The following is a 112811-nucleotide window of genomic DNA, read 5'->3' as shown; positions in this document are numbered from 1 at the left end:
ACCGCGCTGGAGAAGTGTTCTGGATTCTGGTCTCATTCTTCTCCAACGCGTTCATTACAACTTGTCGGATAGTCAGTGGCCCGACTCAGGTGCCGCGTGGTGCTGCATTTTCCGCCTCGTGAGCGCACAGCAGCAGCGCTAGCTGCACCGGACATCGACAGCCGTCAACTCATTGGTTTTATACAGGGCCTAATCTCCGCACGTGCGCGTAGTCGATTCGACGAGGAAATAGCGCGTCAACTGAAGTGACAATTATGCGAGGTGTTGTAATTAGTGAGCGTTTATCATGAACAACTTCCAACTGGCCCAACTTTACATTCTGCTGAAACAGTGAGCGCCATCATTCCCTGGGAATCATTCCCTTATCAGCGACGACACAGTGACAGTTCATAATCAAAGCTGGAACACGTCATCAGGATGGCAGACGTCATCAGGATCGACGCCTATAAAGACTGCAACGACAGCTAACATCGTCAGTGGGCGCGGAGAGGACGCACGGCGGCAGACGTTCACCATGCGTCTTTTCTTTGTGGCGCAGGCTTTGCTGCTTTCGGGCAATGCATCAGCGTGGCTTCACATCACACCTACCACACCCTGGTCAGGCTTCAGCGGGACGCAAGCTGGGAATCATTCCCTTATCAGCGACGACACAGTGACAGTTCATAATCAAAGCTGGAACACGTCATCAGGATGGCAGACGTCATCAGGATCGACGCCTATAAAGACTGCAACGACAGCTAACATCGTCAGTGGGCGCGGAGAGGACGCACGGCGGCGGACGTTCACCATGCGTCTTTTCTTTGTGGCACAGGTTAGTTATTGCTCTTCCTTTCGTAGCGACGATAGATTTCTTGTAGTCCTCCCGTGCCCACGCATGTGTTTGAATATTGCCTACAACTGTTTCTGCTCCTGTATGCTGGTGTTGTGCGGGGATATCGAGGTTAACCCTGGTCCCCCACTGGAGGAAACTTATCTCAGAATTATTGATGGACAACAGGCCATTAGGGCTGACATTGCAGACATCAAAGCATGCCTTAAACTCACTGAAGAAATCGTGTCTGGTTTTGGTAGGCGTCTGATTAACCTTGAAGTAAGCATCAATGAGTTGAAATCAAATGGGGCGGGGACGGAGCATATCGTGAGGAACCAGCATGAAATATTTCCCAAATTTGAAGACCGTGATCGGAAATCTAACCTTGTGGTTTTTGGGATTTCAGAGCTCGAAAATGAATCTGAACTTGAATTGCGTAATGCAATAGTCAACGATGTTATCAAGCATAGATTGGGAGTGACCTGTTCTTCTATTGCAAAAATTCAAAGACTAGGAAAGGGTTCGTTGGTAAGGCCGGTTATTTTAAGTTTTCACAACTATGCAGAGAAACAAGAAGTTTTGCGAAATGCCAGGAAGCTGAAAGGAACTGGAATAAGTTTGCAGAATGATTACACCGCTGACACGCAGCGCATACGCAAGCAGCTGTGGGAAAGTGCTAGAGCAGATAAGGCAGCCGGGAAAAAGGTGTCACTGAAACACGATAAGCTTCGAATTGATGGCAAAGTTTACACGTGGGATGAAAAGACAGGCTCTCGCCGTTTGGTTCCTGATTTGTGCAGTGCGCTTTCCCAAAGCTAGCAACGAAAGTCACACCAGCTCCGTATGATTTCTCTGAATGCTAGAAGCATAGTTAATAAGGTGAACGAACTTGAACACATGTTATTGCAGTATGATCCGCACATCTGCGTGCTAACTGAAACCTGGTTGCACGATATGATTAGAGATGATGAGATTATACCACCAGGATATAAAATGCAAAGAGATAGGGCTTCCCGTGGTGGGGGCGTAGCGATCATTCTCAAAAACAGTATCGATGTCTTTGAAATCGACCAGTTAGAAGACCATGAAAGTTTGTGTTTGAAGGTTTCTATTTGGGGGAACACGTTTGTTCTTTGTGCAGTTTATCGTGCGCCGGACTCGGATGATTTGTTTTTGAGCAGGCTATACGATTATTTGCTGAAATTTCGTGGTAAGAATATAATTATTACCGGTGACTTTAATTTGCCGTCTGTTAACTGGAATGACTTGAACTATGGCCTCTCTTCGTCTAATGATTTCATTTTAGATATGATGTTCTCGCTCAATCTTGAACAGATTGTGAATGACTGTACACGGGGATCAGCGATCTTGGACCTGTTGTTTGTGAGCGAGTCGTTCAGTAATGGCACTGTTCACGTAGAGCGTGGCATCTCCGACCACAAATTAATATGCTTTTGCGGGAAAATCACTGGTGATAAGACCGATAAAACCGTTAAAGTGATCAGCTTCAGAGATTTTAGCAGAGCTGATGATGTCGCGATTCTTGATTATTTGGAATGTCACCTTAGCTCTGTTACTAGTGATGTTGAGGGTTGTTAGACACAATTCTGCAATGCAGTTAAGTTTTGTATTGACAAATTTGTTCCGCTCAAGAAAGTCGTTAAACGCAGTGAAAATCCTTGGATTAATAGAGAGATAATTCATGTTAAACGGAAACTTAAAAGACTTAGGAAACAGCACAGGACAGGAACTCCACTGTTTGGGTCATTAAAAAGCAAGATGGCAGACAAAGTAAGAGAAGCCAGAAATAGCTTTTTCAAAAACAGGCTTGAAGAGTTCATGAGGTCGGACCCATCAAAGTTCTGGCGCCATTTGAATCCTTCCAGGAACGAAATTACGAAGATAAAAATTGACGAGGTGACTATAACAGACGCTAATGAGATTGCAACGCATTTTAACAATTACTTCCAGAGTGTTTTCACGAAGCTAGATGATTTTAAACCTCAGTATGTTTGTAGTAATGATTATTCTTCTGTTTGTAGTAACGAACTGATAATTAGTCGCGAAGGAGTTTTAGCAATGTTACTTAAACTTAACACAAAAAAATCTTCCGGACCCGATGGTGTTCCGAATTCATTTCTTAAACGCTACGCGGAACAAATATCTCAATACTTAACTGATATGTTTAACTTGTCTTTGACAACAGGTGTTATACCGTCTGATTGGCGTAAGGCTCGAGTTGTCCCTATTCTTAAGAAAGGTGACTGCCAACTAGTTACCAATTATCGCCCTGTTTCTTTGACGAATAATTGCTGTAAGTTGTTAGAGCATGCTATTTTTTGTTATATTGTAAAATTTTTAGAGGACCGTAATATTTTAACAGCTTACCAACATGGTTTTAGGAGAGGTATGTCTACTGTTACCCAACTTTTATCTGTAGTGCATGAATTTTCAAGAGTGCTGGATGCTTCCGGACAAACAGACGTCTTATTTTTTGACATTAGTAAAGCATTTGACAAGGTGCCTCACGGAAAATTATTGTTTAAACTTGAATCGATTGGACTTCCCTCTTTTATAATTCAGTGGGTGCATGCCTATCTCACAGATAGGCAGCAATTTGTAGCAATCCAGGACTCTTGTTCTAACATGCTGCATGTGACTTCAGGGGTTCCTCAAGGCAGTGTCTTGGGACCCCTGTTATTTTTAATCTATGTTAATGACCTAGTGGATATTGTTGAAAAGGATGTAGAGGTGAGGCTGTTTGCCGATGATTGTATAGTTTTTAAAGAGGTAGTAGGTGATTCTGACCACTTGTCACTTCAAAAAACTGTATTAGCAATTGCGGACTGGTGTGAGCGCTGGGGCATGGATATTAACCCAAACAAAACCGTACTATTAAGAATCACAAGGAAAAAAGTGCCCAGATTTCAGTTATATACTTCACAATCATCCCATTTTACAAGTTGAAAGCTATAAGTACCTCGGAGTAACCCTCACGAACAAACTTACTTGGTCCACTCATATCGCTGACATCTGCTCATCAGCAGTAAAGAAATTATGGTTTATTAAAAGAAAACTCAGAAACTCTCCCGTGAGCACCAGAATCACTGCATACAAGGCTTGTGTTAGGTCCCGACTTGGATATGCCGCAGCAGTGTGGGACCCGCATAACAAGAAAGACATTGCTCAACTGGAACGTGTTCAGCGAAAAGCAGTTCGTTTTATTTATGGGAAATATAGAAGGATAGACTCTCCAACTGCATTAATTCGAAAGAGTAATTTACAGTTCTTGGCAATAAGAAGAAAAGTTACCCGTCTAGTACTGCTTCATAATTACATGTCTGGAAATCTGAAGGCAGATCTTCCTGATTGTGTGAAGCTGGCGAGCACTAGGAGAACACGTCATGTACATGAGCAGTCATTAGCACCAATTTTCGCGCGAACTAGTGGGTTTAAGAACAGTTTTTTTTCCGAGCACTGTCGCGGAGTGGAATGGCCTTCCTTCGGGTCTATGTAAGTCTAGGAATTTTGAGGAGCTCAAGAACTTATTGTATGGCTCCCAGTATCTTGTTTGATGACTCTGGTTTTGTGTCCTGTTTACTGACTCGCGGTTTTGTAGCTGGTGCTCTTTTAGAAATTTTTTTAGTTGTAAAATATGCCCCTCCTGCTTGGGCCAACTCTGGCTTGCAGTATACTGAAATAAATAAATAAATTTGAAAACGCCGCGACGATTGGCCGATTGGCTTCAAGTTGAAATATAAACAGGAAATCTTGTAACCTGCGAATATTCAAATCAGATCGATTAAGTCGAATGATAGAAATACGGTACGAATTGAATCGAATAGCAAGCAAAATGCGCGAACTATTGAAAATGTCGAATATTCCGAAACCGGAAAGCCGCACCATACTGGTCAAAATGTATTGGCGTGCCTGGCCTTCGGCGCTGCTTCTCGCAATTTCGCCCAATATAACGCTTCTGGCGCTGCAAAGCACAGTAGATCGTGTTTGTATCAAAATGCACCAAATGGCGCAGCTGTCCAACCCCTGCAGGCCACCTAAATTTTTCTGCTATCCAAGAATTGAGCAAGCAACTAAGTGCAGAAGCCCCTGCATGGTGTGCGCCTTGAGCCAAACGTCTAATGCAAAAAGAGCATGAAGTTTCATGTTGCCACTTCGTACAGGCCTATTTTACGAACAATTCTCAGTGTGAACAGAATTATTTCGGACAAATAATACAACCCGCCCCTGCTTTGGCTTTTCCTTCACCCCAAAAGCCACCGGAAAGCCGTCTATCCCACAGCTCGAGATTGGAATCCGACATCGCGAGATTTAATTAAATGATCCATCCATGGCCTGACGCCATGCTCCACCTCAATAATACTACACAACACGATCCTTTTTCGACAAACATGCCCGCCCTCAAAGGTCCCATATCCGAGATATTTGAGAGAAAAAAAATAAACAATTTAGCCAACTCAGGGTAACTAGACTACGGAATACAAACGGCCGTCGGGTGACCATGAAATGTTCTTCCGCTTTCTACTTCCGCCCTATTAGATACTTCACATATCATTTCATGCAGGCGTTTGTACAGGACCATCAACAACGCTACAACAGCCAAAGAGCATATGTAAAGCAAGACACTGCAACGGTTCGGAAAGCGTGTCGGTATCGGGTTAGACTAAACATTAAAAATAAAGTTTACGGTGGGCACCGGTTTACCACAGTTTCTGGGTAAAGTAAGGAAAACATGCGTTCCCCTTAATGATCAATTAAGGATACTGCAAAAAATAGTGCAAGCTTTCCTTAGTGCAAGCTTTCCGCACTCCGATACTACGACTACTGCTGCTACCGCTGCTACTCTACCACTGTACCAACCCTTGCACTGCTACCATTGACGAAAAAAAGTTTTTTTCTTCCTCCATGACTGTTACTATTTCTAGGGGCCCTTCTGCTACTGCTTCTGCTACAATCACTGCTTGCTTAGTACCGCCATCTATAAAAATATTGCTTAAATAAAACTTCATTAGGTCGGCATACAACCTAATATTGGCACAAAAATAAATAAGCAAATCATTATTTATTTGTTATTAATGAATTTTGTTTGACATATTTTTTATGTTTTAAGGGCGCTGCAGCGGCTTTTTTATGAAAAGAATGGTCAGGGCTGGTCGTTATCTATGCCCATCCATACATGCAGTACTGTTTCGGTTCCCGTGTATTTCGATATTATGCGTCTTTCACGTTGTGATGTGAATCTTTTAAGGGTCCTCTATTTATTCCGTAGCTATGAAACCGTCTATTAGGATAGCAGACTACCGGCGAACATTTGTATCTTAGGCTAAGGTCACCGTATACATCGTTGATACACCCACCGTGGGATTGACCACTTCTCATTTTCAGTAGACATTTCGAACTAAGCTTCTTCTCTGGCTGTATGAATAATGTACTGAAGCTAGTCCTGTTATGCCTTAAAAATGGTAAGTACTCTTGCAGTATCTACTGATGACGAGCGCCGTACTTACGACCTAACGACTGTGAGCAGGCTAGAACCAACCGTTCGGGAGTTTCGTTTTCGTGGTAACCTTGTGCCAAGTAGGCACTATATGCAAAATCTGTCACTTCTGGTGTGCATTCTGTAATAAGAAGCTTCGAACCGTGTTTTGAGCTGCATGTTTTTCTGCTGATAGCGCCTAGCAACGGTAGTGGTGCTAGCGACATGCGAGTTGGTGTAGCGGCCTTTTCTCGTGTTCCTGAAAGAGCGCTTCGATTATAACGTATGCCGAAAGTTGCTTCGGCGCAAAGTGATTGCACGTGAGGTGCTGTCGCTTGCCCTGCAAGCTTGGGCACTCTGAACACTGCAGAAGTTCATCAGGATGTGACATGTGTTTTGTTTGCAACTGTGACCTTTGGAATGCATCATGCTAAGCTTAGCTTTGCCACCTTTCAAGCTTTAAATGTTGGTTGAGAAAAAAAAGGAAAGAAATGCTTGCTATGTTAGACTGGCAGCAGTCTTACTGCGTTTCGCAGTATTTTTTCTTTTCTTTTTTACCGTGCATTTCATCCGGTGCAGTGTTCACAGCCAGGGACAATGAAGGCAGCGATTGTTGAGTCAACGCACTGCAAGACGAGGGTTTAGGTTCCTAAAGTTCACGATTGTCGTATCACGTGTCTAGATCTGCGTGTGTTTCCTGTTGCGCTTTCGCAAACTTGGGTGGGTTGCCTGAGCTGCCTATTATGCTTCTGCAATTACACGTGCTTAACAACAAGGCTTGTTTTCTAGTCTGTTTATGAACATGAAGCGGCCGTTCAGTTTCAACTGGTCGCATGTAGCACGGGTGGCCTGAAGGTTTATAATGTTTACAAAAGGGCAGGCCTCAATGTTCTGAAAAAGATGCTAAAACTACTGTGTAAGCTTCCATGTCGTTTTATCCTAGGTGCTTACGTGTAGTTGTCAATTTATTATGAACTTAAATTATATTGCACTTGTTCAAATCAATGGTCCAGTTTTTTATGCTGAATATTTTTATCTCCAGAAAAATCGCATATATCTAATAAGTGAAGTGTGCCTTGTTAATGTGGTTGCCATGGGTTTGTACTGTCAGCTTCTTATAATTTGAACTCGAAGGGGATCAAAATTTGTTCATATATTTTGAGAGGAGCCTGTTTAATGTACTTGATGTTGATGACCAAAGTGCCAGATAGGAAGTACAAGCTAAGAGAGTCCACTGTATTTTGATGAACCAGAAAAAGTTTTTTTGAGCATAAAGTGCATGCTCACTTTACAGGTGCTTTTTGTTTGTTTGCTGCAGTGTAACTCTCCTATGCATGCAGCTTTCCGGATATAAGGAGACAGTATACTGAATGCAGCCTTTAATTGCCAACGTTCTTTTAATTTACCAATTGGATTGTGAGGAGTGTTTTTGCCAAGGTTTACTGGGGCTGCTTAGAAATATTTTAATTTCTTCATGAGATGTGACCAGCTCGTTATTTTGCTTAGTAATGATCTTGGAGCTGTTTATCCTTAAAGCAGTCATGTGAAATCTGATTTCTCGTGCTTGTGGAAAGAGGCACATGTCAAGTGCTTTCCACCAGTCACATATGTGCTTTGTGCCTTTCGATATTTTGCCCCTTTTTTTTCTTTACTTTTTGCTTGGCCTGGCCTTCCAGTGCAGTAGTGCTATAACAGGCTTTCAAACTGTAAGAAATGTTTTTTTGTGTGTGTACATAGTAGAAAGACATTATCCATAAGCCAATACCAGCATTTATTTGTTGACCAACCATGACACATTGCTTAGTTGCAGGCTTGTACACATCACATTTAATTTTCTCTGAAGGTATACTCCAGTTGTCAGGCCTGGGAGTAATTTGGTATTTTACATTTGCTTTCAGTGGCCAACTTTTTGTCCTTGAATTTTTTTTTTAGAGCTCTAATCACTATTTAAGGTGTAAGGAATGGTGGGTGGAGTTGAGGATGTTAAAGAAATGATTAAGCTATCTGTATAAACCAGCAGCTTTTTCTCAGAAGGGAGGGACTGATGTGCCGGGCTCTTCGGGTAGAGTGTAAAATGATGGAAAACTAGTTCATGTCAAGTTAGCCACATTTCACTGGAGGTTGCAGCCTAACCTAGCCTTTCTTCCTGTGCTTTGTATGAGATTTAGAGAAAAATTAATTGAAGTGACCATAGCCATCACTGTTAACATGACTTGTACGTATTAATTTGTTCAGCTAGCATTTAGCACCATGTCAACTCATTACTAATGCTAGGTGTACTTTGGATGTTAGTAGATCATGTTACCACTCTGTTCTCTCAAAGGTAAGGCTACTACGTGGCTTGCTTCTGTAATTGGTAATAATAAATGTGTGCTTTGTATTATGCTTGATGCTTTCTGGCTTCATTACAAGCACATTCAACTGCATTTTTGTGTGAACTTTTTGTTGAGAACAAAGATGTAAAGTCATGGCGATTTTGGTTTCTGGCACCTATTTGCATAAATAAATGATCATAACTCTTTTTGTGTAGGTTGTACTCTTTTTGTTATGCTTATTTTTCTGAGGTGCATCCCGATATTCTATTCACAGTCAATGAGGACTGTTAGGGAAATTACTCATGAACTAGGTGAACAATTCGTGAAGCGGTGTTGTTACTTAGAAAACTTTCAAAGTATTGTTTGTGTGCTGCATAGTGCTTGCATAAAAAATCCACATTGCTTGCTGGAAATTTGCTTATCACAGTATACTGAAATCAGGAGTAAGCTTTCAGGCGTTCTTAGCTTAATTTTAATGTTCACACACATGAACTAAATGTTTGACTATCTGCCTTGTATTTATATCACTCCTATACAGGGTGTTTCGTAGAAGACTAAGTGAATTTTAAAAATAGGCTCTTTTTGATAAAATGATCTTGCGCAGTCATAGCAAACGTATTGGCATACTTCATAAAACGTGAGGAAAATTGATTTAAATGGTAATTAACTAAAATGTGCTAAGTGCTCTAAAAATTTAGCATTTAGTCACTTGGTTGCCATTAGGGCAGCCAGTATCAGTTGTTAGATGCGGAGAAATGTAATTGCCTTTGACACTATGGGGCAAGAATTTTTAGCTGTTAAGGTGCATAGGAGAGGCATGCAGTGGCCACAAAAAGTGCGTAGGAACACCCCCCTCTTTCCCTTCAGCTCAAGTGGCACATCACATCCTGGCGTTTGAGGCAGGTGGATGAAGTAAAAGGAGTCTGATGCATCTCTGTTCCGAGCTACGTCAGCCTGTCTGTGTGCCTGTGCCCATTCTGCAGCCACCACACGTCTCTTTCATGCTTTACTTTGAAATCTTGCGACCATCTGGTATAGACGTTTGCTATAAGGGCTCCCTGGGCACTGCCATATTATTAATTGGATTGTCCTGAGCACCTCGCACTAGCACGATGGAAGTGGCAGTGGAATCTGTTTCAGACAGTCCAGAGAGGAGGCGTTTCGACAACTCCCTCGCCCGATGCAAAGGTCTATAATACTGAAAATAATCAGTCTTGAAAATAAACGCGATGTCACAATGAATCATACCAACTAGTACAAACGTCTGCTCTACTACAGTTGAAAATAAGAATTATTTTATAAAAATTATTTTTTCTAAGCATGAGACATGGGCAAAAACTGTGGTCCAACAGTACTATTGTGCGTATAAGCATATCCTGAAATATGCACTGTGTATGGCTTTGTTTCTTTTTTTCTCAAGGGAGACCCACAAATGGAAAGATTGCTATTTGGTTAATCATTCTGGTGCAAAAATGGTGCTAAGATTACAGTGCACAAAAATACATATGGAGGAAACCAACAGCCACTGAAACTGAGGAAAGCATAGGGGAATGTTTCAATGTTTTTGCTAGTTTGTGGTGTTCACTTTTAGCCCGGAAGATACCTAGTGAGAAAGTAAAAAAAAAAAAGCAAGTGTGAGAGGTTCTTGCACTGCTGCCTGCCTCGCCATTCTATCACACACTCTCTGTGGCACTTGAAGTATAACAGGACGTTCCTATGTCTGCTGTTATGGTCGAAGGGGGCGCTGGTGACCACTCAGAAGGTTAGGTTACATGCAACGTAAATACTCTGTAACAGCTGCTCTAGACAGCTGTCTTTGTAGCTTACCTGGTAAAGCACTGCATGTGGCATATGGAGGTCATGGGTTTGGATCCCACCAGTGGCATGTGGTTGTTTTTTCTTCTACATTCTAATCATCTTTCAGTTAAGATGTAGTTACAGTACTGATTTCCCATTCGTGAAGACTGCAAAAAAAAAAAAAATTGAAATCGAAACATTTCTATATGCTTGGTTTCAGTGGCTGTTGGCTTTCTTTATATGTGTGCCGTAACGAACCCCTCAATTCCTTGTCCTTGTCCACTGTACAAGAATGACAGAAGACTGACAAAGGCAACAAAATACTTTGTACTTGCTTGTTCCTCTTGCCTATATACACTGTCTTTTTCACACCAATGATATCAAACCTGAGCAGGCAAATTTTTTCCTATTAGGACAGTGTAAACCAATACATTATGGATAAGCACACATTCTACACAGTTTGCAGTCTCCACAGCTGTGATTCACAATGCAATCCTGGAGTTTTTTGCCACAAAAGTATCTGAAAATAATTACCCATAACATCAGCTTTGATATCTATGTAGTATTGCGAAATACATACTTTTGGCTCTCTTGTGGTAGCTAAGCGTGTGTTTTCTGTGTGCATATTATTTTTCATTTTTTCTGCATGCAATGATTGGGGGTTCTTGCGTTTCACGTTTGTCTCGCTGGCATGGTCCTTACCGCAGTTACCCACTCCCTTACACGAGAGGGTGTGCATTCATTGGATGGCCAGTATACTGACTAGCAAAAAAGAAAAATTGAAGGGACCTGTCTGGCTGCATTCCAAATGGACATAATGCAACATCTTTCTTGTTCATGACACTGTTGTCTCCTTCTTATGTGTTCGACGCCTGGTTACCTTTTGAGAGATTTACATTCGTATCATTGCTGCTGTACTTCTTCTTTTCTTTTTTTTTTCTTGTGGCATCCTGTTCCTAATGCCGTGCTTTTCTTAAGCCTCTCAGATGTACTATTTGTCTTCCATGCATGCGGTTTTTATGTCTCATAATCCACTGAGGTTAGCACTGCTGTCGTCGTAAAACATTTTGGCACTGTTGTCGTATGTACAAGTTCAGCCGTCTTGTTGCAAGTTTTACTATATATTTGCCAGCTGCTTTCCTTTCGCACTGCAAGTTGGTATACAGCTACAAAAACCTTTCTCTTTACCCCTCTGAGCACAACTGTGCCTTCACCACTTGATTTCTGGATTTATCCTGTACCTGCCATGGTGGCTCAGTGGTTAGGGTGCTCGGCTACTGATCCGGAGTACCCGGATTCGAACCCGATTGCGGCGCCCGCGTTTCGATGGAGATGAACCGCAAAGGTGCCCGTGTGCTGTGTGATGTCAGCGCACGTTAAAGATCCAATCCCCAGGTGGTCGAAATTATTCCGGAGCCGTCCACTACGGCACCTCTTTCTTCCTTTCTTCTCTCAGTCCCTCCTTTATCCCTTCCCTTACAGTGCGGTTCAGGCGTCCGCTGAGATGTGAGACAGATACTGCACCATTTCCTTTCTCCAAAAACCAATTTTAATTTCAATTTAATCCTGTAGCTGATTTACTGATGGGCTGTTATCTAACTTGCGGCTTGTTCTGGCGACCACCATTCATTAATGTTGGACACACAGGATCTAAAAATTTTATTGCACTTACTTACCTGGAAAGCACTTTATGTAGTCTGTTGTCCAAGTCAGTATGCAGGATTCATCAGGGCACAATTATTAATATATAACAGGATTTTTTACAGCAAGGTGTTGGTTCTTGAAACTGCTGTAGAGTACTGTTAAGAGTTACATGCCGTCACAAGACAGGTACAGAAACCTTACGAGATGCACGTGATCAATTACTGTGGAAAGCAGATGGTACGTGAATGCATTGAATGTGCAAACATGTGATAAAAAGGTGTCTCCATTATGTTAGCTTTTGTAATTAACACCAGACGTATGACCATTGAGTAGCGGCATCCAACTAGGCACCCTTATTTGTGTTTGCAGAACCAAATTTAAGGCCACTGAGTAGAAAAACATGAAAATAAATGTGTGCATATAGTGTTCAATTGCTCAACGTCATGTTCTGTTATGACCAATGCCATGCATATCATTTTTAGCAGAAAAGACTGATAGCTTCAGTTTTGGTGCCAGTAACACTTATTGTTATCATTGGAAGATAAAGCAGGCATTCTATGCCTGTGTTTGCCTAGATAATTTGTTTCCACGTGTGCTCCCAGTCATCTGAGTTGGACATTTGTATTTGTACTTCCGGGTAATTGGATCAAAGTTCCCAACTTTTGTTTACAGACTGTTTTGAATGGAGTTTGAATTGACCTGAGAATAGCACTTTTGTAAAATTCAAGCTCTTTTTTTTTTTTATGTCACCTGGTGTCTTGTTGAGAATGCTATTTCTGTGGCCTAAGCTTGTAGCTAAATGTAATGTTTTGCAGGTAGACTTCCTGAGCGCAAATGTTCAATAAGCACTGATTTGAATATAAGGTCATTTTGCACATGAAGGTGCAGACCTTAGGTTATTAAAGTACTTTTTAATCTTCCATGCACATCGCCAACCACAAAGATAGATGACTGAACAAGTTTCTGGCAAAAGATACCCAGTAAGCCTTGTATGTATATGTGGTTACAATCGCAGCTGCATTGAGGAAAGTTTCAAGACTATGCTTTGTACATGGAGCTGTTTGTTTAAATAAATACTCATGTTTTCTGGCATGCTGCACATTTTAAATTCTGACATTTTATGTGAGTCTCCCTAAACTACTATTATTCTTACACATTCTCAGCATCCCCATTTGAAACTAGGATGGCTGCTGGTTGTCTGAGGAATTGAAGGTTGGATAAGTGTGTTCATTGTGGCACACATGAAAGGTATTTACTTTGGCAAGACATGAAGGATGTTAAAAAATTGCTTTCTTTTATGACTGGTTACTGTGTCTGCAAACATGGTATTGTTACCTGTGTTGTTTTGCAGTCTTACTTATTGTGTTTTTGAAATCCTCTTGCATCGACCATTTCTACTGCAGATTTTGACTGTTTTTGAGGGGGCCCCTGGCACAGCCCCGGTGCAAAGCAAGAGCGCCCAATGGCCACTGGAACAGAGTTTGAGACTGCGGACCTAGACTCCGTCATCAATGTCATTGGACTCACACCAAGTGATCCCCTTGACACCTTTGTTGGTATGTGAGCCTTCCACGCCGCCCTACAGCTAGTTGTGTGTTATCATTTGCTCTTGGACCCCTGCTGTGGCTCAGTGGTTATGGTGCTCAGCTGCTGACCCAAAAGGTACAGGCTCGTTCTCGGCCACGGCGGTCGAATTTCGATGGAGGCAAAATGCTAGAGGCTGTGTACTATGCAATGTCAGTGCACATTAAAGAACCCCAGGTAGTCGAAATTATCCAGAACCTTCCATTATGGCGTCCCTCATAGCCTGAATCACTTTGGTACGGTAAACACCATAAAACCAATCATTTGCTCATGATGGGACATGGAAGTGAATTTCAGTTAAGGCTGCATTTTGTAGAATAAGCTGCATAAGACACTCTTGGTGCATTCTGCTGCACTTCAGAGCTTTAATTTATTTATTAAATGTAGACGCTCAAGAAAAATTCTTTTTGATGCTATTAACTGTCGCATAAGATAAAATTAGATGACGTGTCATTTTTGCCATGTTGGCTTTACCAAAGTCCCTGCCATTATCTCAACCCAGATGGCCAAGTTGGGTTGTACAGGTGGTTTCTGTCACATGTATGGCCCAAATCTTGACCATCATGGGCTTTACAGAGATGTGATTTAAAAGCTGAATAAATTCTTCTAATTAAAAAGTTCATCTAAATTTCTGCAAAGGCTGAACAGTGTATGGATTTTCCTTTTGTGTCCTTTTAAACACAATGGCTTTGAGCCTAAACTGTTTCTTTTTTAACGGTGTTGCTGTAAACCATGCACAGTGGTAGAATTTTGTTGCTGGTTGTAAAAATAGGAAAAAGTAACTCAATTATGCATTCTGTTTTAATTCTCACACTTATATCTTAGTAAGCATGCAGGCTCACTTGATGCTAAAGCATGAGAAGTGTATCATGCTTAAGATTTTAACCCACATGGTTAACTGAAGCAAACCTTGTGCAAAATTAGTCGTTCTTTTCAAAAATGCTCTGGCTGCTGGGTTACTTCTGGGGTGCAGTGCAGCTTGTATAGCATCCCCAGCATCAAATATCTGCAGCGGGTGAGGAGCAATTTCCTTCTCATACCTTCAGAGCTTAGAAGTGGAAGAGATACTACAAGATCCTTGCTACATGGCTCAGGAGCAAACCCCATGGCCCGGTCAAATTCATGGAATAAATGGCACATTCCTGCACAGCACAATCATGTTTTCTTGAGACATTTATGCTGCATGCACCATATCATAGATCTGAGAGTGTTGATGCTAATACTGGTACTCTGCATACTAGAGATTTTATTACACACAGCAATTTTCTTCAGGCTTTTTCTTTTCGTGCAGCTTGGCCCCATTGGCAATGTGTTGAAGACTGAGAGAGCAGCCTTGTCTGAACTCTCTGAACTGCCAATAGTTAGCCTTACTGTGGTTTCAGTGATCATGTTTTCAGTGAATGGGCACTGTTTTGAGGAATAGCTGTTGTTTGGTGTGCCTGTTAAGTTTTACTTGTTGTAGAAAAGAAACATGGAAGAAATGTGTGAGAGAGTCATGAATTGCCAGCTCAACCCTAACAAATGGTCTGGCTTTCGAGAATTGTGGAAAATGTGCCTGCTTCAACTCTTTATGGTGCATTCCATTTGGTGAACAGGAGCAGAGTTGTCAGGCAGGAAGGAGTAGAGCAGTAACATGCTGATGGAGGGAGTACTTGATCTGCCACTTGAACAGTGACTATGCCTCAAACTTATTACGCCTCATGACCACGCTTGTTTTCCCACCATTCTTCATGTGTGCTAGCTGCAACATGACTATCAGCCACGTTTTTCGGGCCCCCGACTGCTAGAAGTGGCAATCGCGCACATGTATTTTGACTTCTCGTCTATTTCTCCACCATTTTCCAGTAGATAGGCTAAACATGAGGCCGTTTACAAGATGCAGTTCAAACTGCCATGCTTAACTTCATATCTATCTGTAGGCCCACAACGCTTCACTGCTGTCATTGCTGGTATCACTGGCATTGGTCACCAGTGCATGAAGGAAGGAAACAACTTCCTTCTTTTATGCACCGGTAAAACAAAAGAAAAAAGCAGATAACTCAGATATGACAATATGACATGACTTCCTCCACACTCCATTTTTTACTAGGGAGCAGCCTGGACTGCTCTTGAGTTCTCTTGGTGCAGCAGAACTATACTTCTTCTGCCACTGGATGGGAGTGTTCCCTCTCCTGCTTGCCTACTGGAAAGCGCCTGCTCTCGTGAGAACATTTTTGGAAGTGCGGTTAAGTGCTCCTATTCGCCCACTGGAAGGAGCCATTAGTGGTGCATGTTGCTAGTTTATGTTTCAGGTGGACGCATTCTATTACCATTACATACCACCTGAGCAGAAAGACTGGGGGTTGTGTGCATGCCATGAATGGTGTTTTCCAGGAAATCTACCTCTTTCGGTCTTTAGAAGGCTGCAAGAAACTTGAGGAAATGACGTTCCTTATGTTTCTGTCTATTGTGTGAGAAGTCTGGACTAAGCTGTTGCTGCTTTTGTTGCAGTGTTTAGAAGAAGATTCCTTGCATCCTTTCAAGAGGATGCAAGGTATCATTTGTGCTGTATTGAGTGCCTGAAGAGGTGCCCGTAAGAAGCAATTACTAGTTTTTAATTTGGCAGTGATTTGTGATGTATGGCATTTCATTCACTTGCTAAACCCTGAAAGAGGTTTTATAACTCTCGAAAAAGCTTCTGTGTAAACGGTGTTTCACTTAAGGGGGGACGTAGGGATCAGATCGCGAAAATCGCGGAAAAAAATCGATTTTTGAAAAACGGCAGATTTGGATTCTGCATTACCTTTTCTATCACAGCTAAAAAAATTTCCGCCGAAAACAGTCTCTGAGCATACCTAAAAAATATTTTTCTGACTGCGGGTCGCAAAAAACTGGCCAAAATCAGCGCAAAAACGGCCGATTTCAGAGCGCGATACCGCCGCACCTTCACCGCCGCCTACGGCAAGTTTGGTGTCACTGGAAAGCTTGCTTCACCGCGGTTCTTCTCCCAGTGGAACCACGTGTCTACGATAAAAAATAAATGCACAGACGTGAAAAATACGAGGGCACCCGCGAAGTAGAAGCTAGGCGCCGATTGGCCGCGCCAGTCACGTGGTGCTCAGCACGCCCTGCGATTGGCTGCCGAAAGGCATGCCGCTTCTCCGGTTGTCTGCTGCGCTTCGCGAAAACGATAGTTTGCGATTCAACTCGTGCTGTCCGTTCTGCATTTTCGTCAACTCATCTGCTGCGTGTGGTTTCGTACGTGAGCCCGCGATGGAGCGTCGCACGGGCCAGAAGTACAGGACGAAGTATGCTTACGGGAAGCGTAAGCGCAAGCCTCCTATTCCAAAACAGAAGCGGCCAGCAGCAACTGAACCGCACGAACGGAGGTCCGCTCCGATATCCAGTCACGCCGATGTGTCGTCGGAAGCAAGCCTGCCCTTGGAATCAGCGACCAGCAGTGAATCTGGGGGCCTGGCGCCGTCCGCTAGCCATGACATCGCAGTGCAGTACCGACCCAGACACAGTTCCGTTTTTGCGGCGGCGAGTGGCGGTGCGGTGCCGGTTCAACGGGATGACGGCGAAGTTTTGCCTAAGCAGAAGCACGCCGTTCAGGTGCACCTGCCCTCGGAATCAATAACCGGCAGTGAATCTGTGGGCCCGGCGCCGTCCACAAGCCGTGACATCGCAGTGCAGTACCGACCCGGGCACAGTTCCGTTTTTGCGGCGGCGAGTGCCGGTGCGGTGCCGGTTCAACGGGATGACGGTGAAGTTTTCCCTAAGCAGAAGCGCACCGTTCAGGTGCACCTCCCCTCGGAATCAATGACCGGCAGTGAATCTGGGGACCCGGCGCCGTCCACAAGCCGTGACATCGCAGTGCAGCACCGGCCCGGGCAAAGTTCCGTTTTTGCGGCGGCGAGTGACGATGCGGTGCCAGCTCAACGGGATGACAGCGAGCTTTTTCCAAAACAGAAGCGCACCGTTCAGGTGCACCTGGAACCACGTTTTGTGACCTTGGAAGCAGCTGAGGAGCAAGCGTGCAGCGTCCGTGCTACACTTCGCGCGGTGTCGTCAACGGAGGGCAAGTTCGGGTTCGCGCGGCAGACAGAGGAAGAATCAGCCCCAGATGAAGATGAATTCACATTAATTCAAGCTAGTGTAATGAATTCGATAATAGGGTCTTTACTGTGCCCAAAGTGCTCAAAGAAGAGGTTGTCAGTGAAGCACGAGACTAAACTGGGCCTAGCAGCAAAATTGGTGCTTTCCTGTGGTGCTTGCGGCCCTATTGCTTCACATTGGTCATCAAAAAGGAAGTCTGAAGGAAGGACTTTTGAGGTCAATATAAGAGCTATGCAAGCCATCAAGACCATTGGAAAAGGGCCCACTGCCCTGAACGACTTCTGGGCCACAATGAACGTCTCACATCGTGGGCTGCATCAAAAAACCTATCAGGGCCACCTAAACAAATTGTTTAAACCTGGAGCAGAGGAAGCTGCACAAAACATTTTTGCAGATGCTGTACTTGCTGTAAAAGACGTCTACAGCAAGATGCAACCATCCAGCCCAAGTAACATAACAGTTGTGTATGACGGCACTTGGCTTACACGAGGCCACAGCTCTCACATTGGTGTAGGATGTATTATCGAATTTTATACCGGGCTTGTGCTGGATTGCACCGTACTGTCAAATTTCTGCCTAGGGTGCTGTCAGCAACCAGCGGAGAGTGACCCTAGCTATGGCACTTGGATTGAGCAGCATCAGTGCCAGAAAAACACAGATGTTGCCTCAGGTCAGATGGAGGTGGAAGCTGCACTAATACTTTTCAGGCGTTCTTTCAGCAGCTATGGCCTTCGCTACACGAATGTCATATGTGATGGTGACAGCCGAACATATCTTGCACTCTGCAGAGATGAGGTATACGGCTTCATACCCCTGACTAAGGAGGACTGCATAAACCATGTGCAGAAGAGGATGGGCACTGCACTCCGCACACTGGTTGCAAGAGCAAAGAAAGGGGAGCCATTGGGTGGGAAAGGTGGACTCACGCAGGACCTAATTAAAAAACTGACCAATTACTACGGTGTTTCTGCGCAACGCTAAACCAAAGTCAGTGACATGCAAAGGGCCGTGATGGCCACATTGTACCATGTGACATCTACAGATGACGAGCCTCATCATGAGCTGTGCCCACCTGGCCCTGACAGTTGGTGCAGACATAGGTCAGCACAGGCCAAAATGGAGCCACCACCGCCTCATAAGTACAAGCTACCAAGACGTGTAGCAGAGGCATTGCTACCTGTCTATCAATGCCTGTCTGACCCGCAACTGCTGGAGCGTTGCAAGGGCAACAAGACGCAGAATGCTGCAGAAAGCTTACATTCTGTCATCTGGTCAATGATTTCAAAAGATCAGCATGCTTCATTGTTTGCAGTGGAGACTGCAGTCCATGAAGCAGTTGCACGCTACAACTTTGGTAACTTGCGTGCCTACACTGAAGTATGCAAGTCTGTGGGCATCAAACCCGGTAGCCTTGCCCTTGAGAGAGCTCAGGAGAAGGACAAACAAAGAAAAAGAAAAGCATGCAGTGCAGAAAAAACGAAAGAGCAAAGGCATAAGAAGACCCCTGCAAGCAAAGACACCAAGTATTACAGCCCTGGGGCATTCTGAAGAACATGTGGCGGCTGTGCAACTTTAGAGCCAGTTTTCTCGGAAGTGAGTTTTGAGCCGACTGTCCTGCTTGCAGAAAGCATAGAACAACTATGCCTTGTCGGATTTGCATGAGGTTTATTGCGTTGTATTTCTTTGTAAATTCTCTGTGCAGTGACATTCCTATATTTTTTAATAACTATCTCATTTTTTTACTGCTTAGCTAAATTAACGACCTCATTTTTCAGACATGGATATGTTGTCCTATGTAAAAAAAATTACGAGTGATAAAATTATTTGGAGAATGTCACTGCATGAACTATTCATTTTGCTAAAATATAAAAGCAACTGTGGGCTTTTACCATGTTTTTTTGTCATGCCAGGCTTTCTGCAAGTTGAGTGCAAATAAAAATTTGTAATATCAAAACTACTCAAGATATAGCAATGAAACTTTGTATTTAGTCATTCTGCACACTTTCCAATAGCCATGCCAAATTTCATTGCTCTACTACAAAAAATAAGGAAATTGACTCCGATCCCCACCTACCCCCTTAAGACTTTACACAATTTTTAAAAATAGGCTTTCTGAGTTAGAAGAGCGTTTTTTTCGGCATAACATTGTCAGTGGTCCAAAACCAATTTTTACACCTTTGGTCCACCAGGTTTGTAAAATTTATTACTGATGAGAAATACAATGCAATGAGTGAAAATAATGGCAGAGACATTCTCATGGATATTGCTACTCATGTAGAAAAGAGTGCACCAGCATGAACAATCTGTTATTTGTGGTTCTTTGCAAACTATAGCGTCATTGCACATTGCAAGACTGTCCTTTTATCAAAGTATTTATGTTAACTTTTTCTTTCGCTACAGGGCTTATTTGGCATCTGAGATAGGCTATGTGTTTATCTTGTCGAAACTTCCACGTGATGAGAATGGGAAGGTCAAAACTTTTGTTAGCAACTTGTCTGAAAGTAGTGAGCAAAAACTTTATCTGTGTAGACTGAGTACACAGTGCACTGTTTGGCTGTCCAGCACATTTGAGGGATGTGTAAAACACAGGGTTGTAAAATTCGTGCGCTGTTCACTTGCTTCAAGTTAAACATGCACCCAATTTTAGTGAATGCGAGCCTTAAAGAATTGGAATGGTAAAAGTTGCCAGAAAATTGTGTCAAGTAAGAATAGCTGTTTTTAAATCCTTATTGGTTTTTGGGGTGCCATTAGCTTTTCGTAAATGTGGAGGCTGCAGACAAATCCATGCCATAGCAGGATTCATACCTATGGCATCCGAATGCAATTTGAAAATCCACAGAAAAATTGGATAGGACATTTAAGCTCTGCCTTAAGGGTATGATGCAATAGTGTGTTGGGTTAGGCTTTCCATTCTGAGCAGTTTGATACCTTTGAATGCATTTTAATTTTTTTGCAATTGATTCAGTTAATAAATCGATCAATTACACACTCTAAATTGTCTTAATTAGCATCATCAAGCATTGACTTTATATTCTGAGAATTTTGACACCTTTGAACCCCCCTTTTTCCAATTTTTTATTTCTCTAATTATTCAATTACAGTGATTTCATTAACTCGTCATCACCTATCACACCAATCTATCACCAATCACTAGAACCACCAATTACCATGATACGATTTTTTTTTACGCCGCCCCTGATTATTTCCGACACGGTGCTGACTACTACTACGCCGAGCATACATTTAAATGGTGGCTTCTTTTGGCTTTCGGCATATTTCTATCTGACTTGAAGGTTCATAATTCTGATTTGTAAAAATTGTAGGTGACAAATTTCATCAAATGATTGTTGTGTACATGTTTCCTGTTAATGCTATCATTATATCTTCATAACCGCATGGTTGCTGTGTAACTGCCACAGTGTTTAATGAAAACTTCATGCAAAAGATTCACTGGCACTTTTTTTCATGTTTTTCACCTGTAACTGCCTTCATTTAGTCTTTTAGTCATTTAAAACTCTACATTCAAGTGATAAATCTCTTTTATGAAGAAATTAGGTGGGCAACCGTTCTCTAACAGAAGCATCCTCCAGCCAATGCCTTGCTTTTGCAGAGGTGGAATGTTTGGAAAAGGGCAACCTGATCTCTGACTAAATTGTTCTCAGTCTCTGGCTGCCACCGTGGCAGTCATGTTTCAAAAAGGTTGCTATAGTTACTATGGGAGGTGAATTTATGTTGTTTGATCGAATCACAGACCCGTCAATGCAGCTGTGCAACCTTAGACTGGGCGACACTTTTTCCATGCATATAACCCCTGGGAAAGCTGATGGGCTGCTGGTGCTACCAAGGATTTGAAGTACCTTTCTCGTACAAGGCAAAAATCCTTCCACCAGAATATTGTTCCGTTTTTGCCATAGCTGCCATAGTTTTTGTTCGTGCTTTCACTACCAGGGGGACACCACATTGGCAGTGGGCAATTTTGTGTTTTTCTCATGCTGCAGAGATCTGGTACCAGGTGTTCCTGTGGGCACTGTTTTCGTCTGTCTTTGTTCACCTGGTGGCTGCAGTGGTGGCCTTCAGCATGCTGAGGAAGCAGCATATTGGCCGCTTCAGCCCGCTGGTCATCTTGCTCATGGGTCTAATAGCACCTATGACTGGAGGGGCCCTCACAAGTGAGCCTCTCTTCCATCTCTTTCCTCTGCAGAATTTGTGTCTTCACCTAGACCAGCCTGTTATGGAACTCAGTGCCGAGCTCTGAAAATTGCCTATTTCCTGGGCTCACTTCTCCAAATGGTACGGGCTCTTTCAAGAGGGACACTTGGATTATGCCTAAAGTCTCTGCTCAGTTAATTCAAATTGCACAGCACAGTCTTACTTCAGTGCCATAGATAGACTCAAAAGTTGTTGTATGTGAAGGACACTTTTGTGAGGTGTAGCTTGCAACAATTGTACATGCTTTTTTACCAAACATGAACCGTGGTTTAATGATAATCATTAATTTGGTGTGAGAATGAAACTCGAGTGACATTTCTGGTATTCACTCACAGCTTCCCTGTGTGTTGTTTATTTCTTAATTAACCAATGATTGAACCAGTAAAAATTAACATTTATTTAACATGGCTGCAGTGTAATGTTTCCAAATACCCGTGAGTACTGAATACAAAAAAAAGGTGATACCAATATATTAGGGTGGTGATTGTGACGACCCCGGTAGTTAGGGGCCAATGTCTGCTCTTAACATAATTAATAAAGTTTTTGAAAATGTTTTTGCTAGCAGATTTTATAAGTTTATTGATAAATGCATTTTCCTCAGTGCACAGCGATATGGATATAGGCCGTATCATTCAACTTCCATGGTAGTATTGTCACTTACTCAGGTAATTAATGCAGCTCTACACGACGGTGTGTTAGTAAGATTCATATTTCTAGATTTAAAAGAAGGCAGCCGGAACAGTTGGTCATTCTATATTCGTAACAAAATTAAACCACTACTGCTTTCACCATGACATTTCTGACCGCCTTGCTAGTTTATATTTGATGACGTGTAAAACGGGCACTGCGCTAAAAAACAAGGACAACAGAATAAGACAGACAAGACGTGCGCAGTCTTGTCTGTCTTATACAAGTTGTCCTTGTTTGTTGGCGCAGTATGTTTTACAAGATGAACATCCACCAACTAGCCCAACTTGCCACTTTACTATATTTAATGACTGTCAGCTAGTAGTGCTGATGAATAAGGTTTCATCATTTTCACACAATCTTTATACAGGAGTTCTGCAAGGATCCATATTTGGTCCATTACTGTCTTCATTACATGCTCATGACTTGTAGTTCAAATATTCTGATATATGCTGGTGACACGTGATTAGTAATTATGAGCTTACGACAGGGGCAACTAGAAGCAAAAATGAATCAAAAAGTTCATAAAATATTTAAGTGGTGTTTGGCGAATAAGCTAACAGCTGGCGCCAGAAAAAATTAAGTACATGACATTTCACTGCACAAGGAAAGCTGTTAGACAACCAATGTCCGAATCATTAAAACTATTAACACAGCCAGCCAGTGACTTGCTGATAGAATGCACGTTAACGTATAAATACCTTGGGTGTCACGTTAGACAGTCACTTGCATTGGTACGACCCGATTGATGCAGTCTGCTAGAAGCGGCAATTGGGTCTCATACCCGTCGACATTTTAGACAATATTTTGACATATCAACATTGCGTATCCTTGTTTTGCATGTATTGAAAGCCACTTATCATATTGCATCAATGTTTGGTGTGGAACCTACAAAACATATTTAGAACCCATTAAGTGATTACAAAAGCGTTCGCCAGGAATAATAAATAAGTCCAATTACAATGATTTCAGCATGCTGTTTGGCAAGTTTCAGAGTCTGCCCTTTGATCTATTACGCAGTTCAAAAGTACCTGTATGTGTTCACAGCATAGTAAGATACAACCCGCCCCTCCACGTATCATTTAAACCCCAGCTTCGGTCTGCTACTAACCTTTCCTTCAGAAATTTTTATCTCCCACCTACACATAATGTCTATGGTGATTCTTTATTGTGATTTGCTATAACTAATATGTGCGGAATGACACCCGTTATTCTGAAAGAGTCGCAGAGTTTCACCAGTGAATGTAAAGGAGTAGAGACACCAAATTTTTGCTTGCGTGTTTTTGCTTTGAAATGGTGCATGAAACATGGGTACAGTAGAACCTTGATTACATGACTTTCAGGGGATTGTGCAAAACCGTCGTGTAAACCAGGCATCATATAAACGGAAATCTTGCACAAAGGATACATTTGTGTAATAAACGCGTCCACTACTCTGGCTTTCAAAAATGAATCAATAATTTTGTCCCCACGCATCATAAAAGCGGTCAGTTTTGTTCTGCGAGAACTAAAGCTTAGACTTCACACAGCCTGGCCTTTCAGTGTCAAAGAGACAGCATTAGACGACATGAGGCACGTGTGCGCTCTCATCACTGCACACTAAGTAGGCATCACATGCGCCTCGAAAATGATCGTTTGGATGTCGCATCAGAAAGATGGCTGCTCCAACTCTTCAAAGATGTTTTGCGAAGCGTAGTATGACCATGCCAGCAACATGTCTTTCTATTCAGACTTTATTTGGAACCACCATCACTCCACGGCCAGTATATGTGCTAGGAATGCGCATCATAAAAGAAGAAAAAAAGTGGTAGGGGTTTAAGTTAAACCGAGTAGACTTGTGAAAGCATATATTCATTCTTCAATTGGAGGGGACGCTTAAGCTCTGCCTTAAGGGTATGATGCGATAGCATTAGTGATTTAATGCCCATATATGCAGATTTGGTCATTCTTTCTTAACATTCATAGATCGCGGCGAGTCCTCATACCACTACCAGCGCAGTGGGGCAGCTGTTAAGCGATGCGCCGCTGCACTGGCAGGGGGCTGTTGCCATCGGTAGGGATTGTGCGACCCACGTTGCTCTTTCTGAGCATCCTCTCACTGCCGATTATATTAACTGCCACCCTCCTCCATTGGTTACAGCTGGCGCGACGCTCCTCTGAACTAACCCGTGTTTACCCGAGTGACCCGTGTAACTCAGTAAGCTCGGGATAGTTCGGAGCACGGGACAAGACTACACAAGATTCTTGATTGGGGTTGGTACATTTGGACTAGTGCTGTCGCACTGAAAAACAAAATAACAATGTTTGCCTGATATGCGAATGCTGGACTAGAGCGCACCTACGCTAGTGGTGTCCTTTCTGCAGCGATATGCGGCCTGCCGGGTGACAGCACGCAGCTCTCTCTGTGTCGCTAGGCCTGACCTGCACCACACAGAAGCTACAGTGGAAAGCGCTTTCGAACCAACCACCAATGCTTGTAGAAATGTTTACTCATGTTACGGCATGTTACGGTTGATTTCCTTAATGGCTTCATCAAAAAATTGGCGGTGGTTTAGCTCTGGTTAAACCTGGAGTGACGCGACAGCTACAGCTGGCTGAGTGGAACTTGCTCAGTTGAATGGCAAAGTCAGTCTTTCTCTGCTCCGTTTCGCTGCTGGGCGTTCCTTCTTCATCTTCGTCCCACTTGACACGGCGCATGCACACAGCTGTGGCAGCTCGGTTTCGCCGGCACGCCGCGCCACCGGCAGCAGCAGCTGCTCCGCACCACATGGCTGGTCACGTGATCAGCTACGTAATCGGCTACGGTGCCGCGCCGTCGGCAGCTGCTTCGCACTGCGTAACCAACCACGTGGCAGCATGGCGGCGCAGCCACGGCGTGGCGTGGGCATTGCGTGGCATGGGATTTGCTGGGCTTATGCCAGTTCGTCATAAAATGTGGGTCGTCTCATGAACGGGGTATGTATAATTGGAGTTCCACTGTAATTCACTTTAGGGCGCTAAATAATTTAGAGTTAAATTTTTTTCTCTCAGGTTGTTTCAGTTCCAACTACTGAACAGTGGCTGTGACATGGCAGACAAGTTCGAGGCAATGTTGATGTCACGTGAGACACATAAAAGCTGTGACAAAATCACTGCTTTGTCATTTTAATTCAGTCCAACTCTTGCGCTGGCATACCCCAAGAACTGGAATGACGACAAACGTACAAACACAGCTATTGTATCTCAATTTTTTGTGCATAACATAATCTCAACGTAGTCTGAACTCATCTGCGATGTCATAGCTGCCGTTCAGCGGTTGAAACTGAAACCAAAGCAACCGGAAAGAAAAAAATGAATGACTGCAGTTATCGGGCTTTGGTGAATTCTGCATGGTGGTTCATCTTACTGATGTCTTGTGCATTTTTCCAATGAAGGAAAAAACAAAGTTTGGTGTCCCTACTCTTTTAAGAAATGCCTGATGGAACAGAGTATAATGCCTCGACATTTTTGTAATCCTACAGTACTTCTTGTTTACTTTTTTGCAGCGGTCTGGCAAAACTTTGGCAAATGCTGAACATCCTTTTGTTTTCATTTTATAAGTTTGCTTGCTATATTTATGTTTATGCTGAGTGTTGTATGTTGATTTGTTTACAACTGTTGTGATCTTTATGTTGTATACACATGTTGGTAAGAATATTACCACATTTCTGTATAGGTTCTGCTTTTTGAATTGTCATTCTATATTTTCAATTCTTGTATTCAAACCAAGGCGTTGGCTATGGGTCCAAACAGTGTTTGCAGATTTTGTATTTTTACAAATATGAGGTTAAAAACTGAAAACTGAACTGCTGAAGGTAAGTTAACTTATAAGTGAAGTGGCTACAGAAGCACCAAATACCTTATTTACACGATTTTAAGTCGACCTATTTTTCAAAATTTGAAAGTCCGAAGTGGGGGGGTCACAATCGAAACGAAAACGTGGCACTATTAGTAAAGGCGAGACAAATGAGATATCGGGCATGCTACAGCGTGGTTGCATTTTTGCTGCGCGGCTCCGTCGCATCGCTCTTGGTGCTGGCCTTAGGCAGCTGCTATGTCAGTGTGCAGAACTGGCATCCCCTCCCCCCCTGCGGGCGGCGGCCGATGGCGGCTATCAATAAGCAGCAAACTGGCACCCCACACTCCCCACACGTGGCTTCAGACTGCGGCTGCTGATAAGCGGCGGCGGCCCGATAATGCAATCGCGTTCTATGGGAAGCTCAAACGTCCAACACGTTTTCTTTTTACTTTCAAATGTGCGCTCGGAGCGTTGATAGTTGATGGAAGGGCCGCTGTTCCAATCGAGGCGGCTCCCCCACTCTGAATGGTAGTGGCGCCAGGTAGTGTCGGCAGCCGGCGAAAGAGTCGACGCCATTCACGCGTAGTTTCTCTTTGGCTCTGACGCATTTGACTACTGCCAGCCACGGTTCACAAGCTTCAATGTAGTGCTTCGTCAGTCGTCATTTGTGCTCAGTGTCCGGTAAGCAACTGGCGCTTGTTCATGGCTCTATTCAAGATGGCTGTCATTCTTTACGCCGAAGAAACGAACAACTGCGCGCCGGGCCACAGGTTCGACGTTCGCAACGAGTGATACAGGTGTAGTAGCTGCAGTGAGGAAAATTTTCAGCTTTTCCACACGATGTCGTGATGTGGCTGTTTGCGAAGTGCAGGATTTCGCTGGACGACGACATTAGAACGACGTGCTGTGGGACCGCAGCAGCGATTATCATGGCAGCGCTAGTGAGGACGATGGCACAAGTGTGGACGAGTTGTCCAGTGACTAAAACATTTTTGCTTTGGAATGTGCCCACGGGCACGTCCCCGTGCGGCAGCCGATAGCGGCTGGCGATAAACGGCGGCCGCTGGATAATGCTATCGCATTCAACTATTCAAGGCCAAGCTTAAACAACCTCGAAGTTTTTTTTTTTTTCGGAAATGTAATTTAAGGGGGTCGACTTACATTCGAGTTGACTTACAATCGTGTAAATGCGGTAATGCCATTTCTAAAACATAGGTTTATATTGGGCGCTTATTTTTTTACTCACTCTAAACAAGCACCTTTAATTCCGGAGGTATGAGATTGTAGCCATTAAAGCATGCTAATGACAGCTGTGACTGTTCCAATTTGGGTGTGCCTTGGCAGTGAATGTGTACATCACTAATGCTGTAGGTGTTCTTATTTTTCTGTGCCCTGTTCTGAATGTATATATATTTTTTGCACAGTGAATTGAGCTGCTTGTGCAGAAGTAACTTCACTGGAGGTTTCTTGTGATTGCTTTCAACTTTGATTGAATATTTTTGTGCATCCTCAACGAATGAACATTGCTTTGATTCTTAACATGTAGGTGATTAGTTAAGAAATAAAAAAGCTTCTACATTCATTAGACAACTGCTAGCAATGCAGGAACTGGAGATGAACTGGATTCCAAACCAAAATTTATAGAACAGTCTGAAAATTTATGTTGGTCATAGCATAAGTAAAAGGTGTTAGTGGTTCATGGAAAATGCTCGAAATTGTGATGATATGATAGTCTAGCCTTGTCTGTTTTCTCTTCACTTAGCTTTATCACAAGAAGGATTTATATTTTTATTCCATCTCTATTTGCAGTTTGTAGGGCAAAGCAAAAATTTGAGAGATTGGCATATTGCCACTAAACAACAATTAGAATTTGGTCCATTTTATACAGCTAGGCTAAGTTGTCTGAAAGACCAGATCAAAGGCATCGAACTAACTTGATGGCTCAGAGACAGTACGCAACTTTTTGTCCAACAAACGTGTTCCTATTTTTGGTGTAACGTTTTTCAGGAAATTAGAGAACACGAATTGTTGGACATTGGCTGTAAGGTACACATTCACACCCCTGTTTTTCTTCACACAGCTTTCTCACAGTCATGCTAAACATTCTGACCGTACAGTGCTGGCTGCCAACAACATGCTGATATAAAACTTCGTATGCATTCTCCATGTAGTATCCAGTACCGTATTTACACAATTGTAAGTCGACCCCACCCCACACCACATTTCTGAAAAAAAAAAAACTTGGAGGTCGTTTACGCTTGGCCTTTAATAATAGAACGCGATAACACTATCCTGCAGTCTCCGCTTGTCACCAGGCGCTATCGGCTGCCGCGTGCACGCGCACTCGTGGGCACAGTCCAAAAGGAAAATGTTTTAGTCACTGGACTACTCGTCCACACTTGCGGCATCATCCTCACTAGCGCTGCCGTCAAGATCGCTGCTGCGGTCCCACAGCTCGTCGTTCAAACGTCGTCGTGCAGCGAAATCCCGCACTTTGCAAAAAGCCACATCACGACATCGCGTGGAACAGCTGAAAAGATTGCCTCGCTGCAGCTGCCACAACTTTATTTGCCTGTTGCGAACGTCGAACTTGTGGCTCAGCGCGCAGTTCGTTTCTTCGGCATAAAGAATGGCAGCCATCTTGAATGTAGCCGTGAACTAGCGCCGGTTGCTTACCGGACCCGGAGCACAAATGACGAATGCCAAAGCACTACATTAGAAGCTTTTGAAATGCAGCTGGCAGTAGTCAAATGCATTAGGGCCGCAGAGAAACTACGCGTGAGCATCATCGGCTCTTGCGTCAGCTACCGACACACCCCGACACCGCTGCGGTTCCGTGTGGCGGTGCCGCTGCAATTGGAACAGCAGCCCTTCCATTAACTATCGATGCTCCCTTGAGCACCAGTGCGCAGTTGAAAGTAAAAAAAACAAAAAAACTCTGACTACGTCTATTAAGAGTAGAACACGAATGCGTTATCGGGCCGCCACCACTTATCAGCAACCGTAATCTGTGGCCACGTGTGGGGAGTGGCCTGATGCTGATTTGCTGCTCATCGGCAGCCACCATCGGCCGCTGCGCGCAGGGTGGGAGTGCTGATTCTGCGCATTGAAATAGCAGCTGCTCAAGGCCAGCACCAAGAGGGATGCAACGGAGCCGTACAGCAAAAACGCAACCACTCTGTAGCATGCCTGATATCGCATTTGTCTCTCCTTTATTTATGGTGCGATGCTTTGGTTTCAATTTTAAGTCAACCCCCCCCCCCCCCTTTCCCGCTTCGGATTTTCAAATTTTGGGTCAACTTACAATCATGTATAAATACGGTATGTGGCATGCAAATCGTACATCACAAATGTGTGACACGGGGCAGTAAAGGGTTAAAAAAGGAGAACATTCTGTACCTTGTTGAGAAGTCCTTCAGTATAATTCTTCAGTAATGTGAGTACTAGTTGTTTATGCAGGAATGCATTTAATGGCTACATTTTCAACTCCCATTGTCCGTCACGGTTCCATCCCCCAAGGCTACAGGACATCCATAGGTGCCCTAGTGAGGCTCATAGGAGTTTCAAAAATTGTCGTGTGTTGTTGTTGTATGTATTACTTCAAATATCGTCAAGAGAAGCAGTACTAACTGCGAACATTGTTTTTTTATTACTACCTATGATAACGACATTGCGAAGGCACAAGGTTGTTAGTATGGGAGAGCTTCTAGTGCGTGTGTCCGGGCACCAAGGATTGCTGCCGCCGCACGGTACACAGCCAATCAAACAAGAGTCGAGGATAGATGGCGCCACTTGCCTGCGAGGTGGCCGAAAACCCGGTATCTCAGGACCAATGAGCATGTGTGCACTGGCTGCTCAAAATTCTGTACTCTGCTAGCCCGGCGCTTGTGCTTGAACGACCATTTTTGTTTCGGATATCTCACTCATCAGCTGCATAAAGGACATAAAAGATTTCATGGCTACGGCTTTTATGAACTACGCGAATGTGAGCACATGCATTGTACAGGCACCGGCTGCTCCCCTCATCATCTGCGGCAACTTTAACGTCAACGCTAAGAAATCACAGTGGTTGCCAGTGTTCACGCATGAACTACTTGGGATGACAATTGTTAACAACCCACTTCAAGCCACTACCAGAAGAGCATCTTGCATTGATTATATCTTTGCACGACACGTCGATGTAACCAGCATGAACTATGCGTCACTTCAGTTACCACATGCCGTTACTTGCTGCCCTATGCGACAGCACAGAGCACACAAGCGGTTAAAAGTGCACTTTTAATCACTCAAAAACTGCACTTTTTTTATGGCAACAGAACATGGGTCAGCATGCATGCATTCCTGCAGTGGAATAATCTAGGCGTAGCACGGATTAGACCGCTAATTTTTTTACTACTCACAGTTGTGCACTGCCACTTGACACACACGTTTCACCGCTTTGTGAGTGAGGACCTCAAGGAACAGGAGCATTGTTAAATAGGAAGGTATGTTTGCATCCTGCTTTGATGGCTGGCCTTCTTTATGCTGTCTTTCCCAAGAGCATTGTGGGAGGTTTTGTTTGGTAAACGTCATTTCCATATGCGGTGTGTTCCCATGGCATGTCATTGGCTTCTCTTCTTTGAGCTCTAATAAGACTGATATAATCCCTCCCTTTTAAAAAGTGCAAGGGGCACGTGTGTGCTTTTCTTTGCTGTGGGTGCACGCTGGCCTTGCATGCAGACAGACTTTATTAAGGAATAACTTATAGTGATCTTAAAGTGGTAACTTAAGTGATGTGATAACGAGAACATGATGAAAAACAGCAGATATAGAAGAGGGCGTTTCTTTCTTGCCCTGTTTCTGCATGCTGTTTTTATGTTTTCGTCATGATCTGTCGAACATATCCGTTCTTCGCCCAGCCTCGGTAACTTTCCAAAAGCTATGATTACTGACTTTTATTATTTTCCTTATCCCCTATAAGATGGCATTTAGGCTCTAAAACTCTGTCCAGGCATAATATACTATACAGTAGACTCCCTTTAAATACTAACTTGAAGGGACCAGAAAATTTGTCTTATCAAAAGTTCGTCTTAACAGAAGTGTCCCCAAAATAGATATTCGAGCATGCTATGAGTGTCCCAGTATATGTTGCATAAAACAATGAATAAAATGCCTTGCAGTGACATATTAATTGCAAAAGGAACATAATGGCACTATGCATCAACTGATATCGACAGTGAGGGCATGAAGCGAAGTCACATTATCCTACTTGAAAACAGGATTGGTCTAGTTTTCTTTTTTCAGTCTCTTCTTCCCCCTCTCTTCCGCCGCAACGGCTATTTGCGTCCCCCCCCGACTTTTGATTTTTGAGGTTCCGAAGCTTCAGTCTAAAGGTACCAAGCTGTGTGGCCATGCTGCTCTCATATTTCGCTCCTTCCACAGAGTTGCTGTTATCAACTATACTAGCAGATGCATCATGCGGCTTTCTGTCTGCCGCAGGCAGTGCCCATGCAGTGCCAATATCTAGTCATCTTTATGCTGCAATAACGTATATTGCAACACCATGTGTCAGTTAAAAATTCAGCTCCAAACTCTTTAAGCCCTAATTCAACGAGCAGGTGCACTCCGCCCCTACATGCCATTTAGTCCGCTGGTGGTAGCGTGTAACAAGTGACACATATACAGAAACAAGATCTGGCATCTCTGTGTCGCACTCAGGCAGGAGCGCAGGTGCCCTGCCTTTTCCACATCGGCAAGAAAGCATTCCCACATGGAATTGCCTCCCTCAAGATAGCTTCTCTTCATAGTTGCACGAAGTTTGGCAGGAGCTATCTTGTTAGGGTGCTTTTTCTTTCGTGAAAGCATTCTATATATTTTTCCTTTGCTCACCAATTCCAAGCAGATGCCCCGCGAGTGCTGTTGCGAAAATTCGTCTTAACTGAAGCACATGTGAAACAGTTCATTTTAAGCAGATTTTGTTACATTGAATCTTATGGGAAATCAACCAAATGGTCTCACATTGTTCATCTTATTCGAGATTTCGTTTTGACTGAGTTCATCTTGACAGAAGTGGACTGCATATGATGTATTGGCAAATGTCAAACAAGAATAAATTTAGGCTTCAGCAAGGATCGAATGTACATGTGTATTGTTTTGTTCTCACACTCTTTATGCATTGAGAAGTTTGATACTGTATGCACTCTTTTCTCCGGGACACTGGCATCGGATTAGAGAGAGAGAGTTCAGGTAGCTTGCTCAAAAACAAGAAAATTCAGTGCAGGTGATGTTACAACGTTATTAAAGGCCCATTCACACGACGATCCGTTCGCCCACGGCCCGCGCATCACGTGTTCATGTGTCACTAAAAACTGGCTGCGATCCAATGACGTCAAGCGGATGCCACGGACTAAAAGAGCAGACGACGCGCTGGGTGTACCACTGTTGCCAGATTATTTTAAAGCGTTTGGCATTGTGGGCCAAACTGGTTTTTCCTCCCGACCCATGACTGCGGTTGAATGGTGCAGCTGTGGCCCTTTGTCCAATTCCTCAATGGCCTGGGCCGTCTTGCTAGCAGTCAATCGCTTTGGCATGGTAGCGAACGCAGTGCAGCTTGTCGAAACAGTGCGCCAGCTCAACCCCACTCAGCGAAATGCGGCAGCCGAAGAGCGGTGGTTACCAGAGCTAGTGCGCGCGTCTTCGCGGGCCGCCGCTAATTCCCGCGAGGAGGAGGCACTTGAACTTCCTTGGTTGTCCAGTCCGCTGGCCAACAGCACGCCTCTCAATTTGGTGACGCACGAACACGTGATGCACGGGCCGTGGGCAAACGGCCCGTCATGTGAATCGGCCTTAAAGGAGACAGTCCACATGCCCTTGGCCATAGCAGATTGGCAGTTGAGTGGGTGTGTCACCAGAAAAAGCTTCATTTCTTGATATTTTAGGTGATAGTGGGTTGGTTGCATCTTGCTTTAATTTCGTGTGTCATGTCAGACTACAAATGGGGTGTGGGCCAGCATGTACAAAAGAAACTTTCTTTTCGGTTTGAAGCATTTCTGAAGAGTCCTTATTGTTGCTGTTAGCACAGCTGTAATATGTATATTGTCGAATGTGGCAGTGCTGCTGCAGAGGTCAGGCATGCGTTTGGAGTACCCGCTCTCCAAAGCAAAGTGAGTGCTGGAATTTTTTCTCAACCTGTCTGTTATGTCCTGTACCTTTTCTTATGCAGATTTTTCTGTTGCCTGCCAGTTATTTAGCTGCCCTGTAGTATTATTTTGTGATGTATATAGGTCTGGCAAAAATATCCTTCTTTACTAATAAATGCCACATTGAAAAAGAAACTATCTTAGCATACTGGTCAAATTGCCTACTGCTGAGAGCAGATTAAGTTTGGCAGTCTTATTCTTGCTGAAACCCAAATTCCTTCTCTTTTGACATTTGCCAGTTCGTCATACAGTACATTATACGTGAACTGAGTTTTGAATCCTAAATGCCATCTTATATGGGATAAAGAAATAAGTCACTAACCGCATTTGGAGAGTTACCCTGTTGACTGGGCCAACAGCTGATGCGTTCAACACAAATCACAATGAAAGCACATTAAAAAAAACAAACTCATGGAATGGTTACCATTGTGTAATGCAAGATTCAACAACAGCTGTTGAGGTAATTATTCTTCCGCCTCTTTCAATGGCTGCCACCCTCCATTTGCACATTCCTTCACTCTTGCCATGCCCTTCTCTTTCCGCGGTAATCACCTCCCTGTTACGCACTCTACTATCACCATACTCTCCTTCCACAGTAACCATCCTCCTTCCGCAGTAATCACCCTCTGAGTGGTTCCCATGGCAGCCCCTCTCCGGTTGCACATTTTTACACTCTAGCTATACTCTCCTCCCTAAGTAGTTGCCACCCACAGGGTGGTAACCACCCTCCGGTGGTAACCACCCTCCAGTTACACATTCCTCTGCTCTTGTCAAACCCTCCTTCTTGAATAATGACCACCCTCCGCGGGTGGTTCACATAACCACCCACTGATTATGCGGAATACTACTACTACTACTACTACTACTACTACTACTACTACTACTACTACTGCTGCTGCTGCTGAAAGGGGGTTTGTGCACAAACAAAACAGGGGATGGAGTTTACGGCGGTTGATACAAAACGGTGAGCAGAACGGCAGGCAGCACAGAAGACGGCCAGGCGTTGCTCAGCGCGCAACTTGCGCACCGCAGGCCGCCTGAAGACGTCGGCGAAATTCCGCTTGAAGGCAGACCACAATGTGATGTCAGCCTCGTGGTTTCGGTACCACAGATTCTTAACCTCCATGAGATAGAAGATGACGTTGTTGAGTTTGAGAGCGTCGTCCCATTTGTTATGGGTACTGACCCGCTCATACGAGGCTAACCAGTCCGCGACGTCATGGTCTCCGGTACCGCTGAATACAGCAGGATCGCTCTGGCGCAAAGCTCCAGTGCAGACGACGGTTGGTGGCAGTGCGGCAGGACTAGGGCCAGAATCTTCAGGCATGGTGATGATGGAAGCATACGGCTTCGAAGCTCAAGGACGGCAGCAAATCCGCACCTCCACCAAATGAAAGGGGGCGTGTGTACAAACAAAACAGGGGATGAAGTTCATGGCAGGCGACACAAAACGGTGAGCAGAACGGCAGGCAGTGCAGAAGACGGCCAGTCCAGCCGAAGCGATCTCATGCAGCGCTGTGGTGCTTCGTCTTCATCGGCGCTTCGTCAGTGATCTGCCTAGGCGGCATCAGGTGCGGCCATCACGGTTCGCTACACTACTACTACTACTACTACTACTACAACTGCTTACTCCGGCAGGAAACCCAGGAACGGTCGCTTAACAGCTGTTGCTGTAAAACGGCACATAGAAATAGGGCAAGCAAGAGACTCCTGCTTCTATATGCACTGTTTCAGTGTGCTAGCACTAAAACCCCCAAACTCAGAATTTTTTGGATGGTTGTCTGTCTGAAGCCTCTAGCAGATGCCCACCAGCCACAGTGGGCAGATGGTAACACCTGCCCACTGGGTTGTGAGTAGCCTGCCAGTAGGCTTTATTGCCAACTATGCGGAACGCTTTATGGCAAAACGCTCTATGGCCATAAGTGTATTTCGAACCCATGGCACCGCAAACAGACCAGCTTCGCTGGCCACTGCATTCCACGACTATGTCATCCTGAATACCCCGCATGTGTTGTCAGTTCGAATCCCTGTTCAAGCTAGCCTCCAACTTGGCTAGCACATGTAAACTGTATGCAATGAGAAATCGTATGACACCGCCCGGAATGCTGTATGACAAATGGTTGCGTCACAGTTTTGCTACAAATGTCAGGAAAACTGGCACCATATTGAGTTGGGCCAGTGGGGAGGAGTTTATATAGACGAATTACATGTATATGATTGTCTGAAGTGGCAGTGCTCGACTTGCTGTGTGCGTCATATGGCCGCATGATGATGTCACCTTATTTTTCTTGCCATGGCTGGGATTTTTTGTACCATCTGCGAGTACAGACACTAACTCGCACACGCCGCTGGCTTTTCTCGCAATGACACTGGTAATGCTTTTGCATTAAAATACAACTGCAGGGACATAATGCAGCTTATACAGGGTGTCCAAAGTTAGGCTTTACAGATTAAAAAAAAAAATAAGAGCAGTGCACAAAATTTATTATTGTAATTGGGTTATGTGGTAGGTAGCCACAGAAAGGAAAATTGTCATTGTAACCTGAGTAATATTGTAACCTGAGTAATTAACTAAAATTCATTAACTTGTTATTCACTGCAGTTAGCATGAATGTTTATAATGAAATTTTAGAAGTGATGCCATTCAAAGACTATTCAATTTTGTACAATGTGGTAATGCGCCTGTCAAAGTCAAAAGCGGCACTACGTCTTATCGTCCACTCTAGAAGCAATTTGTTAAGAAAGCAGAGCTCGCCCCACGCCACCAGTACAGTGATTCTTCAGTTTCGATGGCCAAGAACGAAAAGTTATCTCCGTTGTCTGCAACTCCTCATTCTTGTCAGGTGGAGTGCCATATGCAACAGCTACATCACACCACGGAGGTGGCTTATGCTGAGTGCCGCAATTTTGCATGTGTAATTTCACTGCTTGGGCTGAAATTTTTGACTCGGGACACCGGCGTGTTACTAAAATTGTACAAAATAGAATAGTCTTTGTATGCCACTGCTCCTAAGTATTCAGTATAAACATGCAAGCTAACTGCAGTGAATGAAAAGTTAATTAATGAATTTCAGTTTACTCAGGTTACGATGACATTTTTTCTCACCGTTTGTGTCTGCCTGACCGCATAACTTATTTACAGTGACTTGTCTACTGCTCTTGGTATTTTTTTTTATCTGTAATGCCTGTCTTTGAACATCCTATATTTTTTTTTGCATGCCTTCCCTAGTCATTCTGGCTTTGATTTTCTGTGTTTGTTGACTGACCTATTCTTACTTTCTTACAGTATTGTTGAAAAAGCTAGCTCGTGTTGGTTTTGTTCATCTAGCTGGCATTTATTAAGCCACCTGCTTTTTCAATTAGAACAACAAAACCGGCACAGATGTTTATATTCTTCCTGTGCTCGGCTGTTCAGCAGCATAGTTTTTTACATAAGAATATCTGCATTTGTAACATGAAACCTGATCAAACCCAATCATTTGTAACATGAAAGAAAGAAGAGATGGGAGAAAAGAATTACAGTTTGAAGATGCTGGTAATAATGGGTTCAATTTGCTGTACCCAGGAGGCCCAAGAAAAGTGAAGTAGCAAATCTAGATTTTATTATGGCTTGCAACTGAAAAAAAAAGTAAAAAACCAAATTTTCAACTAGTAAACAGTTCTACTTACTGCTTGCTGGAGGTAATTTGCATGCATGACATGTTCGCATAAATTGGTTGCAAAATAAAACACTGTGCCCTGAATTAAATGACAAGGTTTTATAATAGGGTTACCCTATCACTTACGGGGATAGGAGAATAACTGGCCACCAGTGTGCACACGTAGAACCCAAAGGCCTAAAACTGGTGAAATAGCGTGGCCCCCTAACGTTGGATAGGATCAGGCAACATAGTGCCGTCAGTTGAAGTGAGGGCTGCTCATCTCGCCACTAATTTGTCATTGCCACTTTACCGTGTCTCACATTTGTGGCACATGAATGGTGCATGAAGCTGTTTGCGTCAAGATGCCACACCACATAAGTCTAGCGATCAAGCGCGACAAATTTTAACATTTTTTATGGCCTTGTTCAGCTGCTAGGCTTGGAGAGTAGGCTCTGTTTGATTTCCATAGAGATATGATTTCAGAAAGCACATAATGTTTGAACAGGGTGATATTTCTTACTTTATAAAACGGGGTTACTAGCTATTTAATTTTACACAAAGTTGCTTTTATTATATGTTACTGCTTTTTTTCATGTTGACCTAAATGAAAGGGTGAATAAAATTCAGAATATTTAGTATTTAGCCCTTCAGTTTTCAGCCAAAATGGTGCTACAAGCGACTAAGGCCATACAGATGTGGCAGGCCCCCTATTCTAAAGCTGTTGCAAATACACGCCACAAAGTCACGATACGCAGTGCGAATAGGGGCCTGTAAGCTTATGTCCCCTATTCTAAAGATCTCTGATAAGGCAGAAATAACATCAGCAGTCCTGAGCTCAAGGGCTTGCGAATAGTAGGATCTGTCTTTCACTTCTTGCAAGTAACTTTGATGGGCATTGTTAATCGCCTTGTTGAATGTTCAGCTACACAAAAGCACAGTGGACTTTCGTTAATTTGAACTTCGTTAATTTGAACTCGCTTAATTCAAACCTTTTTTATTTGAACTGACACTTTTGTTTTGTCAATGTAAGGTGTATTAAAAAGGCTGCCTTTAATTCAGACTCTGCCTAGCTGGAATCAATCAGATCCTCGGTTCCCTTTGAGCTTGAAAGCATGCATTGCCGTAGACTGTGCAGTATGAGTGAGAAATGTGTTATAAAATGGAGGGGCACATAGCACCTTAAGAAATGGCCAAAATTAAATCAATAATGAAAGGTAAGGTTGGGGTTAAGGCATGCAGGGATTTAGGGGCATGGGAAATAACAAAAAACACTCCAAGGAACCCCAGGGGTTCAGCGGAACCCAGTTTGAGAACCCCTGGTTTACAGTTACATCTATTAATGCATGCAGGTCGAAAACCAAGCACATGCCAGTAAATTAAATGTGCATATAAACTCTCACCTATAAAAAGGTTGTAGTCATTGCATAATGCATTTACGGGAATTCACAGCCATGGCATGTTTATAAGACCCCCGTTAGTATGGACAACTCGAGTTATGGATAGTTTTTCTGGAGACCAGTCTTTTTCTAAAGTGTTAATATGCAAACTAGCTGTCCGGATAATGGACAGAGTGAAAATACACGGAGTCCATTGGGGCCCATGTATTTTTGTCCCATTAATATGGACAGTTATGAGGACAAAATCTTGCCTGCATCTTCCAGATGTTCCGCCCTTTGTGTTTTAAGTGACGAACACTAACAATAGACAGTGTGAAAGTGCAAATTCTGTAGTGGTGACCTCTTTGCACGTGTGTGTGGTTTCTTGCTTTACAGTGGCAAGGTGCCCAGTCTACATGCATTCACATTTGCAGCATTGCATGAATGGCTGCAAAAGAAATTCTCTCTCTGCATCTTGTGCTACATTATCACAGAGTTGGAGTTTGTACAGTCATATTAGAAGATACAGAGTCGATCACACTTGTCTAGAGCGCTCGGGCGGTGTAGAGCGCATAGGTGTGTCGCTCGCATGAAAATGCTTTGCAAGCATAGTGGCTTGTCTACAGTTGTCGCTGGAGTATTAAGGCAGAAATCGCACTGATTAAATCAAATGCAACAAACACATCACATGAGAAACAATCGGGCATGAGCCTCTGACGGCCACAAGGGTCAGGTACCACTTCATGCTGCTGCCTCGCGGATTGTTTCAACACCGGATCGTTAAGAAAATCTTTCGCACGAATACCTGTTTGACTACTCAGCGTTCCCATGCTTGCCTGCAAGCCTCGCTTAAGAACGAGAACTATAGATTTCGCGTGGCTACAGTGTCGGCAGTATCGTGCTCTGTGGTGAAGAGGCGTTAAGAGACGATGCAACTTGCGGCCCAAGGGCTAAACTTCAAAAATTCTTTTCTCGCTTTAAACAAAAATTACCTCGATAAAAATTTCAGAAATGAAAAGCAATAAACCGTTCTACGTAACCTGCAATTGTTTGTATTTTTACTTGGACCACCTCAAGGTGAAATTAACGAGTGTTTTTGGCTCAAAACGCATTTTTTGCAACCTTAGTATTTTTTTTACTTCTGTGTACGCAGTTTCATCACCTGTAACATTTATTATAGGTACTAGACATCCGGAGGAATAGAACGGCTATTTCCGAATTTCATACTTTTTTTTCTATTTTTAAAAAATATTTATGCCATGTAAAACTGCATGCTCCGAATAATATTGAAAGACGGAATCTGTGCAAATGTCAAGGAAAAAATTTTTAAAGTGTTTTCTAAAAATTTGAACTTGTTATTAATTATTGAGCAGTGCCTGCTTTCCCGCCTTTTGTAAATATTAAAACTGCCCTCACCTCACGAATAAATTTTTTTCAGCAAAAATGTCTCGGGCTTTCTTTACTCACATTACGATAAGTTTCCATGAATTTTTTTGAACAAATTGGAGATGGCCGAGCGCAACGCCTGGGACGTTTGGCGTGGAATGACCCTATGATTTTTATGCTTTTTAATCCTTGTTATCTATGGTGGAACTTACTCTTGGCATAAGTTTGAAAGGTATATTGTAGAAGTTCAGGCCGGAACGCAGGTATTTATCACAGTATTATTGACATCTTTGTATGAAACACTGCCCACGCTAGTAACGTCCTGCTCCAAGGCAGTTGTAAGCTCTTAATGGCTGCTATGAAGTTAAATGTTTTTTCCGGTGTACAAACAGGCAGATAAGTGCAGCAGTGATGCAGCAGTGCACCACATGGGATTGGTAATGTATGCAACAAAATAATTGTAAGAATTTAAGGATATATTTTTTATTACAATTATTTTACAAAATACAAAAATTGCTAAAATATTTTAGTGGTAAAGAGGTTCTTTGTGCAGCCTGCTATTTCTGGATTGTTTACAAAATATTGACCAAGAAATAGAGCAATGTGTGTCCTGCTAAAAATAAGTGTTGTCAATAGTGAATTAATTTTGCTGCAGTAAACAACACTGGAAAAAAATAATTATAGAAATATTTTCGATTAACCTGACTTGTACCTGAATCTGAGCCGAAAAAATAATGCCAGATTTTTAGCCCCCGAATTCTGCTAAAGAAAGCTTTTGCAATCCTCAGTGGATTGTTTGAATGCGTTAGCAGCCAAACATTTGTTATATTCGAGGTTGACATTCTGAAGTTCGTTATATCCGAGTTGGTGTACTTAGGTTCATTGTATCCGAAGACAGCACACGAAGTTCGTTACATCCGAGGTCCAGACACAAAAGTTTATATATGGGGTGGCATACTTAGGTTTATTATATCTGAGGTAACACACAAAACTTTTTTACATTATTAAGGTGCCATACAAGGTTCAGTATATCTGATGTAGTATACTAAGTTTGTTCATAGCCCACCGTGGTAGATGGGCCGCCTACCACTGGCTGCTGACAGACGATGGTTGCCAATTTCACCTGCACAGACCTCTCTAATGCTAATGCATTAATAAAACCTGAAAACGAAGGGTTTTATGTATATGGCAGCCTTCCCGGCTCACTACTTGTGAGAACAGCTGTGCAAAGAAAGGTAGACGATGCAAAATGTGAGAATAGATCTTGGGGTGCGGTGCAAATGTGCATATCTTGAGCTGATGGCTTCATCCTGGTGGTTTGATGGGAATAACGCGCTACACACGGACAAAAACGACAACTGAAACGACGAACACAGGACAAGCACGTACTAAAAACTGAGATTTATTCTGGTATGAGGGCACATAAATACATTTCATGCACATGCTCAAATCAATCAATTCATTGCCACCAACTGTGTTGCGTGCTCGTTCTTTTCAGTTGTTAGTACACGCTTGTCCTGTGTCTGTCGTTTCAGCTGTCGTTTTTGCCCGTGTGTAGCACTTACTCCCATCAAATGTACAACCAACTAGCCCACATTGCTGCCTTGCTTGCATCCTGGTGGTGTTTGGGTACATGATATTAACTTGTAGAAGTATGCGTATGATGCAAGAAAATGAGAGGAATGCGTGAGTTTACTCACATTTACTTGATATTGCTCTGCATTGAGTGTTATACTGCTGTATCTTAAAGTGGCTTTTTAAACCCATGTTGCTTGCAGTGCACATCCTTGATCGATGCTCATTTGGGTGTTACATGCCTCCATGCAGGTGCAGTGATAGCAGGTGTGTACCGGGCAGCTCGGTTTCACATGATGCCCTTCTACGCACTGTTGTGGGGCTGTGGGCAGACAGTGTTTGCGGTCGTCATGTCCTACACCCGAGTCCTGGCCACCCTCTGACCTTATTTCCAGCCAGCTGGAAATGCCAACCCTGGGTGCCAGTGTTGTGCACTGCAGAGTAGACTGCTGCAGCATTTGCCCCTCATGCAGCCAATTCATTGGCTCGGCTATGCAGCTCCACATTTTGCCTGACCAAAGCCTCGAGCTGCTTGCACTTTTATCTGTTTGCATGTCCTCCTACAATTTGTGTTGTTCAAAGAAAGGGCTGTGTCACTCTTTGCGATTGCCAACTGACACAGCCCTGCGGCTATTGATTCTTGGCGTGACGTTTTTGGTCGCATGGCTGTGGTGTTCTGTTCATGGAATGTCAGTTTTTACAGATATTTTTAACGAGCTTAAAGTAGGTTTTTACTTTTATTTTAGTGCATTAGCCCATATTTTGCCATGTCAAAGGCAGGGCTTAGCACCTGCAAGTGTATGCAGCCAGAAAAATTTTGTGTAGAGGCTGGTGTGCAGTTTTAACTATGCCTGTTGAACTACATCTCATGGCATAACCTTTGCTTACCATTCTGATTGCCTGAATGAGACATTGGATGTGGACAGCTGTGCCTGTTGGTGGTGCGTTGTGGTTGACACTCTAGTGGGAACACCACCCCAAAAGCTCATTCCTTTTACAGAAGAATGGCTTTATTAGTCAATTTTTTGTGAGCGTTTAGACAGACAGTATTACTTTGTACAGCCAGGTCTGCACCAATATGGTATAATGCTACTGCAAACAATAGCATAGGGTTGCTGGAGCATGAACTTGCCATGTTGGTGTCTGTGGCTGCATTCAATGAAAGCACTTGTTTAACTGCTGAGTCCACATGAAGCTTGTGTTAGTGTTATTATTGCGACTGTGGGTACAGAAAATATCAACTATCGTGAGATATATTGCTGCTCATTTGTCCGTTATCCTTGCTGTCCATAGGTACATAAGGTTCTCTCTCTTTTGACCGTTAGATTTTTTTACCATAATTCCCTTTGTCTCTGGTGGATGAGAAGTGTTGATAGCTTTTGTCTGCATGATCTCCATCAGTTTTTTTTTCATGGCATTTTTCTTTGATAAAGCATTTTGTGATGAAGTTTTAACTGCCTTAAAGGGGTCATGACATGGTCGTTCTTCATATTGCAGTTTTGTGCTTCAGTAACTAATGCAAGATCTTATGATTCAATTTCCGAAATTTGGCTGCCCTGGACGCACTGTATTTTCCAAAAAATATGATCGAAATTGAGACCGGGAGACTCCTTTCACCGGCAGCGACCGCCATATTGAAAGCTCTCGTGACGTCACTAGCACATGCACGGAGCAACGTCGTCTGCTCTCGTTGCTGCAATATGTGCTGTGAGGTCTCATTCCCCCCTGTACTTTCGCGGGTGATCGAAGTAGCAGTCGTCCTCCATATATGAATGACTGGTACCGCAAAAGTGATAATAACAGTAACACAGTTTTTCTTCGGTATAGGTAGCGTCCGGTCACACTATAGGCCGATGCGACGGCGATCGATGGTCGGTGGGCTGATTGGTATGCAAATGCCATCGCTGACGCACTGGTCTGTCACGCTAGACCGACGCCGCCGCCAACACAATCAACGATCGCGTATCGTAGTAATGTTAAAGAGTCAGCTTAGTGGGAACCAGAAGGGAGTGGTAAGGGACTAGTTGGTATGACATTCTATAAACTTAAGAATTTGAAAACTTATCGGACCTCATGCTAGCCACGGCGACATACGTGATGTGCGTGCAGCGAAGACGTGGTTTCATTCGGTGCCTGCGCATAGTACCGATCGGCAAGGGCAGAAAACGCCGCACGACTGTGCCGCTCGCCGCCGTTGCCTGGGCTTGTGCGGCCGAGCGAAAGCTTCACGCCCGGTGAGGCGACGGCCGGAAAGACTGCTCTTGTGTACCTTATCGGTATCGAAAAGAGCGAAACAAGCGGCTACGTATCATATCTTCACACTTTGTTACTAATCAGTGAGGAACTTTTGCCATATTCTTGAATTTCGGTTGACGGTGGACCGCCGGCCCCTTTCGTGACGAGGCCTAGCGAGTACGCAGGATTCGTGTGTGCGATTTCAGCGATTGTGGAGAGCGAATTCGCAAGTTTTAGCGCCTGCAAATAGCTGTCGAGTGTAGTTTTGGCTACAGTGCCCTCAAAGCGACGACTGCCTACATCGCAGGGCGCGAGTACAATAAGGAGGAAGTGCCGATATATGTGACCCGGTCTGCATAGCATGTGCAGAAGGCAGCCGGCAGCAGCCGTCGGCATCGACTGTGAACAACAAATCTCGTTGTTTTCATTAGTTCAAATAATGTCCGAACGTATTTTTAGCTAAACCGATCTAAAATTAAATGTTGGTGACATAAGAGAAAGCAGATACAATTAGCGGAAAGCGCCGGTATCCTATACGCGAAGCGTTTCCCAAGCAGGCGATATAGCATCATCGGCGCTTATTGCAGTGTTATCATGGTGTGTAAATGAGTAAAAGTGCAATTTGTGAGCAAGACTACGTAATATTTAAGATAAGGATAACCCACCTGGTGTTTTATGCCATGCAAACGAGCAGTACTGTTTGTGCACAGCCATGTAAACAACCTCAGCGCGGGGCTGCAGTTGTCGTAATCGTCGTACTCCTGGGGCACAATGCGCACACACAGCAAAATGCTGTACTATTATTTCGAAGCACTCATTTAGACAGCGGTGACTATTCATCGGTGCGGACAGTGAAAGCATTGGAGTCACGTAGGGTTTTGCAATTGGCTAGGTTCCTGCAAAAAGGTTCTATGAATGGAAGGAAATGTATGTTCGACTTACAAAGGCGTACATGCAGTGCGGAAGTCGTCGCACTCGGCACTTTTCTCTGCTCCTTTCGTGCCTCAAGGTTACTGTAGTGCACCTTTTGATAATTTGAGTTTAATTATCGAGCGATGAATAGCGGACAAGAACTTGGTAGCTAGCTACAAAACACCGCGGCTTTCACGGCTCACATCGGTGAAGGCATGCACGGCACGTGCTGCTTTTCACATACGGGAGCACTTGGCTGCTCAAGAGAGACCACACTTATAACATACGAAGAGCATGCTTCTAAGCGTAAATAATAAAGCAGGGGTCCATCGATTTCTGTTTCCTCAACAATCGAAAAGTGGGCACCACGAGCAAGTCCGCTTTCCCAAGGATCACTCAGCTCGCGTACTAAGTTGAAGGCTTCCCAAAAGAGAACACGGAAAATGCATTTTATTTCGCTAGGCTAAAAGAAAAAAACTTTTCGAGCGACCTCTGTCTACGGTGTGCATGCAAGCACCTCAACAGCTCGCAGCAGACGACGCGTGGCGTGTATGCGCTCGCGACGTCAGCGATCAGAGGTTGCCAGACCAGCAAGCAGTTCGCAAAAGAAACGAAAAAAATTCGTTAAAAAAATATTTACCGCACAGAATCAACTGAAAATTGGGGGAATTTAATTTAACCTGTTGGGAATTAAAGGCGATAAGCAGGGTATGCGTGAAAATAGGCTGTCATGGCCCCTTTAAAGAGGCGTAACGTCTTTGAATTGCAAAATGGTGGTGTAGTGCAGGGTGCGTAAGAACAAAATATTGTCACGTGCTTGCCACTCGTCTTTCGGAGCAGGAGAGAGTTCACTCGAAGCACACGACAGATGGTAGCCAAGAACTCAACGATGGACTTCAAGGGTGCGATGTCTGCCAGTAAGGTGTAGAAGATACGAAAGGCCACACGGTTGAGAGAGTGCAGCAGCAAGCTGCACTCCAAATTCTGTCGCTGGTCTGCCATCGGGTTGAAATAGCTATTGCACAGCAGTTTGGCCAGTTGCAGTGACAGCTGTAGCTTGTCGTCGGCCATCAATGGCAACAGCTCTTTCAGTTCAACGACATCCCAGAACTTGAATCCAGGTATTCTCTGTGCTACCAGCAGAAGGGAGACATAGGACATCTTAACAAGGCAAACATCCTCCAGGCACTCCTTGTTCTTGGCAATGAGCGTCTTAAGCAGTGTGTGAGCCTTTCGGTTCCCAGCCATATAGGACAGTCCCTTATTGACTTGTATTCTTGATTCCATGGAGTTCATGTCCTTGGCATTCTTGCTGATCAAATCTTTTACAAGAGCCTTTCGTTCGTCAATGGGAGTAATTTCGTAGAAGTCAGTCAGCACTCTTAGGACACCTTCAACTGCCACTACTCGAACATCAGGACAAGCGTCGCACAAGAGTTTGTGCATCAGTTTAAATTGTTCCACCAACTCTTGCTGATGATTATGTTGTGTACTCTCCACAAGTGGGAACAAATCGAAAAATATCTTGGCAGCAGAGTGACGGATCTTGTAGTGCAGGGCATTCAGCTCATCCACAGACTCGTCCACAAGTGCCAGTATGTCAGCGGCACGATGCATGTTGCACAGCAGCACGCATGCCTTGGCCTCCATGGGTAGAGACACAGGTGCACAGTCCTCGGATCCAGTCAAAAAGCTTCGCAGCAATGACAGGCAGCGCATCGACATGTTGGTCACTTCAGCCGGTGGCAGAAAACTGGCGACAGTCAGCAAAGAAACCTGCACGCTGAGGCTTTCAGTGGTAGAGAGCAGCTCATTCACAGTCTTCTTCATGAGAACCACTAGATTCTTCCAATGTTCCTTAAGCTCATTGCAGGCAAGCTCCTTCCGTGTAGCTAAGCTACTATAGGTGATGGCCACTGTTTCAATAAGCACATGTGCTGAAAATTGCGTCATGGGGGTTCCGCTCACAATGACTTCAGTGCCACCTTGATTAAGGTGGGCAGAGTTGCCTGGCATAATATGTAACAATATGTTTGCTTTCACAAGTCCTGTTATATGTATGCTCATGTCGTGCAAGAAAAAAACAACTTTCTGGTCATTCTGGCCTCATGAACCTTTCTATAAATGTTGTAGAGGACATGGCTTTTGGGGTTGTTCTGCCTTATCTAGGAAATTGGCATTTATATTTCCTCAAGTATGTCACGCTGCTCAATGTTTTAAAGGGACACTAAAGTGAACTACATGTTTTGACTCTTGTGGACTGAGACTACAGATGAGCTGCAGCCGTACTGCACTGCTTGGGTTCATTTTTTAAGTGCAGAAAAGGAGTGCCTAGAAACTTCATCAGGCATCATTTTAACTGTTGCCCATTGTCAGGTATGTTCATTTGGTCATGCCAAGTAGCTCTTTTGATGCTACTAGCTAAGTAACACTACCAAGCTGAATCGATTATGCAACCTTACTGGTTGCAGTGTTTTCATGCTGATGTCATAGATATGTCATTAGTTATGCTATGCTTGGAGGTACAAACAGCCTTAGTGCATTTGCTCTCCTTGTGCAAATTGTGCGTCTGGTTGCACATAAAAAAAAGTGAGCATGGCCTGGAGAAACAACTCCAGTATCTGGATGCAAATGGACAGCGCATGAAATTGTCCTTAGTGTCCTTTTAAAGTGCTCAGCAGTTTTTCACAGGGGTGAATGGTCTTATTTTCAAGAGTTTTATCTTTCCTATGCAAGATGTCTGTAAAAATGTGTGGAAATTGTTATGCGTCAATGATGGAAAAGGCTGCATAATGGCAAGATATAATTTCTGTAGTTACTGTTGCTGCCAGGGCTTTTTGAAAAAGCACGTACAGAGGTGAACATTTGCACGTTTGGCTACAACAACTTTGTGCTACTAATGAAATACTGATCCCCCTGCCTCACTGAGTTTGATATTGAAACGAGACGACGGTCCCTCCCAAAGAATACCATGCCTGGTCGGAGAGAGCCAAGGGAACACCGCCGGCGGCCCCTAATCTTTATCTTCGACTGCGCGCCCTCGCTCCTTTGCGCGCTCCCCGCGCCTCATATTCCTCGGCGCAGGGCACTTGATCGGTGCACGCTACGCCTGGGGCATTTATTCATGTAACATCTTTCCACCAGGGGGGGGGGGAGTCTAGTGCGATGCAGTGTGACGGTCCAGGTTGTTCGAGTCCAAGGAGGCCAGCCGGAAAGTACGGCAGCCTCAAGTGCTCAAGTGATGCTGTCCCACGGCAATGGCTGCAGACTCCAGTGCATCGAGGCGGGGCGAAAAATGTCGGAAGGCTACAGCACTGAAGCAGTCGACCTAGTCAGAGAGGACCTGGCATGCTTTTCAAAGACGTTCTTGGCGGCGTCAACGCCGGCACCGTCTGGGCAGAACGCCGTTCCAGCAGTGCTTGTGGCATCGATCTCCTGCTTCGCTTTGTAGTCGACCACCAAGCCATACAGGTATTCTTTGAGCGTGGTCATGTCCTCGGCGAAGTTGATGAGGGTCTCACTGCTCGCGAGAGATGTATTGTCTGGCACCTGCAGGTCTTTGGCTACGGGCGAGTGGGGTTCTGAAATATCAGAAAAGCCGTCGCCTCTGGACAGGGACGAGGACTCTTGCGATGAAGAAGCATGTGGGCTCACAATCTTTGTGCTGGTGCCCCTCGAGATGGCGTCCGATGGAGTAGTCGATGGTGACCCACAACTAGGAGGAGCTCCCTGTTGTTCTTGCACATCTTGCGGCGCTCCCTTGATGGGGCTGCATTCCTTGAGAAAGGCACCCAGTTCTTCCAGACGAGCCACAGGGCAATCTGGATTTAGGTTCTTCTCAGGAACATAGCTTGATTTGCGGTAGGCGTCATCCCGTGGTGAAGGTTTTGAAGTGCCGTTGGATACCAAACTGTTCAGATAGATGGCAGAGCTGCTTGTAGGTGGTTATTCCGCGTACGACAACGGTGAGGGCTCCTGCTCGCCTTGAGACAGCGGTTCCAGTAAGCCGTTCACATCAAGCTTAGCCAGCTTTTCGGCTTCGACTGCACTCTGCTGGCCTCCGGCTCTTCGAACCGCTTCTGATGCTTCGTGTTCGCTTCTGGAGGCGCATCTCCAGGCTTGGCCTCTTCTAGTTTTACGTGGCAGACGAGGTCGCTTCCATGTGTACAGTCTGGAGGGACACACTTCGGAACTTGTGATCGTGCCATTCTTCTTCGGACGGAGACGACATATCGGCATTTGATTCAGGTTTCCCTCAAGTGCCGCAACGTGGGCTCGGAGAAAGGAAGCGGTCAAACCTTTTGTTGACTTCAAAGTTTGTGAGCTGGGTGAAGGTGCCTGCAGTCGCCGAAGAACGTTCCACACCGGCTAGGTTCACTCCGGTGAGCGAGGCGGCAAGCATCACATGGTGCGGGACAACTGACCCCACGCTATAGTGAACTAGAATACTGGTCTAGTGGTGCGCTCGGAGGCGCGTGGCAGCGGAGCGGCTGAAGCAACACGCCTCTCCTCGCCGCAAGGGGCGCTACCGCGCCTTTTACTAGCTCCGCGCCTCTGCCGCCGTGCTGGCCGGGCAGTTGGAACGGCTCAACACTTGCTTTTTCGCGCCTCGCTGCTGGTGTTCTAGATCCAAATTCTGCATCTGTTGACAAGCTTCATTTATTTCTGTCGCACCTGAGTGCGTGGGAAAACCAGCCTAATGGAATGCAAGGCTTTTATAAGCAAGCTGACAGTTACAGGACTGCGTGCGGCACTGTTTAGCATGTTGTCACTGTTGAAGTACCTAATAGAACGTGCAGGTTTTAGTTACCTGATAAGTAGAGTGAGCCAGGATCCAGCCGGGCATCTTATCAGGATTGTGCGCCTGTCTTCGTTCTGGCTGCAATACCCATACCCAGCATCTGAGCAGACGTTCGTAGGTATACTGTAATCTGCCTTGCATTTAACAACCTTTCCCACTCTGTTTCTACGGGAAACCTCGAGCCTGGCATCCTCATTGCCATTTTGTAAGCAGATGCTGGCCAGCAAAACTATCCACAGTGGCACGCGGGAGCTTGATGATAAATTCTAGATGCAGGCAACATGCAGATGCAGCAGGCACAGCACTTAATTCTGAAAATACCGCCATACCATATTCCACTTGTACTGTAGCATCACGTGACAGGCGGCTAATATTCTAATGGAGAAGCTTGGGCGTGTTGGTGGTGGATCATTCTTAAAACACAGCGCTAACAATTTGAGGGCACAGAAACAATAGGTAAGGGGCGATCGAAAGAAACGCGAACAGAGCGGAGCCTATAGGCGCTCCGCAGTTCGCATTTCTTTTCACTGCGCTTTTACTTCGGTGGTAGCTAAAGGACACCAGAGTCGTCCGTAATGCTTTCTAGGATGACTCTAACATCTTTTTCTTACCATCCAGGTAAAAGCGCGATCAAAATGAATCCCAACAGCGGAGCGCATAGGCGCCGGGTTGTTCGCGTTTCTTTCGATCGCGATAGTACACACAAGCGCTCATGTGTACATCTCGTCTATACGTGCTTGTATTGTTAGCGCTGTTTGGTATTGTTAGCTGCACGGTTATGTAGAAAAAAAAAAATGGCGTCTTAAAGACAGGCTGTGAAGGCTGTCTGAATTTGCTTCTAATGACCAAAGAAGCGACAGCGAACTCAAGCCAGCCCAATTCACTCGCATGAACGACAAGGGTGACCGTCGTCCCTCTGCAGGCCCCCTCTACAAATTGTAGCTGACCTGGAAAATGCTTACATGACATGCTTTAGCGTCCTATAAAGCTACATGCAGACAGTACCCTTGATATTGGTGTTTTAGGCAAAAACAGAGATCTGGCTCTCTGGCCACTGTGAAAATTTGGCAGCCGAGCTCACTGCTATAGTGCCTACCTATCACTACTTTTTATTTTACATAACAAAACCGCCTTCCATTTTTGAACAGCCGGAAGTAAAAACATTCTGAGTACCAGATAATTAGTCGGTGCGCTTAGACCTGGAAAGGACCTAGATGTTAGGGTGAAATTCCATTTCACATAATTTCGGCTGGTTGTTCGAAGATCGAGCCTGCCAGGAAGCCAACATTTGCTTTTTTATTTTACAAATATTTGCACTTACAATGCAAGCCTTGCCTAGAACTGAGGTGAAAATGTTTTTAATCGTGTGTAAATTTTTGTGAATAAAATGCATTTCTGAGGCCGATGGACCGCTTCAGGAAAAGTGCAAAAGTTATTTAGGAAATCACTCGTACAGTGCCCTCACAGATGAATCACTAGGGTAGCTCAATAGTCGCATGTTAACAAAATCAGCTCAGTAAGACATTCACCTAAATAAATTACATCCACCAGCAAAACTGAGCATTTCGCATTGCCCTTTGTCGGTAGCAGACATAGAGCGACGTGATTTTTCATCATCGCCAAAATGCTCAAAGGGGCACGGTGAGGAAAAAAAGGTGCCTAGGAGGTTACGTTGAAGTTAGTTGAAGCCAATGGCATGTAGGTTTCTTAACTAGGAGCGTATTATGCGCCCCATCGTTACAACAATGCGGCGAAACATACACAAGCTCCTGAAACAGCAATGACGGCGTCACTAGAAAAGGTTGCAGTGGCGCTATCTGGTGGCTTCTACGCCAAAGAGCACGCCCGCGCCCTCCCGTTTGTGCCACTAGACCAGTATTCTAGTTCACTATACCCCACGCTGACTGTCAAGCAGGCTGCATCGACACTTCGGGCGTTTGCGGGACAACTGGGCGTGGCAGAACAGTCACATGCATCCAATTCGCCTCCACCTCCCGGCCGACGCACCATCCTCTTCCGCTCATGCCCACGCAGCCAGCTCGGTCCTTGCCCTTTGCTCACCCATTGTCCTAACCAGTTGGTACAGCGCTGCCTCATCGCCACAGATGCCATCCTCTCGTTCCACCTTCTCCAGCCGCTCAAACAGCCGGTCCACTCGCCAATATAGGCGCTCAAAGGCAGCTTCCAGCGCCGGGGGAAGGGGCAGGCCGTTGGAATGTCCGAAATCAGCGGCGCCGTCCGCCGTGCCGTGTGCTGCGTCAGCCTGAGGGCGCCCGACGTCCTCAGCTGCTGCCGCAGCCTGTTTCCGAGCGCGGGTGGCCGCCATCCCAACGCTGCCACCAAAATGAAACGGGAAGAAGGTCCCGCCCAAAGAAAACCATGCCTGGCCGGAGAGAGCCAAGGGAACACCGCCGGCGGTTCCTAATCTTTTATCTTCGACTGCGCGCGCTCGCTCCTTCGCACGCTCCCCGTGCCTCATCTTCCTCGGCACAGGGCACTTGGTCGGCGCACGCCGCGCCCAGGTCGTTTCTTCCCGTAACAATATCTATTCAATAACAGTTTCACTCTCAGAATGTTTCTTTTAGGTTTTGATGACATGTGAACACAGAAGTAAAAATTGAATACTTGCTTGAGCAAATGCTATATTTACTAGTACGAAAGCTTACCATCTAATACACAACAATTACAAAAGCCATGTCCCATTCAGAGTTAATTTCTTTTCTTGGTGCTGTGTGAACTGACCAAAATTCAGAATCATTCTGAGGTTAATGTCGTAATCTTGGTGCAGAAGTGGCATTTGTGCTTTAGTCTTATTGTAAGACAAGCAGCTTGATGTTTATAATTTGTTGTTTGTTTTCCTGTTTGTAAAATATTTTGTAGCTCTGAATTACGCAAGTGTGAAAGGCCGTATTGCGCCTGCTAGCATGCTACATAACTTGGCGTATTGTGCTGTGCACATGTGTTTAAAAGCAACTGTGATGAGTGACTCTTCCTGACTGGAATTTACTTTCACAATCCTCTTTGCGAGGCATCTTTTTGTGTGTTCTTAAAAGCCATAGCGCATTAAGTTGTTGCACACTGTTTTTACAAGCTTGTATGGGGTTGCTATGCGTTTTTATTCCCTGCTTTGGGGAAGTCTGCTATGTCTTTTGTCCTTTGTTCATGTTCCAGGTGAAGGCCTGTGCAGCTGAAAACCACGTGCTGCACTCTTTGCTTTTGTGCTTGTGGCTTGCATAGTAACTTAAGGGTTTACGGGTAACGTGTGGAAAGAAGCCCAAAGTTAAAGGAAAGAAACGTAGTCTAGTATAAGTTTGAAATCTTTTTCTAGGAAGTCATTTTATTTGTAGGGCCATCTTGGTTCTGTTTTTTTTTATTCTTTCGGCGTAAATGAATTCAAAGTTGAGTTTTGTTGTGTACATTTTTTTAACCTCTGGGAGAAATTGTTGCCCGAGGCAAAATGTGGCTATAGGAAAGGGATTGCCAATTATTTAATACTCAAAAGGAGTTGCAGTCATGCATTGAGGCAACGATGGCTAGCACCAACTGCCATATCTCAAATTACATGCTTGTCTGTTTTTCACCAAGTGTCTGCCTTCCATGTTAGAGGGCTGAGTACCATTGCAATAAGCATTTCAGCTCCTGTGTTTGTACCTTCAAACTGACCTATATTAGTCTGTCCTAAATTTTGCTGTCGGTGGTACTGAGTTCCTTGTGTGAGTAGTGTGGTTGATTATGGGACCTCGTGGAAATAGTTATTGTGGAAAGCGGCAGCACAGTCTTGATGTCATAGCACAAGACTATGTGAGCAGTGAACTACGAGGCAGAAGAGGTCACAAAGATTACTTGTATTAAAGTGTACAGTGTGTCTCTGTCATGGGACAAGGCCGTTGTGTAAATATTGTACATAGCATTCATAGGCAGAGCTGTTCTACCAGGAACACCCAACTTGGTCAGGATGCTGTGTAAAGTGTATCTGTTGTGAATATTGTAAATAGCTGTTATGATGGTCATTGGTGCCATGTGAAGCCGATCGGTGACACCACAATGGATGGACAAGAAAATGGAACAGACTGCTGAGGCATAACGCTTTATTTTTGTCGAATAAAAGAACCCAAGAAGAGAAAAAAACTGAAAAAGAAGAAACTTGTCATCTCTCTACTATGCAGAAAAGTTTGTCCTTGTTCACTTCTTTACATTAGTTATCTGCAAGGAAAGCTCATGTGCACATTATGTGTCATACTTCTGTAGAGCTCTGAAGGAGCTCACTGCCCTGAAACAAAGTCGCTGCCGCTGCCGCTGCCGCTGCCGCTGCCGCGCTGCTGCTGCTGCTGCTGCTGCTGCTGCTGCTGCTGCTGCTGCTGCTGCTGCTGCTGCTGCTGCTGCTGCTGCTGCTGCTGCTGGCTGCTGCTGCTGCTGCTGCTGCTGCTGCTGCTGCTGCTGCTGCTGCTGCTGCTGCTGCTGCTGCTGCTGCTGCTGCTGCTGCTGCTGCTGCTGCTGCTGCTGCTGCTGCTGCTGCTGCTGCTGCTGCTGCTGCTGCTGCTGCTGCTGCTGCTGCTGCTGCTGCTGCTGCTGCTGCTGCTGCTGCTGCTGCTGCTGCTGCTGCATGCTGCTGCTGCTGCTGCTGCTGCTGCTGCTGCTGCTGCTGCTGCTGCTGCTGCTGCTGCTGCTGCTGCTGCTGCTGCTGCTGCTGCTGCTGCTGCTGCTGCTGCTGCTGCTGCTGCTGCTGCAGCTGCTGCTGCTGCTGCTGCTGCTGCTGCTGCTGCTGTCTGCTGCTGCTGCTGCTGCTGCTGCTGCTGCTGCTGCTGCTGCTGCTGCTGCTGCTGCTGCTGCTGCTGCTGCTGCTGCTGCTGCTGCTGCTGCTGCTGCTGCTGCTGCTGCTGCTGCTGCTGCTGCTGCTGCTGCTGCTGCTGCTGCTGCTGCTGCTGTGCTGCTGCTGCTGCTGCTGCTGCTGCTGCTGCTGCTGCTGCTGCTGCTGCTGCTGCTGCTGCTGCTGCTGCTGCTGCTGCTGCTGCTGCTGCTGCTGCTGCTGCTGCTGCTGCTGCTGCTGCTGCTGCTGCTGCTGCTGCTGCTGCTGCTGCTGCTGCTGCTGCTGCTGCTGCTGCTGCTGCTGCTGCTGCTGCTGCTGCTGCTGCTGCTGCTGCGGCTAGCTGCTGCTGCTGCTGCTGCTGCTGCTGCTGCTGCTGCTGCTGCTGCTGCTGCTGCTGCTGCTGCTGCTGCTGCTGCTGCTGCTGCTGCTGCTGCTGCTGCTGCTGCTGCTGCTGCTGCTGCTGCTGCTGCTGCTGGCTGCTGCTGCTGCTGCTGCTGCTGCTGCTGCTGCTGCTGCTGCTGCTGCTGCTGCTGCTGCTGCTGCTGCTGCTGCTGCTGCTGCTGCTGCTGCTGCTGCTGCTGCTGCTGCTGCTGCTGCTGCTGCTGCTGCTGCTGCTGCTGCTGCTGCTGCTGCTGCTGCTGCTGCTGCTGCTGCTGCTGCTGCTGCTGCTGCTGCTGCTGCTGCTGCTGCTGCTGCTGCTGCTGCTGCTGCTGCTGCTGCTGCTGCTGCTGCTGCTGCTGCTGCTGCTGCTGCTGCTGCTGCTGCTGCTGCTGCTGCTGCTGCTGCTGCTGCTGCTGCTGCTGCTGCTGCTGCTGCTGCTGCTGCTGCTGCTGCTGCTGCTGCTGCTGCTGCTGCTGCTGCTGCTGCTGCTGCTGCTGCTGCTGCTGCTGCTGCTGCTGCTGCTGCTGCTGCTGCTGCTGCTGCTGCTGCTGCTGCTGCTGCTGCTGCTGCTGCTGCTGCTGCTGCTGCTGCTGCTGCTGCTGCTGCTGCTGCTGCTGCTGCTGCTGCTGCTGCTGCTGCTGCTGCTGCTGCTGCTGCTGCTGCTGCTGCTGCTGCTGCTGCTGCTGCTGCTGCTGCTGCTGCTGCTGCTGCTGCTGCTGCTGCTGCTGCTGCTGCTGCTGCTGCTGCTGCTGCTGCTGCTGCTGCTGCTGCTGCTGCTGCTGCTGCTGCTGCTGCTGCTGCTGCTGCTGCTGCTGCTGCTGCTGCTGCTGCTGCTGCTGCTGCTGCTGCTGCTGCTGCTGCTGCTGCTGCTGCTGCTGCTGCTGCTGCTGCTGCTGCTGCTGCTGCTGCTGCTGCTGCTGCTGCTGCTGCTGCTGCTGCTGCTGCTGCTGCTGCTGCTGCTGCTGCTGCTGCTGCTGCTGCTGCTGCTGCTGCTGCTGCTGCTGCTGCTGCTGCTGCTGCTGCTGCTGCTGCTGCTGCTGCTGCTGCTGCTGCTGCTGCTGCTGCTGCTGCTGCTGCTGCTGCTGCTGCTGTGCTGCTGCTGCTGCTGCTGCTGCTGCTGCTGCTGCTGCTGCTGCTGCTGCTGCTGCTGCTGCTGCTGCTGCTGCTGCTGCTGCTGCTGCTGCTGCTGCTGCTGCTGCTGCTGCTGCTGCTGCTGCTGCTGCTGCTGCTGCTGCTGCTGCTGCTGCTGCTGCTGCTGCTGCTGCTGCTGCTGCTGCTGCTGCTGCTGCTGCTGCTGCTGCTGCTGCTGCTGCTGCTGCTGCTGCTGCTGCTGCTGCTGCTGCTGCTGCTGCTGCTGCTGCTGCTGCTGCTGCTGCTGCTGCTGCTGCTGCTGCTGCTGCTGCTGCTGCTGCTGCTGCTGCTGCTGCTGCTGCTGCTGCTGCTGCTGCTGCTGCTGCTGCTGCTGCTGCTGCTGCTGCTGCTGCTGCTGCTGCTGCTGCTGCTGCTGCTGCTGCTGCTGCTGCTGCTGCTGCTGCTGCTGCTGCTGCTGCTGCTGCTGCTGCTGCTGCTGCTGCTGCTGCTGCTGCTGCTGCTGCTGCTGCTGCTGCTGCTGCTGCTGCTGCTGCTGCTGCTGCTGCTGCTGCTGCTGCTGCTGCTGCTGCTGCTGCTGCTGCTGCTGCTGCTGCTGCTGCTGCTGCTGCTGCTGCTGCTGCTGCTGCTGCTGCTGCTGCTGCTGCTGCTGCTGCTGCTGCTGCTGCTGCTGCTGCTGCTGCTGCTGTGCTGCTGCTGCTGCTGCTGCTGCTGCTGCTGCTGCTGCTGCTGCTGCTGCTGCTGCTGCTGCTGCTGCTGCTGCTGCTGCTGCTGCTGCTGCTGCTGCTGCTGCTGCTGCTGCGCTGCTGCTGCTGCTGCTGCTGCTGCTGCTGCTGCTGCTGCTGCTGCTGCTGCTGCTGCTGCTGCTGCTGCTGCTGCTGCTGCTGCTGCTGCTGCTGCTGCTGCTGTGCTGCTGCTGCTGCTGCTGCTGCTGCTGCTGCTGCTGCTGCTGCTGCTGCTGCTGCTGCTGCTGCTGCTGCTGCTGCTGCTGCTGCTGCTGCTGCTGCTGCTGCTGCTGCTGCTGCTGCTGCTGCTGCTGCTGCTGCTGCTGCTGCTGGCTGCTGCTGCTGCTGCTGCTGCTGCTGCTGCTGCTGCTGCTGCTGCTGCTGCTGCTGCTGCTGCTGCTGCTGCTGCTGCTGCTGCTGCTGCTGCTGCTGCTGCTGCTGCTGCTGCTGCTGCTGCTGCTGCTGCTGCTGCTGCTGCTGCTGCTGCTGCTGCTGCTGCTGCTGCTGCTGCTGCTGCTGCTGCTGCTGCTGCTGCTGCTGCTGCTGCTGCTGCTGCTGCTGCTGCTGCTGCTGCTGCTGCTGCTGCTGCTGCTGCTGCTGCTGCTGCTGCTGCTGCTGCTGCTGCTGCTGCTGCTGCTGCTGCTGCTGCTGCTGCTGCTGCTGCTGCTGCTGCTGCTGCTGCTGCTGCTGCTGCTGCTGCTGCGGCCGCCGCCGCCGCCGCCGCCGCCGCCGCTGCCGCATTCATATTCAAATGTGTGCAAGCTATGTCACCACAACGCGGATCTCAACCATATATATTGGAAATGCCCTTTTGCCCCCTGGAGGGAAAAATTCGGTCGCTTGACCAATGGGAGGCTCTCCTATTCAGCACCGATCTGATGATTCAGACAAAGGTCGTACAACTGGCCGAAGACGCCGCCACAAGGCAGGACATTCTGGCTGTCGTTTAGGCGAGGGCCTAAAGCCTCTCAAACCTGTTGGAAATAAAAGTTTTACAATCCATATGCAGCCAAAATTGTGTGTTGTTCGGATATTACGGTAAAGCGATAAAAATGCAACGAGTTCCACTCCAGTAGTGCACGAGTTGTCGCCGAATTTCGCGTTACACTGCCGCGACCTGGATGCTATTTGACCACGAAAATCCTCGCAGTCGCCGACGGCAACAGATGGCACAGATCCTTGACAGTAACCTCGACTCGCAGACAATCAGTCGTAATTACACCAGCGGTAGCCCCATCGAGAAGGCTTCCCAAATATTCCGCCATGGGGGTACCAGCTGAGAACCACTTACCATGACATGGGCTCTACACACCGGGAATCAAATCACGAACGCCACAGCTCGCGGTCATAAAACCAAGCGGTAGTCGACGAAATGGGAACCTATCCTGTAATGAAACGTACTACGGAGACATACTTGAGCCCCTCGGGGACATCAGGAAGCGCTTTCCTACCTGCCGTGCAAAACTTGGAATGATCACTTAAGCTCCGCCCTAAGGGTATAACGCGGTAATGCAATCGGTTAATTACCATATATGCAGACGGTCGTTCTCTACTTTGCATCCAAAAATACCTGGGCATTCTACCTGGGCAATCAAGAGCTTGCGATTTTTCACTCGCAACACCGAAAACACGAACATCGGTACTGGATTTTCGGGTGAACGGGGCCTTTACCGCTATCGCATTAAGAGCTGGTGATGCTGACGCTAAACTGCTATAGAGACAAAAAGCTGTTTACCCCAGGCCCTAGCCGGAAAATTCGCTCCCCGCCTCCAACCATAGGGCTTTCAGATCACGAAATCTCGCGTGGCTTCCAAAGCACCTACCCTCCGTTCTGTGGACACCACGCTAAGGGATTCTGAATCAATAGCGCAGAATTCAACACGGACAATGTTCGTTGAGTGTTAAGGGTTGAGGGCTCCTCACAGTGGCGAATCGCCAAAGCCTTTGACGACGAACCTTTCTGCGCAGCGTCCCGGGTTAGGGCTATGCCGCTCACAGAAGGACGAGATATGGGCCTTGTGGTTCGATCGCTACAGGTTCAGCAGCCCCGAGGAGCTGGACTATTGCTGAACAATTGGTCAAGCAGCCTCAAATGCCACTTGATGTCCTGTCGGCGTCTTCTCAACGTGTTTTCCTTCCAATTAGAAGAGCCTCTCAAGGAAAGGGATTCGATCGTCCTAGTATTGACGAAGATCCCGTCACTGAAATTTTTGTTCAAGATCGTAAAAATGAGAGACAAAAGATGATGGCTAGATAATACGCCAAAAACCTCAGTCAAGTAACACTGAGAATAAGCAAAATGTATTCTCCGTAGCGATGTTCTACAAACCGGCTCGTCTCATATCTGTTTCGACAGCACAGAGAATTTGCCACATCATCAGACAGGAAGTATCCGAGAACAATAATAGCTCATCAAAACTTGTTTTCCTTAAGATCACCTTGCGCTCGCTCTAAAAGTGGTTCGATGAGAAGATTTTAACAGATTTCAGAGTTTCGTCAAAATGCCGAAAACGCAAGTCACACGGCTATTTACAGATGTGCGCACATTGCAATACAGTAAGGTTTAGCTGCTCTGCGTGACCATCCTTGTGACGCAGTCCGGGCCTACGACATAAATAAAGTGCACAAGCACCTGGCTCAAAAAGAAGGATCCATGACAAACAAACACTTTATTGTAAACCAAAAAAAAAGGCACTGCACACAAACTAGGCCTCTGCCTGGGTCTCCTCGAATTCCCCCTCGTCCTCATCTGGGGCCTCCTGGTACTGTTGGTATTCTGACACCAGTTCGTTCAAGTTGAACTCTGCCTCGGTGAACTCCAACTCGTCCATGCCCTCTCCGGTGTACCAGTGCAGAAAGGCCTTGCGGCGGAACATAGCTGAAAAAATAATAATATATCAAGCAGGCGGGGTCACACTCCTAGAACTGTCCCCGAAAAGTACCTACAATGAAAGCATGTGCTTTTAAGAAGCACTTTCAAATCAAACACGATGGTCACCTGTAAACTGCTCGGAGATCCGCCTGAAAAGCTCTTGAATGGCTGTGCTGTTCCCAATGAAAGTAGCCGACATCTTCAGACCTCGAGGCGGTATGTCACAGACAGCTGTCTTTACATTGTCCGGGATCCATTCAACGAAGTGACTCGACTGCTTGTTCTGGATGTTGAGCATCTGGTCATCGACTTCCCGCATGCTCATTCGGCCTCTGAAGACTGCAGCAACTGTCAGGTAACGACCGTGGCGGGGGTCGCAAGCAGCCATCATGTTTTTGGCATCGAACATCTGTTGCGTCAGCTCCGGCACAGTCAGAGCCCGGTACTGCTGGCAGCCGCGGGACGTGAGTGGAGCAAAGCCAGTCATGAAGAAGTGGAGGCGAGGGAAGGGCACCATGTTAACGGCCAGCTTGCGAAGATCAGCATTCAGCTGCCCAGGAAATCTGTGAGGAATGGGACGGTGCTTGATTAGAAGCCCGCTTAATTCACAAGGGGAGAGAGAATTTATGTTGGGCGCTCTTGTTTGGAAGCAGTCAGAACAAGATTGTGGTAAGATTATGGAGCAGCTACAATGGTCAGTGGAGGCATCTTGTAGAATGTCGCGATTGTTGCCGCTGTTCATTCAAAGCTTTTGAATATCGGGTCATCAAATTTGAAATTCAGTTCTCTTCACGCCAGTGCAGACAACGAAGCCCAATGAAAGAACGAACTCATGGAAATTTCAGAAGTGACATAGTTTACACTTTGCCAGTCTGTTCTAGAGAACATTGAAACTGCATGCCTCTTATTTGCCTCAGCCAAATTACAACGGCGGAGAAGCAAACCAGCCCCAGTCAGATAACAAGATTTCTTCTGTTGCTGTTTCGATTCATTGGCAAAATCACAAAAAAATAAAAATGGATTCTTCACATGGTCACTGCTTCGTATCCAGCTTCAAAGGTTATACAAATTACTACATTAGGAAAACATCGATGGGTATTAACTTCACCGGTCTGCCAGTTGTCGTGGCACTTTAAAATTATGTGATCGTTCTGCAGGCCCTAAAACACCATCCCCCAACAATGGCAACCAGTATTCCATACTGACTGCTCAGCAGGCTAATGTGGCTCCCAACTTCCTCAGAAAGTGCCACTATTTATCGAAGAAAAAATTCCATACCAAAACGTGGGAATTTGTATTCCCTTTTCCCGAAGAGAAAACGGGGATAAATGATTTCACTGTACGTGAGGCTTTATATAAAGGTCCTGTACTCTAGGATTAAGGAGCTGAACGAGATAAATGTGCGCTTTATAAATGAGAAACAGTTCAATAAGCATTCCCCACTGACACACACCTAAATTATTTCCAAGAGATTTGAGATGTTTGCTTTGTGAACAGAGTAGTTTTTAATCATTTACAGCGCGAGGCCTTAATTTACCTTTTCGCCTCATGAGTTTCTGAGGTACAGTGGTTAAACACGGACATTTTATTCCCAATGTGTGCAATCGCATGCCATAGATTAGGCGCCACTCCATTATTCCCGACGACAGCCGCCTTCTCGTTATTGCTGCCGTTGCCAAATTCACTTTCCTTGAAGTGCTTTTCAAAGCTTCCTTGAGCAGCTGCTTGGCTGGCTATAGCAGTTGCGGTGTTTGTTAGTTTTTATGCGGACGGTGAGGGTGCTTTTATTTGCTTTCTTGCTCGTCATTGTGTTTTCTGAAAATATCGCCACCACATGCACTTTATACATGGAGATTAGCTGTAGTGTATTACTCTAAATATTTTGTAAAAGACCTTAGCGACCGCAGTCTTTGCAGTGCTTGTTCCATAATGAACCGATCACTACCGTCGGAACTAGCAATTCGGCGGATGCTGTCGACCTCTTTGGGCTCTTTATGAACATGCATGAGGCGCTTAAGTTACCCCTTGAACGAAGCTGCGAAATACTTACCTCAGGCATGTGGTCACACCCGACATCGTTGCAGAAACCAAGTGGTTAAGGTCTCCGTAGGTGGGAGTCGTGAGCTTAAGCGTCCGGAAGCAGATGTCGTAGAGTGCTTCGTTGTCGATGCAGTAGGTCTCGTCGGTGTTTTCCACAAGCTGATGCACTGACAAAGTAGCATTGTAGGGCTCGACGACAGTGTCCGAAACCTAGAGGTAGCCGCAGGAAGAGAATGAGAACTTTGTGCATAACGACTAATCATCAAAATTCAAGGAAGACGCCTTATAAAGCAAGGCCAAAATGTCATGTTTGATTTGTTTCAAAGATGCTGAAATTGGGTCCTGCAGATAATGTCACACACCTTTGGAGAGGGCACTACACTGTAGGTGTTCATGATGCGATCGGGGTACTCTTCACGGATCTTCGAGATGAGCAGTGTGCCCATGCCAGATCCAGTACCACCGCCCAGGGAGTGGGTCAGCTGGAATCCCTGCAGGCAGTCACAGGATTCCGCTTCCTTGCGCACAACGTCGAGCACCGAGTCCACTAGTTCAGCACCCTCGGTGTAGTGGCCCTTGGCCCAATTGTTGCCAGCGCCATTCTGACCTGAAGGGGCGGGTTGTGAAAGGCGTATACTTGCACAAACTGTATCCTGAAGAAAATCAGTACTGGAATAGGCAATAAAGGCAAGCCACTCAGAGACAGAGATCTCCACCGAGGCACTCTTTGTAAACATAGAGGGTGATGGCTGCGTTGTGAGTAGACGCACGACCTGGACAACATTATCATTCGTCATCATCTGCAAAACGCGGCACCTACAAAGCCATAACCTTCATCGCCTTCTCGGTTTGGCGGAGATCCCGGAAAGTTATTTTGAAATAAGAGATGCTTTTCGGGATTTGATAAAAGAAATTAATGTTGTCGCACGAAGGAGTAGCATATCTGTATTGGACCACGAGATTCCGATTCGCATCTGTCTAGGGTCAGATTTGAAATTTTTGCTTGTTGTTCAGGGTCTGCAGTCTGCTGCATCACACTATCCTTGTCCATTTTGTCGAGCAAACCCACAGACAAGGTGCTCAGTTCTGACAAGTAACAGGAGCTTTAATGAGCCTCCTTTGATCCGCACTCTCGAGAACATGAAAGCTGATTGCTGCGCAGAGGCGAACGGGATGAAAAACGTGCCATTGTTTAACTTCGGCTCTAATTTAGTAATTCCTGATGTATTGCACATGAAGTTAAGAATAGTTAACTGCCTTGTAGATGGATTGCTTTCAGAAGCAGAAGACAGATTACCGTAAAAAAGTCCGCAACCCACGTTGTATGACCATACACGTTCAGGACATCGTTGACGCCATAAATAACTGTGGGATTAAATTTCACGTCTGGGAAACCAATGAAGGAAACAAGGGAAAAACATTCACGTCGGTATCGGGGGGCGATTGTGAGCGCCTGCTGCAAGCTTTGCCTGAAAAACTGGCCGGGAAATTGCACCCTCAAACAGAGGAAAAAACTTTGCTCCTTTGGAAGCTTATGCGGAAAATTTTGTACCACCTGGAAAATGATATTGAAGGTCGCTGCATAGAAAGAGAAACCTCAGAATTATTTCACACGTTCTTAGAATTAGGGGCCCAAGGTTGCAAAGGCTATGGTGGCGATAGAGTTACGCCGTACATTCATATTCTGGCGCACCACGCTTCCGCAAAGCACGAAAGGTTCAATTGCCTTGGTTGAATTTCAAGCCAAGGGTTAGAGGAAAAAACGACGTCCTAGAGCATCTACACCATGGGAAGTCTAACATGTGGAATGCAGCCGCTGACGCTCTCAAGCTGGCGAAAAGGCTTGAAGTGAGTGAGAATATCAGACTAAGCCGTGCATATAAAAAGCGGGACCAAGAGTACTGGTTTGAGGGACGTATTCAAGAGACACGGGCGAAGAGGCTACGCTGTGCAGATGAAAAAGTGAGCGAAGGAAACTGTCTACAAAATGTGGACGACATGAATGAAGGAGAATTGCGCACGGAGCTTCGGGCTATGGGAATGTCGACGAAAGTCAAATCAATAGAAAAACTTCGCAACCTTGTAAGGAAAGAAAGAGAAAAGCAATGATTGTAGTCATAGGAGGAGGTAACTGTTATGTGGTGAGATGTGCCTTTTAGTTTTGCGTGTTTCCTCCTGTATTTATAGTGCTGTGTTGTACCTCTAGTTAGAAAGTGCATCACTGCTTGAAGATGAAGAGTAATGTTCCTGATGCCTTATGTAACCTGCTTCTAAAGGAGTGTTCGGTGTGTACTAAAAATAGTGTATTTGTATTATGTGACTGTTTACCTGCCATATATGCCCTGAGCAATTTTTTGGTGTAATATAAATGTGATATGTGTGTTTTGTAAGTATTCCCGTTGTCACTTTTAAACTGATCTTTTGGCTTGTCTTTTGCGTAAAAAAATTCTTTTATGTAAACAAACCATGGATAACAGATTTATAACGCAATCAGTACAGCTAGAAAAAGTACTTGGGGGGGTGTGCTTTGAAAATGAACATGCACACACGCCTTTAAGTTCTGCGGGGCAGCAGGAAAACATTTTGCAGCGAATTTAAGAAAACTGATTGGTCGTATCGGGCGTAGATCATATGATACTGGCATCAAGTGCACAATGCGCACAAACAGGCTCGAGAAAAGTGACGACAGCAGAACTACGCACATTCAATGCCATCGTTTATGTTCATTTGTATGTCCTTCTTTGCTGACTCATTTTGTTTGGCAACCGATTAAAAGTTTGCCTTGTTCTTTATTCTTTTCGCAAAGTGTTGCTTCTTTTGTATGCCATGTTGCTGTGAAGTGTGTTTAGTTATATTCATATTCGTTACGTTTGGAGTGCATCGTTCTGGTTGTACATGTAACATGAACACAAGGTAATCACGCTATGTGATTCTGACTGTACACATTCTGTTTCCAAATGTTGTATAAAAAGTGTATAATAAAATATTTTATGTCGGCACTATAGCCCTTGTCCTTGCCTTTTTGCGGGGAAGTTATAACCCTTCCGCACCAGCTATCAGATAGTGTGACAAGTGCAAGTTTATTGACAGCGACGCCATGAAAATAGACCTATTACATTTGCTCGATTTCCTCCCCAAGGTGCAAAGGAGAAAAGAAATATAATCTCCAGTGCTTCGAATATTACTGTAAACGTAACAGATCACTTCCCATGAGTGTTATCGTTATGAAGGCTTCCCCTTCATTCATGGTAATTTGCTGACATTGTGCTTTCCGCTACGTGCTATAATGACATCCCCGCCTGCTATAATGACATCCCCGCCCATTTGATATTCTCATTAACTTTGTAACATAGAATACAATTCGTGACTTATATTATTGGTATACATTCCTTTTTAGCGTCTGGTTATTTTTGTTGCGCTCTACCTCTCTATTACAATTGTATTTGGTTTGATTTACCAAACGCTGCTGCTTCCAAAGTAAGCGATAGTATTGTTCAGTGCAGTATAATTAGTTTTTCACCTGACCACAGAAATCAAAGCTGCTGCAGGCAGAGTAACCTGGGAACTGGGAAAAGCTACAATGAAATTATACAAATTAGTTCCATTACAGGCTATGAGGGACAGCGCACTGGAGCGCTTCGAACTAATTCGACCCCCCGGGGGTAAACAGCCGGAGCGTTGTTGCATTTCGCGTACGCTGAAATGTGGGCATAGCGGCTGGGTCCTGAGCCGGCCTCACATCACCCGGCACCCTGTGCAAGACTTTGCCACCCCCCCCACCCGCCCCTCTCTCTCTCTTTGAATGTATTTGTGGGGGTGTTTCTCTTGATTTTTATTGGCCGTCCTAACGGGGGGCACTTCTAGTTTTCATTCTTTTAACAGTCTCAATGTAGTATTTGTACTGGCGTGGGCAGGACACTTATTTGTTTTTTATTTTTCTTCCCCCTCTAATTTATACCCCTTGACATCCTTTGATCTTGCTATTGGCGGTCAATTTTTTACACGTTTTCATAGCATTTTGAAGAAGATGAATCTTAAAAGCATGCTGCTTGCGATAACGCAACTCATCTATTATACTGGTGAAAAAGAAAAATTTATTGCTTAAAATTATTACAGCCCAGCCTCAAAGGACAGATGCAAACGTTCTTCAAAGGAGGCTGTCAAGACAGTCGCTTCAGACGATTGATATGACATCGCGACTAACCCTGTTAATCCGTGGTTAACCCTCTTGCACCTTGCGGCCCCTTGCGATGTCACTCTGGGAGGTGCGGGAGAATTAAATGCGATATCATGACAATCGGCCGACGAAGCAGCGTAGCAGCGACTGGCAGCGTAGCGGCTGGCAGTGCCGCAAACTGCGACAGCCACCATATTTACCATTTATATATACCGTTATGAAATGCTTCCTTGATGACGTCCATGTAAAAGCGCTTTTACGTAGCCCAGAAGTGGACACAATTAAATTCACCAATTTGTTTGCAAAAATGAAAAAAAGTTGGCGGTATCTTGCGGTATCTTTAAAAGCGAAGTTTCGTACCTCAAAAGCGAAGCCTCACTTTTTCAGTTGTGTTACACAGGATGGATCCCGGCAATACATCATGCATGCATATTACAGAAGTCGGAATGAAAGAACAGCAAAAAAAAAGTCGCCAATAGCTGCAGCAATAAAAGTATGAATAGTGATCATGCGTGAAATTTTTCATTCATACATTCATACAAATATATTTTCTATAGAAACGAGCACATTTATTAAAATTAGTTGACCAAAACAAAAGGTTCTGAACCCAGGTTAGAACTCTAAGTGCAAACTCGAGTCACCATATTCGGACAACGCTAGAGTCACTAATTTGAAAGCATTACAGGTGAACGTGACAGTAACAACCTGAACGTCTATCTAGACGCTATTTGCTTCTAGACTCCGAATTCTGTGTTCGGCCCGACAACAGCTGAACAGCTTCAGAATGTTTCTGAGTAAAGCTGTATCAAATTTTCTTAAATAAGTATTAAAAGAATAAACTTAAACATTTATATCCGCGAATACATTTTAATGTCGGCCGTTTGAATGCCGCTACGCTCTTTAAAAGTAACAAGAATAGCTAAAATTCAGGCGAGCTAGCTCTTATACCCTAATATATTATGATCACACGCCCCAATAAACTTTTTAGATAATAGCAAAGGGCTGACAATTTGCAAAGTCTCTCCACGACAAGCATATATGAACAGCCACGAATATTTTATGTAGCTGCGTTAATGCATGGTCATCGTAACAACCTTCTTTATTTAAAGTTCCGGTCGAGACACTGGGTTTGAGCTCTGACATGTTTTCTTGTCTGCAAGGCAAAAGTCACCCGATAAAAAGGTAAGCGTCGAAATGGACGCAACTTCAGCAGTCCGAACCATTTCTGCAGCGTAGCACGGTGCCGGGCGCCATCTTTCATATTTTAGGCAATATCACGTTTCAATTAAAAGGCCTCAGGAAGCTTCTCGATCAAAGCTATGCCAGATCGTTGCACACCATTTTAAACACCATATATTTGGGTACCTAAAGCTGGGAAGCATTTTCGATATCTATCCGTGTTACGGTGCTATACAGTTTCAAAGTCTGGAAAAATGCCAAACTTTGGCCCCCTCCCGTAGGCAGCATCGTATAATATTCAAACGCGCTGGGAAGCTCGTGTATTAATAGCACAGGACAGAAACTTCGGCACATTCCTCAGCTAAATGTATATTACACAAATCCCCGAAGCATTTTTGTAGGTGATTTTGTTCACATTTTACGACTTTTTTGTACCCCATCCCATTCAGTTACGCTCCCTGTTGCCGCCACTGCCGGTAGATGGCACAAGTAGTAGATGTCCCAGAAAGCTGGGCATGAAAGAAAGCCATGTCCTGGGCGGAAAAAACAATACCTATGCTGCGTGGTGGAGGTAGCGAGAAGAGAGATAAACAACGCTCAACACAGTTGAAGTTAACAGCTTGCGGAAGTTCCCGATAATGCGACGGGTGAAAGAAGTTGAAAATATATGTTCACGTCTGCAAACAATTCAACAAGTCATGACTCGCATTGTACTAGGCTACAGAACACAATCTCTCCAGCGAGTCCCTATGTAAAACGGGTGACAAATGACAATACCAGTTGTTGGGCGAGTTGGTGCTGACGATGATCCATAACAGCGCGACAGACGGGACAGAGAAGAGGAGACACAACACACAGCGCTGTGTGTTGTGTCTCCTCTTCTTTGTCCCGTCTGTCGCGCTGTTATGGATCATGACAAATGACATGAACACAGGGGAGGGAGAACCGCCAGTTGTGCTCATATCCTGTGTTATATCTGTCTGTAATATTTTGTTTTATGCCGGATTGTCCCCGCAGACGGCCGCCTTCCTTCCTTGTGTAATGCGCCACCTTTGCGTTTTGCTGAGTGATGTGGTGTTGTGTCAAATGCGGATGGAATTTTTTGTAGCGAGAGCTACGCTAGGCTATAGCCAGCGGCCCATTTCGGGTAAGCGTGTCTAGTCACTACTGCGCTTGAGCCACTAGTTGCACCGAGCAATAGGTGTTCCGCCGCTGCGTCGCGCCACACCTTTCCTTAAATTCGATTTTCATGTTTTCTTTTTTCTGGTTTCCATCCCGCCTTTATCCATTCGATCTAGTGCCCACCGAGACATATGAGACAGTTGCTGCTCCATTTCCTTTCCTAAAAAAAAAAAATGAGCCGCCGGCGCTCATTTGGTGCATTGGTGTTGACAACGTAGAGGCCGTTCATTTTTACGAAAGGAAAGGCGCACAACTGGCTCCCTGGGTCAGTGGACACCTCACTTTCGCTTTCATGCAACATGGCGTTGGCATGCAACTGGAAAAAATTAATGTGGATTAGCTCAGTTAATCTAGGGTATACAAAGCGAAAGGTGTCGGCGTTCACTGTGTTCTTGGCGTTGACGATGTTCTAGACGACGATGGAGTTGTACAAAGGAAGGGCGCATAACTGGCTGCCTGGATATGCGGACGCCTCATTCGTGATTTGATGCACGTGGCAGTGGTGGGAGAGAGATGGGGCCTGAATGCAATAGCGCTGACAGCGTTGTGGCTGACATGCGGCACTGCAGCAATAGCTAGGCCGCTGCGTTCGTTTGCTGATCAATATCTCGCGATCAACCATTAACTGCGTGCCACCTCCAAGGGTGGCAGGGAGGGCACGCTGCCTATCCAGTGTGGGGAACCCACGTGCATGAATGCGAGATTTAGGTCTCCACTGACCCACGGAGCCGGTTTTGCGCCGCGGTGGCTCAGTGGTTAGGGCGCTCGGCTACTGATCCGGAGTTCCCGGGTTCGAACCCGACAGCGGCGGCTGCATTTTTATGGTGGAAAAACGCTAAGGCGCCCGCGTCTTGTGCCATGTCAGTGCACGTGAAAGATCCCCAAGTGGTCGAAATTATTCCGGAGCCCTCCACTACGGCACCTCTTTCTTCTTTCACTCCCTCGTTTATCCTTTCCCTTACGACTCGGTTCAGGTGTCCAACGATATACGGGACAGATACTGCGCAATTTCCTTTCCCCAAAAACCAATTATTACATTTATTATTACGTCATTCCTTTCGTGAAAATGAACGGCCTTTTCAAAGTTGTCAACGCCAATGAACTATGAACACCGTCGGCTGACTAGTTTTGTTTGGTTTTTGAGGAAAGGAAATGACACAGTAACCGTCTCACATATCTCGGTGGACACCCGAACCGAGCCGTAAAGGAAGCGATAAAGGAGGGAGGGAAAGAAAAAAGAGAAAACTGAAAATTGAAAGTTGGATTTTGAGGAAAGGCGTGGCGCTGCGCAGCGGCGGACACATGTGGCTCGATGCTACTAGTGGCGCATGCTCAGTAGTGACTAGGGAGCGAGAACGAGAGAAATATGCGCGGTGAGCCGCGCGTTGTGACGTTATGTACTTCCTCGGAGCACCGCCACGGCGAAATCGCAAGTTTGCGGCCAGTAAAGCCATCACTTTCAAACCCCATTTGATTGCCTTCCGCACTTTGGATATGCAGCGCGTTCACCCTGCCTCTGTGGCAGGTTGCAGTTGATGATCGCGAGAGGTTGATCACCCAATGAACGCTGCGGCCTATTACTGCAGTGCCGCGTGTCTACCACGAAGTTATCAGGGCTAATGTATGCAGAGACCCACCGCGATGACTCAGTGGTTAGGGCGCTCAGCTACTGCTCCGGAGTTCCCGGGTTCGAACCCGACCGTGGCGGCTGCGTTTTTACTGAGGCAAAACGCTAAGGCGCCCGTAGGCTGTGCGATTTCAGAGCACGTTAAAGATTCCCAGGTGGTCGAAATTATTCCGGAGCCCTCCACTACGACACCTCTTCCTTTCTTCTTCACTCCCACCCTTATCCCTTCCCTTACAGCGCGGTTCAGGTGTCCAACGATATATGAGACAGATACTGCGCCATTTCCTTTCCCCAAAAACCAATTATTATTAATGTATGCAGCCCACATGTCTTCACCATCGTCACGTACCTCGAAGGGCGAGTGAAGCGTCCACTGACCCGGGGAGCCAGTTTACGCACTTCCTTAAGCGTCTAGAACGGTGTCCACGTCAATGAACACATTGAACGCCGACAGCTTTTGCCTTGTATATCCTCGATTCCAATTCATTTTATTTTCGAAATGGCCCATGTGTTCCCTCTCTCGTAATATGCTCTTTTCACGGCGCACTACATTCTTGATGAACCACCAAGCTTGCGTCTCAATCTTGGCGGCCTAGGTTTCGCAAGGAACTGATGAGAATGTTCATAGATCAAACTCAAATTACTTGATTGCGTGGCTTTATTAAACTGACTGCCACTCGGACTGGATTATACTGAGCGAGGATTCGCTGTGCGTACAGAGATGTGGGTACAAATTTAGCCAGTTGTGCGCTTTAAAGATTAGTCTATACTGTGCGCTCTTGTGGGAGTGTTTATGTAGTAGGTTTTAAGCCGAGAAGCCCCTTACCGAACACAAAGTTATCCGGCCGGAAGAGTTGTCCAAACTGTCCCGAGCGGACGGCGTCCATGGTTCCCGGCTCCAAGTCAACCAGGATGGCCCGAGGCACGTATTTACCTCCTCAAACAAAAAACAAATATCACTTAGCGGCAGCAAAGATACCGTGCAGTTATTACAAGTACCTGCGTCACAACAAAGCCAGTTAAAGAAATGAAAATGGAGCGCGCCAACTGTAGGCGTCATAGCAAATAAAAGCGGCACTACTAGGTCCTTGCGCCACCCTCCGGCCTTTAAACAGCAGATCCAGTTATATTTAATAATAAAATATTTAAATATCTTTCAGCAGAAAAACATAAGGTGAAATGTTGATAGATAAATTGAGATGGATCAAAATGATGTCACTACATTAACGTCCTGTTGCGACTCCTGTTTCGATTCTGTTCCGTATTACTAAAATTACAGTGTCCTATATGGGATTAACATTCCGAATTCTGTACATGGGCTGTCATCAACGCAGTAGTGCCGGCCTCTGGATAAATTTGCACCACCTCGGGTTACTTTACGCGCAATAAGAGCGCAGAACACACGGCTCTTTATGATCTCGCCTCCATAGAAATGCGTCCGCCGAATCATGGATGTCATGATCGAGCCCCTTCCAAATGAAGCACAGCGGCAGTATTAGCAAACATAGAGTTAAAAACTCCTTACAAACTCACTGCAGCAAGAGGAAACGTAGTAGAGGGGAGACGTACTATGTCTTCGTCAAACCTGACGAGGGAATTCAGAACCCGGGTTCGAACCCGACCGCGACGGCTGCGTTTTTATGGAGCGCCCGTGTGCTGTGCGATGTCAGTGCACGTTAAAGATCCCCAGGTGGTGGAAATTATTCCGGAGCCCTCCACTACGGCACCTCTCTCTCCCTTTCTTCTTTTACTCCCACCTTTATCCCTTCCCTTGCGGCGCGGTTCAAGTGTCCGCCGATATATGAGACCGACACTGCGCCATTTCCTTCCCCCAAAACCAATTATTATTATTATTATTAAAAACTCATTCGCGTTGTGAACATTCATTGCCTATGAGAAAAAAGCTTCTGGTCAAGAACCTTCAAGCTAATCCCTGCGGGACATGGGGCAATGCAACCTGAAAAGCTGCAATAGCCTAACATAACGTGCCGCAAGCAGAAGAGGTCACTAGACTTGCACTTCGACCTAACTAGGTTTGCGCGATCGGTTGTAGAATTTAAAGCTTGAAGAGCAAAGGCCTGCCGTTGAAGAAGCTCCATTGACAGGCCAGATGTCAGCTTAACAGCACAAACACCGCTATTAAGGCAGGACCGAGAATAAGGGACAACCATAGACACAGCGTTCGGTTTTGTCTTTCGTTTGCTGTTTCCGTTGAAGTCATGTGCCAAACGGCCCGGAAAATTTCCGTAATGCTTAGCAGTGCGAAACAGCCGCAAGGCAAGATCAACTCGACAGGGAAGCTTAAAAGTGAAATTATCAACCGCAATACAGCCAGATGCGTACCGGAGGCCTCATTGTAGTAGACATTGATGCGCTCCAACTGGAGGTCCGAATCGCCATGGTACGCCCCGCTTGGATCGATGCCATGCTCATCGGAAATCACCTCCCAAAACTGCAGACGGGAAAAGATTTCAGTAATCAGAGTGGCGTCACATCGTGCAGTGGCGGCAGTCAAAGCATATTTAGAGGCTGTAATTCACAGCGAAAGCAACATAACTGCTACAGTTCCACTTGTCAACTGGTTTTTGTAGTCAAATCTTCAACCGCCATCGATTCTCACCCGCCATGTGTCTTGCTGATGGCGGAAACCCGGCAGGGCCTAAGATCACTTGAGGCCTTTGAATTGCATCATACGCGAAAACTAGGTCGTGCGAAAAAAAATTCCGGCAAAGAATCCTCGCCCGTCGCTTTGCGGCAGTCATTTGCCATAAAACTGTTCCATGTCACCTCTCCGCCAAGACCTATTGTCTCGAATTTTTTACAACCGGGAATAAAGTATGAGCTATATGCCATAAAACAACAACAATATCTCAACGCTCTCAAAGCGCGAGCAGTAATTAAAAGGTCAGAGCGAAAGGAGTGGTCATGAACAAGAGATTCGATGAGCATTAGCTAGGGCTCAACATTGTCCAACGCAAAGAGGCCACAGCTTAGAACGAAAGCAGTACGTCTGGTAAAAGCCGCGACTGCTTTACAGGCGATTGCTTTCGCCCGTATCCTGAAACGAGATTCTAGTACGTGGCGTTTAGGACACAACGTAATCACCAACGTAAAACGCGCCGGGACCGGCACTGGGACAGAATGGCAACCGCGATCCCCTGAGCCGTGAAATAACCCGCGAGGTGGTAGAGGTGGCTTACCTTCGCCCCAATCTGGTTGCCACACTGGCCTGTCTGGATGTGTACTATCTCGCGCATGTTCGATGCCACTCCGAAACTCAGCTGTCAAGATGCCGACTGCCTGCCCGGGTCAAGGGTCCACGTATTTGTAGCCTTGCGCCGCATCAACGCTCACTTCTTCCTCAACTCTGTTCATATGTGTACGCGTGTCGACTAAATAGCGCATAAAGTAGTTCCGCAGCCTGTTCCTGCCATGGTAAATGCGTTTGAGAGCTTATATATAAGGCCTTCAGTTCACGTACAGGATGCCGTGTAAAGGATATGCGCCGTACAACGCGAACTATTTTTCGTTTCGCAAAGCTTCCGGCACAACGGGGTTCTCTCAACTGGCTGCAGGGGCAAACTCGGCCTCTTCAACTTTCTTTTCTCGGTGCTCGAAATTGGTTTCGCTCGAAAGAACAACGTGCATTCTGCAGCATAATTTTTTCAGTTTTCTAACCTTTCGATTTGTGCGCGTGCGGTCGGTTCTAAAGTTTGAATGTTACCGACCGATTGGAAAACTTTATTTTATCATCATCATCATCAGCAGCAGCAGCCTGACTGTAGCCCCAAGAGGTTAGAGACCTGACTCCAGGGCCTCATTATCTGTTCCAATCGGGGTTGCCTGGTCGATCAGTCTGCGCTGGTCATCCTGGTTTGTGCTCTCGAAACAGTGGCTTCCCATTGGGAGGAAGGGGTTGGGTGTGGGTATGGGAGGTTGGGTTGGGGGTTTGGGTGGGTCATTATCATCATCGTCGTCATCAGCCCAAACTACGCTCACTGCAGGACAAAGGCTTCTCCCATGGCTCTCCAATTATTCCTGTCCTTTGCCAGCTGCGCCCACCTTATGCCTGCAAACCTCTTAATCTCATCCGCCCACCTAACCTTCTGCCAAACGTTGCCAGGTTCAGATTGGGTGGCTATGTGCCAATATATGCATGGTGAACAGCAAGCTATTAACACAGACAATTTGCGCAGAAATTGTTCATCCGGGCAGTGATTTTACTAGGTATAATAATCGATACTTTTGATGGATCATGGAATTCTTTAGTAAATGTGGATTCACAATACGGGCCTCTTGCCGTTCCTTGGTCCGGGCGGCGTTCTGCTTTCGGTGCGTTAGGTATGCACACTGCCCGCGGACAATTGTCTGATGTTGGTGAACGTAGCACGGCGACTGGCCGTGCGTATGCCTAATCCACTTACAGCCGCTTGCTCCGACCTCCAGCACCACAGGTGCTGATAACAGGATTAGACATGCGCATCAAATTTCACTGTGCGACGTTCACCAACATGGCAGCCAAGGATCCGGGGTCCGCCGTCAGAAAAAAGGATATCGGAATTTCTGCTGGAACCCCTGGTGCGCAGATAACCGGGGCCAATGTACCCTGTCCAATCCCCCACCGTGGGTACGTACCATTCAACCAGAGGCCAAAATCATCATCATTATCATCATCATCATCATCAACCGGGGCCAGGCCAGATACGGGCCAGGCGCGAACTCAACGAACTGAAAGGAGAACGTCACGCGAAGCCTGTTTCGCGACACAAAAACTGGTCTCCAGATTTTCTTTTTTGTAATTGTCGAGTTTAACATCTCGAACCGACACATGGGGTATGAGGAACACTGCAGTGGAGGGCTGCAGAATAATGTAGCCCAAATGGGGATCTTTAACATGCGCCACTTGTCGCTGCAGCACACGGGCATTTTTGTATTACGCCTCCATCGAAATATGGCCGCCGCGGCAGGAATCGAACTGGCGACCTTGGTATCAACAGACGACCGCCAAAGGCACTGCGGCGTCTCCGATATGGGGTTCATTGTGTAAACAGACCTTAACATAACGTAAGAGGAACAAAATTAGAGCCTTCCTCAATAGCCATGGATATCCGCATACCTAGTGTACAAAACTAAGAGAAAAATGCTTGCATTTGAGCCTTCTCCGTGCTGTGCATCAAAACAGGTGTTTAAAAACACTTCCTGTGAATTAAACATCAGGCCCCAGCAGCAAAACAGACAATTCCTTACCAGCATTTGTAACGGTGGCAAGCTGAGTGCGATTTGGTACGGGCCTCCTTACGCTCGAAATTGTTCATTAACTGGATTAAATATGCTGAGGATTTTTTGTGAGAGCATGACTGTGACCCCTATCTCGCGAAATTCAGTACATACAATTTTAACAGCTTTTCAGAGTATGTTGCACAGCTTGCGCGTTGCTTCCCGCGTTAAGGCTTCCAAGATGCCCGCAGCATCGAGCAGGCGTTTCCATTACGCTCGTTCAACCAGGATCTGTTGTAACGATACTCACGCATTGTAAAAACGAAGTGAGTACACAAAAAGAGACGCGACTACAGTGAGGAGAGCACTGGATTTGTCGTAATGTCTTCCCTTCTGCCGTAACATGGGCTTACGTTTTGCGCTTGTATATTTACAAATGCGACACCTACCCCAAACCCGATCTGCGCTGAATAATAATAATAATTGTTTTTTTTGGGGAAAGGAAATGGCGCAGTATCTGTCTCATATATCGTTGGACACCTGAACCGCGCCGTAAGGGAAGGAATAAAGGAGGGAGTGAAAGAAGAAATGAATAGGTGCCGTAGTGGAGGGCTCCGGAATAATCTCGACCACCTGGGGTTCTTTAACGTGCACTGACATCGCACAGCACACGGGCGCCTTAGCGTTTTTCCTCCATAAAAACGCAGCCGCCGCGGTCGGGTTCGAACCCGGGAACTCCGGATCAGTAGTCGAGCGCCCTAACCACTGAGCCACCGCGGCGGGCACCTGCACTGAAGGAGTAGGTGATTTGTAGTCAACCGTGTTTGGTTGTCGTTGGTCTCGCAAGGTTAATGACTAACTCCCATAAAGAGGGATCAGCTCAGAATCCGGCGAAGGCCAAGAAGTGCGTAAAAAGTGTGCCTTATATTATTTAAAGGAAATTTGAGTTTTTAGAGATGAACACATCGCGGAACGTCGCAAACCTCGTCTTCCTCATCTTTGGGTGAATCATGAGCTTGCCGTTAAAAAATATAAACACTGATCGAACTGTTCGTTTATGCGGTTGAATGTAAGTAAATAAATGTTATTTGACTCATTCATTCGTTGTGCTTACCCAAATGAAGCTTTAGAATTTGCATACGCTCGGAGTGCCTTGTGCTTGTAAGTAAATGGAACGAGGAAAACTCTACGGACGAGGATGATGAGCGCAGTGTAGGTCGTAATTTCTAATCTGTAGCATATTTCCTTGCCCCATGTGATGCCTAGCATTTCCTGTATGCTGAGAAAGAATTTGATATATATATATATATATATATATATATATATATATATATATATATATATATATATATATAGCAAGCGGCTCTTTTAGGGGGAGGGGCAGAAATTCTGTAACATATACTATTGTTTCTGGTATACAGTCTGCGAGTTATACATGCTAAAAAATTTATATTTTGCGCTTTGCGGACCATCTGTATATATGCACTGCACAGCATTTTTTCCTTTTCAGCATCGCTGAATGTGGCACAAAGTTCGCGAAGCTTACTCTATTGCCACGTTTTGTGATACTTGAACTGCGCCAAATATAATTTTATGTGCTGTTCGCACGCCTGATTCTGATAGTGTATGTAACGAGTGCGGAAAGTCTAGTATTTTTTTTTCTCATCAGCCTTCTCCAGACTCATACGTTCCAGAACCCAGGTATGTGTAGTCTTTATTATTCGTCACACTATTCAAATGTGTGCAAGCTATGTCACCACAACGCGGATCTCAACCATATATATTGGAAATGCCCTTTTGCCCCCCTGGAGGGAAAAAATTCTGTCGCTTGACCAATGGGAGGCTCTCCTATTCAGCACCGATCTGATGATTCAGACAAAGGTCGTACAACTGGCCGAAGACGCCGCCACAAGCCAGGACATTCTGGCTGTCGTTTAGGCGAGGGGCCTAAAGCCTCTCAAACTGTTGGAAATAAAAGTTTTACAATCCATATGCAGCCAAAATTGTGTGTTGCGGACTATACACTGCGTGCGGACTGTATACCGGATATTACGGTAAGGCGATAAAAATGCAACGAGTTCCACTCCAGTAGTGCACGAGTTGTCGCCGAATTTCGCGTTACACTGCCGCGACCTGGATGCTATTTGACCACGAAAATCCTCGCAGTCGCCGACGGCAACAGATGGCACAGATCCTTGACAGTAACCTCGACTCGCAGACAATCAGTCGTAATTACACCAGCGGTAGCCCCATCGAGAAGGCTTCCCAAATATTCCGCCATGGGGGTACCAGCTGAGAACCACTTACCATGACATGGGCTCTACACACCGGGAATCAAATCACGAACGCCACAGCTCGCGGTCATAAAACCAAGCGGTAGTCGACGAAATGGGAACCTATCCTGTAATGAAAACGTACTACGGAGACATACTTGAGCCCCTCGGGGACATCAGGAAGCGCTTTCCTACCTGCCATGCAAAACTTGGAATGATCACTTAAGCTCCGCCCTAAGGGTATAACGCGGTAATGCAATCGGTTAATTACCATATATGCAGACGGTCGTTCTCTACTTTGCATCCAAAAATACCTGGGCATTCTACCTGGGCAATCAAGAGCTTGCGATTTTTCACTCGCAACACCGAAAACACGAACATCGGTACTGGATTTTCGGGTGAACGGGGCCTTTACCGCTATCGCGTTAAGAGCTGGTGATGCTGACGCTAAACTGCTATAGAGACAAAAAGCTGTTTACCCCAGGCCCTAGCCGGAAAATTCGCTCCCGCCTCCAACCATAGGGCTTTCAGATCACGAAATCTCGCGTGGCTTCCAAAGCACCTACCCTCCGTTTCTGGGGACACCACGCTAAGGGATTCTGAATCAATAGCGCAGAATTCAACACGGACAATGTTCGTTGAGTGTTAAGGGTTGAGGGCTCCTCACAGTGGCGAATCGCCAAAGCCTTTGACGACGAACCTTTCTGCGCAGCGTCCCGGGTTAGGGCTATGCCGCTCACAGAAGGACGAGATATGGGCCTTGTGGTTCGATCGCTACAGGTTCAGCAGCCCCGAGGAGCTGGACTATTGCTGAACAATTGGTCAAGCAGCCTCAAATGCCACTTGATGTCCTGTCGGCGTCTTCTCAACGTGTTTTCCTTCCAATTAGAAGAGCCTCTCAAGGAAAGTGATTCGATCGTCCTAGTATTGACGAAGATCCCGTTCCTGAAATTTTTGTTCAAGATCGTAAAAATGTGAGACAAAAGATGATGGCTAGATAATACGCCAAAAACCTCAGTCAAGTAACACTGAGAATAAGCAAAATGTATTCTCCGTAGCGATGTTCTACAAACCGGCTCGTCTCATATCTGTTTCGACAGCACAGAGAATTTGCCACATCATCAGACAGGAAGTATCCGAGAACAATAATAGCTCATCAAAACTTGTTTTCCTTAAGATCACCTTGCGCTCGCTCTAAAAGTGGTTCGATGAGAAGATTTTAACAGATTTTAGAGTTTCGTCAAAATGCCGAAAACGCAAGTCACACGGCTATTTACAGATGTGCGCACATTGCAATACAGTAAGGTTTAGCTGCTCTGCGTGACCATCCTTGTGACGCAGTCCGGGCCTACGACATAACTAAAGTGCACAAGCACCTGGCTCAAAAAGAAGGATCCATGACAAACAAACACTTTATTGTAAACCAAAAAAAAAGGCACTGCACACAAACTAGGCCTCTGCCTGGGTCTCCTCGAATTCCCCCTCGTCCTCATCTGGGGCCTCCTGGTACTGTTGGTATTCTGACACCAGTTCGTTCAAGTTGAACTCTGCCTCGGTGAACTCCAACTCGTCCATGCCCTCTCCGGTGTACCAGTGCAGAAAGGCCTTGCGGCGGAACATAGCTGAAAAAATAATAATATATCAAGCAGGCGGGGTCACACTCCTAGAACTGTCCCCGAAAATGCGCTGTTCCAGAAAATCGACAGCAATGGGTACCTACAATGAAAGCATGTGCTTTTAAGAAGCACTTTCAAATCAAACACGATGGTCACCTGTAAACTGCTCGGAGATCCGCCTGAAAAGCTCTTGAATGGCTGTGCTGTTCCCAATGAAAGTAGCCGACATCTTCAGACCTCGAGGCGGTATGTCACAGACAGCTGTCTTTACATTGTCCGGGATCCATTCAACGAAGTGACTCGACTGCTTGTTCTGGATGTTGAGCATCTGGTCATCGACTTCCCGCATGCTCATTCGGCCTCTGAAGACTGCAGCAACTGTCAGGTAACGACCGTGGCGGGGGTCGCAAGCAGCCATCATGTTTTTGGCATCGAACATCTGTTGCGTCAGCTCCGGCACAGTCAGAGCCCGGTACTGCTGGCAGCCGCGGGACGTGAGTGGAGCAAAGCCAGTCATGAAGAAGTGGAGGCGAGGGAAGGGCACCATGTTAACGGCCAGCTTGCGAAGATCAGCATTCAGCTGCCCAGGAAATCTGTGAGGAATGGGACGGTGCTTGATTAGAAGCCCGCTTAATTCACAAGGGGAGAGAGAATTTATGTTGGGCGCTCTTGTTTGGAAGCAGTCAGAACAAGATTGTGGTAAGATTATGGAGCAGCTACAATGGTCAGTGGAGGCATCTTGTAGAATGTCGCGATTGTTGCCGCTGTTCATTCAAAGCTTTTGAATATCGGGTCATCAAATTTGAAATTCAGTTCTCTTCACGCCAGTGCAGACAACGAAGCCCAATGAAAGAACGAACTCATGGAAATTTCAGAAGTGACATAGTTTACACTTTGCCAGTCTGTTCTAGAGAACATTGAAACTGCATGCCTCTTATTTGCCTCAGCCAAATTACAACGGCGGAGAAGCAAACCAGCCCCAGTCAGATAACAAGATTTCTTCTGTTGCTGTTTCGATTCATTGGCAAAATCACAAAAAAATAAAAATGGATTCTTCACATGGTCACTGCTTCGTATCCAGCTTCAAAGGTTATACAAATTACTACATTAGGAAAACATCGATGGGTATTAACTTCACCGGTCTGCCGGTTGTCGTGGCACTTTAAAATTATGTGATCGTTCTGCAGGCCCTAAAACACCATCCCCCAACAATGGCAACCAGTATTCCATACTGACTGCTCAGCAGGCTAATGTGGCTCCCAACTTCCTCAGAAAGTGCCACTATTTATCGAAGAAAAAATTCCATACCAAAACGTGGGAATTTGTATTCCCTTTTCCCGAAGAGAAAACGGGGATAAATGATTTCACTGTACGTGAGGCTTTATATAAATGTCCTGTACTCTAGGATTAAGGAGCTGAACGAGATAAATGTGCGCTTTATAAATGAGAAACAGTTCAATAAGCATTCTCCACTGACACACACCTAAATTATTTCCAAGAGATTTGAGATGTTTGCTTTGTGAACAGAGTAGTTTTTAATCATTTACAGCGCGAGGCCTTAATTTACCTTTTCGCCTCATGAGTTTCTGAGGTACAGTGGTTAAACACGGACATTTTATTCCCAATGTGTGCAATCGCATGCCATAGATTAGGCGCCACTCCATTATTCCCGACGACAGCCGCCTTCTCGTTATTGCTGCCGTTGCCAAATTCACTTTCCTTGAAGTGCTTTTCAAAGCTTCCTTGAGCAGCTGCTTGGCTGGCTATAGCAGTTGCGGTGTTTGTTAGTTTTTATGCGGACGGTGAGGGTGCTTTTATTTGCTTTCTTGCTCGTCATTGTGTTTTCTGAAAATATCGCCACCACATGCACTTTATACATGGAGATTAGCTGTAGTGTATTACTCTAAATATTTTGTAAAAGACCTTAGCGACCGCAGTCTTTGCAGTGCTTGTTCCATAATGAACCGATCACTACCGTCGGAACTAGCAATTCGGCGGATGCTGTCGACCTCTTTGGGCTCTTTATGAACATGCATGAGGCGCTTAAGTTACCCCTTGAACGAAGCTGCGAAATACTTACCTCAGGCATGTGGTCACACCCGACATCGTTGCAGAAACCAAGTGGTTAAGGTCTCCGTAGGTGGGAGTCGTGAGCTTAAGCGTCCGGAAGCAGATGTCGTAGAGTGCTTCGTTGTCGATGCAGTAGGTCTCGTCGGTGTTTTCCACAAGCTGATGCACTGACAAAGTAGCATTGTAGGGCTCGACGACAGTGTCCGAAACCTAGAGGTAGCCGCAGGAAGAGAATGAGAACTTTGTGCATAACGACTAATCATCAAAATTCAAGGAAGACGCCTTATAAAGCAAGGCCAAAATGTCATGTTTGATTTGTTTCAAAGATGCTGAAATTGGGTCCTGCAGATAATGTCACACACCTTTGGAGAGGGCACTACACTGTAGGTGTTCATGATGCGATCGGGGTACTCTTCACGGATCTTCGAGATGAGCAGTGTGCCCATGCCAGATCCAGTACCACCGCCCAGGGAGTGGGTCAGCTGGAATCCCTGCAGGCAGTCACAGGATTCCGCTTCCTTGCGCACAACGTCGAGCACCGAGTCCACTAGTTCAGCACCCTCGGTGTAGTGGCCCTTGGCCCAATTGTTGCCAGCGCCATTCTGACCTGAAGGGGCGGGTTGTGAAAGGCGTATACTTGCACAAACTGTATCCTGAAGAAAATCAGTACTGGAATAGGCAATAAAGGCAAGCCACTCAGAGACAGAGATCTCCACCGAGGCACTCTTTGTAAACATAGAGGGTGATGGCTGCGTTGTGAGTAGACGCACGACCTGGACAACATTATCATTCGTCATCATCTGCAAAACGCGGCACCTACAAAGCCATAACCTTCATCGCCTTCTCGGTTTGGCGGAGATCCCGGAAGGTTATTTTGAAATAAGAGATGCTTTTCGGGATTTGATAAAAGAAATTAATGTTGTCGCACGAAGGAGTAGCATATCTGTATTGGACCACGAGATTCCGATTCGCATCTGTCTAGGGTCAGATTTGAAATTTTTGCTTGTTGTTCAGGGTCTGCAGTCTGCTGCATCACACTATCCTTGTCCATTTTGTCGAGCAAACCCACAGACAAGGTGCTCAGTTCTGACAAGTAACAGGAGCTTTAATGAGCCTCCTTTGATCCGCAATCTCGAGAACATGAAAGCTGATTGCTGCGCAGAGGCGAACGGGATGAAAAACGTGCCATTGTTTAACTTCGGCTCTAATTTAGTAATTCCTGATGTATTGCACATGAAGTTAAGAATAGTTAACTGCCTTGTAGATGGATTGCTTTCAGAAGCAGAAGACAGATTACCGTAAAAAAGTCCGCAACCCACGTTGTATGACCATACACGTTCAGGACATCGTTGACGCCATAAATAACTGTGGGATTAAATTTCACGTCTGGGAAACCAATGAAGGAAACAAGGGAAAAACATTCACGTCGGTATCGGGGGGCGATTGTGAGCGCCTGCTGCAAGCTTTGCCTGAAAAACTGGCCGGGAAATTGCACCCTCAAACAGAGGAAAAAACTTTGCTCCTTTGGAAGCTTATGCGGAAAATTTTGTACCACCTGGAAAATGATATTGAAGGTCGCTGCATAGAAAGAGAAACCTCAGAATTATTTCACACGTTCTTAGAATTAGGGGCCCAAGGCTGCAAAGGCTATGGTGGCGATAGAGTTACGCCGTACATTCATATTCTGGCGCACCACGCTTCCGCAAAGCACGAAAGGTTCAATTGCCTTGGTTGAATTTCAAGCCAAGGGTTAGAGGAAAAAACGACGTCCTAGAGCATCTACACCATGGGAAGTCTAACATGTGGAATGCAGCCGCTGACGCTCTCAAGCTGGCGAAAAGGCTTGAAGTGAGTGAGAATATCAGACTAAGCCGTGCATATAAAAAGCGGGACCAAGAGTACTGGTTTGAGGGACGTATTCAAGAGACACGGGCGAAGAGGCTACGCTGTGCAGATGAAAAAGTGAGCGAAGGAAACTGTCTACAAAATGTGGACGACATGAATGAAGGAGAATTGCGCACGGAGCTTCGGGCTATGGGAATGTCGACGAAAGTCAAATCAATAGAAAAACTTCGCAACCTTGTAAGGAAAGAAAGAGAAAAGCAATGATTGTAGTCATAGGAGGAGGTAACTGTTATGTGGTGAGATGTGCCTTTTAGTTTTGCGTGTTTCCTCCTGTATTTATAGTGCTGTGTTGTACCTCTAGTTTAGAAAGTGCATCACTGCTTGAAGATGAAGAGTAATGTTCCTGATGCCTTATGTAACCTGCTTCTAAAGGAGTGTTCGGTGTGTACTAAAAATAGTGTATTTGTATTATGTGACTGTTTACCTGCCATATATGCCCTGAGCAATTTTTTGGTGTAATATAAATGTGATATGTGTGTTTTGTAAGTATTCCCGTTGTCACTTTTAAACTGATCTTTTGGCTTGTCTTTTGCGTAAAAAAATTCTTTTATGTAAACAAACCATGGATAACAGATTTATAACGCAATCAGTACAGCTAGAAAAAGTACTTGGGGGGGTGTGCTTTGAAAATGAACATGCACACACGCCTTTAAGTTCTGCGGGGCAGCAGGAAAAAATTTTGCAGCGAATTTAAGAAAACTGATTGGTCGTATCGGGCGTAGATCATATGATACTGGCATCAAGTGCACAATGCGCACAAACAGGCTCGAGAAAAGTGACGACAGCAGTACTACGCACATTCAATGCCATCGTTTATGTTCATTTGTATGTCCTTCTTTGCTGACTCATTTTGTTTGGCAACCGATTAAAAGTTTGCCTTGTTCTTTATTCTTTTCGCAAAGTGTTGCTTCTTTTGTATGCCATGTTGCTGTGAAGTGTGTTTAGTTATATTCATATTCGTTACGTTTGGAGTGCATCGTTCTGGTTGTACATGTAACATGAACACAAGGTAATCACGCTATGTGATTCTGACTGTACACATTCTGTTTCCAAATGTTGTATAAAAAGTGTATAATAAAATATTTTATGTCGGCACTATAGCCCTTGTCCTTGCCTTTTTGCGGGGAAGTTATAACCCTTCCGCACCAGCTATCAGATAGTGTGACAAGTGCAAGTTTATTGACAGCGACGCCATGAAAATAGACCTATTACATTTGCTCGATTTCCTCCCCAAGGTGCAAAGGAGAAAAGAAATATAATCTCCAGTGCTTCGAATATTACTGTAAACGTAACAGATCACTTCCCATGAGTGTTATCGTTATGAAGGCTTCCCCTTCATTCATGGTAATTTGCTGACATTGTGCTTTCCGCTACGTGCTATAATGACATCCCCGCCTGCTATAATGACATCCCCGCCTATTTGATATTCTCATTAACTTTGTAACATAGAATACAATTCGTGACTTATATTATTGGTATACATTCCTTTTTAGCGTCTGGTTATTTTTGTTGCGCTCTACCTCTCTATTACAATTGTATTTGGTTTGATTTACCAAACGCTGCTGCTTCCAAAGTAAGCGATAGTATTGTTCAGTGCAGTATAATTAGTTTTTCACCTGACCACAGAAATCAAAGCTGCTGCAGGCAGAGTAACCTGGGAACTGGGAAAAGCTACAATGAAATTATACAAATTAGTTCCATTACAGGCTATGAGGGACAGCGCACTGGAGCGCTTCGAACTAATTCGACCCCCCGGGGGTAAACAGCCGGAGCGTTGTTGCATTTCGCGTACGCTGAAATGTGGGCATAGCGGCTGGGTCCTGAGCCGGCCTCACATCACCCGGCACCCTGTGCAAGACTTTGCCACCCCCCCACCCGCCCCTCTCTCTCTCTTTGAATGTATTTGTGGGGGTGTTTCTCTCGATTTTTATTGGCCGTCCTAACGGGGGGCACTTCTAGTTTTCATTCTTTTAACAGTCTCAATGTAGTATTTGTACTGGCGTGGGCAGGACACTTAGTTGTTTTTTATTTTTCTTCCCCCTCTAATTTATACCCCTTGACATCCTTTGATCTTGCTATTGGCGGTCAATTTTTTACACGTTTTCATAGCATTTTGAAGAAGATGAATCTTAAAAGCATGCTGCTTGCGATAACGCAACTCATCTATTATACTGGTGAAAAAGAAAAATTTATTGCTTAAAATTATTACAGCCCAGCCTCAAAGGACAGATGCAAACGTTCTTCAAAGGAGGCTGTCAAGACAGTCGCTTCAGACGATTGATATGACATCGCGACTAACCCTGTTAATCCGTGGTTAACCCTCTTGCACCTGGCGGCCCCTTGCGATGTCACTCTGGGAGGTGCGGGAGAATTAAATGCGATATCATGACAATCGGCCGACGAAGCAGCGTAGCAGCGACTGGCAGCGTAGCGGCTGGCAGTGCCGCAAACTGCGACAGCCACCATATTTACCATTTATATATACCGTTATGAAATGCTTCCTTGATGACGTCCATGTAAAAGCGCTTTTACGTAGCCCAGAAGTGGACACAATTAAATTCACCAATTTGTTTGCAAAAATGAAAAAAAGTTGGCGGTATCTTGCGGTATCTTTAAAAGCGAAGTTTCGTACCTCAAAAGCGAAGCCTCACTTTTTCAGTTGTGTTACACAGGATGGATCCCGGCAATACATCATGCATGCATATTACAGAAGTCGGAATGAAAGAACAGCAAAAAAAAGTCGCCAATAGCTGCAGCAATAAAAGTATGAATAGTGATCATGCGTGAAATTTTTCATTCATACATTCATACAAATATATTTTCTATAGAAACGAGCACATTTATTAAAATTAGTTGACCAAAACAAAAGGTTCTGAACCCAGGTTAGAACTCTAAGTGCAAACTCGAGTCACCATATTCGGACAACGCTAGAGTCACTAATTTGAAAGCATTACAGGTGAACGTGACAGTAACAACCTGAACGTCTATCTAGACGCTATTTGCTTCTAGACTCCGAATTCTGTGTTCGGCCCGACAACAGCTGAACAGCTTCAGAATGTTTCTGAGTAAAGCTGTATCAAATTTTCTTAAATAAGTATTAAAAGAATAAACTTAAACATTTATATCCGCGAATACATTTTAATGTCGGCCGTTTGAATGCCGCTACGCTCTTTAAAAGTAACAAGAATAGCTAAAATTCAGGCGAGCTAGCTCTTATACCCTAATATATTATGATCACACGCCCCAATAAACTTTTTAGATAATAGCAAAGGGCTGACAATTTGCAAAGTCTCTCCACGACAAGCATATATGAACAGCCACGAATATTTTATGTAGCTGCGTTAATGCATGGTCATCGTAACAACCTTCTTTATTTAAAGTTCCGGTCGAGACACTGGGTTTGAGCTCTGACATGTTTTCTTGTCTGCAAGGCAAAAGTCACCCGATAAAAAGGTAAGCGTCGAAATGGACGCAACTTCAGCAGTCCGAACCATTTCTGCAGCGTAGCACGGTGCCGGGCGCCATCTTTCATATTTTAGGCAATATCACGTTTCAATTAAAAGGCCTCAGGAAGCTTCTCGATCAAAGCTATGCCAGATCGTTGCACACCATTTTAAACACCATATATTTGGGTACCTAAAGCTGGGAAGCATTTTCGATATCTATCCGTGTTACGGTGCTATACAGTTTCAAAGTCTGGAAAAATGCCAAACTTTGGCCCCCTCCCGTAGGCAGCATCGTATAATATTCAAACGCGCTGGGAAGCTCGTGTATTAATAGCACAGGACAGAAACTTCGGCACATTCCTCAGCTAAATGTATATTACACAAATCCCCGAAGCATTTTTGTAGGTGATTTTGTTCACATTTTACGACTTTTTTGTACCCCTTCCCATTCAGTTACGCTCCCTGTTGCCGCCACTGCCGGTAGATGGCACAAGTAGTAGATGTCCCAGAAAGCTGGGCATGAAAGAAAGCCATGTCCTGGGCGGAAAAAACAATACCTATGCTGCGTGGTGGAGGTAGCGAGAAGAGAGATAAACAACGCTCAACACAGTTGAAGTTAACAGCTTGCGGAAGTTCCCGATAATGCGACGGGTGAAAGAAGTTGAAAATATATGTTCACGTCTGCAAACAATTCAACAAGTCATGACTCGCATTGTACTAGGCTACAGAACACAATCTCTCCAGCGAGTCCCTATGTAAAACGGGTGACAAATGACAATACCAGTTGTTGGGCGAGTTGGTGCTGACGATGATCCATAACAGCGCGACAGACGGGACAGAGAAGAGGAGACACAACACACAGCGCTGTGTGTTGTGTCTCCTCTTCTTTGTCCCGTCTGTCGCGCTGTTATGGATCATGACAAATGACATGAACACAGGGGAGGGAGAACCGCCAGTTGTGCTCATATCCTGTGTTATATCTGTCTGTAATATTTTGTTTTATGCCGGATTGTCCCCGCAGACGGCCGCCTTCCTTCCTTGTGTAATGCGCCACCTATGCGTTTTGCTGAGTGATGTGGTGTTGTGTCAAATGCGGATGGAATTTTTTGTAGCGAGAGCTACGCTAGGCTATAGCCAGCGGCCCATTTCGGGTAAGCGTGTCTAGTCACTACTGCGCTTGAGCCACTAGTTGCACCGAGCAATAGGTGTTCCGCCGCTGCGTCGCGCCACACCTTTCCTTAAATTCGATTTTCATGTTTTCTTTTTTCTGGTTTCCATCCCGCCTTTATCCATTCGATCTAGTGTCCACCGAGACATATGAGACAGTTGCTGCTCCATTTCCTTTCCTAAAAAAAAAAAAATGAGCCGCCGGCGCTCATTTGGTGCATTGGTGTTGACAACGTAGAGGCCGTTCATTTTTACGAAAGGAAAGGCGCACAACTGGCTCCCTGGGTCAGTGGACACCTCACTTTCGCTTTCATGCAACATGGCGTTGGCATGCAACTGGAAAAAATTAATGTGGATTAGCTCAGTTAATCTAGGGTATACAAAGCGAAAGGTGTCGGCGTTCACTGTGTTCTTGGCGTTGACGATGTTCTAGACGACGATGGAGTTGTACAAAGGAAGGGCGCATAACTGGCTGCCTGGATATGCGGACGCCTCATTCGTGATTTGATGCACGTGGCAGTGGTGGGAGAGAGATGGGGCCTGAATGCAATAGCGCTGACAGCGTTGTGGCTGACATGCGGCACTGCAGCAATAGCTAGGCCGCTGCGTTCGTTTGCTGATCAATATCTCGCGATCAACCATTAACTGCGTGCCACCTCCAAGGGTGGCAGGGAGGGCACGCTGCCTATCCAGTGTGGGGAACCCACGTGCATGAATGCGAGATTTAGGTCTCCACTGACCCACGGAGCCGGTTTTGCGCCGCGGTGGCTCAGTGGTTAGGGCGCTCGGCTACTGATCCGGAGTTCCCGGGTTCGAACCCGACAGCGGCGGCTGCATTTTTATGGCGGAAAAACGCTAAGGCGCCCGCGTCTTGTGCCATGTCAGTGCACGTGAAAGATCCCCAAGTGGTCGAAATTATTCCGGAGCCCTCCACTACGGCACCTCTTTCTTCTTTCACTCCCTCGTTTATCCTTTCCCTTACGACTCGGTTCAGGTGTCCAACGATATACGGGACAGATACTGCGCAATTTCCTTTCCCCAAAAACCAATTATTACATTTATTATTACGTCATTCCTTTCGTGAAAATGAACGGCCTTTTCAAAGTTGTCAACGCCAATGAACTATGAACACCGTCGGCTGACTAGTTTTGTTTGGTTTTTGAGGAAAGGAAATGACACAGTAACCGTCTCACATATCTCGGTGGACACCCGAACCGAGCCGTAAAGGAAGCGATAAAGGAGGGAGGGAAAGAAAAAAGAGAAAACTGAAAATTGAAAGTTGGATTTTGAGGAAAGGCGTGGCGCTGCGCAGCGGCGGACACATGTGGCTCGATGCTACTAGTGGCGCATGCTCAGTAGTGACTAGGGAGCGAGAACGAGAGAAATATGCGCGGTGAGCCGCGCGTTGTGACGTTATGTACTTCCTCGGAGCACCGCCACGGCGAAATCGCAAGTTTGCGGCCAGTAAAGCCATCACTTTCAAACCCCATTTGATTGCCTTCCGCACTTTGGATATGCAGCGCGTTCACCCTGCCTCTGTGGCAGGTTGCAGTTGATGATCGCGAGAGGTTGATCACCCAATGAACGCTGCGGCCTATTACTGCAGTGCCGCGTGTCTACCACGAAGTTATCAGGGCTAATGTATGCAGAGACCCACCGCGATGACTCAGTGGTTAGGGCGCTCAGCTACTGCTCCGGAGTTCCCGGGTTCGAACCCGACCGTGGCGGCTGCGTTTTTACTGAGGCAAAACGCTAAGGCGCCCGTAGGCTGTGCGATTTCAGAGCACGTTAAAGATTCCCAGGTGGTCGAAATTATTCCGGAGCCCTCCACTACGACACCTCTTTCTTCCTTTCTTCTTCACTCCCACCCTTATCCCTTCCCTTACAGCGCGGTTCAGGTGTCCAACGATATATGAGACAGATACTGCGCCATTTCCTTTCCCCAAAAACCAATTATTATTAATGTATGCAGCCCACATGTCTTCACCATCGTCACGTACCTCGAAGGGCGAGTGAAGCGTCCACTGACCCGGGGAGCCAGTTTACGCACTTCCTTAAGCGTCTAGAACGGTGTCCACGTCAATGAACACATTGAACGCCGACAGCTTTTGCCTTGTATATCCTCGATTCCAATTCATTTTATTTTCGAAATGGCCCATGTGTTCCCTCTCTCGTAATATGCTCTTTTCACGGCGCACTACATTCTTGATGAACCACCAAGCTTGCGTCTCAATCTTGGCGGCCTAGGTTTCGCAAGGAACTGATGAGAATGTTCATAGATCAAACTCAAATTACTTGATTGCGTGGCTTTATTAAACTGACTGCCACTCGGACTGGATTATACTGAGCGAGGATTCGCTGTGCGTACAGAGATGTGGGTACAAATTTAGCCAGTTGTGCGCTTTAAAGATTAGTCTATACTGTGCGCTCTTGTGGGAGTGTTTATGTAGTAGGTTTTAAGCCGAGAAGCCCCTTACCGAACACAAAGTTATCCGGCCGGAAGAGTTGTCCAAACTGTCCCGAGCGGACGGCGTCCATGGTTCCCGGCTCCAAGTCAACCAGGATGGCCCGAGGCACGTATTTACCTCCTCAAACAAAAAACAAATATCACTTAGCGGCAGCAAAGATACCGTGCAGTTATTACAAGTACCTGCGTCACAACAAAGCCAGTTAAAGAAATGAAAATGGAGCGCGCCAACTGTAGGCGTCATAGCAAATAAAAGCGGCACTACTAGGTCCTTGCGCCACCCTCCGGCCTTTAAACAGCAGATCCAGTTATATTTAATAATAAAATATTTAAATATCTTTCAGCAGAAAAACATAAGGTGAAATGTTGATAGATAAATTGAGATGGATCAAAATGATGTCACTACATTAACGTCCTGTTGCGACTCCTGTTTCGATTCTGTTCCGTATTACTAAAATTACAGTGTCCTATATGGGATTAACATTCCGAATTCTGTACATGGGCTGTCATCAACGCAGTAGTGCCGGCCTCTGGATAAATTTGCACCACCTCGGGTTACTTTACGCGCAATAAGAGCGCAGAACACACGGCTCTTTATGATCTCGCCTCCATAGAAATGCGTCCGCCGAATCATGGATGTCATGATCGAGCCCCTTCCAAATGAAGCACAGCGGCAGTATTAGCAAACATAGAGTTAAAAACTCCTTACAAACTCACTGCAGCAAGAGGAAACGTAGTAGAGGGGAGACGTACTATGTCTTCGTCAAACCTGACGAGGGAATTCAGAACCCGGGTTCGAACCCGACCGCGACGGCTGCGTTTTTATGGAGCGCCCGTGTGCTGTGCGATGTCAGTGCACGTTAAAGATCCCCAGGTGGTGGAAATTATTCCGGAGCCCTCCACTACGGCACCTCTCTCTCCCTTTCTTCTTTTACTCCCACCTTTATCCCTTCCCTTGCGGCGCGGTTCAAGTGTCCGCCGATATATGAGACCGACACTGCGCCATTTCCTTCCCCCAAAACCAATTATTATTATTATTATTAAAAACTCATTCGCGTTGTGAACATTCATTGCCTATGAGAAAAAAGCTTCTGGTCAAGAACCTTCAAGCTAATCCCTGCGGGACATGGGGCAATGCAACCTGAAAAGCTGCAATAGCCTAACATAACGTGCCGCAAGCAGAAGAGGTCACTAGACTTGCACTTCGACCTAACTAGGTTTGCGCGATCGGTTGTAGAATTTAAAGCTTGAAGAGCAAAGGCCTGCCGTTGAAGAAGCTCCATTGACAGGCCAGATGTCAGCTTAACAGCACAAACACCGCTATTAAGGCAGGACCGAGAATAAGGGACAACCATAGACACAGCGTTCGGTTTTGTCTTTCGTTTGCTGTTTCCGTTGAAGTCATGTGCCAAACGGCCCGGAAAATTTCCGTAATGCTTAGCAGTGCGAAACAGCCGCAAGGCAAGATCAACTCGACAGGGAAGCTTAAAAGTGAAATTATCAACCGCAATACAGCCAGATGCGTACCGGAGGCCTCATTGTAGTAGACATTGATGCGCTCCAACTGGAGGTCCGAATCGCCATGGTACGCCCCGCTTGGATCGATGCCATGCTCATCGGAAATCACCTCCCAAAACTGCAGACGGGAAAAGATTTCAGTAATCAGAGTGGCGTCACATCGTGCAGTGGCGGCAGTCAAAGCATATTTAGAGGCTGTAATTCACAGCGAAAGCAACATAACTGCTACAGTTCCACTTGTCAACTGGTTTTTGTAGTCAAATCTTCAACCGCCATCGATTCTCACCCGCCATGTGTCTTGCTGATGGCGGAAACCCGGCAGGGCCTAAGATCACTTGAGGCCTTTGAATTGCATCATACGCGAAAACTAGGTCGTGCGAAAAAAAATTCCGGCAAAGAATCCTCGCCCGTCGCTTTGCGGCAGTCATTTGCCATAAAACTGTTCCATGTCACCTCTCCGCCAAGACCTATTGTCTCGAATTTTTTACAACCGGGAATAAAGTATGAGCTATATGCCATAAAACAACAACAATATCTCAACGCTCTCAAAGCGCGAGCAGTAATTAAAAGGTCAGAGCGAAAGGAGTGGTCATGAACAAGAGATTCGATGAGCATTAGCTAGGGCTCAACATTGTCCAACGCAAAGAGGCCACAGCTTAGAACGAAAGCAGTACGTCTGGTAAAAGCCGCGACTGCTTTACAGGCGATTGCTTTCGCCCGTATCCTGAAACGAGATTCTAGTACGTGGCGTTTAGGACACAACGTAATCACCAACGTAAAACGCGCCGGGACCGGCACTGGGACAGAATGGCAACCGCGATCCCCTGAGCCGTGAAATAACCCGCGAGGTGGTAGAGGTGGCTTACCTTCGCCCCAATCTGGTTGCCACACTGGCCGGTCTGGATGTGTACTATCTCGCGCATGTTCGATGCCACTCCGAAACTCAGCTGTCAAGATGCCGACTGCCTGCCCGGGTCAAGGGTCCACGTATTTGTAGCCTTGCGCCGCATCAACGCTCACTTCTTCCTCAACTCTGTTCATATGTGTACGCGTGTCGACTAAATAGCGCATAAAGTAGTTCCGCAGCCTGTTCCTGCCATGGTAAATGCGTTTGAGAGCTTATATATAAGGCCTTCAGTTCACGTACAGGATGCCGTGTAAAGGATATGCGCCGTACAACGCGAACTATTTTTCGTTTCGCAAAGCTTCCGGCACAACGGGGTTCTCTCAACTGGCTGCAGGGGCAAACTCGGCCTCTTCAACTTTCTTTTCTCGGTGCTCGAAATTGGTTTCGCTCGAAAGAACAACGTGCATTCTGCAGCCTAATTTTTTCAGTTTTCTAACCTTTCGATTTGTGCGCGTGCGGTCGGTTCTAAAGTTTGAATGTTACCGACCGATTGGAAAACTTTATTTTATCATCATCATCATCAGCAGCAGCAGCCTGACTGTAGCCCCAAGAGGTTAGAGACCTGACTCCAGGGCCTCATTATCTGTTCCAATCGGGGTTGCCTGGTCGATCAGTCTGCGCTGGTCATCCTGGTTTGTGCTCTCGAAACAGTGGCTTCCCATTGGGAGGAAGGGGTTGGGTGTGGGTATGGGAGGTTGGGTTGGGGGTTTGGGTGGGTCATTATCATCATCGTCGTCATCAGCCCAAACTACGCTCACTGCAGGACAAAGGCTTCTCCCATGGCTCTCCAATTATTCCTGTCCTTTGGCAGCTGCGCCCACCTTATGCCTGCAAACCTCTTAATCTCATCCGCCCACCTAACCTTCTGCCAAACGTTGCCAGGTTCAGATTGGGTGGCTATGTGCCAATATATGCATGGTGAACAGCAAGCTATTAACACAGACAATTTGCGCAGAAATTGTTCATCCGGGCAGTGATTTTACTAGGTATAATAATCGATACTTTTGATGGATCATGGAATTCTTTAGTAAATGTGGATTCACAATACGGGCCTCTTGCCGTTCCTTGGTCCGGGCGGCGTTCTGCTTTCGGTGCGTTAGGTATGCACACTGCCCGCGGACAATTGTCTGATGTTGGTGAACGTAGCACGGCGACTGGCCGTGCGTATGCCTAATCCACTTACAGCCGCTTGCTCCGACCTCCAGCACCACAGGTGCTGATAACAGGATTAGACATGCGCATCAAATTTCACTGTGCGACGTTCACCAACATGGCAGCCAAGGATCCGGGGTCCGCCGTCAGAAAAAAGGATATCGGAATTTCTGCTGGAACCCCTGGTGCGCAGATAACCGGGGCCAATGTACCCGGTCCAATCCCCCACCGTGGGTACGTACCATTCAACCAGAGGCCAAAATCATCATCATTATCATCATCATCATCATCAACCGGGGCCAGGCCAGATACGGGCCAGGCGCGAACTCAACGAACTGAAAGGAGAACGTCACGCGAAGCCTGTTTCGCGACACAAAAACTGGTCTCCAGATTTTCTTTTTTGTAATTGTCGAGTTTAACATCTCGAACCGACACATGGGGTATGAGGAACACTGCAGTGGAGGGCTGCAGAATAATGTAGCCCAAATGGGGATCTTTAACATGCGCCACTTGTCGCTGCAGCACACGGGCATTTTTGTATTACGCCTCCATCGAAATATGGCCGCCGCGGCAGGAATCGAACTGGCGACCTTGGTATCAACAGACGACCGCCAAAGGCACTGCGGCGTCTCCGATATGGGGTTCATTGTGTAAACAGACCTTAACATAACGTAAGAGGAACAAAATTAGAGCCTTCCTCAATAGCCATGGATATCCGCATACCTAGTGTACAAAACTAAGAGAAAAATGCTTGCATTTGAGCCTTCTCCGTGCTGTGCATCAAAACAGGTGTTTAAAACACTTCCTGTGATTTAAACATCAGGCCCCAGCAGCAAAACAGACAATTCCTTACCAGCATTTGTAACGGTGGCAAGCTGAGTGCGATTTGGTACGGGCCTCCTTACGCTCGAAATTGTTCATTAACTGGATTAAATATGCTGATGATTTTATGTGAGAGCATGACTGTGACCCCTATCTCGCGAAATTCAGTACATACAATTTTAACAGCTTTTCAGAGTATGTTGCACAGCTTGCGCGTTGCTTCCCGCGTTAAGGCTTCCAAGATGCCCGCAGCATCGAGCAGGCGTTTCCATTACGCTCGTTCAACCAGGATCTGTTGTAACGATACTCACGCATTGTAAAAACGAAGTGAGTACACAAAAAGAGACGCGACTACAGTGAGGAGAGCACTGGATTTGTCGTAATGTCTTCCCTTCTGCCGTAACATGGGCTTACGTTTTGCGCTTGTATATTTACAAATGCGACACCTACCCCAAACCCGATCTGTGCTGAATAATAATAATAATTGTTTTTTTTGGGGAAAGGAAATGGCGCAGTATCTGTCTCATATATCGTTGGACACCTGAACCGCGCCGTAAGGGAAGGAATAAAGGAGGGAGTGAAAGAAGAAATGAATAGGTGCCGTAGTGGAGGGCTCCGGAATAATCTCGACCACCTGGGGTTCTTTAACGTGCACTGACATCGCACAGCACACGGGCGCCTTAGCGTTTTTCCTCCATAAAAACGCAGCCGCCGCGGTCGGGTTCGAACCCGGGAACTCCGGATCAGTAGTCGAGCGCCCTAACCACTGAGCCACCGCGGCGGGCACCTGCACTGAAGGAGTAGGTGATTTGTAGTCAACCGTGTTTGGTTGTCGTTGGTCTCGCAAGGTTAATGACTAACTCCCATAAAGAGGGATCAGCTCAGAATCCGGCGAAGGCCAAGAAGTGCGTAAAAAGTGTGCCTTATATTATTTAAAGGAAATTTGAGTTTTTAGAGATGAACACATCGCGGAACGTCGCAAACCTCGTCTTCCTCATCTTTGGGTGAATCATGAGCTTGCCGTTAAAAAATATAAACACTGATCGAACTGTTCGTTTATGCGGTTGAATGTAAGTAAATAAATGTTATTTGACTCATTCATTCGTTGTGCTTACCCAAATGAAGCTTTAGAATTTGCATACGCTCGGAGTGCCTTGTGCTTGTAAGTAAATGGAACGAGGAAAACTCTACGGACGAGGATGATGAGCGCAGTGTAGGTCGTAATTTCTAATCTGTAGCATATTTCCTTGCCCCATGTGATGCCTAGCATTTCCTGTATGCTGAGAAAGAATTTGATATATATATATATATATATATATATATATATATATATATATATATATATATATATATATATATATATATATATATATATATATATATATATATATATATATATATATATAGCAAGCGGCTCTTTTAGGGGGAGGGGCAGAAATTCTGTAACATATACTATTGTTTCTGGTATACAGTCTGCGAGTTATACATGCTAAAAAATTTATATTTTGCGCTTTGCGGACCATCTGTATATATGCACTGCACAGCATTTTTTCCTTTTCAGCATCGCTGAATGTGGCACAAAGTTCGCGAAGCTTACTCTATTGCCACGTTTTGTGATACTTGAACTGCGCCAAATATAATTTTATGTGCTGTTCGCACGCCTGATTCTGATAGTGTATGTAACGAGTGCGGAAAGTCTAGTATTTTTTTTTCTCATCAGCCTTCTCCAGACTCATACGTTCCAGAACCCAGGTATGTGTAGTCTTTATTATTCGTCACACTATTCAAATGTGTGCAAGCTATGTCACCACAACGCGGATCTCAACCATATATATTGGAAATGCCCTTTTGCCCCCCTGGAGGGAAAAAATTCTGTCGCTTGACCAATGGGAGGCTCTCCTATTCAGCACCGATCTGATGATTCAGACAAAGGTCGTACAACTGGCCGAAGACGCCGCCACAAGCCAGGACATTCTGGCTGTCGTTTAGGCGAGGGGCCTAAAGCCTCTCAAACTGTTGGAAATAAAAGTTTTACAATCCATATGCAGCCAAAATTGTGTGTTGCGGACTATACACTGCGTGCGGACTGTATACCGGATATTACGGTAAGGCGATAAAAATGCAACGAGTTCCACTCCAGTAGTGCACGAGTTGTCGCCGAATTTCGCGTTACACTGCCGCGACCTGGATGCTATTTGACCACGAAAATCCTCGCAGTCGCCGACGGCAACAGATGGCACAGATCCTTGACAGTAACCTCGACTCGCAGACAATCAGTCGTAATTACACCAGCGGTAGCCCCATCGAGAAGGCTTCCCAAATATTCCGCCATGGGGGTACCAGCTGAGAACCACTTACCATGACATGGGCTCTACACACCGGGAATCAAATCACGAACGCCACAGCTCGCGGTCATAAAACCAAGCGGTAGTCGACGAAATGGGAACCTATCCTGTAATGAAAACGTACTACGGAGACATACTTGAGCCCCTCGGGGACATCAGGAAGCGCTTTCCTACCTGCCATGCAAAACTTGGAATGATCACTTAAGCTCCGCCCTAAGGGTATAACGCGGTAATGCAATCGGTTAATTACCATATATGCAGACGGTCGTTCTCTACTTTGCATCCAAAAATACCTGGGCATTCTACCTGGGCAATCAAGAGCTTGCGATTTTTCACTCGCAACACCGAAAACACGAACATCGGTACTGGATTTTCGGGTGAACGGGGCCTTTACCGCTATCGCGTTAAGAGCTGGTGATGCTGACGCTAAACTGCTATAGAGACAAAAAGCTGTTTACCCCAGGCCCTAGCCGGAAAATTCGCTCCCGCCTCCAACCATAGGGCTTTCAGATCACGAAATCTCGCGTGGCTTCCAAAGCACCTACCCTCCGTTTCTGTGGACACCACGCTAAGGGATTCTGAATCAATAGCGCAGAATTCAACACGGACAATGTTCGTTGAGTGTTAAGGGTTGAGGGCTCCTCACAGTGGCGAATCGCCAAAGCCTTTGACGACGAACCTTTCTGCGCAGCGTCCCGGGTTAGGGCTATGCCGCTCACAGAAGGACGAGATATGGGCCTTGTGGTTCGATCGCTACAGGTTCAGCAGCCCCGAGGAGCTGGACTATTGCTGAACAATTGGTCAAGCAGCCTCAAATGCCACTTGATGTCCTGTCGGCGTCTTCTCAACGTGTTTTCCTTCCAATTAGAAGAGCCTCTCAAGGAAAGTGATTCGATCGTCCTAGTATTGACGAAGATCCCGTTCCTGAAATTTTTGTTCAAGATCGTAAAAATGTGAGACAAAAGATGATGGCTAGATAATACGCCAAAAACCTCAGTCAAGTAACACTGAGAATAAGCAAAATGTATTCTCCGTAGCGATGTTCTACAAACCGGCTCGTCTCATATCTGTTTCGACAGCACAGAGAATTTGCCACATCATCAGACAGGAAGTATCCGAGAACAATAATAGCTCATCAAAACTTGTTTTCCTTAAGATCACCTTGCGCTCGCTCTAAAAGTGGTTCGATGAGAAGATTTTAACAGATTTCAGAGTTTCGTCAAAATGCCGAAAACGCAAGTCACACGGCTATTTACAGATGTGCGCACATTGCAATACAGTAAGGTTTAGCTGCTCTGCGTGACCATCCTTGTGACGCAGTCCGGGCCTACGACATAACTAAAGTGCACAAGCACCTGGCTCAAAAAGAAGGATCCATGACAAACAAACACTTTATTGTAAACCAAAAAAAAAGGCACTGCACACAAACTAGGCCTCTGCCTGGGTCTCCTCGAATTCCCCCTCGTCCTCATCTGGGGCCTCCTGGTACTGTTGGTATTCTGACACCAGTTCGTTCAAGTTGAACTCTGCCTCGGTGAACTCCAACTCGTCCATGCCCTCTCCGGTGTACCAGTGCAGAAAGGCCTTGCGGCGGAACATAGCTGAAAAAATAATAATATATCAAGCAGGCGGGGTCACACTCCTAGAACTGTCCCCGAAAATGCGCTGTTCCAGAAAATCGACAGCAATGGGTACCTACAATGAAAGCATGTGCTTTTAAGAAGCACTTTCAAATCAAACACGATGGTCACCTGTAAACTGCTCGGAGATCCGCCTGAAAAGCTCTTGAATGGCTGTGCTGTTCCCAATGAAAGTAGCCGACATCTTCAGACCTCGAGGCGGTATGTCACAGACAGCTGTCTTTACATTGTCCGGGATCCATTCAACGAAGTGACTCGACTGCTTGTTCTGGATGTTGAGCATCTGGTCATCGACTTCCCGCATGCTCATTCGGCCTCTGAAGACTGCAGCAACTGTCAGGTAACGACCGTGGCGGGGGTCGCAAGCAGCCATCATGTTTTTGGCATCGAACATCTGTTGCGTCAGCTCCGGCACAGTCAGAGCCCGGTACTGCTGGCAGCCGCGGGACGTGAGTGGAGCAAAGCCAGTCATGAAGAAGTGGAGGCGAGGGAAGGGCACCATGTTAACGGCCAGCTTGCGAAGATCAGCATTCAGCTGCCCAGGAAATCTGTGAGGAATGGGACGGTGCTTGATTAGAAGCCCGCTTAATTCACAAGGGGAGAGAGAATTTATGTTGGGCGCTCTTGTTTGGAAGCAGTCAGAACAAGATTGTGGTAAGATTATGGAGCAGCTACAATGGTCAGTGGAGGCATCTTGTAGAATGTCGCGATTGTTGCCGCTGTTCATTCAAAGCTTTTGAATATCGGGTCATCAAATTTGAAATTCAGTTCTCTTCACGCCAGTGCAGACAACGAAGCCCAATGAAAGAACGAACTCATGGAAATTTCAGAAGTGACATAGTTTACACTTTGCCAGTCTGTTCTAGAGAACATTGAAACTGCATGCCTCTTATTTGCCTCAGCCAAATTACAACGGCGGAGAAGCAAACCAGCCCCAGTCAGATAACAAGATTTCTTCTGTTGCTGTTTCGATTCATTGGCAAAATCACAAAAAAATAAAAATGGATTCTTCACATGGTCACTGCTTCGTATCCAGCTTCAAAGGTTATACAAATTACTACATTAGGAAAACATCGATGGGTATTAACTTCACCGGTCTGCCGGTTGTCGTGGCACTTTAAAATTATGTGATCGTTCTGCAGGCCCTAAAACACCATCCCCCAACAATGGCAACCAGTATTCCATACTGACTGCTCAGCAGGCTAATGTGGCTCCCAACTTCCTCAGAAAGTGCCACTATTTATCGAAGAAAAAATTCCATACCAAAACGTGGGAATTTGTATTCCCTTTTCCCGAAGAGAAAACGGGGATAAATGATTTCACTGTACGTGAGGCTTTATATAAAGGTCCTGTACTCTAGGATTAAGGAGCTGAACGAGATAAATGTGCGCTTTATAAATGAGAAACAGTTCAATAAGCATTCTCCACTGACACACACCTAAATTATTTCCAAGAGATTTGAGATGTTTGCTTTGTGAACAGAGTAGTTTTTAATCATTTACAGCGCGAGGCCTTAATTTACCTTTTCGCCTCATGAGTTTCTGAGGTACAGTGGTTAAACACGGACATTTTATTCCCAATGTGTGCAATCGCATGCCATAGATTAGGCGCCACTCCATTATTCCCGACGACAGCCGCCTTCTCGTTATTGCTGCCGTTGCCAAATTCACTTTCCTTGAAGTGCTTTTCAAAGCTTCCTTGAGCAGCTGCTTGGCTGGCTATAGCAGTTGCGGTGTTTGTTAGTTTTTATGCGGACGGTGAGGGTGCTTTTATTTGCTTTCTTGCTCGTCATTGTGTTTTCTGAAAATATCGCCACCACATGCACTTTATACATGGAGATTAGCTGTAGTGTATTACTCTAAATATTTTGTAAAAGACCTTAGCGACCGCAGTCTTTGCAGTGCTTGTTCCATAATGAACCGATCACTACCGTCGGAACTAGCAATTCGGCGGATGCTGTCGACCTCTTTGGGCTCTTTATGAACATGCATGAGGCGCTTAAGTTACCCCTTGAACGAAGCTGCGAAATACTTACCTCAGGCATGTGGTCACACCCGACATCGTTGCAGAAACCAAGTGGTTAAGGTCTCCGTAGGTGGGAGTCGTGAGCTTAAGCGTCCGGAAGCAGATGTCGTAGAGTGCTTCGTTGTCGATGCAGTAGGTCTCGTCGGTGTTTTCCACAAGCTGATGCACTGACAAAGTAGCATTGTAGGGCTCGACGACAGTGTCCGAAACCTAGAGGTAGCCGCAGGAAGAGAATGAGAACTTTGTGCATAACGACTAATCATCAAAATTCAAGGAAGACGCCTTATAAAGCAAGGCCAAAATGTCATGTTTGATTTGTTTCAAAGATGCTGAAATTGGGTCCTGCAGATAATGTCACACACCTTTGGAGAGGGCACTACACTGTAGGTGTTCATGATGCGATCGGGGTACTCTTCACGGATCTTCGAGATGAGCAGTGTGCCCATGCCAGATCCAGTACCACCGCCCAGGGAGTGGGTCAGCTGGAATCCCTGCAGGCAGTCACAGGATTCCGCTTCCTTGCGCACAACGTCGAGCACCGAGTCCACTAGTTCAGCACCCTCGGTGTAGTGGCCCTTGGCCCAATTGTTGCCAGCGCCATTCTGACCTGAAGGGGCGGGTTGTGAAAGGCGTATACTTGCACAAACTGTATCCTGAAGAAAATCAGTACTGGAATAGGCAATAAAGGCAAGCCACTCAGAGACAGAGATCTCCACCGAGGCACTCTTTGTAAACATAGAGGGTGATGGCTGCGTTGTGAGTAGACGCACGACCTGGACAACATTATCATTCGTCATCATCTGCAAAACGCGGCACCTACAAAGCCATAACCTTCATCGCCTTCTCGGTTTGGCGGAGATCCCGGAAGGTTATTTTGAAATAAGAGATGCTTTTCGGGATTTGATAAAAGAAATTAATGTTGTCGCACGAAGGAGTAGCATATCTGTATTGGACCACGAGATTCCGATTCGCATCTGTCTAGGGTCAGATTTGAAATTTTTGCTTGTTGTTCAGGGTCTGCAGTCTGCTGCATCACACTATCCTTGTCCATTTTGTCGAGCAAACCCACAGACAAGGTGCTCAGTTCTGACAAGTAACAGGAGCTTTAATGAGCCTCCTTTGATCCGCACTCTCGAGAACATGAAAGCTGATTGCTGCGCAGAGGCGAACGGGATGAAAAACGTGCCATTGTTTAACTTCGGCTCTAATTTAGTAATTCCTGATGTATTGCACATGAAGTTAAGAATAGTTAACTGCCTTGTAGATGGATTGCTTTCAGAAGCAGAAGACAGATTACCGTAAAAAAGTCCGCAACCCACGTTGTATGACCATACACGTTCAGGACATCGTTGACGCCATAAATAACTGTGGGATTAAATTTCACGTCTGGGAAACCAATGAAGGAAACAAGGGAAAAACATTCACGTCGGTATCGGGGGGCGATTGTGAGCGCCTGCTGCAAGCTTTGCCTGAAAAACTGGCCGGGAAATTGCACCCTCAAACAGAGGAAAAAACTTTGCTCCTTTGGAAGCTTATGCGGAAAATTTTGTACCACCTGGAAAATGATATTGAAGGTCGCTGCATAGAAAGAGAAACCTCAGAATTATTTCACACGTTCTTAGAATTAGGGGCCCAAGGTTGCAAAGGCTATGGTGGCGATAGAGTTACGCCGTACATTCATATTCTGGCGCACCACGCTTCCGCAAAGCACGAAAGGTTCAATTGCCTTGGTTGAATTTCAAGCCAAGGGTTAGAGGAAAAAACGACGTCCTAGAGCATCTACACCATGGGAAGTCTAACATGTGGAATGCAGCCGCTGACGCTCTCAAGCTGGCGAAAAGGCTTGAAGTGAGTGAGAATATCAGACTAAGCCGTGCATATAAAAAGCGGGACCAAGAGTACTGGTTTGAGGGACGTATTCAAGAGACACGGGCGAAGAGGCTACGCTGTGCAGATGAAAAAGTGAGCGAAGGAAACTGTCTACAAAATGTGGACGACATGAATGAAGGAGAATTGCGCACGGAGCTTCGGGCTATGGGAATGTCGACGAAAGTCAAATCAATAGAAAAACTTCGCAACCTTGTAAGGAAAGAAAGAGAAAAGCAATGATTGTAGTCATAGGAGGAGGTAACTGTTATGTGGTGAGATGTGCCTTTTAGTTTTGCGTGTTTCCTCCTGTATTTATAGTGCTGTGTTGTACCTCTAGTTTAGAAAGTGCATCACTGCTTGAAGATGAAGAGTAATGTTCCTGATGCCTTATGTAACCTGCTTCTAAAGGAGTGTTCGGTGTGTACTAAAAATAGTGTATTTGTATTATGTGACTGTTTACCTGCCATATATGCCCTGATCAATTTTTTGGTGTAATATAAATGTGATATGTGTGTTTTGTAAGTATTCCCGTTGTCACTTTTAAACTGATCTTTTGGCTTGTCTTTTGCGTAAAAAAATTCTTTTATGTAAACAAACCATGGATAACAGATTTATAACGCAATCAGTACAGCTAGAAAAAGTACTTGGGGGGGTGTGCTTTGAAAATGAACATGCACACACGCCTTTAAGTTCTGCGGGGCAGCAGGAAAAAATTTTGCAGCGAATTTAAGAAAACTGATTGGTCGTATCGGGCGTAGATCATATGATACTGGCATCAAGTGCACAATGCGCACAAACAGGCTCGAGAAAAGTGACGACAGCAGTACTACGCACATTCAATGCCATCGTTTATGTTCATTTGTATGTCCTTCTTTGCTGACTCATTTTGTTTGGCAACCGATTAAAAGTTTGCCTTGTTCTTTATTCTTTTCGCAAAGTGTTGCTTCTTTTGTATGCCATGTTGCTGTGAAGTGTGTTTAGTTATATTCATATTCGTTACGTTTGGAGTGCATCGTTCTGGTTGTACATGTAACATGAACACAAGGTAATCACGCTATGTGATTCTGACTGTACACATTCTGTTTTCAAATGTTGTATAAAAAGTGTATAATAAAATATTTTATGTCGGCACTATAGCCCTTGTCCTTGCCTTTTTGCGGGGAAGTTATAACCCTTCCGCACCAGCTATCAGATAGTGTGACAAGTGCAAGTTTATTGACAGCGACGCCATGAAAATAGACCTATTACATTTGCTCGATTTCCTCCCCAAGGTGCAAAGGAGAAAAGAAATATAATCTCCAGTGCTTCGAATATTACTGTAAACGTAACAGATCACTTCCCATGAGTGTTATCGTTATGAAGGCTTCCCCTTCATTCATGGTAATTTGCTGACATTGTGCTTTCCGCTACGTGCTATAATGACATCCCCGCCTGCTATAATGACATCCCCGCCTATTTGATATTCTCATTAACTTTGTAACATAGAATACAATTCGTGACTTATATTATTGGTATACATTCCTTTTTAGCGTCTGGTTATTTTTGTTGCGCTCTACCTCTCTATTACAATTGTATTTGGTTTGATTTACCAAACGCTGCTGCTTCCAAAGTAAGCGATAGTATTGTTCAGTGCAGTATAATTAGTTTTTCACCTGACCACAGAAATCAAAGCTGCTGCAGGCAGAGTAACCTGGGAACTGGGAAAAGCTACAATGAAATTATACAAATTAGTTCCATTACAGGCTATGAGGGACAGCGCACTGGAGCGCTTCGAACTAATTCGACCCCCCGGGGGTAAACAGCCGGAGCGTTGTTGCATTTCGCGTACGCTGAAATGTGGGCATAGCGGCTGGGTCCTGAGCCGGCCTCACATCACCCGGCACCCTGTGCAAGACTTTGCCACCCCCCCACCCGCCCCTCTCTCTCTCTTTGAATGTATTTGTGGGGGTGTTTCTCTTGATTTTTATTGGCCGTCCTAACGGGGGGCACTTCTAGTTTTCATTCTTTTAACAGTCTCAATGTAGTATTTGTACTGGCGTGGGCAGGACACTTAGTTGTTTTTTATTTTTCTTCCCCCTCTAATTTATACCCCTTGACATCCTTTGATCTTGCTATTGGCGGTCAATTTTTTACACGTTTTCATAGCATTTTGAAGATGAATCTTAAAAGCATGCTGCTTGCGATAACGCAACTCATCTATTATACTGGTGAAAAAGAAAAATTTATTGCTTAAAATTATTACAGCCCAGCCTCAAAGGACAGATGCAAACGTTCTTCAAAGGAGGCTGTCAAGACAGTCGCTTCAGACGATTGATATGACATCGCGACTAACCCTGTTAATCCGTGGTTAACCCTCTTGCACCTGGCGGCCCCTTGCGATGTCACTCTGGGAGGTGCGGGAGAATTAAATGCGATATCATGACAATCGGCCGACGAAGCAGCGTAGCAGCGACTGGCAGCGTAGCGGCTGGCAGTGCCGCAAACTGCGACAGCCACCATATTTACCATTTATATATACCGTTATGAAATGCTTCCTTGATGACGTCCATGTAAAAGCGCTTTTACGTAGCCCAGAAGTGGACACAATTAAATTCACCAATTTGTTTGCAAAAATGAAAATAAGTTGGCGGTATCTTGCGGTATCTTTAAAAGCGAAGTTTCGTACCTCAAAAGCGAAGCCTCACTTTTTCAGTTGTGTTACACAGGATGGATCCCGGCAATACATCATGCATGCATATTACAGAAGTCGGAATGAAAGAACAGCAAAAAAAAGTCGCCAATAGCTGCAGCAATAAAAGTATGAATAGTGATCATGCATGAAATTTTTCATTCATACATTCATACAAATATATTTTCTATAGAAACGAGCACATTTATTAAAATTAGTTGACCAAAACAAAAGGTTCTGAACCCAGGTTAGAACTCTAAGTGCAAACTCGAGTCACCATATTCGGACAACGCTAGAGTCACTAATTTGAAAGCATTACAGGTGAACGTGACAGTAACAACCTGAACGTCTATCTAGACGCTATTTGCTTCTAGACTCCGAATTCTGTGTTCGGCCCGACAACAGCTGAACAGCTTCAGAATGTTTCTGAGTAAAGCTGTATCAAATTTTCTTAAATAAGTATTAAAAGAATAAACTTAAACATTTATATCCGCGAATACATTTTAATGTCGGCCGTTTGAATGCCGCTACGCTCTTTAAAAGTAACAAGAATAGCTAAAATTCAGGCGAGCTAGCTCTTATACCCTAATATATTATGATCACACGCCCCAATAAACTTTTTAGATAATAGCAAAGGGCTGACAATTTGCAAAGTCTCTCCACGACAAGCATATATGAACAGCCACGAATATTTTATGTAGCTGCGTTAATGCATGGTCATCGTAACAACCTTCTTTATTTAAAGTTCCGGTCGAGACACTGGGTTTGAGCTCTGACATGTTTTCTTGTCTGCAAGGCAAAAGTCACCCGATAAAAAGGTAAGCGTCGAAATGGACGCAACTTCAGCAGTCCGAACCATTTCTGCAGCGTAGCACGGTGCCGGGCGCCATCTTTCATATTTTAGGCAATATCACGTTTCAATTAAAAGGCCTCAGGAAGCTTCTCGATCAAAGCTATGCCAGATCGTTGCACACCATTTTAAACACCATATATTTGGGTACCTAAAGCTGGGAAGCATTTTCGATATCTATCCGTGTTACGGTGCTATACAGTTTCAAAGTCTGGAAAAATGCCAAACTTTGGCCCCCTCCCGTAGGCAGCATCGTATAATATTCAAACGCGCTGGGAAGCTCGTGTATTAATAGCACAGGACAGAAACTTCGGCACATTCCTCAGCTAAATGTATATTACACAAATCCCCGAAGCATTTTTGTAGGTGATTTTGTTCACATTTTACGACTTTTTTGTACCCCTTCCCATTCAGTTACGCTCCCTGTTGCCGCCACTGCCGGTAGATGGCACAAGTAGTAGATGTCCCAGAAAGCTGGGCATGAAAGAAAGCCATGTCCTGGGCGGAAAAAACAATACCTATGCTGCGTGGTGGAGGTAGCGAGAAGAGAGATAAACAACGCTCAACACAGTTGAAGTTAACAGCTTGCGGAAGTTCCCGATAATGCGACGGGTGAAAGAAGTTGAAAATATATGTTCACGTCTGCAAACAATTCAACAAGTCATGACTCGCATTGTACTAGGCTACAGAACACAATCTCTCCAGCGAGTCCCTATGTAAAACGGGTGACAAATGACAATACCAGTTGTTGGGCGAGTTGGTGCTGACGATGATTCATAACAGCGCGACAGACGGGACAGAGAAGAGGAGACACAACACACAGCGCTGTGTGTTGTGTCTCCTCTTCTTTGTCCCGTCTGTCGCGCTGTTATGGATCATGACAAATGACATGAACACAGGGGAGGGAGAACCGCCAGTTGTGCTCATATCCTGTGTTATATCTGTCTGTAATATTTTGTTTTATGCCGGATTGTCCCCGCAGACGGCCGCCTTCCTTCCTTGTGTAATGCGCCACCTATGCGTTTTGCTGAGTGATGTGGTGTTGTGTCAAATGCGGATGGAATTTTTTGTAGCGAGAGCTACGCTAGGCTATAGCCAGTGGCCCATTTCGGGTAAGCGTGTCTAGTCACTACTGCGCTTGAGCCACTAGTTGCACCGAGCAATAGGTGTTCCGCCGCTGCGTCGCGCCACACCTTTCCTTAAATTCGATTTTCATGTTTTCTTTTTTCTGGTTTCCATCCCGCCTTTATCCATTCGATCTAGTGTCCACCGAGACATATGAGACAGTTGCTGCTCCATTTCCTTTCCTAAAAAAAAAAATGAGCCGCCGGCGCTCATTTGGTGCATTGGTGTTGACAACGTAGAGGCCGTTCATTTTTACGAAAGGAAAGGCGCACAACTGGCTCCCTGGGTCAGTGGACACCTCACTTTCGCTTTCATGCAACATGGCGTTGGCATGCAACTGGAAAAAATTAATGTGGATTAGCTCAGTTAATCTAGGGTATACAAAGCGAAAGGTGTCGGCGTTCACTGTGTTCTTGGCGTTGACGATGTTCTAGACGACGATGGAGTTGTACAAAGGAAGGGCGCATAACTGGCTGCCTGGATATGCGGACGCCTCATTCGTGATTTGATGCACGTGGCAGTGGTGGGAGAGAGATGGGGCCTGAATGCAATAGCGCTGACAGCGTTGTGGCTGACATGCGGCACTGCAGCAATAGCTAGGCCACTGCGTTCGTTTGCTGATCAATATCTCGCGATCAACCATTAACTGCGTGCCACCTCCAAGGGTGGCAGGGAGGGCACGCTGCCTATCCAGTGTGGGGAACCCACGTGCATGAATGCGAGATTTAGGTCTCCACTGACCCACGGAGCCGGTTTTGCGCCGCGGTGGCTCAGTGGTTAGGGCGCTCGGCTACTGATCCGGAGTTCCCGGGTTCGAACCCGACAGCGGCGGCTGCATTTTTATGGTGGAAAAACGCTAAGGCGCCCGCGTCTTGTGCCATGTCAGTGCACGTGAAAGATCCCCAAGTGGTCGAAATTATTCCGGAGCCCTCCACTACGGCACCTCTTTCTTCTTTCACTCCCTCGTTTATCCTTTCCCTTACGACTCGGTTCAGGTGTCCAACGATATACGGGACAGATACTGCGCAATTTCCTTTCCCCAAAAACCAATTATTACATTTATTATTACGTCATTCCTTTCGTGAAAATGAACGGCCTTTTCAAAGTTGTCAACGCCAATGAACTATGAACACCGCCGGCTGACTAGTTTTGTTTGGTTTTTGAGGAAAGGAAATGACACAGTAACCGTCTCACATATCTCGGTGGACACCCGAACCGAGCCGTAAAGGAAGCGATAAAGGAGGGAGGGAAAGAAAAAAGAGAAAACTGAAAATTGAAAGTTGGATTTTGAGGAAAGGCGTGGCGCTGCGCAGCGGCGGACACATGTGGCTCGATGCTACTAGTGGCGCATGCTCAGTAGTGACTAGGGAGCGAGAACGAGAGAAATATGCGCGGTGAGCCGCGCGTTGTGACGTTATGTACTTCCTCGGAGCACCGCCACGGCGAAATCGCAAGTTTGCGGCCAGTAAAGCCATCACTTTCAAACCCCATTTGATTGCCTTCCGCACTTTGGATATGCAGCGCGTTCACCCTGCCTCTGTGGCAGGTTGCAGTTGATGATCGCGAGAGGTTGATCACCCAATGAACGCTGCGGCCTATTACTGCAGTGCCGCGTGTCTACCACGAAGTTATCAGGGCTAATGTATGCAGAGACCCACCGCGATGACTCAGTGGTTAGGGCGCTCAGCTACTGCTCCGGAGTTCCCGGGTTCGAACCCGACCGTGGCGGCTGCGTTTTTACTGAGGCAAAACGCTAAGGCGCCCGTAGGCTGTGCGATTTCAGAGCACGTTAAAGATTCCCAGGTGGTCGAAATTATTCCGGAGCCCTCCACTACGACACCTCTTTCTTCCTTTCTTCTTCACTCCCACCCTTATCCCTTCCCTTACAGCGCGGTTCAGGTGTCCAACGATATATGAGACAGATACTGCGCCATTTCCTTTCCCCAAAAACCAATTATTATTAATGTATGCAGCCCACATGTCTTCACCATCGTCACGTACCTCGAAGGGCGAGTGAAGCGTCCACTGACCCGGGGAGCCAGTTTACGCACTTCCTTAAGCGTCTAGAACGGTGTCCACGTCAATGAACACATTGAACGCCGACAGCTTTTGCCTTGTATATCCTCGATTCCAATTCATTTTATTTTCGAAATGGCCCATGTGTTCCCTCTCTCGTAATATGCTCTTTTCACGGCGCACTACATTCTTGATGAACCACCAAGCTTGCGTCTCAATCTTGGCGGCCTAGGTTTCGCAAGGAACTGATGAGAATGTTCATAGATCAAACTCAAATTACTTGATTGCGTGGCTTTATTAAACTGACTGCCACTCGGACTGGATTATACTGAGCGAGGATTCGCTGTGCGTACAGAGATGTGGGTACAAATTTAGCCAGTTGTGCGCTTTAAAGATTAGTCTATACTGTGCGCTCTTGTGGGAGTGTTTATGTAGTAGGTTTTAAGCCGAGAAGCCCCTTACCGAACACAAAGTTATCCGGCCGGAAGAGTTGTCCAAACTGTCCCGAGCGGACGGCGTCCATGGTTCCCGGCTCCAAGTCAACCAGGATGGCCCGAGGCACGTATTTACCTCCTCAAACAAAAAACAAATATCACTTAGCGGCAGCAAAGATACCGTGCAGTTATTACAAGTACCTGCGTCACAACAAAGCCAGTTAAAGAAATGAAAATGGAGCGCGCCAACTGTAGGCGTCATAGCAAATAAAAGCGGCACTACTAGGTCCTTGCGCCACCCTCCGGCCTTTAAACAGCAGATCCAGTTATATTTAATAATAAAATATTTAAATATCTTTCAGCAGAAAAACATAAGGTGAAATGTTGATAGATAAATTGAGATGGATCAAAATGATGTCACTACATTAACGTCCTGTTGCGACTCCTGTTTCGATTCTGTTCCGTATTACTAAAATTACAGTGTCCTATATGGGATTAACATTCCGAATTCTGTACATGGGCTGTCATCAACGCAGTAGTGCCGGCCTCTGGATAAATTTGCACCACCTCGGGTTACTTTACGCGCAATAAGAGCGCAGAACACACGGCTCTTTATGATCTCGCCTCCATAGAAATGCGTCCGCCGAATCATGGATGTCATGATCGAGCCCCTTCCAAATGAAGCACAGCGGCAGTATTAGCAAACATAGAGTTAAAAACTCCTTACAAACTCACTGCAGCAAGAGGAAACGTAGTAGAGGGGAGACGTACTATGTCTTCGTCAAACCTGACGAGGGAATTCAGAACCCGGGTTCGAACCCGACCGCGACGGCTGCGTTTTTATGGAGCGCCCGTGTGCTGTGCGATGTCAGTGCACGTTAAAGATCCCCAGGTGGTGGAAATTATTCCGGAGCCCTCCACTACGGCACCTCTCTCTCCCTTTCTTCTTTTACTCCCACCTTTATCCCTTCCCTTGCGGCGCGGTTCAAGTGTCCGCCGATATATGAGACCGACACTGCGCCATTTCCTTCCCCCAAAACCAATTATTATTATTATTATTAAAAACTCATTCGCGTTGTGAACATTCATTGCCTATGAGAAAAAAGCTTCTGGTCAAGAACCTTCAAGCTAATCCCTGCGGGACATGGGGCAATGCAACCTGAAAAGCTGCAATAGCCTAACATAACGTGCCGCAAGCAGAAGAGGTCACTAGACTTGCACTTCGACCTAACTAGGTTTGCGCGATCGGTTGTAGAATTTAAAGCTTGAAGAGCAAAGGCCTGCCGTTGAAGAAGCTCCATTGACAGGCCAGATGTCAGCTTAACAGCACAAACACCGCTATTAAGGCAGGACCGAGAATAAGGGACAACCATAGACACAGCGTTCGGTTTTGTCTTTCGTTTGCTGTTTCCGTTGAAGTCATGTGCCAAACGGCCCGGAAAATTTCCGTAATGCTTAGCAGTGCGAAACAGCCGCAAGGCAAGATCAACTCGACAGGGAAGCTTAAAAGTGAAATTATCAACCGCAATACAGCCAGATGCGTACCGGAGGCCTCATTGTAGTAGACATTGATGCGCTCCAACTGGAGGTCCGAATCGCCATGGTACGCCCCGCTTGGATCGATGCCATGCTCATCGGAAATCACCTCCCAAAACTGCAGACGGGAAAAGATTTCAGTAATCAGAGTGGCGTCACATCGTGCAGTGGCGGCAGTCAAAGCATATTTAGAGGCTGTAATTCACAGCGAAAGCAACATAACTGCTACAGTTCCACTTGTCAACTGGTTTTTGTAGTCAAATCTTCAACCGCCATCGATTCTCACCCGCCATGTGTCTTGCTGATGGCGGAAACCCGGCAGGGCCTAAGATCACTTGAGGCCTTTGAATTGCATCATACGCGAAAACTAGGTCGTGCGAAAAAAAATTCCGGCAAAGAATCCTCGCCCGTCGCTTTGCGGCAGTCATTTGCCATAAAACTGTTCCATGTCACCTCTCCGCCAAGACCTATTGTCTCGAATTTTTTACAACCGGGAATAAAGTATGAGCTATAAGCCATAAAACAACAACAATATCTCAACGCTCTCAAAGCGCGAGCAGTAATTAAAAGGTCAGAGCGAAAGGAGTGGTCATGAACAAGAGATTCGATGAGCATTAGCTAGGGCTCAACATTGTCCAACGCAAAGAGGCCACAGCTTAGAACGAAAGCAGTACGTCTGGTAAAAGCCGCGACTGCTTTACAGGCGATTGCTTTCGCCCGTATCCTGAAACGAGATTCTAGTACGTGGCGTTTAGGACACAACGTAATCACCAACGTAAAACGCGCCGGGACCGGCACTGGGACAGAATGGCAACCGCGATCCCCTGAGCCGTGAAATAACCCGCGAGGTGGTAGAGGTGGCTTACCTTCGCCCCAATCTGGTTGCCACACTGGCCTGTCTGGATGTGTACTATCTCGCGCATGTTCGATGCCACTCCGAAACTCAGCTGTCAAGATGCCGACTGCCTGCCCGGGTCAAGGGTCCACGTATTTGTAGCCTTGCGCCGCATCAACGCTCACTTCTTCCTCAACTCTGTTCATATGTGTACGCGTGTCGACTAAATAGCGCATAAAGTAGTTCCGCAGCCTGTTCCTGCCATGGTAAATGCGTTTGAGAGCTTATATATAAGGCCTTCAGTTCACGTACAGGATGCCGTGTAAAGGATATGCGCCGTACAACGCGAACTATTTTTCGTTTCGCAAAGCTTCCGGCACAACGGGGTTCTCTCAACTGGCTGCAGGGGCAAACTCGGCCTCTTCAACTTTCTTTTCTCGGTGCTCGAAATTGGTTTCGCTCGAAAGAACAACGTGCATTCTGCAGCATAATTTTTTCAGTTTTCTAACCTTTCGATTTGTGCGCGTGCGGTCGGTTCTAAAGTTTGAATGTTACCGACCGATTGGAAAACTTTATTTTATCATCATCATCATCAGCAGCAGCAGCCTGACTGTAGCCCCAAGAGGTTAGAGACCTGACTCCAGGGCCTCATTATCTGTTCCAATCGGGGTTGCCTGGTCGATCAGTCTGCGCTGGTCATCCTGGTTTGTGCTCTCGAAACAGTGGCTTCCCATTGGGAGGAAGGGGTTGGGTGTGGGTATGGGAGGTTGGGTTGGGGGTTTGGGTGGGTCATTATCATCATCGTCGTCATCAGCCCAAACTACGCTCACTGCAGGACAAAGGCTTCTCCCATGGCTCTCCAATTATTCCTGTCCTTTGCCAGCTGCGCCCACCTTATGCCTGCAAACCTCTTAATCTCATCCGCCCACCTAACCTTCTGCCAAACGTTGCCAGGTTCAGATTGGGTGGCTATGTGCCAATATATGCATGGTGAACAGCAAGCTATTAACACAGACAATTTGCGCAGAAATTGTTCATCCGGGCAGTGATTTTACTAGGTATAATAATCGATACTTTTGATGGATCATGGAATTCTTTAGTAAATGTGGATTCACAATACGGGCCTCTTGCCGTTCCTTGGTCCGGGCGGCGTTCTGCTTTCGGTGCGTTAGGTATGCACACTGCCCGCGGACAATTGTCTGATGTTGGTGAACGTAGCACGGCGACTGGCCGTGCGTATGCCTAATCCACTTACAGCCGCTTGCTCCG

At 46.0% G+C, this 112811-nt stretch overlaps 5 protein-coding genes across 5 annotated transcripts; 2 read left to right on the top strand and 3 right to left on the bottom strand.

Annotated features, from left to right (window-relative positions):
• Positions 1–5977: 5977 nt before the first annotated feature.
• Positions 5978–52102, top strand: LOC144114270 (transmembrane protein 170A). The gene is made up of 4 exons (XM_077647889.1): positions 5978–6291; positions 13465–13617; positions 21742–21912; positions 41865–52102. Exons 2-4 carry the CDS (start codon positions 13524–13526, stop codon positions 41993–41995), a joined length of 396 nt encoding a protein of 131 aa, XP_077504015.1. The 5' UTR covers positions 5978–6291; positions 13465–13523; the 3' UTR covers positions 41996–52102.
• On the top strand, positions 16645–18826 carry LOC144114269 (uncharacterized). The gene has a single exon (XM_077647888.1). It carries the CDS (start codon positions 16775–16777, stop codon positions 18722–18724), a length of 1950 nt encoding a protein of 649 aa, XP_077504014.1. The 5' UTR covers positions 16645–16774; the 3' UTR covers positions 18725–18826.
• Positions 52103–59266: 7164 nt separating the features above from the next.
• Positions 59267–72997, bottom strand: LOC144093890 (tubulin beta-4 chain-like). The gene is made up of 7 exons (XM_077627640.1): positions 72840–72997; positions 71983–72091; positions 70466–70576; positions 61837–62081; positions 61485–61684; positions 59561–59997; positions 59267–59440 (listed from the first exon to the last, which is right to left on the bottom strand). The coding sequence occupies exons 1-7, from the start codon at positions 72894–72896 to the stop codon at positions 59268–59270; spliced, it is 1332 nt and encodes a 443-aa protein (XP_077483766.1). The 5' UTR covers positions 72897–72997; the 3' UTR covers position 59267.
• A 5577-nt stretch (positions 72998–78574) lies between these two features.
• LOC144093882 (tubulin beta-4 chain-like) lies at positions 78575–92241 on the bottom strand. The gene is made up of 7 exons (XM_077627627.1): positions 92185–92241; positions 91328–91436; positions 89811–89921; positions 81178–81422; positions 80826–81025; positions 78902–79338; positions 78575–78751 (listed from the first exon to the last, which is right to left on the bottom strand). The coding sequence occupies exons 1-7, from the start codon at positions 92239–92241 to the stop codon at positions 78579–78581; spliced, it is 1332 nt and encodes a 443-aa protein (XP_077483753.1). The 3' UTR covers positions 78575–78578.
• A 5730-nt stretch (positions 92242–97971) lies between these two features.
• On the bottom strand, positions 97972–111731 carry LOC144093873 (tubulin beta-4 chain-like). Its single transcript, XM_077627616.1, has 7 exons — positions 111574–111731; positions 110717–110825; positions 109200–109310; positions 100572–100816; positions 100220–100419; positions 98296–98732; positions 97972–98145 (listed from the first exon to the last, which is right to left on the bottom strand). Exons 1-7 carry the CDS (start codon positions 111628–111630, stop codon positions 97973–97975), a joined length of 1332 nt encoding a protein of 443 aa, XP_077483742.1. The 5' UTR covers positions 111631–111731; the 3' UTR covers position 97972.
• Between the last annotated feature and the right edge of the window lie 1080 nt (positions 111732–112811).

The sequence above is a fragment of the Amblyomma americanum genome, chromosome 1 (assembly GCF_052857255.1).
Source record: "Amblyomma americanum isolate KBUSLIRL-KWMA chromosome 1, ASM5285725v1, whole genome shotgun sequence".
In the NCBI taxonomy this organism is placed as follows: Eukaryota; Metazoa; Arthropoda; class Arachnida; order Ixodida; family Ixodidae; genus Amblyomma; species Amblyomma americanum.
This window is presented reverse-complemented; position numbering and strand designations above follow the sequence as displayed.

What these genes read in the sequence shown, in the direction of transcription:
- LOC144114270 (XM_077647889.1), top strand. Translation starts at nt 13,524, where the DNA reads ATGGCCACTGGAACAGAGTTTGAGACTGCGGACCTAGACTCCGTCATC. An exon ending in TCCCCTTGACACCTTTGTTG is followed by an intron (nt 13,618 to 21,741) that starts GTATGTGAGCCT and finishes CTCATGCTGCAG; the next exon opens with AGATCTGGTACCAGGTGTTC. An exon ending in GACTGGAGGGGCCCTCACAA is followed by an intron (nt 21,913 to 41,864) that starts GTGAGCCTCTCT and finishes GCCTCCATGCAG; the next exon opens with GTGCAGTGATAGCAGGTGTG.
- LOC144114269 (XM_077647888.1), top strand. Translation starts at nt 16,775, where the DNA reads ATGCCGCTTCTCCGGTTGTCTGCTGCGCTTCGCGAAAACGATAGTTTG.
- LOC144093890 (XM_077627640.1), bottom strand. Translation starts at nt 72,896, where the DNA reads ATGCGCGAGATAGTACACATCCAGACAGGCCAGTGTGGCAACCAGATT. An exon ending in GTGTAGTGCCCTCTCCAAAG is followed by an intron (nt 61,685 to 61,836) that starts GTGTGTGACATT and finishes GGCTACCTCTAG; the next exon opens with GTTTCGGACACTGTCGTCGA. An exon ending in GATCTCCGAGCAGTTTACAG is followed by an intron (nt 59,441 to 59,560) that starts GTGACCATCGTG and finishes TTATTTTTTCAG; the next exon opens with CTATGTTCCGCCGCAAGGCC.
- LOC144093882 (XM_077627627.1), bottom strand. Translation starts at nt 92,241, where the DNA reads ATGCGCGAGATAGTACACATCCAGACCGGCCAGTGTGGCAACCAGATT. An exon ending in GCCGGATAACTTTGTGTTCG is followed by an intron (nt 81,423 to 89,810) that starts GTAAGGGGCTTC and finishes CCGCCCCTTCAG; the next exon opens with GTCAGAATGGCGCTGGCAAC. An exon ending in GATCTCCGAGCAGTTTACAG is followed by an intron (nt 78,752 to 78,901) that starts GTGACCATCGTG and finishes TTATTTTTTCAG; the next exon opens with CTATGTTCCGCCGCAAGGCC.
- LOC144093873 (XM_077627616.1), bottom strand. Translation starts at nt 111,630, where the DNA reads ATGCGCGAGATAGTACACATCCAGACAGGCCAGTGTGGCAACCAGATT. An exon ending in GCCGGATAACTTTGTGTTCG is followed by an intron (nt 100,817 to 109,199) that starts GTAAGGGGCTTC and finishes CCGCCCCTTCAG; the next exon opens with GTCAGAATGGCGCTGGCAAC. An exon ending in GATCTCCGAGCAGTTTACAG is followed by an intron (nt 98,146 to 98,295) that starts GTGACCATCGTG and finishes TTATTTTTTCAG; the next exon opens with CTATGTTCCGCCGCAAGGCC.